Here is a 121,896-nt window from a genome sequence, read left to right as displayed (position 1 = left end):
GATAAGTATCAGATTATTCAAAGTTCCACAGAATTAAGGGGGACCTGTACTCATACATATGCTAATCTAAATGTATTATTCATGAAGTTTTTGCATGAATCCCATGGATTAAAAATCAAGAAATAGACCCAGAGAAATTATAAATGTTGAATTTAATTTCAGTATAATAAAAAAAACCCAGCAACTAACTTGTTACCTTGCACAGTAATTTTAACATAAAAAGTTTAAACTTATTTTGCCAACATTTTCTTCATTGCAAATAGCCTAAAAAAAAAAAAAATCAGAAATCTGTGAGATTTATTTTATAAATAAACAAGGTAAGAACATAAACTCTTAAATTCTGCTGGAGAAATTAACTCTCCATTAAAGGGGCTCAAGCTATTAGTAATAAAACAGGAATTTTAAGAAATCCCTTGATAAGAGGTAAGAAAATAAAAAATTTTAGCTGGAAATGTACTGATGATGGTCTCTTATTCCTTCTCCCAGACATGTAAGTATTGGGTTGGCCAAAAAATTCCTTTGGGTTTTAAGTAAAAATAAAAGACACATTTTTCATTTTCACCAAGAACTTTATTGAACAACGTATTTGCCCTTTTGTTCTACTACCTTCTGCCATTTTTCAAGGCAACTTCATAATTCCTTCTTCCCAAAATGTTTTATCTTTTTGAGCAAAGAACTATTCCAGGTGCCTTTTATAGTCTTGCAGGGAATTGAAATTTTTTCCATTAAGAGAATTTTGTAAAGACCGAAATAAATGGAAATCCGAAGGTGCAATGTCTGGTGAATATGGTGGATGAATCAGAACTTCCTAGCCAAGCTGTAACAGTTTTTGCCTAGTCATCAAAGAAACATGCAGTCTTGCGGTATCCTGATGGAAGATTATGCGTTTTCTTTCTTTTTGCTTTTTAAATTTATTCATTTATTTTTGGCTGCGTTGCGTGGCATGTGGGATCTTAGTTCCCTGACCAGGGATCAGACCTGCACCCCCTGCAGTGGAAGCACAGAGTCTTAACCACTGGACAGCCAGGGAAGTCCCAGATTATGTGTTTTCTGTTGACTAATTCTGGATGCTTTTCATCGAGTGCTGATTTCAGTAGGTCTAATTGGGAGCAGTACTTCTTGCAATTAATTGTTTGGTTTTCTGGAAGGAGCTCATAAGAGGGGACTCCCTTCCAATCCCACCAAATACACAACGTCACCTTCTTTGGATGAAGACCGGACTTTGGTGTGGTTGGTGGTGGTTCATTTCACTTGCCCCACGATCTCTTCTGTTCCACATTATTGTACAGTATCCACTTTTCATTGCCCGTCACAATTTGTTTTAAAAACGGAATGTTTTCGTTACGTTTAAGTAGAGAATCACACGCGGAAATATGCAGGAAGGTTCTTTTCACTTAACTTATGTGGAAGCCAAACATCAAAGCGATTAACATAACCAAGCTGCTGCAAATGATTTTCAAAGCTTGATTTGGATATTTTGAGTATGTCGGCTATCTCCCACGTGGTATAACGTTGGTTGTTCTCAATTAATGTCTCGATTTGATCCCTATCAACTTCAATTGGTCTACCCAACCGTGGAGCATCGTCCAGCAAGACATCTCCAGCACAAAACTTCACAAGCCATTTCTGACACGTTTGATCAGTCACAGCACCTTCTCCACACAATGCACGAATCTTTTTTTGCGTTTCAGTTGTGTTTTCACCTTTCTTGAAATAATAAAGCATAATATGCCGAAAATGTTGCTTTTTTCTTCCATCTTCAATACTAAAATAGCTATACAAAAATTCACCAATTTTGATAAGTTTTTTTTAATCGGCACTCTGATATGACAGCTGTCACAATACAACCTAACAAAACTGTTTTGAATGAAGTTAAAGACAACTAAGCACTCACTACTAGAGCCATCTTATGGGAAAAAAACCGAACGAACTTTTTGGCCAACCCTATTAATAATAGGTCTAAATACTTACTAGAGCCAAATCTATCTCAAAAGTTTAGGACATTAATTTTTCTCCTTTTTTCTAATACTCAATGGGAAACAACACTTAGAATACAACTTTTTCCATGAATAAGGGATAGTAATATCCACCTGCAAAAGGAAAAAAAAATTGATTTAGAATGTCAACTTCTAAATAAATAAATACATTAACTTAGAAATCATAGTTTATTAAAGTATAATCTTGCTAATCCAGTTATGGCTAACCTGAACACATATCGGTAATGATACTTGGTGGCTTAAAAACACCTCTAATTCTATAACAATTAAAAGGTTACATAACTGATTGAAGAAAATCTTTACTGTTAAATATGGCATTTAGTCTATGATCAAATTGTCAATTCGACTTTCACATATATGTGATCTTAAGAGATCTGAATTTGAATATAGTATGCAAGCTGAATTGTTCAACTATTAAGATATCCCTCTGACTACCTCCTGAATACTTGCCTGTAGTCCTCTGAGTTAGCTCCAAACTCAATCCATACTCCAAGTAACAGATTTAAGATGCTCAATATTGGAATTATTTGGCATCAACTTAAACCTGAATGAAAAAGATTAGGATTTTTTTCCAAAGAAGGTGGAAAAAATGAAAGCTTAATATACACCCATATATAGTTATTTCTTCTTTGCAAAAAAATAAATGGCCATATTAAGACTAACATGAAAGGGTATAACTTTTATTTTACTATTTTCTCTTTGTGTTTCAAAATTACACAAAGATGGAAATATATTAACTCTTACAAATAAAACTTTAAGTCCTGTTGAGTTACCTAAATGAGTGTTTCATTAGGTACTGACAGGCTATTTCACCTTCTCTAATAAGAGACTGGAAAGAAGTTGCATACTGTTATAATGAATTTCAATGCAACAGTTTTTCTATACTTCCTTACTCTCCCAATATTTCAATTTTTCTTTAATCCATTCTCAGGATTGAATTAAATAAAGTTTTAATTTAGCCCCAAATGATCCTTTTTCACATCTTGAGCACCTAGATATAAAGATTTATTTAGTAAATATAAAATGCATTTAGAAGGCAAATTAGACTAAATATAATTTTCTAAAATCTGACTTCAAATACATTAAGGAAAACAAAAGAAAAAATAGAAATCTAATTCCTGGGTTGTTCCGGAAAATACTGGACAAACTTTGTAATTCATTCAATAAATATTTCTAAGTATCTATGTATTAGTTCCTGAAATATTCTTAGTGGAACCAAAAATTACCATATATTTGTTACGGTCTTTCATGAAATGTCTGAGATAAAATAAAGGGAACAGGCTAAAAGCTTGATGAATGACTTTAAAAGCCCCAAGGCAATATTTCCATGTAAAAGCTGGCATTTGATTCTCGCCAATATGGTATACTACTTCTTTATTTTGGGAAAAAAAATTTGCTGGAAAAAAGTGAGATTGTTCTTAAAAATGAGAGCTTTGTCTTACATATTTTCTTTACCTTGAAATAAGAATTTAAACAGAAGATGCTCAAAGACAACTCCTTAAATTACATCTGAAATACTTTTAGGGTTTCCAACATAGACAATTATAATTGAAATGATTTGTTAAGAACTGCTTGTATTTTATAGATTTCCTGCTTGGTTACAACTGAAAGGAGTGAGATATTCCTTGTAGGAAATAAGACCAGGAGTATAGTACACTACACAACCACACTCTTATCCTAAACATCAATTTTTAGTTTAATGACTTAATTAAACACCAACAAATAAGGAATAGAAGGTAAAGAAAGCATTTTCCTTCAAACTTCAATTAAATTAAAAAATATTGACTGTCTGCATCTATAAAATTAGTGACTATCATAATAATTTTTGTTCTTATGCTAAAGTTAAATATTAGATATAAAAGAAAGCAAACAAGGCCTTCATATTTTCGACTTTACTTTCTAACAAAAATCTGTGGCTAAGGATTAAAAAAAATTTTTTTTAATAAAAACAAGAAAAAAACCAATATGATAGTACAAAGTCAGAAGACGTAGGGTTAAAGATCCTAATCTGCATGTGTAGCAGATTACTTAATTTGAGTTTCTGTTTCCTGAACTAACCAACAAATATACTGGTCATTTATAAGGTCTTTCCTACCTTTAAAGTTATGATTAAGTGCATTTTTGAGACACAGGATTTCAGGAATTTAATTCACATGTTTTGATACTTCCCCCTTTCCCTTATAAGAGAATACTTAGAAATATTACTAAAAATTGTTCTCTAAGTTCTGTTCAAAATGTGTATTTTATAATGTACATTTATCTGTGAGATAAGCAAATGTCTTAATGTAATTTCATTTTATTAGAGAAATAAAGGGAAAACTAATATTTCCGTTCTACCTGAAGTAAAAATTTAATATTTAGACTGAATACAAATATGCATTAAAATAAATTTATTTGATGCTGTATGAGCTCTTTCAATAAACTTGATGGCATTCAACACTATTAAATTGCAATTATACTATTTTAATAAAAACATCTAAAAGTTAGTACTAACTTATTTTTATTGAATCATACTAAAAATAACAAGATTATCAGTAATACTGAAAATTAATTATCAATAAAGCTGAAAATACATTGGTAATATTAATATACATTAAAATATGACTGTAGAGTATGGCCAACCTTACTTCAGCAGCACAGTTAATACTGGAGATAATTTTAGAATTTTAACGCCAATATTTACGTGCTGCTAAGGCACTGCTGACACTGCTATCATAAGAGCTATGAATAAAAAGAAATATATTTTCTTCAGAAGATCAGATCCTTGTATTTTTGAGGCAGCACAATATGGCCTGCACCTTTTCAAAATCCACAAACCATTATGTGCTGCTACTTTACTCCAAGGTTTTGTTTTTTTAAACACACATTAGCACCTAAAGATACAAAAAAAATTTTCTTTTAGAAAAAGAGAGGGTAAATACATTAAAAAACCCATGTTTAAAGATTCTAATATTAACATAGTATGCATAATTAGTTATTTCTTGGAAGCTTTTGAGTAACATAATAAAACTTATTCCTACATTGAAAATTTAAGGAAAGCCTATTATGTGCGAAGCACCTTGCTATAGGTTAGGAACACAAAGTTGTATAATATGAGAAAAATAAAAGCATCTTTTTCTGTGTCAACTTAATAAGCAAATACAGTTAAATATTTAATCAAACTTTTGAATGTATTAAATATATGAAGTTATTTTTTCCTTTTATAAACAAAAAGTGAATTCATAAAATTTGGTCTTTACCTTGGTAAAAGCATAATTTACAAACAGCATTTAATTCCTTGCAGTACACCAATTCAAATGACATCTTCATCAAGTAGGTAAGACTTCATGTCAAGGGAAAAATAAGAAATGACATACAAGAGCTAAGTTTCAATAAACTTAAGCTAGCAAAATGCAAATATACTTTTAAAGGAAAAAAATTAGAAGTCGTGAAATATTTTAATACTAAATACAGTAAAAATATACAGAAGGCCTAAAACAAACCAATTTTCTCTTAATTTGTTTAAAAAAAATCCAAATATTATTTTACCCTCAACATTTATCTATTAGAATAGTTATTCTGTTAGACTTGGATATCACTTTATATAGGAAGTAATTCTAAAATATGAACCTTGGAAAAATGAGTGAATTTTGTACCCAGAGATGAGAAATAAAACAGCAACCCTGTGGCTCTTGATCTTCCTAGTCTCTTCCTGTCCCCATTCTTCACCAGGTAAGGAAGTTTACTCCTAAACAGTTTCCACATACTCAGATGTTGGAATGAAATTTCTTCTCTCTCTAGAAGATACCAGAAAACTACCACCACTGTAGCTCAAGCTTTGACGACCTCTTTTATTGCAGTTTTCTTACCACTAAAATGGCTATGCTAAAGCTACACTACTTCTATTACAGAATAAGGGGATGTGCACTGAAATTTGTCCCTCCCTTCTAATATCTAATTGTTTATACAAAGCATAACTGTCCTATATTCCACATTAATTTTTTGTGAATATTTTCCCATTAAAAGTATATGTAGCTAATCTTCTCTTTTCTTTTTCTTTTTGGCCCGCCGCTAGGCTTGTGGGATCTTAGTTCCCCGACTAGGGGTTGAACCCGGCCCTTCGGCAGTGAGAGCGTGGAGTCCTAACCACTGGACTGCCAGGGAATTCCCATGTAGCTAATTTTCTATTTGAGCAACCAGTTTCACATCTTACTCTATTGTTGTCTCAAGTTTCAGCACAGTTTTTAACATATAACCAAAATAAATGTTTGTAATGACTTGAGAAACACATATCTGTATTTATCAATTATATTAAGGAACTGTCCTTTTAGGCTACCCTCCCTGCTTGAACCCACTTTCCAGACAAAAATGTGAACAGATTTTCAAATATACATAATTTATATATGTATATTTTTCATTTAAAAATATTTTATTGAACATCTACTATGTTCCAGGTACCATCCCAGTTGTTATGTGAGTCGGTATACTGGTGTACCGAATAGACATAATCCCTTCTCAAGAAAGAATCTAAAATCATTTAAATTATAAGACACAAAAACATAAAGCAAATAATTGTTCAAGACTGCATATTTTTCTTTGCCCATGCAGACATATACATTAAATGATTATTCCAAAATCAAATGGGTTATTTCAATTCCTATCTTTTTTTTTTTTGTAAAATCTATATGTATCTCTCTCTATACATATTCGGCAGTGAAAGTGCGGAGTCCTAACCACTGGACTGCCAGGGAGTTCCCCTAAATCTATATATTTTAAACTAAGCCAAGTGTGCCAAACTTGAAAGAAATAAGTGTGAATACTGCAAAATGCAAATAGTTTTATAAATCTTTTAAAAACCTTCACAGTGAATGTCTTCACTTATTATTGTTTTATTTTAAAAAATTGTGGTTAAATATACGTAATATAAATTCTACCATTTTGAAGTGCATAGTTCTGTGTATTAAGTCCATTTACTTTGTTGTACAACCATCGCCACCATCCATCTCCAGAACCTTTTCATCTATATCAACTGAAACTGCACCCACTAAATACTAACTGCCCACTCCCCCAATCACCTCAGCCCCTGGAAATCACAATTCTACTTTTGAATTTGCCTATTCTAGGTACTTCATATGTAAATGGAATCATACAGTATTTGTCCTTTTGTGTCTGACTTTTTTTACTTAGCCTAACTTTTTCGAGGTTCATCCACGTTGTTGCATATATCAGACTTTCCTTCTTATGGCTGGGTAGTCATTCAATTGTGTATATTACTACATTTGTCCACTAATCTATAGACATTTGTTTTGTTTGATCTTTTGGCTATTATGATAAATGCTGCTATGAACATTTTTTATAACTATCTATTGAGTCCTGATTTCAATTCTTTTGGGTATATACCCCATTAGGTATCACTGGATCATACAGTAATTCTAATTTTTTGAGGACCTGCCATACTGTTTTCCAGTGGTTGTACAATTTTACACCTCCATCAGCAGTGTACAAAAATTCCAATTTTTCTACATCCTTGTCAAGACATATCTTTTTTTTGATAATGGCCATCTTAATGTGAGTGAAGTATTATCTCGTTGTGGTTTTGATTTTCATCTTCCTAATGATTAGTGACGTTGAGCATCTTTTCTTGTATTTATTAGCCATGCGTATATCTTCTCTGGAGAAATGTCTATTCAAATCTTTTGCTCATTTTTTAACTGAGCTTTTTTTGTTGTTGTTATAGGAGTTCTTGATATATTCTGGATATTAATCCCTTATCGGATACATGACTTGCGAATATTTTCTATTTTGTAGGTTGCTTTTTCATTCTATTGATAGCGTCCTTTGATGCACAGAAGTTTTAAATTTTGATAAAGTCCAATTTATCTTTTGCATAGGCCTGTGCTTTTGGTGTCATATCCAAGAAATCATTGCCAAGTCCAATGTCATGAAGCTTTCCCCCTATGTTTTCTTCTAAGAGTTTTATTGTTTTAGTTCTAACATTTAGGTCTTTGATCCATTTTAAGTTAATTTTTGTATATGGTGTGAGTTAAGTGTCCAACTTTTCTTCTGGATATCCAGTTTTGCCAAGACCATTTGTTGAAAAGACTGCCCTTTTCGCATTTAATCGTCTTGGCACATTTGTTGAAAATCATTTGAACATATATATGCAAGGGGCCTGGGGCACCTAATTTATTCCAATTGGTCTATATGTCTGTCTTTATGGCAGTACCATACTGTTTGATTACTACAGCTTTATATTAAGTTTTGAAATCAGGAATTGTGAGAGCTTCAACACTGTTCTTCTTCAAGATTGTTTTGGCTATCTGGTGTCCCTTGAGATTCCATATGAATTTTAGGATGTATTTTTCTCTTTCTGCAAAGAATGTCATTGAGATTTTGATACAGATGGCACTGAATCTGTAGACCACTTTGGGTAGTATTTCATCTTAATACTCCCAATATATGAACATGGGATGTCTTTCCATTTACTTGTGTCTTCTTTATTTCTTTTAGCAACGTTATATAGTTGGCAGTATACAAGTCTTTCACCATTGTGGTTAGTATTATTCCTAGGCATTTTATTCTTTTTGATGCTATTGTAAATGGAACTGTTTTCTTAATTTCCTTTTTGGGTTATTCACTGTTAATGCACAGAAATGCAACTGATTTTTGAATGCTGATCTTGCTTATTAGTTACAACAGGGTTTTTTTTGTGTGTGTGTGTGCGCGTGTATGGGGTGTGTGTGTGTAATCAAGGTTTTTCTACATGTAAGATCATGTCATCTGTGAACAGAAATAATTTTACTTTATAAATCTTTTATACCTAAAATCGGTTCATAGCTGTCTGGCAATCTTGGCCCATTCATTCATTCTTCTAGAAAAACATCAGACAGGTGTCTCTTCTCTCTCTTCAGACTTCCAATATCTCCCTTTCATCCTCACTTTCACTCAAAAAACAGAAGCTATGAGAAGAGAATTTCTGCCAGTTTCCACCACACCTATCTACATACATGTATCCGTCCCCATATAACTCCTTCTTTGAATTATGGATGAACAATCACTGTTCATAAGACCAATCCCTTCCCTTTTATACTAGATTTTATCCTCTCTTGCTTCCTTAAGGATATTCCTGTAACACTCTCCCCTACATCTTTAATTTTTCTCTCTATTGGATCATTCCTATCAGCAAAATGTTATAATTTCTCTCATCTTAATTTCATCCCTTACAGATTATTACTTTCTGTGATAACATTGCAATTTTTTTTTAAATTTTATTTGTTTATTTATTTATTTATTTTTGGCTGTGTTGGGTCTTCGTTTTTGTGCGAGGGCTTTCTCTAGTTGCGGCAAGCGGGGGCCACTCTTCATCGCGGTGCGCGGGCCTCTCACTATCGCGGCCTCTCTTGTTGCGGAGCACAGGCTCCAGACGCGCAGGCTCAGTAATTGTGGCTCACGGGCTTAGTTGCTCCGCGGCATGTGGGACCTTCCCAGACCAGGGCTCGAACCCGTGTCTCCTGCATTGGCAGGCAGACTCTCAACCACTGCACCACCAGGGAAGCCCGATAATATTGCAATTTTATCACTGATGTTTTAATAAACACTCAGAGGAAAATTTTTTCCTATCTATTTTTATTTCTATTTTTAACTCTGAGACAAATATCATGGGTTTCTATGTGAAAGCCTGATAAATTTAAAATATTAGAAAACATTTATTTCCACATGCCTGAAAAATATGGAAATTCTTTATTTAAATGTATTAGTAAAGTGAAAGATTCCAGTGGAGCAATCCAGAAATAGGGAAGGTATGTCTCTCTTTACCTGTGTTCAACAGCAACAATTATCTCTCGAGCTGGTAAGCTTTGATTTTTCCTTTCCATTTATAATAATCTTCTACTCTGGGGTGCCAAAATAGGTTTTATATTATGCCTTCAGGAAGGGGTTATTTTAAATTCAAAATTTCTTTAATCTATAGACAGTTTCCATTGTCACATGATAGGGATATTCAGATGCTAATACATGTCATGAAAATATTTATGCTACTTTGTTGTTTACACATATCCTTTATGTGTCACTAAATTACTTTAGATTTTTCAAATACTTAATTTTACTTTTAATCTGGTATTAACACAATTTATAATAGTAATTACTTTCTTCAAGTATGCTTCAAATTATGCACATAAACCTCTAAGGAGCTGGCTATATATATATAGCCCCTGGCCACAGAGTGACTATCCTTGCTCAGGACAGTGGAATACTACACAAGTGGTATGATATAGATATTATACCTGGAGAAAATAAAATTCACAGATGACAGATTAAAACTTGCTTTTCTTTTACTTCTGTTTTTTGGATACAAATGCTTAAAAACAAGGATTTTATTAACTAGATAAGGTACATTTAAAATTCAGTGTTGAGAACAGGCTTGAAATAATATTCAGATATAATCCAGAAAGCCTATTTTATAATCCAAAAAAACCTAGTTTTTCAGTTTAAGTGAATATAAATTTGTACTGTTGCTACATTCCCTTCATTTTTTTCTGATGAAGAAATTAATGATTACTTAAAAACTGTGTGAAGTGGATTTCAATCTAAATAATTTACTCCAGAAAAGTCTGGAGATATATACATGTATTTACACAACAATATATATATATATATATATATATATATATATATATATATATATATGGTACAATATATAGAGTTACATATATGTTATCATTTTATTATTAGATATGTTATCATTTTATTATTAGATTTCCTAACAATAGTTGCCTTATATACAAAGTTAAACTACTTACAAGCTAAACATTTACATTGAGTTTTTAATTTTTGATAACTTTACTCCCTAGATATGAATAAATTATAAATATACCATAATGTCAGCCAAGAAATGCAATATAAAAAGTTTTATGAGAACATAAATAAATATGCTGTTTATCTTAACTTTTTTTCTTCTTAGACACATTCTTCTTTTGCATTCAAATTATGGATACTTACCCATTGCTATTCTCTCTTTACAATTTTTATGCTGTGTCAATCATTCCTTGTATTCAGTTGGTCAATAAAACCAACTGACCCTTTCTTTGAGATTGCAATTCATCAATTTCTTTGCCATTCTTAATTCATACCTTAAAATCAGGTCTAAGTACCTGATAACTACAATTGCATTTCAGCTTGACTTCCCATCTTTAATCAACTAATAAACTTCCTGAAACTCATATATTCAAGAATATATCTGTGGTTTCCCAAGTGGAGTGTGTACTTCTCTGCCTAGTATCAAGGTCTATATAATCAGGACCTAACCAGTATTTTCTATTTCTCTCCAGTGAAAACACTCTACAATTCAAGTTAAAAGATATCTTTTAAAAGCCATGACAACCAAATGCCTTATGGGGACCTTTCTGAAATAATCAGAAATTTTAACAGGAACTAGATATTATTATAGTAAGGGATTATTATTAATTTTGTTAGTGTGTTCAAAGTATGGTGGCTATATATTTAGGGGAAAAGGGTCCCTATAAGTTAGAGAAGCACATGAACTATTTGTGAGTGGACGAAAGACTGATCAAGCCTGATGCTACTGTGGCCACCAGGTGAGTAGCAAGTGGAACAAACACAATTACTCATCATTTGAGTGTGACTATCCTCTCCCACTGAGTGATTTTTCAAGGCTCCTGCAAGAACTGAGATGCTTATAATAAATTGTTTTTCAGTTCTTTCCTCCCCTAAGCTGTATATTCCTACCTCATCTTTGAATCTTCACTGAACCTACTGCTGGAGGCTAAAATACTCACTAACCCCTCTTCCACTTATCCCTACTTTTAAGGACAATTTAAGTCTATCTTCTCTGGTGAATTCTTACTTCAACCTTTCTGAAGGTTTCTGATATTGAACTGTCCATTCACAGTAAGTTTTGAATACAGACTATTATTCCCAGGATTTAGTACTGTGCTGAGCTGATAACTGGTTTCATTATTTCATACCTATCCTCCTTTCAAACTGGACTATGTGGCAATGCTTCCTGGTATGGACCATGCCATTTCTCCACTCCTACATCTCAGTCCACTGGAAACCTCATAGTGCCTACATCCTTTAATCTCTCCTTCCAAGTTTGCTGGCTAAAACAAGAGCCACCTTCAACAAGTAGATATGGAAAGAGCCCTGATGACTAGATGCAAAACCAAAAAAAAAAGCTATTAAAAAAAATCAGAAAATAAGAAGTTCTAGACATGTCTCCTAAGCTCTTAAATCATCCTGAGTGCAGTGGAATTCACTGGTCAATTTCTGCATTTTTAACTTCATCAATGAAATGAATAGTAGAAATAATTTATTGAGGCAGCAATTACATAGAGCAGTGAATTTGAAGGCAGAAGACCCAAGATGGAATCCTGGCTCTGTCCCTTAGGAATCAAGATCTTGGATAAATTACTTCAGTACACAGAGCCTCAGTTTCCTCTTTGTAAAATGGGCCTATTAAGGCCTACTTCATGAAACTGTGGTTAAGACTGCACAATCTTAAACTTTTATGAGCACATCTAGTAGTGAACAAGTATTCAAAAAATAACCTGCTGAATCTAAATTTATAGTACGATTTGAAACACACTTCAGACAAACTTAGGGTTTCAGTGGACTGTGATTCAACATGAACCAACTGTATTGATGACAAAGAGAAAGTGGAATCAGGATGCATTAATAGAAGTATCTTATTCATAAGAGACATACTGTATTTTGTACCTCAAACCACATTGAGTATACTGGGTTCAGTTCTATATACAATATTTTAAAAGGAATACTGACAAAATGTAGCAGATCCAAAGTGAAATACCCAGGATACTAATGGTCTAGAATTCATATTGTGAGAACCAGTGGAAGGACTTGGGTATGTTTAGCTTAGAGAAAAGATACAAAAACTATTTTTAGAAGATAAATCTAGGGCCAAAAATTAAGTTGTATGCTAAACTGAAACCTGCTCTCTTACAAGAATTTTATTTTCTATGAGTTATTAATGACATAAATACAATTTATAACACTAAGGAAAAAGTCTATTTATTATGGTTCTAATTCTAATATTCTGAGGGCTAAAATAAAATGAATACAGATCACTTTAAAAATTGACTTTTAGAAAAATTCAATGTATTTTACTAAGCTGTCTTGTTAAGGATTTGGAGGACAAACTGCCAATTTTAAGTTCTGACTATAGGGCACCAAATTCCAGAGGCATAAGAAACAGCTTGTAGAGCCAAATTAAGGAAAACAAAACTGAAAAAAATTTTAATAAACTTACTGGATATAACAGGAAGAGTGAAACTGACAGTCTAGGCAAAAAGTCAGGTGTGACTACTGACAAGTGGATATATGTTTATGTCAATCTGCATTCAATTTATTCCTGTTTTTACAGGGAGATAATTTTGAAGACTCACATTTCAGACAAATAGGCAAAGGGCAAGACTGCAGAGAATAGTCTGGGATGTTACCTACTGTACTTATGCTTAGAGCTTGAAATCCCTATCATACTAGAGTTCATTATATTTGTATATTCATTTCCTATTTAAATCAAGGCCTGTGCTATTAAATTCTGCCTTGTTTTCATTTCCTAAGAAAATATGCAAAGTAAGTTCACAAATAGTAAGTTTTCTATTATTCTTCTTTGAATCACCCATCTTGAACTGAGAAGTTGTTCAGGGTGGGAAAACAGTGAATTCATTCCCTTTCTATAGTTTTGGCATTAAAATTCAAATTTTATAGCTATAATTCTGGTGAGATCAGAAACACAGCACTGCCTTAAACATTAAAGCTCAAATTTAACTCGTTCTCTTAAACATACATGTGTCAAATATATGAAATTTTGAGGACAGGAACACCTGGCATTTGATTAAGCATTGTCTACTTCTCAAAAATAGCTGTTATTTGAACAATGACTGAAAAATGGCTGTTGCATATTGTCAACTTGCTCTATGTTCACAAACTGTAAAACAATGTACAGCTTTAAGAGCTTAGATATGATATGTTTACTAAATTAATATCAATTGATGATGTTATTAAGTTTGCAAATCCTTCTTTACCACCAAATGCTGACAGTACCTAGCATCCTTATAAAATTTTCTGCTTTGGATTATAACACCCTTTACTAATCCAAGTGCCAAAAAAGCAATTTGTTTTTTTCTCTTTTGGCACACGTCTTTCTCTCAGAAACATTCACATTATAAAATTATTCAAGATAATTAAAATTTCCCCATGGATGGCATAGGTAGACAGTAATTTACACCAGTAAATTTCCATCACAAATAAATTAAAAATAGGAGAAATTTCAGCTACATCTAGGGACTCATAAAAAAAGCATTACATTTTCATTGAAAACACAACAGATTTTATATCATTTGCCATATTGATTGCTTACTGCCCTACTGATTACAACATTCTGGTTTTATGTCCAGTACTTTCAGTCAATTCTACATTTACACTATTTATAATTCAAGAACTGACAATATTTTCTATAATGGTATAATTACATGCCATTGCTATTCTATGGCTAACTTGATAACATTTCTAAAAACGATAACCAGTCCTATGTGAGAAATAGTTGTCATTTCTTTTCACTAGCTTATCTCTTGGATAGCAGGCAAATTTAATAAGTCTCCTGAATTACAAGGTAATTTATCTCCATCACTTTTGTTTACAGGACTACTAACATTGACAGCATTGAATAGTGAATTTTCTGCTTTATCTTTTGTTTCCTATTTACAAAGTCAATCTCTTAAAATTTTTGTTGTTCTAGATTAGAGACAGAAGCAATGATATTAACTGCTGACAATGAACCTAAAGATGTTATTTTATTTAGCACCAAATGATACATTAATTTATTTTAAATTCACATAACAGAAATATATAAAAATCAAAAAACATAGCTCAAAAAAGAAAAAGTAGGAAGGAATGTGACTTTCTGAATGTTTTATGTTAAGCAACAAAAGTTTAAGAGCTTAAAATTGAAAAACAAACTTGAAAAATATTTCATCTCTACTCAATTTGTAAAAATGAATCAAAAACACTATCATTATTTAATTTTTACAGTATCAAACATATGGAACACTAATACTCCACAATTTCTGGAACATCCATATTCCACAAGTGAATAGTTCAAAAAAATCCCTATCTTAAAAAAACAACGGGGACTTCCCTGGTGGTCCAGTGGTAAAAGAATCCACCTTCCAATGCAGGGGGTGCAGGTTCGATCCCTGGTTGGGGAACTAAGATCCCACATGCCGTGGGGCAACTAAGCCCGTGTGCCACAACTACTGAGCCTGCGGGCCTCAACTAGAGAGCCTGCGTGCCGCAAAACTACAGAACCCACATACTCAGGAGCCTGAGTGCCACAACTAAAGAGAAAACCCGCATACCACAACTAGAGAGAAGCCCACGCGCCATAACGAAGAGCCCATGCATCACAACGAAAGATCCCGCATGCCTCAACGAAGATCCCGTGTGCCGCAACTAAGACCCGACACAGCCAAATAAACAAACAAATAAATAAATAAATATGAAAAAAAGAAAGAAAGAAACAATAGTGTAAAATAAACATAAAAGAGAGAAAGACGGAATACACACACAATCATGAAGAATCAATGACCACTGTCACTATGTGCCTATTCTTCTGGGTATTGTTTAATTGGAAACAACGCTATTCTAGTATCTAAGATTAAAAGTAACTCCAGGCATATTACATAGAAGAGACAGGAGTAAGCATTTCAACTATGAAATACCACAAATGACCTATTTTAAAAGATACTGGAGAGTATCCAAGCAAGGCTGCTTGCTTAGAAATTTATAAAGGAGATGAAATGAGCTTAAGAATGTGATGTTATCTGTACTTATAAATCTGTTGGACATTAATGATACCTATTTCTTTTTGAAAAGTGGACTGCCCTCCAGTCTACAGTAAGACTGCAATACCAATTGAAAAGATTTCTTTTTCTAAGATTTAAGTTGAAGAAAAGCTGAGCTGGCTTCCAAGGGACCAATTAAGAAAGCCAAGCTTGGATTATATAGGATTCTTTGGGGATTTGCAAATGCTTCCATTCTAGTTTTCCAGTGACAAAAATATAAAGGGAAAAAATTATAAAAAGAAGTGATCTGTGGCATTTGGTTACTATTCTTCAAACGGGCTCATTACTACAAATTTTCAATATTTAATTGATTCATACCCTAAAAACTACTTAATTGAGCTCAATGGCTGGTCTATGATCATAAAGTCACTCCTTGACACATACACATTATTTAATAATAATACACATTATTACTGGGTCACTAAATGCAATGGTATGAGGTAATGTAAGAGAAGCACCTGAAGCACTAGTTTTCATTTAAACAGGGCCATCCCTCAAGATCAAGAACAGAAAGAGTAGCAGTTGAGTTTCTTTTATTCAGAGATGTAAAATTCGCTGAAGGAATACATGGAAATGAATCTTTTTGGTAACTGATCTTAGGGTCTCAAATTTAGGGAAATAAGTATCTTGTGCATTTACCATAACCTTGTTTTTGACAGTTTTTCTAGGGGTATGATATTAATTTCAGCTAACCTATTAGAATTATTCCCTTAGCATTTACAAGTTTCTCAAAAGTAAAATGAATCAGGGTAAAAATGTTTCTTATTCTAAGAGGTGTGCATGTGTATATATAAAAGGAAGGAAAAGGGATTGCCTTCCTGTTTTTCCCACCTCTTGAAGTTTAACAGCTAAATTTTAAGCACGTCACAAAGAAGTCAGAAGTGTAATCTAGTAAAATGTAAAAACAGATAAATGAAAAAAACTGTTTCTCCAGTGGAGGGGACACTTCCACTTTATAAAACCATAAAATAACTGTCAATAAACCTGAATAATGATGATAATAAAAAAGACCACTACTTATTTGTAAATTCCTTTGAAGGAAAAGGGTTTAAAATTATGATTCTCAGATTTAGAGATGATAGGGCCTGGCTGTAAAATCCTTTCCAAAACAGAAAACTTACCCAAGGCAATGACATTATTATCGCTCTAAAATGGACTAAATTAACATCGAACTTCAATGTGTTTGGGGGTCAGGGGAGGTTAGAAAGTTGTCATTCTAGGATGGCAGAAAAAAAATTCAGAAATATAGCAAAATATGACACCAAACAGTAACTTTTTACAGCAATGGCAGGGGGACTGTGAGTTAGTACTTACAAGGTAAGAATTGCAGGGCTAAGTAGGGGGCTTGTTTTATTATGGTCTTCATTTTGTTGTTATTCACCTAGGAAAAAATAAGAGGGAAGACTTAAAAAATCTGATCACATTATATAAGTTAGACAATTTTCAAATGACAATCATTGTTTTTTGATCCTTATACAGCACTGAACAATCACAGATTAGAAATACCTAGCAGCAGCATTTATATATTTCAGTACAGAGTACTATCATTAATTTTTTAAATTCACTTTTCTATTACTATCACCCTCTTGAAGTTTAAAAGTCAAATATGTAAGTGTAACTAAAACTCACACTTCAATATCTAACTTGGAGCACACTGAGGCTTCTGGAAGACATCATATAATTGCAGATATTTTAAGATAAATTCAGTATCATACCTCAACATTGACCAATCTCTTTCTCTTTCTCTCACACACATACACATGAAACCTACAAATCTGTATACTGCCCAATTCCAAGAATTCTACTGTAATACAGTATAAATACAAAGCTTAAGTTGGAGCTTAAAATGCATGAAGAAATTTCTGAAAACAGTATGCTATGATCTATGGCCAAAAGAAAAGAAAACACAGTCATGAAATTGCCAGAATTAAAGAGTAAATGAAAGAGTAGTGATAAAAAAAGAGAAACTATTTCCATGGTTGTCCTTTACTTATAAGAGTAGGAAGGATTAAAAGCCAGTATGCAAAGGAAGGAAACAGTATGGCTCTCATCTTCAAAAATAAAAGAATTTATTTAAAATTTAAAAATATCCTAGCAACTTAAGTTGGTTAGAATGTTTGATTTCTGTGGGCCATGATTGTAAATTGTAGTTCGTACACCAACTAACACTTAAGCACTTACTACAAGACATAGAATAGAATAAATCCAATCCATGCCCTTAATGGAGTATTCCAAGTGTATATCTTATTGTAGAATATCTTCACCAAAAAGGACAGTACATTTTTAAAACTTATTTGAAAAATAAATATTTCAAATCCACAGAAAAATCAAGAGAATAGTAAAATGAATCCCCACATCCTACCCCTGGCCCTCCAATGCAGCTGTATTGAATTCTAATATTCTGTCATACTTACTTTGCTTTTATTTATTTACTTTTTTTTTTTTTAAAGAAAAAAAAACTACACATATAGTTGAGTTCCTTTTGTACCATACCTTGGATCCCATTCCCCTCTCTCCTAAGACATAATCACAATCCTGAATGTGGTATTTAATTCCTATGCATCTTTTTACACTATTATTACAAATTCAAGTATTTAAAACAATATGTATCATTGCTTTCAAGCTTCATATAATGTTACCACACTGTATCTAATCTTCTGCAACTTTTTTTTGTTTGCTGAAGACATTCATCTGTGATGATACACATAGCTCTCATTTTAATAGCTGTATAATAAACATTTTTTATCACACAACTATGTCACAAATTTGCCATTCTCCTGTTACTTAACATTTACATTGCTTTCAATTTTTTCCTATTAAAAGTAAAAATAAATATGACTTTACTACAAATGTGTTAGTTTATCTAAAACATCTAGGAATGGAATTGTTGAGTTAAAGCCTATGTATATCTTCAACTTTAGTAGGATGTTGCCAAATGCTTTCACAAGCAGCATATGAAAAGTTCTCCTTTCTGTATTTTCTCCAATACATATTTAGAGGTACATTTAAGATGAATAGCTACTATCTAACTGAAAATTTAAAAAATTCTTAAGTGATCAGTTCCCTCTGTTTTCATCAAGTACAGGTTAAATAGAGGTATACTAAATGTTCCAAACAAATACTTAAAATTTGGTCCAAGGTACTTGAACAAAAATAAGCTCTCATAATATAGGTAGGTTTTCTTCATATGACTGAAGAAATAGCAAGACTTAATCTAGAGCCACTGTGTTAGAAATGATAAGATTCATAATTAGTTACTGAGCTTAGAGGAAAAAAAAAAGCAGAAAATGTAAATGGTGTATTAGTGTGAAGAATCCTTCCCCAATTCATTTTGGGCAGTGTTCTCACATGTGGTGCTTCTAAAAAAAAAAACAAAAACTCACTTAGTGCTTATAAAAAACACAAATTCCTAAGTCCAGCTCCAGAGATTCTGATTCAGCACATCTGGAAAAATGCTTTAGTCTAGGTTATTCTGGTACAGGTGGTCCACAGATACTTTACACAGTAATTAGTAGTAAAAAGAAGGTATTTTCAATATAAAGCATTATGTAACTCACTTTTTTGGTTAAGGGTAGGTAACAGTAATTAATATGTTATCTGTTAAATTACATCAACATATTAATGAAAACACACTGTAGTATCAGGGAAAAAAAACCCACACCAACCAACCAACCAACAAAACACCCCATGGTTACCTTTTTAAAAGAATGCTATTGTAAATGTTGGACTTTCAGATGGGGCATTAGGCTTACACACTAAAAACACCATTTGTAGTTTTCCACCAAGAATGCTACAAATGAAATCAGAATTGTAACAGAAATCCAATATTCACTTCCGTTTAACTACAACCTATTGGAATTTGGATACAAAAGAGGAGAAAAATATACAGATAGTATTTAGGTTATGCACATCTGTGCAAATTCAAATCATTAAAAATCAAAAACACTCTTTTATACTATTTGAAATTACAGAGTCCTATTTCCAAAAGATTTAGAATAATCTGAACTTTCCATATACAAAGTTCAGATATAAGACATTATTTTAATGGTAAGAAAAAGTAAAGACTTACGCACTTTCACCTGCAGCCCGCTTTGTCTTTATACACAACACCACGTAGTACAGGGTGTTGTTCTTTTTAGTTACAGTGAAATCAACAAAAATTTGGCCTTGTTTAGACCGGGCTATAAAATAAAGATAATATGGGGCTTAGCATATGGTCCCAAAGTGAAAGAAACACTCCTATGTGGCCATACTCAACTTTTCTTTCAAGTGTACTACCTAACTTGTGTTATCAGCAACTATTAATAATTTATTCTAGCCTACCAAAGCATGGAACATACCATAAATACTTTCAGAATCAAGAAAGTTTTCCATTCAAACAGATGGAATTAACCGAATAAAAATTAAATGAACTAAAACCAGAGTAAATAGTAAAAAACAGTAGAAGTCTAAGAACTATAAGCATCTACTGTTCTCTTTAAGCTGCTTTGGGAATAAAATACCTTTTTGTCAAAGAATGTATTCATTATACTATATATGGATTACACTGACAGTTTGGCCTCTCTCACGTGGTCTGTAAAAGCTGGTGGGTGCAGGATCTGTTGGCCACCATTATTGCATATTGATGCTATTCTGTACAATAGCTGACAAGCAGCAGCAATCTCTCAGACCCTGCTCCCAACTGTAAAGAGCAAGAACAAGGGCTGTGGTGATACTTGTTTATTCACTGTTGCTGCCACTGAAGCAGCAAGCTGAGAAAAGCATATGCAACTAACACACAGAGGAAAAAACTGGCTCAGCTCAACCTACCTATTAAGTCTGCTTTTCTCATTACATGATAAAATTAGTTAAGAAGGAATTTTTTCTTTAAAAAGTGGGATGGAGAGAGAAGAAAAGACAAAATTGATGTTTTGATTAGAAATGGAACCTGTAATGTATCTAAGGAAAAAAATTAATGACACATGTAATGACACTTCAGCTCCTAGTTTAGATTTAACTGCTCAGTTACCAAAATTCTCAGAAGAGTTTTAACCAGGTTCAGGGTGAATTCATAAAGACTATCTTCCCTAGCCATTCTTCTGGAAAATAAGAAAGCATCTAAACTTTAATCAAGAAATGAAATTATATTATGCTTAATAAAGAGCTCCAGTCTCCCAGGTTCCACATATCTAATCACCAATATATGTTTGACATCAGACACTATTAGCAAATAAGTAAGATTTTAGCCCATAAAGTTTTTACAAAAGTTCCAGCTATTAAAAAAAATTTCCACATGTAATTAACCTACTATGAATGTGTAATACAAAGTTAAAAACTTAGTAAGTACATATCAATTGATGACTAACAGAAATAGAAATATTTGTTCTGTCAAATTATCTTTAAACTTAAATGACTCTATTTACGGACTTATAACTTTAAATTTAAAAGAAATTCTTACTTTTTAACATTTTAAGTATTTTTGATTCTGAAAAATATTTAAAAAGTCAGAAAAATTAGGAAATCTGTAAATTATTTTTTAAATGCAAGAATAGGCTGATAAACTTAAATAGCTAGTCAAGAAGGCTAGGTTTGAGATAAATAAAAGTGTAAAATATAGTAATATTTACAATTCAGATAATATTTTGTTAAAAAACCCCAATCTTTAATTTTTATCAAAATTGAAAAAGTCACTTTTCTGCTTAGCAGCAGCTCATAACAATGTTAATAATAAAAATTAAAAAAAATAATCTGAGGATCACAGGATAACAAAATTACTAAATATATTTGTTTATTATGAAAGCTATCCAATAAGAAATAGTAACAGCAAATATCAAAGAAAGATTTTTAAAAATTAAGACATTTACAAACAATAATAAATTAATAAACGATTAACCAGTCAATTAATCAGTCTCAGCAACTACATTTGAATCAGGCTGCATGTTTCTCTTCCAAGTGACTCTAACCATGAAAATAGGAAAGTAAAACTAAGCCAAATCACATATGTTAATGAAATATCAAAAGTGTGGTTTGTGGTGCTGAGAACTGAAATTCTACTTCAAAATGATATTAAATAAAAAAACTAAGTCCTGACATTAATTAAATATTGCCTTTTCAAAATGCTTATCAGACAATACAATTCTGATGCATTACGTCTTATCTGAAGAAAACTGAAACAGATTAAGGATCTATTTGCTAGTCAGAAAAAGAAAACATAAAATACACACATGTACAACACTGCCTCAAATAAACATTTAAAATTTTTTCATTAAGAAATTGTATCTACTCTTTAATGAATCCTCAGCAACACCATAAAACCTCAAAGAAAATTTTTATAGCTGACAAACTGCTTAAAATATAAGTTGTCCTTATACACTAGCACTATACATCAACGACAAATATGAATAATTTCAAGTCCCTTCATACGTGGATATGTTAAATTACCTCTATTCTAGTTTATCCAAATATTCTTCTCCCCCTAAGGATAACTATTTCAATAAAACTAGAACACTGACAGTATAACTGTATTTTGGGAACAATTAAGAATTTTCCTGAAAATAAACATTATTTAACCCTGAAAATGCACTTATCCAAAAATATAAATATTGCACAAATAAGATAGAAATCTATCACTGTAAAAAATGTAACACAATAAATCCTTTCCCCCAAATTCTGTTATAATGAACTACATGTTAAGGCTTAGTTAGATAATCAGGTTTGTAAATTAAAAACAGCCAAAATCCTTACAAAATGTCCTTTAAGGGATAGCCAATCACATGTAGCAGTAAAAGCCCTTATTAACCTGTCTCCTAAAATAACACATACTACTAATTAGGTTAAAGTTTCTTACTCTGTAAGAACTGACCAAATAGAAGAAAACTGTTAATATCTACACCAACTCTTTTAGATGTTAAATTACTTACTAAGCTAAAAATTTGGAAGTTTGTAAGCTATCGATGGGACAATTTCATGATGCTAAATACTTGTGTCTAAACAATAAGTTTTGACAACTTCAGAGATCACAAATCATAAACTCTCTAAATCAGGAACAACTCTAATTTATATCTTTTCCACAATATAAATTCAAAAGCTGTCTCTCTTTCCCCATTTAACTCATTAAGACTGTGTATAAAGATATCTGAATTGAAAGTGATAAACTGAACCTGGATTTCCCCCCCCGCCCCCCCCCAGATACCCAGAAATTGGATTTTTCACTTTTCATCTTAATGTTCTCTAACCTAGAAAACACTGGTTAAGTTAAAGGGCAAAAAGTGTATTCATTTTCATCCTATCCAAACTAAGCTGCTTTTTTATAACATTCTCAAATCAAAGTTATGAAGACTTTCTATACCTTGTATTTATCTCAGACAAGCACCTTACAGTATACTGACACCAATATCTGAACTCCACCCTTATATCAAACTGATTTCTATTAAATTTTAATGTTTTACTTAACCTTAACTGTCAACGGATTCACATTCCTGGATCACCTAATATCTAATAAAACAGAAATATCTGATTTTTAAAGTATTTTGATATGTATCTCAATGTTCAAACACATTCTTAAACATGCATCTGAGAATTTACTTAAAAATTTTTTTAACATTCTTTAAAGATAAAAGCAGTTCTATGGCCATGGTGATAAATACACCTCACTCTTAAAGACTAAGATTACACTCTTCTTATGAAAACAAACCTTTGTGATTTCCTATATCTTAAGTATATAAAGTAAATATTTTTAGGTGAAAAAAAATTTAAAGAAAAAATTATATTATGTTATCTTTTAGTAAACCTCACTTTACTTAGCAAATAGTGTTTTAAAAAACATATTATGGTTAGTGTTTCATGTAATTTATACTTTACTAATCAAAACTTAACCAATACTTAGTAATACTGTTCAATGAATTTTCACTATACCAGATTACAATTTAGAAAACAGCCAAAATTTTTATCAGCTAAGTATCTGAAAACTTCAACTAAAACTATAAAATAAATTTTATTTCAGAGCAAATAAACATGCTGGAAAAGTGGTTCTGTGATAAAGTATTTTGGAGGTAAAGACCAAAGTCACTGGAAGTTCTGGAATTCTACAGTTTATTTTTAAAGAGTTTGCAACTTTTGATATGAACAATTTAAATATTTCACTCAGAGTACCTATGAGTAAGATGCTAGTTTCTGCTTAAGAAAGTGGGTTTTTCAGTTTCAACCAAATTGCCACTTTTGGTTAGGACAGTCCTTGGAATACTTTAAATTCTCTTAAAATATTCTCATTAATCTTATCTGATTTTGTAGGGTCTATCTACCACTATACCTGTCAAAGAGCGAAACACCAAATTCCATTTGATTTAAACCTTCCATTTTATAATATGAAAAAATCCACTATTTAAGTCTTTTACATATAACACTGTAATAACAACCTTAAGAAAAAAAAAGAAAGATCATTATATATACACTTATTTTTAGAATAAATAAATTCATTTGGAGTTGGACCTAATACAAGATGATAAGAACATCAATTATATGCAAAAAAAATCTGAAGTTTTAATAAATCAAGAGAACTCAACTGTGGCCACTTCGCTGGATGATTTCTGTCTATTAGTAAATATTGATTTTAGCTCACCAAAATGTTCTGGCTTTACCAATTGTCTAGCTCAATTATACTGCAAAGATATAAAATTGTATGCTTTTAAAATTCTTTAGTATACCTTAACCTCCTATCATGTTCCAATGCATTATGTGAATGTTCAATCAAAGAAGTTAGGTTGTTCTCCAGAATTGGCTCTCTCCTAAAGGTCAAAACCTGCAATAAAAATGTCATGTATTATAGCATGAAGACACTCAACAGATTTCCGCCTCCTGCAGTTTCACAGTGGATCCCTGAACACAGAAGTAAGATCTTCAAAACGACCCCAATCTTGCCTATATTCAAAGAAACCCTAACTTGGAAATAATGTTTTAAAAATAGAAATATCTTGATTAGAAACACCTGTGATATGCTTTATCATCCGAAGCCTCTTCAAACAAATCAGATTAATATGTTTCTGCTTTCATTTCTCTTTAGAGCATTCATTTTGAAAGCAGTGTAGATGAGTGTGTGTGTTTATGTAGGTAGTTGTCAGAGGACTGGTAAAGGGGACTCCATAAGGAAAACAGAAATATAGTTTGTGCCTCTAAAACTCACAAAATCCACCGTTTAAGAAGTTACTCAAAGGGATAGAGACAAATTTTTAAATACCTTTCTACCCAAATTATCGTATGTTTTAATGGTGACAGAAATTACCATCATTTTCAACTTCAGTCTTTTGCCAAGCCTGAGTGAATAATAATACTGATATTTCCAAACGTTTTAAGACATTACAGTCTAACAGAACAAAACTTAGAAATTACTTTTAAAACAAATTAAAATATTTATAAGTAATAAATGGATGAGTATCGGGCCACTGGTTTTTTTAATGTGTCCAAGTAGAGGTGGTGTAACTAAATGTATGTAAGGGTGTTTTCATTTGTTTCACCTGAATCTTAATAATTTAGTGGCAATCAACTATATAAAAATATTAAATTGTTAAATTACCACAGGTTTATAATGTACTATATGTGAACCACAATGCTCTGAGTTTTCCATTTTTATTTAAAATAAAATAACCCTTTATTCCTCTGCAGCCAAATATCTGATTGTTTAATAACAAAAAACACACACATATAACTCACAAACACTAATCCTGAAACCATGACATTTAAAAAAATTAGAATAATTGTACATAGTCTTCCTCAAAAGATATAGACAGCTTTCTATATGTGAGCATACAGTAAAGGAAGATGTCTTAATTAAAAAAAATCACAGGATAATAGAAGAAACCAATCTGTACTCCATGCCAAGTGTTGTTTTTAAATAGTAGGGAAACAAAAAATACTAGATAATAAAGAACAAAAGAGGTTCAGATAGAAGACAAATATTAAATCAAATGTGTATGATAAAAAAGATGTTAAGAAAACCTTGAAATATTAAAATTCAAATCTCAAATCTATTACAAAATACAGCTTTTTACACTCAGAACCCACGACAAGTCTTTCCAGTGCAAAGATTCTTTAGTGAAATATGACAGGATTAAACAAAAGTGTATTTAACTTCTCATTATTTGATAAAAAATATTAAGAATATAATTCATATATATATTTAATACTTTTATATATTTCCAATACTTTAAACTTGCCTTTCTAAAAGAAAGATCCTTTAAAGTATCTTTAAGACAGGCAAAGGAAAAAAAAAAGGCAAGAGAAAATCATTTCCCTACCAGAAAGCAATATTTCTAGGAAGGCTCTACAGTCATTTGTTCATGCAAATAATCAGAAAAATATATAAACACATATTAGTAATGTGACATTCTACAACTGATGTTACTCCTATAATATTAAGACAATCGAGACTTTAAAGTTCTACTACTGTCACTTGTAAAAATTAAATGCAAAAGCAGCTTAATCTCATTTTCGACACTTATTTCAAAGAAAGTGGTAGTTTATTACTGATTTCCTTAAGAGATTTGGAGCTACCAAATTTCAGCAAGTCATGGTTTGAATTCTAATTACATGCCAAAATTAGTGGCCTGGCACACAATGTTTCTAAGTTTTCTGAATTAAAACAAAACAAAATGTATAGTAATACTCTGACAATTCTTTCTAAGATGTGTTTTCTAGTTATAATCAGACCAGTAATCTGTTTCTTCTAAAAAAGGGTTAAAAAGAAATCAGTGAAGATTATTAAGCTTCATTAAACAAAACGAAAAAAAGACAAGAGCCAATTTTAGCCCAGTAATATTTTAAAATAAGAGAGACAAATTTTTATAGAATAAAATTTCAAAATCGTGTGTAAATTTATACTCTGATGTTTTTAATTGGAGAAAGCTTATGTATCCTGTAGAAGAAATCTCTAATACAGTCGCTGGGCATTTTTTTTTTCTTTTTGTAAACCAAATCAACCGACTAATATTTCTGGATTGAAGTTATTTAGTGACATTCTGAACAGTTACTACATACTAATAAGTAAGCAGAGATAAAAATATATGTCTCCACAGAACAAAAAATAAACAAAAATGTAGCACACAAAGCATGATGAAACAAGGGATCCAGAATATGAAAGGTATTTTGAAATTTTCATCCTTAGCTCTAGATAAACATTAAAAGTGATTATTAATCTGATTAGGAAAAAAGCAGTGTTACATACAAACACCTGAGGCTACATTTTGTAAATGTACAACTAAGACAACAGCATTAAAACAAAGTCTAAAACCGCACTTTTATAAAATAGTATGAAGGGCAAACAAATGAAAATCAATGCTACCAGGAAGACTGATACCTTACCTTCTCTAGTTCCCTCTCCCCCACAATATGTAAACATAGCTTTAAAAAGAGCTGAGCTACAGTAGCAACACCTTTCTCCACCATTGTTTTCCTGTGGTAATACAAGACTTTTCTAGCCCTTACAATAGAAAACAAATTAGAGTTATCCATTTCTACAGAGAAATATGGATAATATGCATAATATAATAATATACATCTGCTGGAACTCATACCTACACGCCCACAAGTCTAAAACCAAAATCTTCCTCTTATCTAGCACCACATAAAAGGGAAAATATTTTGAATGCTTGTGGATTTTATTTAGGTGCTAGTGTGTTCTCAAGCTTTAGTGTAGTATTTTAAATAAAGGAACCCCTTCACTTCTTTTCAAAATGGCTTATTAAACAAAACAGTCCTTCACCTATCACCTCCCAAAACAAACGAAAAAACCCCATAAACCAAAACACTAAAAAAGTATGGTTAAATTTAACCAGCCTGGCGGAATTTAAAGCCTTTCCCCATCCTACCCTCAAAACTCTCCAAGTCACATAATAATTTGAATGAAAATTAAAACACAAAAACCAAAACAATGAAAAAGCAAAACCCACTGGTTCTGGTATCTTAGGTAAAATTACATTTAAAATAGAAATAGGGTCTCCTACAGTTTCATTAAAGCAAATTTTATAGAGAGGATAATTAGCATCTCTTATGAAATTTTCATGAGGTGACTCAAAATAAACAGCTTTGAAAAAAAGCAATGAACATAGGTTGTGTCATTCCAATTCTTGTTTTGAAGGCAATACAAAATAGTATGACTTATAAACTCAGCTATTCCCCTTATTAATATAAATTATATTTATAGCTCTACAGAGATTTATAAAAGTCGTAGGATCTTTTCATTTGAATATTTTCTCACAATGCACATCTGACCTAATGTGAGAATACAAACTCTAAGTTTCAAAATTTCAATTACTATTCATAAAAGGATATAAATTTCTATTAAAAAATCTTTAAAAAACCATCTACGGCTATCTTGTTTATCAGTGAGTTTACCGATTTTCTTTGAAAACCACACCCGCCTTTTATCAAGATGCAACTAAACGGAATGACAAGCTTGGTAATAAAAAGAAATATATTGACGGCTGTCTCAAGCAACATTAAACAACTGAAAACTAACCAAATAAAACACAACACATCCACACTGTTCTATGCAATATATTTCTTCATAATGAATTTATAAATGAAATCATACACTCGCACCTGTGCTACTTACCTGTTGTAATGTCTAAATTAAGCAACATAAATTTATTGCAAATAAGGTTTTAAGTCCATTGCAATGGCTGAATTAGCAAAACCTATATATTTTAAATTATATGTGAAAAGTTTAAGAAATGTATCCAATTTTTGTGGAAAATGTGGAATGTGCTCATTCTTAACATTAAGAAAATGGAAGTTTCTTTTCATGGAAATAAAAGAAACAATTCTCCCGTAATCTGCATCTAACAAATACATGTAGGTTAAGATGAAAAAATTCTGCCAGAGGAATAAAAAAAATCCTAAATCCTAAACTCAGTTTTTAACCAATAGAGAACAGGGGCAAATATATAAAACTCTTGTAATTTCAGCCAGCAGAATTACAATTTTGCGAGAATCGTCTTCTCTAGGTTTTTCTTTTAATATACATTTCAAAATCACTCGAAAATCCTTTATGCAAGAAAAAATACTAAACACCAGCTTTTTTTTTTTTAAACTCCCCGTCTTAATGTTTCATAACGTGGTTTTCTAAATGTATAATTTTTTGGAAAGTCGAGAATTATAATCTAGTGTTCAACATTCAACCCCCCCAGTCCCGCTTCCTTCCAGCCAATCAGGGGGTAACAAGTTCGGTGTTTTGGGAGCTCCGTTAGACACAATTTGAAAAACATCACTTTGCGCTCTCCTACTCTCTTCGGGGAAAGATTCTAAGTGAGGGCGGGTCCCCCAATCTTTACAGAAATAAGAAATCAATCAATCGTTACATCAATTCCAGAGGGAAAAACTTTAGGCAGGCGGTCCTAAAAAGTGTGTGACTGAAAGCCTTATCCCTCTTTTCGAACAACTGAATAGCTGCTGCAAAAATCATCTCCTGCATATTCGCAACTCAGAGTCGCGCGCCCCATACGCAATACATCACACCAGCAAAGGGTTAATCTAGAGTGCCTTCAGCGCAGAAAAGGATTCATGATCCGGTACATCTTTAATGAGGAATTTTACAAAAGCCATTATCTACCTATAAAGTATTACTTAAAGTTAAAGCCGTCACTGGCTCAAATCATTCAAGAGTTGTCGAGTAAAAACTGGTAGAAACTACGAGAAAAAAAATCACTAAAGGGAAAGACAAATAGCCCTTTTCCTTCCGCCTCAAAGTCAAGAGAGCTCCCAAGAAAAGGTGGGGATTGCAAAATTACCGTTAAGTTCTTCGGGTAAAAACTTTTCGGGAGGAAAACATCAATACAGTTTCAAAGATTGCCTTTTTCCTTGAGACACGTTTCAAAGACTAGAGAAGGAAAAAGTCTTCTCAGAAAAGTGCGACTCTGAGAAGGAAATCGCAAGGTCGAAGCCCCATCTTTCATCTCACCCAAGAACACACCCCCGGCCCCCCCCCCCCAAGAAAGGACGACACCGTGAGAGCAAATGACAAAAATCCCGAGCAAAAAGCGAAAGTCCAGCATCTTTCCTAGGAGCCCGCTAAAACCTCAAAAGCCTGCCCCCGCCCCATCTTGTCCAAATTGGAAAAGCCAGACGCGGTCAGTGCTACCCCTGCCGAGACCCAGGCGCGCAGAGCCGGAGGGCGGCGTGGAGAAACTCACATTGCTAGGGCATCTCATGCTTTGGCATCAAAGACGACAATATACACGACTGGGTCCCGCGGAGGGTACTGTCCGCACGTCGGCCGGGAGGCACCCGCTACTCCGGGTCCTCAATTTTCCGCCGACCTTAAGTTTCTTGTCACGGGAAGACAGCCGCAGCGGGCCGGGAAAACTGCCATAAAAGACTGCTCGGTTCGGCAATGGGGGAGGGGGCGCTCGTCCCCCTCCTCCTGTCAAGGAGACTCTGCCAGCCGCGCCCCGCCGCGTCCCGTCCCCGGCCCCGGGCGGGGGGTCCTGCTGACAGATCCGCTGGGCGGCGGCCGCTCAGCCGCAGCGCGTCCGCGTCCCGCTCAAACTGCAACTCCCCTCCCCCCACACCCCCGACTCTCCGCGCTCCCGCCACATTCTGCCCGCCGCCGCCTACTCAGACACCCAATTACCCCCAACCCCTACCTCCTCGCATTTTTTGCGATTAAAATGAAGGCGGACCCAGTTCCCACTCCCTGCACCCCCCACCGCCTGCCGGTCCCACCACTGCCACCTCCCGAGTCCCGCTCTGCTACTTCTTCAGGCTCTTACCGGCTGCGCCAACCCTGGCGAAGCTCCGCCAAGTGCCCTTTGCTCGAAGTAATTTTTGGCGATTTTTTTAGTAATTTTTCGGCTGAGTCCTAGTGGCGTTATGCTCTCCGACAGGTTATCCCGTCTCTCCCGCTAGATTGATGAGATCAGGCATCACTCGAAAATGGCGCCGAAAGCGCTGAGGCTCCTCATTCAAATTCGTTAGAGCCAACCCCGCCGCCCCGGGGCATGCCGGGAACGCGGGCTGCCTCCACAGCTGTCAATACCGCCTCCTAACCTCCTTACTCTAGCTTTCCCGACACTCCTGCTCATGCGCAAACCCCTACCCCAACCCCCACGCCTTGAACATGCGCAGAATCATCGCGTGTTCGCCGTTCTGCCTTCGCTTCCTCAGTCGCAGCCCTTCTACCTCTTTTCTTGCGCGTGCGTGCAGCTCCTATGCTCAGCCTAAGAGGTGGAGGGGCCGTGCGGAGTGTGGGCCCGAGGGTCCATAGATGACGTATCAGTCGATAGGCATTTATTCTACTGTTCGAGGAAAACAAATAAGGGTGCAGCTTAGGCGAAAAGAAAAACATCTTATTGCCAATGTCTAAACTCCAACGGAATGTGTCTGAGACCGTGTGTATGGATACACGTGTACTTGAAACAGACCCGCCTGTGTGTACAGCTCTTGCTGTAAGTCAACGCTTTACCGGAGCTATCGCACTTAAGCATCAGAACAACTTTATGAGGTAGGTACTATTATCATTCTCCGTTTGCAGACCAGGAAACCAAGGCTCAGAGACTTTGTAAGTAATTTCCCTAAGGTAGCACAGGTAGCAAGCACGTGGACGAGTCCGCATCTGTCAGATTCTGGAGCCCGGGCCGTTCTCTACCATGCTGTGCGACCCAACCTGTGTGTCTCTCTGTGTGTGTGTGCGCGCGCGCGCGCGCGTGTGCTGGAGCCCGGTTCTAGGTTCCCTGTTGTGAAGGCACATTCACTGAACCTAGTTTCTCTCACTGCGTTCTTGTTCTTAAACATACTGTCGATTTTGGAGAGGTAAATGGGTTATTGGGCAGTCTTTGGGATCGCTTAGGGTGATTTTTTAAAAAACGGTTGGTAAGGGAACTTAATCTTGCAAAGATGGGTTTCTTTTGTGTCACGCACTGGTAAAGTAATAATAGCTAGATACCATATATTGACTGTACTCTGGGCTGCCATGGTGCTAAATACACACTTTACGGAATGATCATGTTTACTGCCCACATCAGCCCTATGAAGTAGGCATTATCTTTATTTTACACAAGAGGACACCTGAGACTCAGATTAAGAAACTTGCCCCAAAGTCTTATAACTAGTAAGTAGAAGCACAAGACCTAGGCAAATCTGTCCAACGTCAAAAACTGGGCACTATGGTAAGACAGTAGATGATGATACAGTTGTCAATACTGGAACACCTTCTTTAAAAATCTCTTTTAATCATTCATTTGCTTGAGAGAATTACCCTACCTGCCACAGGCTAGTTAAGATGGAAAAAAAAAAAAACAAACAACTGCCATTGATTCTAAATGATTACATTTTAAGATTATTTTAAAACTGGTTGCTTTTTTCCTGATCCCAAGTTACAATGAATTTTCTAAAGAATCCAACAGTTTAAAATCTGGGGCATTGCTACACTTTTTTCTAGTTTTTGTTGTAAAACAATTTGTGATGAATGATAACTGAGCGTACAGACATAAATCATTGTGAGGGTTAAATTAGACAACGCAGGTGAAAATGCCTGAAGTGCTAAGAAGTAAAGAAATGGGAGAAGGCTAGCGTGGTTTGCATTATTGTGGTACAATTGGAAGAGGAATGGATTTTAATAATTTGACATCATCAAGAAGTAACATGGCTGAGTAGTATGGGGCTTACATCTCTATGGTACGTTTGTGCACTGGGTAAGTGAGTAGACTCTGGAACCAAACTGCTTGGGTTAGAGCTCAGCTCTGCTATTTACTAGCTTTGTGACCCTGCATGAGTTACTTTTTCTAAGTTTGATCTTTTGTAAAAGGATTAATGCTGGTACCTCAACCGGTTGTTGTAAGGATGTAAATGAGCTAATATATTAAAGGTATTTGAACAGTGCTTGGTATATTAGTGAATGTTAGCTATTGTTTTAAGTCAGTTATTAACACTGATCTTTTAAAATGGTTTCTTTAGAGGTATTTTAAAAAACTACAGTTAGGGCCATTAGGAATTAGCATTTGTGTTCAAGAGCCCCTTAAAATGATAAATCAACCTGATGAATTATTTTTGCCAAATAGAGTAATGATTTCTGTCAGATGAATAAAGATGTTAAGAGTAACCTAAGAAAATGGAATTGTCTTACTGCTTTTTCTAATTATTAAAGTTAAAGGGAAAAGGGAAAAAACCACTCTAAAATATAAAGTAAAAACCATCCAAATTTCTATCATCTAGAGATAAGTACATATCCTTTGTAATTTAAAAATATACCTGTGGAGAGAATCGGCTAGGTGAAGTCGGGATAAGTGGTATATTTGGGGAATTTATTTGCAAGATTGTACTAGAACATCATGAATTGGTAAAATTTTAAATCCAGTCCCCTTTTAAGATTTATTCTGTCAAGAGAATTCCAAAGTGATGATGATATTAACAAATAATAACATTTATTGAGTACCTACAATGTGTCAGCTAAGCATGCATATCCATTTTCTCCTTGAATCCTCATAATAACTCATGAGGTGGGTGCAATTATTATCTCCATTTTCCACATACTAAAGTTTATATAGAGGTCACTTTTAGAAGATTTAAGTCCTGTTTTAAGATCCTATTTAATAAACCAACAATCCTTCATTAAAGCTTCTTGATTAACTAATGTGGGAGAAAACAAAATCAGGTAACTTGGTTCCTAAGCCTGAACCCAACTGGAAAAAAAATGGTGTTTTGAAAATGAAGAATTTTATGTTTGACCACAAGGGGGTGCAAATTCCCGAGTTGAATTTTAAAGGAAAAAAAAAAAAAGTACTTTTACTTCAGATCATCAGATTCACAGGTAAAAAACTAGTAAGAATACCTTTCTTGAAGTTTAATACTCCACACAGTGATATACTTTATGAGACGAAAGAACTCAATTATTTAGGGACTCAGCTGGGGTAGAAGTTGTCAACTTTCTTTCATTTTCAATACAGTGAAGAGTTAATCACCCTACCCCCACCCCTTTCCACCCACCCAGTTTGTTTTTCTGCATACTGTTCTTGACTTGTCATAAGAGTAAAACTGAAGTCATAATTTAAAATTTGAGGTTTTACTTGGAAACTGCAGTGCAATCACCAGCAAATGAATGGTAAATATGGGTAGTGTGGAGAGCAGAGGTCTTGTAATTTCAATGCTTTCTTTCCCTCCTGCTGTTTCTGATGAGTAAGCTAAGACTGATGGAATGTTGGCTTCAACATATTAGCTTATTTAGATAAAACTGTGAAAGCTATAGGTCTGTTCATCTTTTAAGGAAGAATGAAGCCTCTTAAAGAAAAACATTTTGAACAGTAACTCAGTATACACTGGTGAATGTTTTAAAAACAATTTGCATAGATGCAAATTGCATAGATGTAAAAGCTACATAAATAGCTTTTATTTTCCTGTTGGTCTTGTTTTTCTGAGGTGGACTTAGTTTTAAAAAAAACTTTTTTACTTGGAAATAATTTCAAATTTACAAAAAGTTGCAAAAATAAAAATAGTTCAGAGAACACCCATATGATTTACGTGCTCTTTTGCAAGGTCTCTGTCTCTCTCCAGATATATATATATATTTCTTTATATGCAATTTTTTTCTGAACCATTTGAGGTTAAGTTACATACATCCTGGCCCTTGATCCCTAAATACTTAAGTGTGTATTTTCTGTCAACTTCATAAATTTACATTGAGAAAATACTTCAGTCTACCATCCACATTCGCATTTTGTAGGTTGGTCCTTATAGCATTTTCCCCTCCAGTACAAGAGCCAGTCTGGGGTCAGGCACTACATTTAGTGGGTCTTGACTCTAGCTTCTTTTACTGAAACATTTCCACAGCCTTTCTTTATCTTTTATGACCTTGATATTTTTGAAGAATATAGTTTCTCCCTCCACCCTCCTTTTTGATAGAACATTCCTTATTTTGTTTTTGTCTGATGTTTTCTCATGATTAAATTGAGGTTTTGCATTTTTAACTGGACTACTGCACAGGTGGTATTGTGTCCTTCTCAGGGTACCACTTCTGGAAGCACATGATATCCATATGTCCCTCATTGATGATGTTAATTTTGACCACCTGGTCCATATATGGCCCGAATTTTCCAATGTATAGTTACTGTTTTTTTCCTTCCTGGCAAATAAGCAATTTGTGGGGAAATATTTGAAGATAAAGCTTGCTCTTCATCAAAGTTCCCATTTAAATATAGCATCCATTATTGCTGATATAATTTTACCATGATGGTTGCAAAATGATTCAACAAATCTAATACTCCTTTCACATTTACCAGTCAGCCCACAGCATTCTACTGCAAACAAAGAGCCCTTTCTTCTCCTCTATTTGTCTACTTATTATCTGCATTAACTTATGAATTCCTATGTTTTTCCATTTCTGTATTTACCTTGTTTTCCTGTATTCTTTCTACTATATTTATATGTGTATATTTTGTACATTTTTTTCTGAGCCATTTGAATGTAAGTTACACACATCATGACCTTTCACCTCTAAATATTTAAGTCTGTATTTAATTATTTTGGTGTTCGAATTGTCCCAGATTTAGCTAGTGGAAGCACCTTTAGTTTGGGTCCTATGTCTTTGTGGTATGTTTATATCATTTTTTGGGAGTGCTTCTTTGCTTTCTGGTATAATAAGATGTTCCAAGTTTAGCTTGTGCTTACCCTGCCGTAGCCCTGGTGTTACCTTTTTCTCCAAAAAGCCCTGTTTCCTCTTAGTGGAGAATGGTATTAGAGATCAAGGTTAGGTATGCTCATTGCTGCTTCTTGGACCTTTCAGGAGACAGAGCTAGGAAATATATACATATATATGCACATTAAAATATGCATACACTAAGATGTACATATAAATAAAATTAAGCTCATGTATATTATTATTTGTATTATAATTGAGAAGATATCATAGCAATATTTATAAAGTTCTGAATAAAGTCAGTGAAATCACAATCCACATTAACAACTCCTACAATTTTCATGTTCCCTTAGTAAATGTCTGTACATATAATTTTATAGGGTCATAGTGTGAAATAGTTTTCTTTGTCTTTTTCCACTTAACATGTAAGAAGCATCTGAGTTACTATATCATTTTTACAATCTCATTCTAAATTTCTCTGCTATGTATCATTTAGCAGATTCTACCATTCTCTTATTGGTGGACATCTAGGTTGTTTCCAATTTTTTGTTATTATAAATAATTCTGAAGTGAACATTTTTATGTTTTCCTAATTAACTTTCTTATTTATTCGTTTATTTATTAGATGATTTCTCAGAAGTGGGAATACCAGTTCCCAAAAGGTAGGTATGTTTTGATGGGTTTGATATGTACTGGCACACAGATTAGTCAAACATTTACCGAAGTCCATATCAGAATTGATATATAGAGATGAGAAGTATGTAGTCCCTGTTAGCAAGGAGCTGAAAGTCTAATGGAAGAAAGATAAATTCTTTAAAAATTATAATTTGAAATGTACAGGAAGAACATTAACCCAGGTAAGGAATAGGTGGCTCCGGAAAGCTTTTTAGGAGGGAGGTGGTGGTTGAGCTGTGTCTTGAAGGATACCTTGGCGAAGCCTTAGAGGAACCAGTGTAAAAGAGAGAGCAGAAATAGGCCATAGAAAGCATTTTAAGCATAATCACTGGAGTCTAAGAAAACAGAGGAGTCAGAAAGAACCTGGCATGGTCAAGAATATTCAGGTAGTTGTGTGATTTGTTGCCTAGGTGCTTTGGAGGAGTTGAGAAAGGTTAGCCTGATCAAGTGGATAGAGGTTAAACTATGAAGGGCCTTACATATCACTTTTATATTGATGCAATTGAAAAATCTTAAACCAATGAGTAATACGATCAGATTTATATTTTAGAAATTCACTTTAACAAGGGTACTGGAGAACAGATTAGAAAATGCAAGAGCGGTGATAGAAAGTCCTGCAGAGGCTATTGTAGTATCTAGGCAAGAAATAAAAAAGTATTTGAACCAAAGAATTAGAAATGATGGTGAAGTGAAGTATAAACAATATTGGATTTACTTACTCAGTATTAACTATGTAACTATTCCCAGGTAACTATTTAGCACCTACTCTGTGTTATGTATTGTTCAAGGTACTGAGCATATAGGGATGAGCGTAACAGCCACAGTTCCTCCCTTTATGGTGTAGTCTACTGAGAGAAACAAGGATTAAGTTAATAATCATACAAATTACAACTGTGATAAGTACTATAGCAGAAAAACACAGGATGCCCTAAAAGCGTACACCATGGGGACCTAACACTGGAGATTTAAGTAAGGCCTTTCTAAGGCGGGACAGTTAAACTGAGACTTAGGAAGGAAGACCACTCTAGGCAAAGGAGGAGTGTATGTTAATGTCCTGAGCAGAAAGGACCAGTAAATTCAATGCCCATGAGGCTAGAGCAGAGTTAGCTAGGATGGAAAAAGTTGGAAGGTAAGACTAAAGAGGTTTAGGAGCCTTTGTATAATACATGGAGAAGAGAGAGAAGGAGGCGTGTAGCAAGACTCCTAGGTTTCTGGTGTGGGCAACTGAGTGTCTCTTGGTACCATTTTCTGAGGGAAAATAGAACAGGTTTGATGGATTTTGATATGTGAAATGTTGATTTTTATATGCCTTTGGGCCAAGTACATCCTTCCATCCTCTGTAGAGATAACTGGATATTAGGATTGGATTTTTGATTTGGAAGTAAGTCTGGAATTTTGAGGAAGGTCTGGTTTGCATGGTGTCTGTAGATTTACTAGTTGACCAATTGTAGATGGTAGTTTAAACTGTGGGATTGGATGAGATCACTGAGGGACGTATGTAGACTGATAAAAAGGTTCAACACAGAATCTTGGAGAACATTGGTAGCTACACAAAAAATGTATATACCGGAAAAAAATTTGCTGTAAGTAGTAAAGACACATGACAAACTAAAAAATATTTTTAACATATAAAGTAGGTAAAGGGTTAATATCCTCAATATATAAAGAGATAGGTCTATAAGAAAAATAGAGTTAACCAATACACAGTTATTAGCAAAAGGAGAAAAACAAATACAAGTTTTTCTTGTTTTTCTTTTTCAAATAAGTTCTTGGAGAGGTTTTATTTATTAATCAAACTTTAAGTACTTAAGGAAAGCAGAAGTTATAGAAGTTATAAAATTCTAAATGCTAAATATTTAAGAGACCTTAAAAAGCATCCTTAAAAGTGATTGCTGTTAAAATTTACAAAGACTAACCAGAGTTTCAAGTTGAATTTAAAAGTTAAGGAAGAAGTAAGTTTTTTAGTTCATAACTTTGATAAGAATTTAAATGACCCCTGAATATTCTTTTCAATGCACGAAAGACATTTAAAAAACCTCCGCACATTGATGGTGTGAGTGAGTAAAGGCTGGTGGCAATGTAAATTAAAGCAGACCTTTTGGAAAGTAATTTAGCAATAATAAAAAAGATTATAGAAATAGTCATGTTTTTCCTGCCAGAAATTCCAATTTCAGGAATCTAGGTGAAATAAATCCAAACTATGGAAAAAGATCTAGACAGGAAGATGCCCATTCCAGCATATTAAATAAAAGCAAAAAGGGGGGGGGGTTGGGTTGAAATGTCTAGTAGTAAGATTATTGAGTAAACTGTGGAAAATTCACTGGATTTACTATTAGCTTCATCACAAAATGATGCATACCAACTGGAAAAATGTAAGTGCAAGATGTAGAGGTATAATTAGGATGATTGGAACTACTTCTAAAAACACACAGAGGAAAAATACAAGAAAAAACTTTTAACGCGTATCAAGGTTTTCTGATCAAAGCTAAAAAAATAAAAGCCAGTCTAAAATTTGGCATTGTTGACACTGCCAAACTATCTTTCTAAGGAACATTGATAGTCTGTGAGCTAGTCCAGTGATTCTTAAACGTTGAGAATTTGTTGACAGTTACAGATTCTTTCTCTAGAATCATGTGCATAGGTGAACTGTTTGCACGTAATTTTAGAGATGGATGATGGTCGATGGAGTTCCTGAAGAAAGGTAGAGGAAAATGATTCATTTATATGATAGGCATAATAATGGTTCTCCTAAAGATGTCCGTATCCTAATCCCTGGAATCTGTGAATATGTTATGTTACATGGCAAGGAGTTTTCAGGTTGCAGATAGAATTAAGGTTGCTACTCAGATGACCTAAAAATAGATTATCCTGAATTATCTGAGTAGGCTCAATATAATTCCACAATTTTTCTAAATGGGGAAGAGGGAAGCAGAATAGTCAGTGTCAGGGTGGTGAGATGTGAGAAAGACTCAACCAGCTATTGCTGGCTTTGAAGTTAGAAGGGGGCCATGAGCCAAGGAAGGAGGGCAACCTCTAGAAGCTGGAAAAGGCAAGAAAACAGATTCTTTCTTAGATCCTCCAGAAAGGAATGTAGCTCTTGCGGGATCTTAGTTTCCCGAACAATGATTGAACCCCCGGCCACAGCAGTGAAAGTGCCGAGTCCTAACCACTGGACCACCAGGGAATTCCCCAGTTCTGTGAGAGTTTCATAATGGCCTGGATTCTGTCTGTCCTTGTTCTGTGTCTTCAGCATAGTTACTGGCATTAATATTTAACGGGAATGAATGGAACTCAGCAAAGAGAGACAGGATCACCAATTGCTCTGCCACCTGAACAAATTTGAGAACTACTTGTTTTACTCTATTATGTTCTGTGTATTATAATCTGTGAGTTAAAACTGTAAGAATATAAGATGGTAAATATTTGCTCTGTATTGATTGTTAAGGCTGTTTTCTGAAATAAATTGATGTTTACTGAGTATCACTTATGAACAAGGTATTTTGTTTTAAGACTGTACTTGTTTATTATCATATATTTAAAACATTGTGCTATAAATAGCTATGCTTAGGATTCTCCCCCTCCAGGAATATTATAACTAGTAAACTAGAAGAATTATAATAAAAAGCAAAAAGAATAAGGTTTAACAATGGCTGGTTTGAAAATGTTTCTAATCTGTGTCATATATCCATAGCTATTTATTTTCTACTGTGAGTTTTTAATTTTTCAAATTTAATATTTACCTGATAATTTCAAATTAAGCTTCTAATCAGGTTAGTGTATTGGTAAAAATATTGTATATATGGGTAAAGTACTAAATCTAAGTATTTTTCTGTACTTTTTTTGTTTAACAAATACATCAAAGTACTTTTTTAGGTCTGTGAAGTGGCAGACCTCAAGACAGACAACAACTGTTTCATTAGGTTCACAGTATCTAGTGCACTGATCATAAACCTGTACAACATTTACTGAAATTTGTTGGTAATGTGGTGAGTTTTTCCCACATATTCACCCATTTACATTCCCTTTTTAAAATGCAAGTGTGTCATTTATTTCAGATATTGACAGAATCTTTGTTCTGTGAAGTAAATTTGGTAGTTTCTTTTCCCTGTAGCTAATTGATACATAAAAAAAGCAATGATAAAATCCTCCTCAGAAGTAAGAGAATGGACTTAGGACATGGGGAGGGGGAAGGGTAAGCTGGGACGAAGTGAGAGAGTGGCATTGACATATACACACTGCCAAATGTAAAATAGATAGCTAGTGGGAAGCAGCCGCATAGCACAGGGAGATAAGCTCCGTGCTTTGTGACCACCTAGAGGGGTGGGATAGGGAGGGTGGGAGGGAGATGCAAGAGGGAGGGGATATGGGGATATATGTATACGTATAGCTGATTCACTTTGTTATACAGCAGAAACTAACACAACAATGTAAAGCAATTATACTTCAATAAAGATGTTAAAAAATAATAATAAAAAAAGTTATTTAAATGGTTCATAACTATATGCTTTAATTAATTACATATCAGTTTATAAGTACTTTATTATCCATAAATATTTTTGGATGACCCTTTAAAAATCACAAAAGGCAAAAAAAGAAACTACTCTTAGAGTAGTTTCTTTTTAGAGTATGCCCATATTAGTTATAGGGGAGAAAATTTACACATGGATCAGGAAATATACTTCTGTTTGGGGAAATTTACTTTGCATGGTTTAGAGCCCCAGTTTCTGAAAGTCATTTATAACAGATTCGTACATATTTTCAACTCTGATTCTGTTAGGATTATGGAGGTATAAGGTTTTTTTTCTCCTATATAAAGAATTGTTTTGCTTCCACATTCGTGGAACTAACATTATAGGACTGAACTAACATTCATTTACAATTAATAATTGTAATATTTACTGAAGAAGTATGAACTACCCACCTCACAACCCATTACCAATAAGGATACCTGGAAAGGGATAAACCCATTTGTTTGTTATCTACTTTCTAAAAATTAGTGTGAAAATGCTGGCCTTAAATGATATATTAAATACAGTGTTTTGAAACATTGTTTTAAAATAATTTAAATTTCCTTAGTAAAGGAAATTTAGCCTATTCAGGTTTGGAATCGTAGAATCTTAATAGATACAACACACCTATTTGTAACTGCCCCTTGGAGCTGCTGAGAACAAACTCATTCCCACCTACATGTGATAACCCCTTAAGTATGACTTCTAGTACTTTCAACCACGAGGACAACTGAATCTCCATTCTCCAAATATCTATGATTTTAAACCCTTCACAGTCTTGGTTTCCTTCTCTGGTTGTTCTCCAGTTTAACAGAGCCTGTCTCAAAAAGTGACACCCCAAATGGTAAATCATATACCATATATGGTCTAAAATACACAAGCGTTGGTTAACTTTTTGCCTGGTCATTAAAATGTGTGTATTTGGGGAGCAATTTAAGTAATAAAAAGGACTGGTAAATAATAGTCATGGATCTATTATTGACCCTTTATCAAAGGAAAATTGAATAATAAACCTTACATTGAGTAAAAAATGTTTAAAATGACAACTCATGGCTTTCTCAGAGACTTTATTGACTTGGGATCAGCCTTGTCCTGGAAGTTGAGGAGGACAGGAATCTATTAACATTTATTTCTTATTCCTTTCTAGTAAACAGAAGTAAAATTGGGACTCTCTGGTCTCTAGGAGATATGACTGAGGATGTATGACCTGTTCTCTATGACAGTTGAGCCTCATGTTACATTTCTATTCTTAATATGTAAAAAAATTACTTCGTGTAGAACAAATCTATAGGGAAATAAGGAGAATAAAATACAGCACGTTCTCTTTTGGCAAAGGAATGCTTACGTTTAAAACAAATTAACTTTTTTTTTTTTTAACAAATTAACTTTTTAAGGCAGCTCTGAAGAAGTAATTTATTTTAAATAGGTGAACAGTTTACAGCTCTTATGGGAACACTTTTTCCTTACTTTTCTTCGTCATAGGATTAGGCCCTATGTTTTTAATTTAACTCCTTTAATTTTTGCTGTTAACATTTAATTTACTTGATGACCCCATACTGTTAACTTTTGACCCAGTGAACTCGGGATGGTATATACAGACCATATACCTGATTTTAAAGAAACTCTTAAAGAAAAATAATGTTTGAAGTGAAACAGAAGATTAAATTCATTTCAATGTTCCATGTAGAGAAGTATCACACATACTTAACCAAAGAACTTTTTTCCCCTTTGGAGGATGTATTTTTATAAACATGCGGTTTTTACAATTAGATGTTTATGCCATTGGCAAAACAACCCAAAGCTGATGTGACTGAACTGCAATATTTCTAATAAACTGCAAAACCACTAATACAGTATAGTAGATATGAAACCTTTTCCTGATAAGAAATTCTTATAGCATGTAACTAAATCTAATGGTCCTTCCATCTACCTTTACTTATACCCAATTTCCTTTCCTATCATAAAGTTGAAATTCCTAAAGTTGAATCCTTTAGATGTAAAAAATGTTAGTACATATAGTTGTTAATTACGATAAAGTTCAAAGCTTCTTCTAAATTACTTGATGTAAAGATACTTTGTACATAACTTTTATTTGCCCTTAAAACTGGACCTGTGGACTTGCTTTTGAACATTTCCTCCCTAATTATAAAATAATGTATGAGTCCTATTATTTATTGAACTGTTTAAAATGCAGCTTAATAATTATTATGGATATCTTCAAATATGCCACATTTACTTTATTCAAAAATGAACAGATAGTTAAGCAATAACTGCTATATGCTAAACACCTTTATGTACAGGGGTATTAACAAGCCTTCTAATCTCTGGAAATAGTGCAAGCTATATATGTTTCTGTATAAAACTTCATGGTTTGCTAATAAGGTTATCATGGTTGTTGTTTCTTAATTTAAATACTAAGGGAATGTTATAAAAGGTGTTTTAATTTCATTTTATTTTTTAAATAAATGGAAGTATTTTTGTGTGTTTTTACAGCCATGGAGGGAAATAATGAGATTTTGCACTAGGGAAGTAATGCTTGGAATAGAGGTTAAAATAAGGTAAGAAAGCAGGTCTTAAGTGAGTAAATGGAGTGAAAAAAGCTGGAGTGGTAAGCAGTTGTGGTCAGAGATCAAGATATTAGAGTCTAAGGCCATGGAGTGATCCCTTGGTGTGTGGCTCTGGGTCTGGAAGGCTGAATGAAGTGGTTGTAAGATGGTGGAGTTCAGGGTTGTTGGATGGGTTGTCTGTGTGGACATGGAAATGGCGCACAATAGCAGAAAATGCAGGGGAGGTGGAAACTGGCAGCCAAGTGCCCAAGTCCTCGATGAGTAAGGGAGGGAGTGACTGGGCAATCAAGTAATGACAATGAAAGAGAAGAACAAGGAATAAAAAATTTCCAAGACTGTTAATCATGCCCACAAATGAAGAGTCATGAGGGCAAGGACTAGGTCTTATTTAATGCTGCAAATATTTGTTGAATTAATGAATAAACAAATGATGACCTTATCATTTTGAATAGTATTTATTCATGTTGAATAAGTATTTCTGAAAACTTTGTGTTTTTCTATTATAAGAAATTGGTATTAAAGAAGATACAAATGGGCAAGAGGTAGAAAAAGGTGAATAATCCCACACCCAGAAATAACCACTATTAACCCCCATTATTAAATTTTCACACCTGTTTTTTGTTCATATATATTTCCTAGCAGTAAATATTCAAGTATAATGTACTTTAATGACTGAATAAGTATTCTTTTTTTTTTTTTTTTTTTTACTAGACAGCAGCTTTTTTAATTTGAACACTTTCTTAAGGACACACCTTCAGTACAGTTAACAAATGGTTATACCTGAAACCTGCTCAGAGCAGAACTCGGTATCCACAATTGCAAGGCCACTGCTGGCTCACTTCCTCGACAGGCAGTATTTCCTTTCAGAGCTGAGTTCGGCTGTGCTCTGTGTCCCAATACATGTCAATAAGTATTCTACTATAGAATATAAGGATGTACCATAAGCAGTTTCTTATTTGGGAGTATTTATATTGATGCCTACCAGTTTTTCTCTACTGGTAAAAGGAACAATGTATCAATAATAGTTAAATTTTTGCCTTATTTATTTCCTTAGGATTCAGTCTTAGAAGTGGATTTTCTGGTAGGGTCTTCATAATGAGCCTATTTATCTTTATTTTAGGTCTACTTCTAACAGGCTTGTTTATATGCATTCTTATTCTATCCTGGATTGGAATCAGAAAATTGGACAGTGTTGCAGGTTCTGACTGATGCAGGCACACCGACAGTGATGAAAGTGAGAACTGGTAAGTATAAGTTCTTCTTCACAGGAATAATGATGGGTGTTTTAAAAACTTGGAATCAAGTACACTTTTCATGATTACAATAAGAAATGATTCATGAGCTGAATAACAGGATATAGTGGTCAATTCAGAAATACATATTCAAATTAAATAAAAACCTCTATGAATAACCTACATTTGTTGACAGTATCCAATTTTAGGAGAGATTTTAAAAAATCGTGAATAGGGACTTCCATGGTGGTCCAGTGTGGTAAAGAATCCGCCTTCCAATGCAAGGGACGCGGGTTCGATCCCTGGTCAGGGAACTAAGATTCCACGTGCCGCGGGACAACTAAGCCTGCGTGCCACAACTGCTAAGCCCAAGCGCCTCAACTAGAGAACCCACGTGCTGCAAACTGCAGAGCCCACGCGCTCTGGAGTCCGCGCGCCACAACTAGAGAGAGAAAACCTGCGTGCCACAACAAGAGAGAAGCCTGTGAGCCACAACGGAGATCCCACGTGCAGCAACTAGGACCCGACGCAGCCAAAACAAAATTGTGAAGAGTCATCAAAGTCACTGCTCCTCAAGACTTTTTCACAAACGTGTGGTTTGGTTAATAGCAGAGAAGAGTGAATAATAGCCCTAGAAGCTTGGTCCCAAGATAGAATTTTCTTTAGTTTCACATTTTATCTTAAATTTAAAATGAATGTGCATTATATACCGTAATAGTACTATGGTTAGTATAAATACCACGCCACGTGGTATACATTTATACCACGGTTAGTATAAATGTTAGTGTGCCACAACTACTGAGCTTGTGCACTTCAACTGGGGAGCCCGTGTGCTGCAAACTACAGAGCCCACGCACCACAACTACTGAGCCCGAGTGCCACAACTAGAGAGAAGCCCGCATGCAGCAACAAAGAGCCCGTGGGCTGCAACTAAAGACCCGACACAGCCATAAAAATAAATAAATAAATAAATATTTAAAAAAAAGAAAATCGACTGTTTAAACAAAAATAATCACAATGTATAATGGGGGTTACAACATGCATAAGTAAAATATATGATAACAATAGCATAAAGGGCAGGAGGGGAAAAACAGAAGTATAATATTTGCTGTATGTGAAGTGGTATAATATCACTTGAAAGTAGGCTGTGATAAGTTATATGTGTAGACTATAAACCCTCAAGCAACCAGTAGAATAATAAAACATTATCAGGTAATAAGCCAACAAATGAGAAAAAATGGAACCATAAAAAATTCAATCTGAAAGAAGGCAGAAAAAGGAATAAAGGAACAATAAACAAATGGAACATAGGACAAAAGGAACAAATAGAAAACAGTAAGATGATAGACTTAAATCTAATCATATCAATAATCACATTAAATGTAAATGATCTAAAAATCCTTATTAAAAGGCAGAACTTATCAGATTGACAGAAAGACCCAACACACTTTACGTATGAAAAGACAAAAACATTAAGAATGAAAGGATGGAAAAAGATATACCATGCTGTTGCTCACCCTAGTCGAAAGAAAACTGGTGTGGCTAGATTAACATATAGAAACAAAGTAAGATTTCAAAGTGAAGAATATTACCGGAGATAATGAAGGTCATTTCATGATAATAAAGGGGCCAGTTAATCAGGAGTACATAACAGTCCTAAATGTTTATGCCCCAAATAACAGTAGGTTCAAATTATGTGAAGCAAAAAATGATAGAACTGCAAGGAGAAACAGAAAAATCTACAATTATAGTCAGAGATTTCAGTACCCCTCTTTCAATAATTGCTAGAACAAGTTGAAACCTAGCAAGGATATAGTAAACTTAAACAACACTATCCACCAATATTACCTAATTAACTTTCCTAGAACATTCCACTTACAGTAGTAGAAAACACACTCTCTTTAACATGAAACATTTACCCAGAGTGAGCATATTCTAGGCCAGGGGTGAGCAAACTATTGCCCTGGGGCCAAATCTAGCCTGGTTTTGTATTGGCCTATGACCTAAGAATGGTTTTCACATTTTGAAAGATTTCTAAAAAAAAAAAAAATTGACAGAGACTGTATGTGGCCCACAAAGCTTAAAATATTTACTATCCGACCCTTTACAGAAAAAGTTTGCTGACCTTTGTTTTAGGTCATAAAACATGTCTCAGTATATTTTAAAGGATTCAAGTCATGCTGAAGTATGACCTGACCACAAAGGAATTAAATAAGAAATCAATAACAGAAAGCTACCTGGAAAATCCCCAAATATTTTGAAACAAAATAACATGCTTTTATATAATCCATTGATTAAAGAAGGACTCAAAAGTGAAATTAGAAAGTATTTTGAACTGAAGGAAATAAAAATACAACATATCAAATTTTGAATAAATGAAATGCCTATATTAGAAAATACAAAAAATATCTCAAATCAATGACCTCAACTTGATGTTAAGACACTAGAAAAAAAAGAGCAAGTTAAACACAAAGAAGCAAAAAATAAATCATGAAATAATAAAGATCAAAGTAGAAATCAATGAAATGGAAAACAAAAATCAATTGAGAATATCTGTGGAATGAAAGCCTGGTTCCTTGAGGTCAGTAAAGTTGATAAACTTTTAGCCAGACTAGTCAGGAAAAACAAACAAAAAAAAAGAAGACACGTATCAGGAAGACAAGTAATCAGGAATGAGAGGAGGTGACATCATTACAAATTCTACAAATACTGAAAGGATAATAAGGGGATATTATGAACAACTTTAGGCAAAAAAAATAAGAAGAGTCAACAACTTAGATGAAATGGCCAAAGTCCTTGAAAGACATAAACTACCAAAGCTCATTCAAGAAGAAATAGATAACCTGAATGGTCATTTGTCTGTTGAATTATTAGTTTAAAATATTCCCACGAAGAAAACTTCTGGTCCATAGGGCTTCACTGACAAATCCTTCCAAACGTTTAGGAAAAAAAATAATACCAGTTACACTCTTCCAGAAACGTGAAGAGGAGGGAATACTTCCCAACTTGTTCTTTGAGGCCAGCATTACCCTGATACCCAAACCACACAAAGACATAACAAGAAAACTCAGGCCAATCCCCCCCATAAACGTGTAAAAATTCTAAACAAAATTTTATCAAAATCCAACCATATATAAGAAGGATAGTATTATTGAGTGGGGTTTATCCCAAGAATACAGGATTGGTTTTAACATTCAAAAATCAATGAGTATAATTCACCATATTAAACTAAAGAAGAAAAATTGATCATCTTAATAGATGTAGAAGAAAATTTGACAAAACCCAATTTTCATTTCTGATTTTAAAAACTCTCAGCAAACTAGGAATGCAAGGATACTTCTTCAACCAGATAAAGGGTATCTACGCAAAACCTACAGATAACCTCATACCTACTGATGAAAGACTGCATGCTTTCTAAGATCAGGAACAATACAAGGATTTCTGCTCTTATCACTTTTATTCAGTATTGGAGGTTCTGACCAGTACAATCAGGAAAGAAAAGGAATAAAACAATTTCAGATTGGAAAAGAGAAAATAAAACTGACATAATCGTCCATCTATTCCACTTGGTGGAACTGACAAAAAGCTGCCAGAATAAGTGAGTTTAGCAAGATTGTAGGATACAAGATCAATATATAACAGTCATTTATATTTCTACATTCTAGCACCAAACAATTAAAAATGGAAGTGCAAAAAATATAGAACATTTACAATAGCATAAAAAATATGAAGTTCTTAGGAATAAATCTGAAAAAGGCATGAAAGACCTGTACACTGAAAACTACAAATGACACTGAGAGGAATTAAAGATGATTTAAAAAATTGGAGAGATTTACCTGGCTCATGGGTTCATATTGTTAAGATGTCAGTTCTCCCCAAATTGATCTAAAGGTGCAGTACAGTCCAAATAAAAATTTCAGTAGGCTTAAAAAAAAAAAAGCTGAGAAGCTGATTCTAAAATTTGTATAGAAATGCAAAAGATCTAGAATAGCCAAAACAATTAAGTTTTATTTATTTTTTTGTTTACTTATTTATTGCTTTTAGGTAACTTTTGGAGGCAAAGTAGGACTTAAGAAAGGTAGCATTGGTGACCACCCAGAGGGGTGGGATAGGGAGGGTGGGAGGGAGATGCAAGAGGGAGGAGATACGGGGGTATATGTATATGTATAGCTGATTCACTTTGTTATAAAGCAGAAACTAACACACCATTATAAAGCAATTATACTCCAATAAAGATGTTAAAAAAAAAAAGAAAAGTAGCATTGGAATCAGACAGATCTGGACTTAAATCCTAGCTCTGCCCACTTACTATCTACGTTATCTTGAAGATATAACTTTACTTGGGCCTCGGTTTTGCCCATCTGTGAAATGGGTTAATAATACCTCAAGAAGCTGTTGTGAATATTAAATGAAGTAATAAATATTTGAGCACTTAACACAGTGTCCGACATACAGCATGTACTAAATAAATGTTCCATCGCTAGCTACTATGAAGATACTTCTACATAAATGTAGGAATCCAAAGTCATATTAGATTAGATAATGGTAAGATGCTGAATATATTTTATGATATAATCTTCTGTTTACAGAAATCGTATCACAAAAACCCTTAGTTCAGGGAGGGTCAAACTTGATCCTTTGCTATTTAAAGAAACATGTGGGGTAGCACATTCTAAAATTGAACCTTCTTTAAAGGTGCTTTTTTATTTAGTTCCATAGCCAAGATTTGCTTTGGGGATGGAAATTCGTGTTGGCCTGACAGTTTTACATTAAAACAAGCCCCACATTTAAGGGCTAAATAGTTTGGATGACTTGCATTAATGTACCTTTTATACTTTTTGAAGCCATAGCCTTTATACGGGAGTACCATAGTCGAAGAAAAGTTGTAGGTATTTATTTTGTGTGTTTTATCTTAAGGCACATAATTTGTTTAAGTTGGCTAGGAGGACATTCAGTTAAAAATTCAGAACACTGAGTGAGATAATCCAGAGAAACAAAGTCTTTTAATTTTATTCATTCAGTTTGTTATTCTCACCCACTAAGGGGTCAGCTAAAATGAAGAGATAATGTTTAATAAAGGACAGCTTTGTCTGACCTGAAGGAAAGCATTCCAAAGCTAGATTACATCTTTTGAAGTTGCTTTGAAATTGCTTCCTCATCTTACAATCAAAGTTCATATGCAGCCATTTGATGTTGTTTATTGCATTCCCTTTTTAGCCCATAGGGTTTCAATCTATTTCTGTATAATGTTGACTTTCACATGTCATCAGTAGCTTATTTTTTTTTTTTAATTTTTTTTTATTTTTATTTATTTATTTATGGCTGTGTTGGGTCTTCGTCTCTCTGCGAGGGCTTCCTCTAGTTGTGGCAAGCGGGGGCCACTCTTCATCGCGGTGCGCGGGCCTCTCACTATCGCGGCCTCTCTTGTTGCGGAGCACAAGCTCCAGACGCGCAGGCTAAGTAATTGTGGCTCACGGGCCCAGTTGCTCCGCGGCATGTGGGATCTTCCCAGACCAGGGCTCGAACCCGTGTGCCCTGCATTGGCAGGCAGATTCTCAACCACTGCGCCACCAGGGAAGCCCATCAGTAGCTTATTGAGAAAGCTTGAGTCCTCTGTCTTCTAGTGATATCCCACTTAGATCTGACATTAAGTTCATTTTTTTCTTTCAAGCTATTTTTTTCCAAATTTCTTGGCTATTGTTGGTGACAACACAAATTTTGGGACCTTCAAACTTAAAATCTTAGGTTCATTTCCTTCTTTCCCTCCCATAGGTAAACAATTGCTAAACTTGTTACTTCTTACAGCTACTTCTCTACAGTGGTACTTGATATAGCCCTTTTCATTTATAAAATTGCCCATTTAATCCAAGCTCTTAAATGTCAAGTTTGTATTGTAGCCTCTTGTATTGTATTGTATTGTATAGAATTATATTGCAGCCTCTTCGTAGTCTCCCTAGCCCCCATCCTATCTTATCCCCTTCCCCACTAGTCTACACAAAACATAAAATACTTTCCATCAAACACTCTGTAGAGAAGTATTGCTCCGTGAATACGGAAAACCTGATTAAGTAGAAAAAAGGAATTTAACTGGAATCTCCCTTCCTTTCAGTGATTCTACTTGAAAGGAACGGAGGAGAGCAGAACCTTCAGGTATTGAATCACGACTTTGACAAATACCAAATGGGAGACGTGGCTGGCAAGAGACTGATAATATACGATAGAAACCATTGGAAAGATAAAAGGAGCCATAAAATTCAACTTCTGCTAGCCATTCTTTCCCTTTTTGCTCTCCATACACCTCAGCTGGGAATCTTTATATGTGCAGTATTTATTTGGCTTGTGTTATCCTGGTCATTATAAAGTTATCTAGGAGGCTAAGAGAGCTGACCAACTGAGAGGGGAAAGCAGGCTGTTCTGACCGTGATGACAAAAGGAGTTCAAGTCATACCAAACATCTTTCTCCCATTTAGAAACATCCTAGTATTTAAGACCTAGTATTTCATTTCTCTGTACTCCCATATTTGTGTTCTCTGTTCTTATCGGGTCTGTGAGATGACCTGCCTATTCCTGCTCTGCAGTAGTTCTGTATATTGTTGCATCTCTAGTGCCTCGAACAGTGCCTAGCACATAGCACATAGGAAGCACTCAGTAAATATTTGATGAATGAATGAATGGTTGTCTTTTTTCTCTGGCAATCCAAACCCATTGCCGCTTTCAAAAAATCCACATGAGATTTTCCGATTCCATTAAGTTTCTGTCCATATCAACCTAGTTTTAAATCACTTCATTTTGCACATCCTCTTAGCAATTATTTGTAGTTTGTACTTGATTAATGTACTCTTATTATGTTACTTTTCACATATTCCTATATCTTTTCTATATATGTTGTATTTTCAACTAAAAGATAATGCCTCAATTGTTAAATACTGTATGTGCTGTTCAACAATGCCTCATGTGCTGCAGAAAGTTAGACCCTCAGTAGATGGGCAGGCTACCTACCTCCTTTTGAAACATATTCTCTGGATCAGTGTGATCTGCCTTGAAAGGGAGTTTAGATACATAGGTTCTGTTTTTTTGTATTTCACTCATATATTGTGTGACTTTGAGCAAATTCATTCCTTCAGTGTTCAGTTTAAGAACAAATTAAGAAAAGAAATAGTTTCCTAAAGAAAAACATTTTAGAGTTACAGAAGCATTTGTACGTTGGTAACATTTCTCCAGAAATATTTAATGTAATATACAAGTCTGGACTGGTCAATTTTAATCTTTCCTTGGAATTTCCATAGAAAAGTCCATGTAGCAGAGACACTGAAATAATGTTATATAGAAGATATTAACTATAGAAGGACCCATAGCTTCTTCATAGAGAAGAACCAGAGATAATATCCTGGATTTTTGCAGTACTTAAGCTACTCCTTAGTTGTCTCACAAAGGAATTTAGTGCAGAGGAACACATTCAAGGAATTACTGAGGTTCAGAATAAGACTGTACAAAGTGTAAGAGTGTTTTCTATAATAGTTTCTATAATAGTTTTCAAACAGTTAAATTAAGAGTCATTCATTCTCTGGCCTCTTTCTCCATCTACACTGTCTTCTGGCGACAATAAAGTGCACCCTATGCATGAAAGCAATTTCTAACAATGTCAAATAAACAGCAGTTTCTAGGTCATTTCCATTGCTTCCTCCATGAAAATGTACAACATTTAGGTTATTCCATGTATTTCCCCCATGCCCCAAAATTGTTAGGTTGCCAGAGAAAACTGATCAGGTAATGAATTAGTTTGCCTTCAGGTAATCATTCTAAGTACATACAAAATCAGACATTAACATGAAAATACGAGGGGAAGAAAAACATCAAACCACAGAATTCAGTTTTAGTTTTACTGACATTTATATACCACACTTCCTGTTTATGATTTCAAAAGTGCAGCCATGCAGTGCTTCTATTAAAAACTGAGTAATTGGGAACACTTTTGAGGATTAAAATGGCAACTTACTCAAAGGAAAAAACCCCCACTAAATTTACTGTTTGTGGAATTGTTATCTTTGTTGTGTAAAAAGTTGAATATTTTTCAAACATCATTTACTAATAGTGTAATTAAAAGGGAACTTGATGGCCTTGTGCCTTTAAAACAAGCAGCCCAGTTGAGAGTCTTAGTTCTGAATTTGACTAGTTGATGGGATAAGGAAACCAAGCCAACGCCCTTCTAATCTATATCTATATATCTATAAAGGTAATTCTTGCAAACATTTGCTTTTTTCCCCTCATTTTGAGATTTCAGTTGACTGTTGTTATGCATTAATTTACAATTAGTTCTGGCTGAAGGAGGGAAAGGGTAGAAGTGAATACAATTCTTAAATGAAGGGCCTTTCTTCCACTACTAACTTATTCTATTTGAAGCATAATTGTTTGAGTTAATTTAATTTTGGCGATCACTTCAGAATGTGTGTGTGTGTGTGTGTGTGTGTGTATGTATGTGGAGAGAGATCACCCAAGTGAGCAGTGGCTGCTAGCTAGACATCAAAATCCATGTTCTCACTTCTTCTTGGCCATACAGATAAGCTTATTCCCAGCCTCCCTTGCAGTTAGCTGTGGATATGTGACTTAAGTTACAGCCAATGGAATGAGAATGGAAGTTATATGTACTACTTTGAGTCCCCGCCCCTAAAAACTCCCCTTCCTACGGGCTGAAAGAGAAAAGACCCCCAGGGAGATCTTGGAACTTTGGTACTGAAAGCTTAGGTACAGAAAGACCTTGAAAACTAAGTACTGAAGTACTTGTTAATTTTAGCAAGAAACAAACTTGAGCCATTATACATTTTGGGGTTGATCTGTTAATGACCATTAGCTTAGCGTAATTAATTCAACGTACAAAACTTATATTTGCAGTGTCCTGTGATGTACAACTCCCATGGGCAACATTTACATTGTAATGTATGTAAATGGAATTTCCTGAAGCACAATTAAGAGGCTACAGGTATGTATACATATGGATATATATAAATGTTCCCCCCAGGGGTTGTGTAACATTGTAGCTCTGCCGAACCACTCCAACTTCTCTCTTGGGTTTTATTTTGTAGGAGTATATCCATTTGTGTAAGGCACTTCCCTTTTGTGTTTGTGGTAATAAATTAAGGTGGAATGGATCATCCAACAAGAATCTTAAGGGGAAAATGTATACTTATGAACCACATCAGACCTCTTTGTTAGATTTGTTCAACTGTGTTAGCTACAGACTCTTATAACCTATTACCCTCTGGCATGCATTAGGCCAACAGAGAGTGTTAGGAGCGCCCTTCCCCTCTGCCCGCCAAGCTTACTGCTGTGAGTCATAAAAACTTTGCTGGGCTTCATTTTCCTTTTCTGTAAAATGAGAGCTGGATTATATGACCCCAAAGATCCCTTCACTAAAATTCTACTATCTGTGACAATGTCCATAGCTATTGGTAGAAATAATTGTTAATGTGAATGTTCCTTCAGATTCCAAATTGATACTGTATAGGTGCTTAAAAGTAACTTGAAGTTATAAAAAAGATGTTTAACTTGCACCAGTTCACAAAGAGGCACAACAGAGGTTCTACTCTTCTCCCAAACAAAACTATTAAATTGAAAAGATTTTTAACTCATTCAGGATATTTTTTAGAGTAATTTTAAAGCACTATGTCACCTCTCTGATTTCTTTACTCAGTTGGTGAACTATCAAACCAATGCAGAATTTGACATTTATTAAACAATATACCATATTACAAAAAGCCCTAAATAGCAGATTGTGCAGTTGTTCGCTGAATTTAGCTGTTAAAACCTTAAGTTTTACTTCTCCTAATAGTATACTTACGTTCTACTGTTTCAACGTAATAACAATTAATACTATAACAAGTTCAAGATCATGGCAAAATCACCAAAGTCATAGTTACTTTTGTCATAGTTAACTAAGTCATATATAACTTAGTGCTAAATCACATTTTTGTTATAGCTGACAAAAATGAATCTACCTATTTGTCTGCTGGTAGGGATTTAATCTCATGGATTTCAGCTTTGGTTAAAACTAAAAATATACATTATCCAGACTTGATGCAGGCATGGAATTGGCTTTAATTCACATTCTTTTGCTTTGGGAGAGCTGCAGAAATATGGACCTTGCTCAGGGATGATGCTATTTTAGAAAGGAGAAAGGACAGGCTGTATATCATTGTCCAAAGTAGAGTTTTTACGTCAAGAGAAAGCCATGTATATAGGCTGGAGTAGATGAGAAGAAGAAATCACAGTAACTTTTTTTTCCCCAAAAGGAACAAGACAGAGAGCTTGCAATAGTATTTTGAGTACCAATAGGCAAGTATGGATTCTAAATATCCTTAGATAATTGCAGAAATTAGGAAACAGTTTTTAATATAAACGCATAGATAAATAAATTTTGGTATATCCATATGTTGGAATGCTCTGCAGCTGTTAAAAACATGTTTTCAAAACATAAAACAACATGAGAAAATGATCATTATGAACTACAAATCCTTTATTGCTATCAAACAGGAATCAATCTTATTCTTTCCAACGTCTGTAGCCTTCCTCATGCCATTTCCTCCCCACCCCCAGTATAAATAAGAGCATAATGGAAGAAAGGTTTTAAGGAGAGGTGCACAGACAGTGAATTTTAAAGCTTGAAGGGCTTTCAGAGATCATTTAGTCAAAATTCATCGTTTTGCAAAGGAAACTGACACTGGAAAATTAAATGTCTCACTTAAGGTCTCAATATCAGCATTGCTACTTGCCAAAACCTGGGTTTCCTTGATCCCCAAATCTGGCACATTTTACCTTCTACTGTAACATGCTACATCTGAGGTTGGGTCAGACCAGATTAGAGAGAGTACTTTTGGAGAGGGTGGGTACAGGGCACAATGGTAATGGAATGGTAATGATCAGAGTCATAAAATATCTGTGGAGATCATCTATTTCCTAATAATTCTAAATCTTTAACTTTTTTCTTACTCAGTACTGCTTTAAAAATTGTTGGGGGAGAACTCAGATTACTTCTTTGTCTCACATAAATAACACTAAGTAATAAAAGTGACTAGATTACAACTTATGACTTTTACTTATTTGTTCATTTGCTTTTGTCTGTCTCTTCCACTAGAATGTATCTTCCAGAAGGGCAGGCCTATATCTTTTTGCTTACTCCAACTCCCTTCTAGCAAGTGTTTGACACATAAAAGATGTTCAATAAGTATTGGTGAGTGAATTATTAAATCATAACTACTACAAAGCAGTAATCCTTATTTGCTTTGGCTCGATTTCTTCTGGAGGTTTTCCCAAGTTTTGTGATTCCATCACCATTCTCAATTAATTTTAGAATTGGGTGAACGTGCTCTATTCTTCATATGCTCTGAAGTTCATTCTAGCACAATTGAACTGTTTTATAATATTAATTTTGGTACTCTTAAACTCTTGTGCCAAATTTGCTAAATTTGGGAATGACCTTGATCTGTAATTTTATTTAGGTTTTTATCCACAGATGAATGTGTAATTCACCACCATGAATTAGTGGTGTGCATGTGAAATTAAACTGATGATGAGTCAGGAGGCAACACTGTTGGGTGAGCAAATTTGGAAACAGGAAAAAAGAGATGGTAATACCTTGAAAAATAGAAGTATAAGGCTGAAATAAGTATACATATAAACTTCTATCTCAAATTAAGTGTAAGTTTCAAACCTGATAAAAAGAAGTAACTAATATTTTGAAGAGTGGATTTTTCCTTAAAGGTAAGATATTAAAATAAAAACAAAGCAAAAACACTGAGCCTAAATTTAAACATTAATCTCAGTTTTAAAAGGTAGGCCTCATACCTTTTCCTCCTTAGGTTTATTTTCAATACAAATATATGTAGAGAATTAAAAGAGATATATTTTTTTTTTAACAGCAAAATTTTTACCAGATGAAGAAGCTTAAAAATGTTGGCCTTGTAGTCTATTTCTAGGAATTCACCCTAATTTAGGAAATAATCTGAAGTGTAAAATAGATTTATGCATAAAAAGTTCATAGCAACATTATTTATAAGAAAGTAAGGAAAATAGCTTAAGTGACCACTTAAGGAAACACTACTCCACACAAGGATCATTATGCAGCCATTGAAAATGTTTTTAAAGAGTTTTAAATAACTTGAGGAAACATTTCTGATAAATCGTTATGAAAAAAAGACAGTGTGCTCAAGCAAACAGTTTAAACTTCATAAGCTTAAAAAACTGCGTGGAAATATATCAACCAATAGTCAGTTACCTCTAAATAAAGGAATTATTGGTTATTTTTTTCTTGCTGTCTCTTTAAAAAATATTTTTTCTTTATTTTATTTAAACACATTTTCAAATTTTTCTTCACTTACATGTACTGCTTTTATAATCAGAAAAAGAAACCTATTACTTGGCATAGATATGTGTTTATGTCCCAATGATGTGTTTTCAGTATCATCATGAGTATAAATATTGTTGCCCAAAAGAAAAGTTTGATATTGATTTAAATCCAAATAATGGAGTTTCCAAAACAAACACTGGTACATATCCTATAACTTGTAAAATTATAGTGGTTTAGTATAATTTATTAATTATTTCAACATAGCAGGCTCTTAGTATGTTCGCTGATGATGAGATGGTTAGAGAAGGGATACCTCAATTCATTTACCAAGTTCCTTGAATCTGTCAGTTAGCAACTCTCCCACCAAGAGATTAATGATATAGTCCTATGTTAAAAAGTTGTCCATAAAAATCTCCCTTAGTTTGTGTGGTGCACTTTTGCAAACTATTATTTTGTACTTCAAAAAGAACAGTCTCTTAAGTGCTGATTTTTTACAGACACAAAAGGGAGAAAAAATGATTCTTACCTTGTTTATATTGGCCAGCTATGAGCTTCAAGTAAGATTCTGTGATCTGTAAACCACCAGTAAAAAAGGTTTCTTGTGGAAATAACTGGCAACAATACTTACCTTGTAAGGTTGTTATGTTTTAGAAATCATGTATGTAAAGTACCCAGCATAGTACATGGCACCTAGGCATTCAGTAAATGGTGGCTATTACAATAATACAATATATAATATTACTATGACTTATTATCTGTTATATATAGGTTGAGTTGAAAAAATATGAAGTGCAGTCTATTTAAAAACATTATTCTAGACTTTCAGATAAAGATGGGGAGTGAAGGCTGATCACAAAATCTTCCTGCCCAAATACTTTACCAAATAGTTTGCGAGAAACAAAGAACAGTAAAAACTTCTTTAAAAACCTTACCAGGGACTTCCCCGGTGGCGCAGTGGTTAGGAATCTGCCTGCCAGTGCAGGGGACACAGGTTTGAGCCCTGGTCCGGGAAGATCCCACATGCTGCGGAACAACTAAGCCCGTGCGCGACAACTACTGAGCCTGTGCTCTGGAGCCTGCGAACCGCAACTGCTGAGCCTGAGTGCCACAACTACTGAAGCCCGTGCGCCTAGAGCCCATGCTCCGCAACAAGAGAGGCTACCGCAATGAGAAGCTCGCACACCGCAACGAAGAGTAGCCCCTGCTCGCAGTAACGAGAGAAAGCCCTCGTGCAGTAACGAGAGAAAGCCCGCGTGCAGCAACGAAGACCCAAGGCAGCCAAAAATAAATAAATAAATAAATTTATAAAAACATTACCAGAAGCAGCGAGAAAAAAGAAAAGTCTGCAACCTAAGCCAATGAAAGCCAAAAAAAACCTATTATTTCAAAATAAATAAATAAATAAATTTGGATCAGCAAGAAACGAAATAAGCATGGCTGGAAATCAAATTCTCACCAAAAGACTGGCAATCCCAGCACATTCCCTAGTCAATTCATCAAGATGATTATGCCTTGTCTCCTCTCTCCTAAATCTCCCACATTTCCCTGCTCCTCACTTCAAACTCTCGTTTCATTGATAAATAGAAGCTATCACAAGAGAAACTCCTTTTTCCCACGTTACACCTATCAACCTGACTTCATCTGTACTCATGTATACTCTCCCTTTATAAAGGGTCAACTCTCCCTGCTCTTATCTAAGGCAAGCCCCTCTACTTGTACCCTGGATCCCATCTTTTCTTGTATAGTCAAGGATTGTGCTCCTGTGATTACCCCCTCCATTTCCTGCATCCTCAGTTTCTCTCTCTTTACTAGATTATTCCAATCAGTAAACATACTGTAGTATTTCCTTCTAAAAATACCATCACCCTAGACCTCATATACTCCTCCACTTACTTGGTGAGTAGGAGCCCATTTTTTCTGCTCCCTTTTATAACAAACTTTTAAAAGGTTGTCTGTACTTGGCAGTTTCCACTTCCTCACCATACATCATCTCTTCAGTCCATTCCAATTAGGATTATTGTCTCCATAGCTCCACCTAAACTGCTCTTGTTGAGATCATCAGTTACCTTCTTGCCAGATCATTTTCCTTTTCCCAAATGTTTGGGACTCCCAGGCATATTCCTCACCCTTTTTTTTTTTCACCATAATATTAATTTCCCCCTCAGTCGTCTTATCCAATTTTTCTGATTTTAAATATTGTCTGTGTTCTTAGGACTCCTGAAATTTGTATTCTATCCCTAATACCTTTGTCGAGCTCCAAACCCATATCTACCAACTCCACTCAGATGTCTAATAAGGACTGCAAAGTTAACTCATTCAAAACAAACATACTGATTTTCTTCTCCCTCTCAATTTACTTCTCCCCAAGTTTCCCCCATGTCAACAAGTGGCATTATTTTCATCCAGTTGCTCAAGACAAAAACCTAGAAGTCATTCTTAATTCCTCTTTGTGCCAGTTATTAGGCTGTTATCTCTTAGTAATAAACCATTCCACACTCTGATGCTGGGACTGGGACTCTGCAAGCTACATTTCTATACTTTGCCAGCTGAATCCTTGCTACAGTCTGTCAGTAAGCGACATTAGAAAAAAAGACTAAAAGTCAAGAAGAGGGAAAAAGAACTTGCTCCTCCTTGTTGGCTTTCTGCACCTGCCAGCATTGCCCCAGTTATGGACCTACACCCTCACAGCAGCAGTTAGCCCCAAATTTCAACTATTTTCCACTTTCCTAGAACCAGCCCCAGCATATCTCTCAGAGGCACCAGCAGCAAGTGGGCAGCACCCCCTGCCCCAGGTCAGGGTTCCAACTCTGCTGGGTCTCCCCTCCTAGCCCCGGGGTTCTAGTAACTTCACGTCTTCCCAAGTTTATCCAGGACTAGGTTACTTCCTGAAGTTATTATATTATCTCAGTGCTCCTCTTTTCCTTTTTCAGTTAGACAACACCTGTTTGACCAATTCTTTATACTCAATTTATTGCTGTTGAAATACTTAGCAGCAGCCAGAGTGACTCCTCTAAAGCATATATCATCTCCTTGCTCCTCATCACAGTTGGAACAAAATTCAGCCTCCTCTTTCGGGCCTTCGGCCCCTTTTGTGACCCGGCCTATCCAATTTTCTAGTCTCACCTCTCACCAGTTTCTGATCACTCATGCAGCTCTAATCATTCTGTCTTGAACACACCACTTTTCCACTGCAGGGCCTTTGTACTTGCTCTTCTCTACATCTGGATTGCCCAGGTCTTTGCCTATCTCACAGCCTCGTTCCATTCATGTTTATTCTCAAATGTCATCTCGGAGGGGCCTACTCTCACTGCATCATCTAAAATGCACAATTCCCCCCACCCCCCTACATTTCCTTACCTGGGTTTCTTATTCTCACTACCTGACTTTGTTATGTTTATTTCTCCCTCCCCTATTCTCAAGTAAAAAGTTTCATAGCTTCACATAAAGGAAGGGATGTGATCTTATTTACCACTGGTGCTGGCACTCAATAAATTCCAGTTGACAACTGAATTTAATAAGTGAATACAGAAGAAAAGTGGACCAAAGTAATTGCAAACAAGATAATATGCAAGTTAGACAAAGACAACATGATATAGCCTAATTCAACTCCTTGAGTACATAATGCAGCAAATGAATCAGAAAAAGCACTTAAAGATTTAACAGAAGAGAATTTCCACAAAATCACACAAGAACTGAATCTGCAGAATAAAATGTTCAAAGAAAAATGGACATATACTATTCATATCAAGGCATATACTGGTTAAGCTATTAGCCATGAAGAATGAAGGAAAAACTTCAGACCTCCAGGCCGAAAACTAAATAACTTATCAGAGGGAGGAAATCATGCTGGCCTTAGACTTCCTCTAAGCAATATTCAAAGCCAGAAAACAAAGGAAAAATGTCTGCAGTCTTAAGGCAAAGCCAGCATGACCCCAAACTATGATATCTAAGTAAGTGACATTCAGAAATTGATGAAAAAGGCAAACATAACATCCACGAATCCATGTAAAAACAAAAAAAACTATTTAGTGAAGAGCAGATAGCTAAGTGATGAATCAAAATTAATAAGTAGGAATTGAGAACTGAGGTGTGTTGCGACCACTGGATTTTAAAATAGAGATCAAGACCAAATGACCAAAGGAATTAAGGTTACAAAACAGAAACATTAAAACCTTCACTTTAAAAAATAATGACATAGGGGCTTCCCTGGTGGCGCAGTGGTTGAGAATCTGCCTGCCAATGCAGGGGACACGGGTTCGAGCCCTGGTCTGGGAAGATCCCACATGCCGCGGAGCAACTGGGCCCGTGAGCCACAACTACTGAGCCTGAGCGTCTGGAGCCTCTGCTCCGCAACAAGAGAGGCCGCGATAGTGAGAGGCCCGCGCACCGCGATGAAGAGTGGCCCCCACTCGCCGCAACTGGAGAAAGCCCTCACACAGAAACGAAGACCCAACACAGACAAAAATAAAAATAATAAATAAATAATAAATAAAAAAATTTAAAAAAAAATAAAAATAAAAAAATAAAAAATAATGACATAAATAAAAATATATCCTTTTCATAGCAGAGTCAACTTGCATTTCTAAATTGGAAACATACAGATAAAAAAATCTCCAAACTCTTAATTTTTTTAAACTTTGGATATTTTAGGAAATAAGATCTCTTGCGGCAAAGAAACATTTTTCTAGAGTTCAGCAATTCCTTCAGCTTATCTTACTACTACCAAATTCAAATAATTTTAACACTTTAAAAATTTAAAAAGTATGCACATTCTCATCTTAAATAAGATTATCTTATTTGTATAAGTGCATAGAAATATGCCTACCACGATGGTCACTTAATATTGATGATAAAATCTGGGATCTGAGGAGATTTAAAAACCTTCCTGTAACTTTCTATATTGTTTGAATTATTTATAAATGAACATGTATTGTTTTTATGAAACCAATAAAAACACTATCCTTAAAATACTATTATATACAACAATGTGAATATACTTAATACTACTGAACTGTACATTTTTAAATTGTTAAGATGGTAAAGTTTGTTATGTGTTTTTTTTTACCACAATTAAAAATAAAAAATACTATTATAAAAATTATGATATAAAATAGGTCCAGCCATTATGGCTTTACAGATGGATTTTGACTATCCCAAATTCTCCTCAAATCAATTTTTTCCACCAAACATTACCCCTCAAATTATACCCTTCACATAATACTCTGTACTTGCTTATACCTTATCTAATTTAATTTTAGAAACAGAGACCATTCACTGGCAGACATTGTTATAAGTATGCAAAATGAAAAGATGCATGTAAAAAGTAACTAATATGTTGTATTACTCTATTAAATATCTTAGTGTTATTAAAATGTAAATATATGTCATTTGATTTACATATTTTGGTGGAAATCTTTTAATGATTTTTTTTCTGATTGTTAAAATATGTGCCCATTTTAGAAAATATGAAAAAGGTAAAAATCACCATAATTACATAATATACTTTGGTATATTTTTTCTCCCAACCCTTGAGGAGAAATAGTTTTATAACCTAAAAGATTTATCTGTACATTAAATTAGATATTAGTGTTTCTCTGTGGCATTAAGTATTTTTAGTGGTTGCAAAAATTCCATTAGATTGATGTACCATGGTTTATTTGATCCCTCCTTTACTACTGAATATTCAGATTGTCTCCTCTCTATAGGTGCTGTAATGACCATATATAAATCTTTGACTTCATATCTGACTAATTTTTTTAGGATTGGTTCCTGGAAGTGGAACTACTATTATCAAAGATTTGGACATTTTTGACTCCAGAAAAGTAATATAGTAATAGATGAGTTTGTAAATTTCATTGCATTCTTAGCAACACTAGCTGTTAGCACTTCTTTTCTTTTTTTCTTTTTTTAACATCTTTATTGGAGTATAATTGCTTTACAGTGTTGTGTTTCTGCTGTATAACAGAGTGAATCAGCTGTACGTATACATATATTCCCACATCCCCTCCCTCTTGCGTCTCCCTCCCACCCTCCCTGTCCCACCCCTCTAGGTGGTCACAAAGCACCTAGCTGATCTCTCTGTGCTATGCTGCTGCTTCCCACTAGCTATCTGTTTTACATGTGGTAGTGTATATATGTCAATACAACTCTCTCACTTCATTCCAGCTTACTCTTCCCTCTCCCCATGTCCTCAAGTCCATTCTCTACATCTGAGTCTTTATTTCTGTCCTGCCCCTAGGTTCTTCAGAACCACTTTTTTTTTTCAGATTCCATATATATGTGTTAGCATACGGTATTTGTTTTTCTCTTTCTGACTTACTTCACTCTCTATGACAGACTCTACATCCATCCACCTCACTACAAATAACTCAATTTCGGTTCTTTTTATGGCTGAGGAATATTCCATTGTATATACGTGCCACATCTTCTTTATCCATTCATCTGCTGATGGACACTTAGGTTGCTTCCATGTCCTGGCTATTGTAAATAGTGCTGCAATGAACATTGTGGTACATGACTGTTTTTGAATTATGGTTTCCTCAGGGTATATGCCTAGTAGTGGGATTGCTGGGTCGTATGGTAGTTCTATTTTTAGTTTTTTAAGGAACCTCCATACTGTTCTCCATAGTGGCTGTATTAATTTACATTCCCACCAACAGTGCAAGAGGGTTCCCTTTTCTCCACACTCTCTCCAGCATTCATTGTTTGTAGATTTTTTGATGATGGCCATTCTGACTGGTATGAGGTGATACCTCATTGTAGTTTGATTTGCATTTCTCTAATGATTAGTGATGTTGAGCATCCTTTCATGTTAGCACTTATTTTCCATCTCTGTCAATCTGATGGGAAGACTCTTTCTGTAATTTAGTTTGATAAAGTTGCATTTTTGCTGATACACTCATATTAATAACTTTACTATTTCAAGGACTTATAATTCTTTGTCTTCTCCATGATGCTTAACAGAGCCTTGCTAAGATACAGAAGAAATGTATTTTTTAATTGGCTTTGGCAGCATTTCTTTTAAAATACATTATATCTTGAACACATAGAAAGGTGAAGAAAAATAACATCAGAAAGGATCCAAATTATTTTACTTAATAAAAAGTAAGATTGTATTCAATTCTTAATGTGGTCTTAGAGCATTATTACTATCAGCCAGCAATATCATATTTTATTTATTGAATTTATTGAAATCATATTGAATTTATTGCTTAATGTGCCATTTTTACTACAGCACTTTTCAAAATGCTTCAAAATGCTTAGTCTATAAGGTTAAGAAAAACATTCACTAGATAACTACTTTGAAATAATTTCCTCAACTCTGCCTTCATTCAAGAGGCCTAAAAACAGACTGGCCCACTTCCAACTTTCTTTCATGTTATCTTTGCTATGAAGTCATTCTATAGATAGGTTAATAAGCATTCTGGCATACAGAAAAATAGTTTCTGTAAAACTATATGGCATAGTTTGGCTGGGGTTGTTCCTCCTTCGGAACTGCATTACGTAACTTTAAAGTGTTTACTTAAGCTCCTTTGGGCTGCCTCCATGGTAGCTATGAAGTCACTGAGAATTAGGAACAGTTTGGGGCCTGATAACAAAGTCTATTAGTTTAATGTGAACACTTTGTCAATTTTTTTTTATCACTGCCATATAAGGAACTTTAAAAACAAGGATATTAATTCATTTTATTTTTTTAAAAAGTTTGCTACTTCAAAAATCATTAAGAGGGCTTCCCTGGTGGCGCAGTGGTTGAGAATCTGCCTGCTAATGCAGGGGACACGGGTTCGAGCCCTGGTCTGGGAAGATCCCACGTGCCGCGGAGCAACTGGGCCCGTGAGCCACAACTACTGAGCCTGCGCGTCTGGAGCCTGTGCTCCACAACAAGAGAGGCCGCGATAGTGAGAGGCCTGCGCACCGCGATGAAGAGTGGCCCCCGCTTGCCACAACTAGAGAAAGCCCTCGCACAGAACGAAGACCCAACACAGCCAAAAATAAAATTAATTAAAAAAAAAATCATTAAGAAATACACACAAAAAGGGTTCATAAATGTACATTTGCTCATTACCTAAATGTACTTATTTTAAAACCCATACTCTATAGCATGAATTCACAGTGTGATTTTGACTCATAAATAATTATGCAAAATTACTAAAATGTATAGAGCACAGCCTTTAGGAGAGTATGAATTATTAAAATGGCCTAAGCACTATTTCTATCTGTAAGTCATAAAGGAAGTTTTCTATGAGAACATCAAAGATATATAAATTATAATAATATCAGCTTTGAGAGAATTTAAAAAGATACTAGGTTATAAGATTATTTTATCTTGATTACACAGAGAAAGGTAGTATCTTCAGTTCCTTAGATAGAGAACTCTTGAGCTCCTTTATCAACTAAATAAGAATGTGTCATGCAATGTGCATTGTACAAGTGGGAGAAGAGTCATTCAGATTTTGTATGTTAATAATCAAGTGTTATATCACCTCAAAGAAACATGCAAATTCTTATAAAATACCTAAAATCTCAACCATCACTTTAGAATTACTGACTTTTATGAATCAACAAGCCCAAGTAAAGTCAAGATCCTGACATCTGGGACTTCCCTGGTGGCGCAGCGGTTAAGAATCCGCCTGCCAATGCAGGGGACACAGGTTCGAGCCCTGGTCCGGGAAGATCCCACGTGCTGTGGAGCAACTAAGCCTGTGCGCCACAACTACTGAGCCTGTGCTCTAGAGCCCACGAGCCACAACTACTGAGCCCGTGTGCCACAACTACTGAAGCCCACATGCTCTAGGGCCCATGTGCCACAACTACTGAGCCCACGTGCTGCAACTACTGAAGCCCACGCTCCTAGAGCCCATGCTCTGCAATGAGAAGCCACCGCAATGAGAAGCCTGCGTGCCGCAACGAAGAGTAGCCCCCACTCACCGCAACTAGAGAAAGCCCGCGTGCAGCAACAAAGACCCAACGCAGCCAAAAAAAAGATCCCGACATCTAAAAACATGTAATCCTTTAAATGTCATTTTGTTTTAATTATGTAACATGACTTTATTATAAAATTACTTACAGGAATAATCTTGATAGCATTTTGTTTTTTAACTTTGAGAAGTCATTGATGGCCTTGCCAATGATCTAGTGAGGTCCAAAGTCAGGGACAATTCAAGGAGGGAATGGAAGAACTTTTAGGACCTGATTATCTCCTTGAAGGTGCAGCCACTGTGGGTGTCCTACCTAGCTTGGGAGAGAGAGAGGTGTCTGTGTACAGGAGGCCTGACCTGGAGGGGAGGGAATGGTCATGAGGGAGAAAAATGGGGGACATTTATGAGACTGCCCACTCAGATTGGCTCTCGATTTGCTTTGCTGTAATGATGCAATGTTTGGGTTTTTATATTCCATTCTAATATCAAAAAGAGGATATTTATTTGGTTTCTTATGTTTAAACATTTTTCATATACAATATATTGTTTATACATCTATTTATCTGAAGTTAATATGTGTGGTGATTTTAAACACATGGCAAATTCTCTTCCCATTAAAAGGTAGAGTCTGATTCTCCTGTCTAGAATTGGTATGGCATTAGTGATTTGCCTCTAACGAACAGAATGTGGATAGGATGCCCCAGACTTCTGCGCTTAGGTCATAAGTGATACAGTTTTACCTGGCTCTCAGTCTTGGGACCCTTGGAGCCCAGAGCCCTGTGGTGAGGAAGCCCACACCACAAGGTGAGGCCATGTGCAGGTGTTCTGGCTGAAAGCCCTAGCTAAGGTGCCAGCCATACATGAGTACGGATTGCTAGGCGTGGAAGTGAACACGCCTTCGGGTGATGCAAGCCTTCAGCCTATGAGCTGCCCCAGCTGACTCCCAGTGGACTGGAAACAAGCTGTCTGCAGAGCCCTACCCATACTGCATATTCATGAGCAAGTAATGTGTTTTAAACCACTAAGTTTTAGGGGTGGTTTGTTTTGTATTTGAGTCCCTGCTTCCATTAAATCTCTAGCTCAGGCTAGCTGTAACAACTAGGAACACTTTCCCTCCACTTTTCCTTGTTTCCCGAGCTAGACTGAGATCTTAGCACCTCCAGGTACTAATTGTGGATGATTAAGTGTGGTTTTGAAGTGCTGTTAGGAACAAAACCCACCATTATGGGGACCCATTCTAGCCAAAGTCCTTTTCCTTGAAGGCTTAGTGGTTGAGCAGGGGAAAAAGAAAGCTTGATGCCCTCCATCTCTCCTTTTCTTCTTCACTAGGTATCCCTAGTTTTAAAAAAGAGGGGAAAGCAAGATTTAATCTTCTCCTACCCTCATCTCCCTTCTGAATTCAAATCTTTGGAAAGGTGCTTTCTTTTTCACTGAAAAGGTACACAGCCTTTTCAGTCTTATAAAGGGACCAAACCAGCCACAGCTTTTTATTCCTTATGAAGGAAGCAAAACAGAGTTCCTCCTCCTGAACCCGAGGCCCACATCTCCTCCCTCCCCAGACCAGAATGGGGATGGATCCCTTGCTCTGGCCTCACCAGCCAGTCACTTTCCCATCCCACCAACTCTTTCAAATTACCTTTCTTGAATCCCTTTTTTCTCTATCCCCACTGCCACTAGGTACACAGCAGTGGTTCTAGTTGATTCTTACTTAGATCACAGGATATTTTATTTTCCATCTTCCAGTTTCCAGGACCCCAACTGGTGTAATCTTTTCAAGGACCTGTAATCTTTTCATACCTGACCATGCATTTCCATTAAAAAAAAAAAATCCTTTCATGGTTCTCCCTTTCCTGCAGGTTTCAATCCTGAGGCCCAATAGTCATTTACTCACAAAGCAGCATAAACCCTTGAAATTGTATGCAAAATTGTAGTAGAGGTCTATAGGTGCATTTTTTTTCCTGGAGAGAGACCAGATTGCTTTCCCTAGGTTCTCAAAAGGGTATGTGTTCCCCCAAAAGATAAAGACTTGCAGGTCTCAGGCTAAAGTCCAAACTCCCCAGCATGGACTACAAAGTCCTGTGTGACCTAGCCATTCTTCCAGCCTCCTTTCTTTCCCTTCTCTTTACCCCTTTCACATCCCACCCATTCTTACTTGGCTGTAGTTGTTCACTACAGGCCTTTGTACGTGCTGCTTTGCTTGCTCAGCTTGGGAAATCCTTTCCTCTCTTCTTAGCTGGTCTAACTTTTGCCCATACAGGAAACTGCCTTCTTTCTTTTAAGAAGCACCTCAGGCCATGCTACCTACAGAAAGCTGTGCAGGCTAAGCAAGCTGGGTGTGAACTCTTGCCTCCCTGAATCCAGCCTAGCAATTGCTCTTTTAGCATCTACCTCCTGGATTTCCAAACTGGGGTGGGGGGTGCGGGGTGGGAGAAAAGATAAAACGTAAATTAAAACCTGTAAAACAAGCAGTGACTAATAATTGTGCAGCACTTATACAGAAGAAGAACCCCAGGCTGTAGTATACATTTTTGTAGTGCTTTCTTGGGAGGGTGAGATTGGGTAGTAAATGTGTAGTTTATAGTTCCCTCAGAGTGTTGATGATAAATACAACACACACCTTCCTGTTAGAGAATATCCTATACGAATTTTCAACATCATCCAGTTTTCCTTTATTTTATGCCCAGCCACCAAATGGTGTTATGTATTTAACAAATACTGAAATTAATAGTTCTGATGTTCTGCCATCTACTAGGACTGCTGGGTCATTAATCTGAATTATTTCTCCTTGGTTCACGCAACACCACCCAAAAAAGACGGTCTAACATCATGATGTGTCCTTAAAATTCTCCATCTACCCAGGAAGATGTTCCAACTTTTTGAGATAAACCGTGTACTAAGTCTTTTCGTGAGACCTGCTTTGTCTTACAGCACAGGCTTTAAGTCAACCCTTTACTCTTTCAAAAAGTTAAGTCTTTTAATTGTTGCCTCGAAACAGAGCTCTTTGCCTTTCTTGGGCGGACGGATCTGAACGAAGTGTATTTCCCTGCTACTAACGCATAAACTTATAAATAGCGCTTACCGCGCTGAGTCACCAAAACCCGGAGTTTCCCCAAATAGCTTATAACGACTGCTGGAATCGAGTCCTCCAGAGCGGTGACAGGCTCCTATCACACACCCGCGAGGCTGGACCCTAGGCGGGTCCCCAACCACCCAGCTCCCGGAGAACGCGGGCAAAGCCACCTATTGCCAGCTAGGAGTTGAGTGTCGGACCTTTTGAGCGTGGATGGCGCTCTCGGGACGCGGCCGGACTTGGCCTTGACCGCTCAGGGGCCGTCTCCGCCCCCTCCGGAGCTGGGAGCCGCAGGGGGCCGGCACAGGCCTCCGCCCTGCGCCGCCTGCTCACACAATGGGGCGCGTCGGGAGAGGACGGCCTTGGCACCCGCTCTGGTCCCAGGCCCGGGACTATGGGCAGCTGGGGAAGCAGCCAGGAGCTAGGGCGATAACGAAAATCTCCGTCTCCCCTCTGCCCACTCCCACACTTCGAAATGGCTGCAGCCGCTGGTTTGGGGGCTGGGGGAGCAAGGATGGGGGAGGGAGCGGAAGTGCCACCCCCTGCAGTCAGGGGATAGTGACGTCACCCCTACTGTCGGCCTGTAGCGGGGGCGTCTGCCCGTCACGTGACCCCAGCCCCCCCCACTCGCAGCCGAATCCCGCGCGCGCGCGCTCCCTCCCCCAACCCCTTCTCCCCAACTTTCGCCCTCCCCGCTCCAGCAAGGCTGTCAACAGCGCCAGCTCCGCCCCCTCCCCCGCGCCCAGTGTAACCGCCACGGCGGCGCGGCGGGCGCTCGCGCTCAGGTCAGGGCTCCTGGAGGAGAGCATGCCTTATGTCCTCACCTAGCCCCCAGTTGACGGCGTGCTGGGTGCGTGGGCACCGGAGCCAGGGTGTGCGGTGGCGTGCGGCGACAGCGCTTCTCCGTTCAGCCCTCCCACAGCAACCGCAGGACGAGGTGGAGACGCCAGGTCCGAGCTCAGAGGGGGCGAGTTGTGCTCAGCAGCCTCCAGGTCCTGGCACGTCTCCGCTGGGGGTCGGCCCCCAGGCGGGAGCGGCAGCAGGGAGCCCGCCGTCGACCCCCTGCCCGGAGGCGCGCGCCTCCGCGGCGCTCCCGCCTCCACTCTCCCTGCCGCCTGGGCGGCGCACGCTACTCCTGGCTTCCTCGCGGGCCGCGGCGCGGCCACGGGCTGTACGACGGGGGCAGGCGCGGACCATCTCCTTGAGCCCCCTCGGCCACCCCGCCGTGCACTGCTGGGGTTCCAGATTGGGTGGCTGTCACTGCTGCGCCTCGTTCCATTTTTTCCCCCCTCAATTCTCTTCTAAGTAGAGGCTTGGGGGAGGGAAAAGAAAACCCAGTGTAGAAAGGGGCGGTGCGGACTGACCTGTCAACGGCGGAGGAGGAAGACCCCCGGTCTGGGCGAGCTCTCGAGCCCGCGCAGGGACCGGAGCCCTGGGTTCGCGCGGCGCGGCGCGGCGCGGCGCGGCGGGCAGCAGCTGTGCCTCAGCCAGGTGTCCCCTCTCGGCGGGGCCCGCGCTGCCGCGCCCGCCCCCTCCCCTGGCGCCGCGCTCCCCGCCCCATCGCCAGGGACCAGGGAACCCCCCAGCTCGATTTTTTGTGCAGTTTCAGCAAAGCTCCGAGGAAGTTGGTCCTTTTGTTCCACTATTTATAGATTGCGTCAACATTGCGAAAAGGAGAAGGCGGAGCGGTGGCCCCTCCCCCTCCCCTCCCTCCGCCGGCTCCTGGGAGAGAAAAGCCCCAGCACACGACCTAAGTACACAGCGCGCCAGCCGCCCGCCCGCCTCCGGCCTCCTGCTCGCCGCTTCCCCCTCCTCCCTGCCCGGGCCAGAGCGCTGCCAACCCCGTCACGTGCCCGCCCGGGAAAACCAGCTCCCCGGGGCTCCGCGCCGTCCGCCAGGCTCCGTGGCGGCGGCGGCGGCTGCCTCGCTCAGCTGTGCGCCCAGCTCGTGGGCTCCGGCCGTGGCCCAGGCGTCGCGCACAGCGTGGGCACCCGCACCCTAGTCACTCGGGGGGGGGAGCCGGGGTCCGCGACTCTTGGGTGTGCTCACAAGCCTTCCGTGCTTCCGCCCTCCTCCCCCACCCCGCCCAGTCTCTGGAGCGCCACCGCCCCGGCGCGGAGTGTACGCGCGTTCGGGCCTCGCTGGGAGACAGGGGCCTGACTTGTCCTTCGCGCGGCCGCTTCCCCAGACGCTGGGATGCCAGGCCCCCCAGGCCCCCGCACGACTGGTTGTGGGCGGGGGACTGAGGGACGCCGGGGTGGCTGGCGGCAGCTCGAAGGCTGGCCGGCGGAGCGCGGGAAGTACGGTGCGGCAGTGCCGAGACGCGCGGAGACGCTTTCCCTTCTCCGCAGGTGCAGCGGGGCGTTGCGCGAGCTCACTTACTGCTTCCCGGACATCTGCGGACCAAGGAGTTTGAGCTACAGTGGGGGTAATATAGTTTTTGAGGAGTTACTGGAAGTTAGATCTGTTACAACAACATTCGAACTTTTCTTTAAAACCTGATGACGAAATGATAGGCCCCGCCATACGCCCCGAAATGAAACTGAGCTCCCTTGCCGGCCTAAAGCCTCTGTTCCTGAGCTCGATGTAAACAAGGAGGGCGGTAAATACGAGAGGAAGGCCTTCTTTTAACAAAACCAAGTGCAAGTAGCTGGGTTGAGTGTAATTTACCTTCGCAGCTTCCGGTCATTTCCCTAAGTGATCTATTTAGATCGCAGTCTAACTTTCCAGAGTCGGAATAAAATAATTTAGCCCTTCAGATCACGGGTGGAGGAAAGCCCGGGCTGAGCTGGGACGAGTGCAGGAAACGCGTCGGACCTTTCCGGGCAGCTGGACAGTGTGGTAAACAGTCTGGAAGACTTATGTTATTTTCTAAAGAGTTTGGAGAGACTTTTCCGTTGCACCCCTCCTCGTTCGGGCTCAAGTGCAGGCCGGGGGTGGGGGCGGGACTCTGCATGGGCCCTTACCCGGAGCCGTGCTTCCTGGCCCTGCACTGGGAGCGTGCAGTCCTAGGGGAGCTTTCGCACGGGCCACACGGGGCAGCAGCAAGCTTGCCTCTATTTGAGAAACCTTTCCAGGTTTGGCTTTTTTTTTTTTTAAATAAAGGGGGAGACCTTAGGCCATGGGTTCATCGATGTAGGATACGTGTGCTTTGCTCGCCGTAAAGAGGGATGCGAGATGAAGAAAAGCGAGCCTGTGCAGTGGTTGCTGGGTTTCCAAAGCGCAGAGCTGAGTGGACCAGCAGCAAATGGGGCTGGGCGTTAGTCCCCTCACACCTGATGGTGCTCAGGGCCTGGTGTGGGAGCCGGATCCCGGCTGTCGAGCCTTCTCTCTCGGTTTCCTTCCAGTTTAGTGAAAGGCTCCGGCCTCCTCTCTTCCCGCCTTTCTACCCTGCCTATTCTTCTGTATTTGAAAGACACAGTCCTAAGAAGGCGAATTCGTTTCCGCGCCAACTTTGTTGCATCAATATCTACAAATCACGTTTCTTTGCGCGAAGAAAACAAGCCAGGGCCTCCTGGCTTTTCTCGCCCCTGCAAGGGACAGGGGTAGCCAGGCCTCAGCCTTAACCTTCCCCTCCCCCCGGTCCGCTTCGGACCGAACATCGGTGTACCCATCACTTTGTCAGGACACGCGCTTTTCACCCCTACTTTGTTCTTCTGCAGTCTTCCCAGCTGCGGAGAGAAGGGAGCGAAAGCAAAACGAAAGCACCCGGGGCGCATCAGTCGCGGCGGCTTCCCTGAGCGCGGCGGTGGGAGGCCAAGGTCTGGGGTCGGAAGGCAAGGGTGGGCGCGGGGGCTGCGTGGAAACCGGGTGGCGGGTGGTCCCCGCAGGGCCCCCGGGAGCTGCCGGGAGCTCCATCGCTCCTCCTCCCTTGGGAAAAGCGACCGCGTGTGAGAATATACCGGCCCCGAAGGAAAAATTTGGTCTGGGTCTTGAGTTGAAATTCGAGACTGATTGGGACCGTGCGGAGGGGTCTCAGAGGCAAAGGAGGGTGGCGCGGGCACGATCGTTGGCCCCCGGCGGACGATCCCGGGGAGAGGTCCGGACGAGCGGCAGCGCAGCGAGGGCGCGCAGAGGCCGCCGGGGAGTGGAGGCCTACGGAATTGTTGCTCCACTGAGGTTGGATAAGCAGCCCGCTTCCCCGCAAAAACCAGAGTTCTACGCGGTATAAGGACTTCAGGGAACTTTGGTGATAACCTCCGCGCCCGCCCTCCTCCCTCGCGGTAGTTACTGCGGGGACAAAGGCGGCCTGCGCAGACTTGGACGAGGCGCGGCCCGTGTGGGCGGCCTTAGCGGCCGCAGACTTTTTCAGTTTAGAGAAGGATGAGTATCTTTATGAGGTGAGGGTAACCTCCACAACCACCCCTCAGGGGTGACAGCCACAGTCTGATCAGCTAAAAGGCGTCCTCGTTCCTCCACCTGCCCCCGCAATGAACAAACACTGGGAGATTGGCCTGCAAGATGCTCGCCCTGTCACTCCAGTACATTTGTGTAGCCAAACGCCCGAAAAGCCCCACCTTGCCCACATAAACAGCTAACTTTATTCCATTGCATGGCACCTTTCTTGTAGCAATAGCTGTGGGTTTTGGCAAGTGTTAAAAAATCATTTGATCCTAAATGGGTCGAATGTGGAAACAGTTTTCTGTGCGAGTAGTTTGGGTTTGTGCTCTGTCTCACTGGCACCTAATGCACGGCGCAGCGCATAGCTGTTACACCTCTACCTGTGTAGGGGCGCTTTCGCACCGCGCCCTTTCACTCTGTAAATAAGTAGACTTGGAATTATGTACATGTGTGCATTGTTTAGATTTTGCATCTCTCGTTATTCATTTCACCGCAAGGACTCAAAAACGGCTATAATTTTAAAAGATGCAAAATTGAATTCTTTTAAGCGAATCTCGAGAAGGCAGTCTTGGTTTCCTGCTAATGTTATGCCGGTAACAGGCAGCAGTCAATCCCAGACTAATTTTGTTCGTTTTTATTCCTTCCCTCTTCACCACAACTGCAAATACCAGAAAGTTCTGCGAAAAACATGGCCCACTCCACCCAAATTTCTTTATACAATGATGAGAGGAGACCTGCAGGTGAAATAGACCCGTAGGCTATTACTTTTGGAAAGACTCTTCTATTTCTTTAAAAAAAAAAAAAAACTCAGCAAAAGCTATTTTTGACTCAACAGACTGATTAAAATGCCTGCTTTCACCATGCTCGCCCTTTGGTTTCGTATGTGGTCACTGTTCTCACTTTCTTACAAGTTTTTCCTCTTGTAACTTATTTTCGTGAAACAGAGATTCCATCAGGTTATCTTGCTAAACTGGGCGTCTATAATTATGAAGTTGGTCTTTTCTCCTCCGCCCCACTTAAGAATTACACACACGGCCTTGAAAGCCCGCAGTTGTCTTTACTTTGCACCCCCCTCCCCCTTTTCTTTTTATTTTAAATCTTCGCATTCGCAAATTATGCTTTGCCTGGGCTAGATTCAGACTACAGCATCTAAAACGTTACCCGTCCGGGTAGTCCTTTAAGGCATCGAAAGCCCAGCCTTGCGCAGGCCACTGGAACCCGTACCAGAAACCTTGATCTGGAGTCCAGTTTGGAAACACATCTGTGCTTTCCGCGGTAAAATGGTAACTTGCCCAAGCGATGCATCTGGCTTTAGATTTTATGGGGAATATGATCTGGAAAAGGGAACGCCTGTTTCAGGCGCGGCAACATGCCCCGCGCGGATCCCCGGGGGCTCCCTCCTGCTTAAGAGCGCGCGGGGCCTCGACCCGCAGGGCCTCAGCCAACCTCTGGGCGCCCTGGTTTGGGTTAACCCCACACTAGCTCTCTCCCTTCCCGGCCTCGCCTGGGGTCGCTCTCCGCGGCGGACGAAGCTTGTAGACGAGAGGAGAAAGTTGGAGACTGAAGATCAGATGTCCTTAAAGGGGCTGGGGAAAGGGAGAAGCTCTTCGCAGCTAGTGCCAAGAAACTCGGACACCCCGCGCTCGCCCCGAGGCGAAGAAAACTGTCCTGGGGGAGCACAAGTGTTCCCGAGACTTTGCCAAGGTTTCGGGAGTCCGGAGGTAGCCTGTCCCCCACCCGCGCCCACCACCGGGTTGTTTCATAATCCCCTCTGGGCCGCCTTAGGTGAGGACCCGGGCGGGGTGGCGTGGGGGTGAGGTGAGGTGAGGTGAGGATGGCGGCTCTTCTCTGTTTCCCGCCCTCTCCGCAGCGGAAACGTCCAAGGGGTTAAAATGGCGCGGCGGAACGGGCTCGAGGAGCGGTGCCAGTGTTCGGCCCCGACGGGCGGGAGAAGTGGGGTGGGGGTGTGGGATCCCGGAAAGGGCTGGGAAAGCGGGGACCAAGGGGAGCCGTGAGGCAAGAGTTTCTGCTCTTGGGGGTTGGGTCCAAGGCAGTTGCCGGCGGTAGTGGGGACGGCAGCGGCAGCAGGGGAGCCAAGCGATGGTTAGTGCACGTCTTGGCCCACCCTGGGCAAGGTTATGTCAGGAGAGCGCTCTGGCACCGAGCTCTGGCCCGCGGAGAAGATACTCCCCCCTCGGGCTCTCTCCGCGAGCGGGGCTGGGCGGGCGCGGAGGGGCGGGCGGTGCGCCGCGCGAGCCCAGGGCGCTGAGGTCGGCAAGTCGCGTTCGGAGCGGGCGGCGGCCCTTCTCCGGTCTACGTGGAAAAAAGTCATCTAAAAGAGCACCCCCCCGGCAAGCAGCCCTTTAGCGCCGGTAAAGAAGATAGAAAGGGACTCAGGGAACGAGGGAAGCTCAGTTTAGAACTTCCAGAGTTTCCAGGTTTGTCCAGCGAGTGGGACTCTTGATAGCTCTCGAAGAGCTGAGCCCATTTCCCCTTCCAGAACAAAACTAGAGGAGCGTTCCTCCAGAGGAAGGCTGAAGTTCAGGCCCCACGTGGAACCCGAGCAGCCCCCGCCGCCTGACCTCGGGCTCGCTTCTCCCAGGGCGGCGGGGAGCGTCCTTTCTGAACAGCCCCGGGCGGGAAGCGCGAGATTCGGAGCGCGCTCCGCTCTGGGCCCTGCTGCGGGCTCGGACGTTAAGGCAGGAAACGCCTCGTCCCGTTTTCAGTCTCCCAGTCAAAACATTTGGCTGAATCTCGAAACAACTTTTTTGATAGTCCGGAAAAGAAGCACGACAAATGGACTCACCATCAGCCTTGCGTCAGCGAACCATTTCCCCTGGACTACAGTGAGATTGGTTTTTTCATTAGTTGCAGGAACTGAATTTTTGATGATTTACCTGGCTGCTCAGGCTCCTGGGTGTATTCTCCTCCCCTCCTTTCCCACTTCATCTGTCAACTCCCTTCTCATTTTTTATTTTTAATTTTTTAAAGCTCCGGATACGCAATTGCATCGTATTCTTTGTAACTTATGTAGCCTCTAGTCTAACTCAGCCTCTATCAGTGGTCAGCACAAGCCACAGTGTTTGCATAGCCCTTACAAAACGGGTCATGTTTTCAGTTCCTTTGATCCACAGAGACGAAAAAGTTTTGCTTTGCATTTCTCTCCCGCCCCCCCCTCCCCCTCGCTTTCAGTGACAGTGCTCTCCTCCCAGTTACAAGTTCCTTCTCCTCCCGAGCAGTTCGGGATTTCTTTATTTTTACAGGGACTTAAAGAGTTAGGAGAAATTCACCGTGTGCTGACTCACCTTCACTTCCCCACCCCGAACCCCCCGCCCCAGACAGGATTAACACTAGAAGATGTAATCAGTTAAACCAACAGACTTTAATATCATTAAACATGGATCTCTCCACTAACCTTAGCAGTTACGTCACTTCGAAGAAGGAAGTAATAAAAACAAAATTCTTGCGAATAAAATAAAATTATGGAAGCTGTCCCTTTGAGGTCCGGATGCAGAAGAAAGTGTTTGGTCTTTTTAAAAAGAGCTCTTATTGATAAACAATTATTAATATGAAATAAAATTTATAAAGCCAGCCCTATCAGGGTGTCTGCACATAGTAGGTACTCAATGAGTATTTAGTCTCCCATTCTTCTCCCCATCCTTGGAATTTTGGCAGGAGATACAGACTTCCCAGTGGCTAAGAAAATTATGCTCAAACTTCGCTTCTGGTTCATGTAATCTCCACTCACTCAGGCAAAAAAAAACCCAAACAAACAAAACCAAACAAACAAATAAAACGCACACACAAAAACCTCAAAAAACCCCTCATAAAATTTATCCAGGGAACTTTGATAGCTTATTAAAACTTAATGGAAATAGCTAGACAAAATTAAAAGTAGGGTGATTACATACATATAAATCCTAAACACATTTAATTATTTCGAACGTTTCAGTGGCTGTAATAGGTAACCATTACCATTTGATCTCGTTTACCGATTTCTACAGTAAAAACGAAAATTGTGGGCTCCCGCTCACTTCTCGAGTTTCTGCTAGAGCAGCCTTCACCCACGCACTGATCTATCTCGACCTCATATTTTTCATAGCGCAAATTTTATCAGACGCTATTCAGCTATCCACTTTTAAGACTTGTGCGCGCGCTTTCTCTCTCTTTTTAATTTTAAAAAATAAAATGAGAAAATAGAGAAGGAGGTTGTAGCACTCAGGGGTGGAGGAAACCCACCTGCCCGCTCCCCTCTCCCCGGTCTCGGACTCGCTGGAGGAGAGAGTCGCCGGGAGCGGCTTTGCGGATCTCGCCGGGTCACCTGGTCCAAGCATATTTTCTTTGCGGCCCATTCTCAGGAGTAAACAGTCACGTCGTAGTGAGTTTCTTGGCAACTTTGCACTGCTTTTCAAACAGCAGAGCATTCTCGCACGTTCGTCCCCGCTTACAAGGCTCCTGCCTCAAACTGTCAAGTATTAAAAAAGCGTTCCGAGCAGCCCTTTTGCCCTTTCTCCTTCTAAATGACGAGGCCGGTCACGGCGGGTGACTTTGGCGTCTACCGCAGGTCTCAGCCCCTTGGAGCCGGGCTGCCCAGTCGGCTGAGCGGGAGAACAGGGGCACCTAATTAGTCCGTGGCTCCCGCCAAGGTGAGCGCGTGGGCGCAATGCGCGCTTCGCGACAGCTGTACCCAAGTTCAACCCAACGCGCCTGAGGAAAACTTGGGGCACCAAAGTCCCCTCTTTAGACAAGCGCCCGGAGGGGATCTTTGTAGAGACCTAGGGCGCGGTCGTGGCTTCGAGACCAGGACTTTACTCTTTTGAGATCTATTTATCTCGTTCTAGAAAAATACCCCCTACATGAACCCATACGAATACCTCCCCGCTCTCCCCTCCAGTGGTCTGCAAGCCCCGGGTGCGAGCGTGAATCCTGAGTCCCGCACCGGGTTCCCGCTCGCGCAGAGCCCGAGGCGGGCCGCTGAGGTCACAGTAAGTTCAGAGCCACGGATCCGGGTCAGATTTGAAAAAAAAAAAAAAAGTGTATTCCAAGTCCGGCCCGGAGCTGCTGTCTGGGGCTCAGCCCGGCTCCCCCTCAAAATGCTTCCCAGAGTGCAGAAGTTGGTGATTACTTCGCGCAAACTGGACGTCGCGCCTGAAGGGCCAGCGGAGCCACCGGCTTGCCTTCGGGGGGGTCCTGGCATCAGTGGGACCAGGACATGTCATTATTGTTGCAAACGGAGACGTGAATGGAACCCCCATCCTCCACCACCCCCTCGGCCCGGAATAACTCCAGGGCTCTCTGGTTTGGATGTCTAGGGGTCGGAAGGGCCACGGCTCCCAGGACCCCTGGGGTCCCGGTCGGGCCTCGCACCGAGGGGCGCGGGGCCACCGAGCAGCGGCGGCCCAGGGCAGCCCACGCGGGTTCCGGCGCCGCAGCGAAGTCAGAGGCGCTTCCAAGCTCGGCCTGGAGCGAGGGGCGCGCAGGGGGAACCGCTTCTCGAGCTTCGTGGCGCAGGCAAGTCTGGCGGGGAGAGGAAGGCGGGGAGGAACTCTCTGTTCCTGAGGGTCTGGTCGGTCATAGGAAGCGTTTGGGGTGCGGGTCGCAGGAGTCTGAGAGCTCGAAGCGGCCGCGCTGGGCCTGGCCTGAGCGACCCGGCGGCGCTCCCAGCCCAGGCGGCGCGGCGCTCTCCGCCTTCTGCGTGCGGGCCGCAGTCGGGCCACAGGTCGTCCAGTTGGGGCCGGCCTAGCCCTCGGGGAGGCCTCTGCAGATGGCCGGACGGCAGGGAACCCCCAGGCCCCGGCCTAGACGCGGAGAATTCACAAGGGTATTTCCAGGCCCCGGCGGCCTCTGGGCAGGGTTAGCTCAGAGTCAGGTTTCTGCTTCCACCAAAAAAGAATTACACAAGTTTTCCAGATCTGCAGTGATCTCAAGGCCGACTGCTTTCTTAGGAGCCTATAGGTATTTTTGCCTGTCGAAGTGAATTTGAGCCATTCCTCTTTCCCTCTTGTGAGCTGGTCACAGGCCTGGTAAGGATTCATCCCAGGCACATTCAGGTCTGTGCCTCCTTCTTGGGACGTGGTGTGTCCCACACACTGCTGGGCCTGCGGGGTGGGTGGGGGGAGGAGGTCCTGCCCTGTGATGGGGAGGTGGGCTTCCCTGCAGGACTAGTCTGATGGGGGTGAGAGGCCTACCTGGAGGACGGCAGGGGAGGCATGGAAAGGAGGAGGAGACAGGGCCTGAGCTGTGTGTGGAGGGCTGGAGGTGGTGAGGGTAGCCCTCTCCCTAAGAAAAAGAGGCCTGTGGAGTTTTGCTGCCTGGACTAAGAAGACAGGGGGGATACGCCCAGGCTAAAGGTGGATGGCACAAGACTCCAGCTCCCAGAGACCAAACGAGGATGGCAAATCTATATTTTCCTGGCTGTTCCTTGTATTTTAATCCTTTCCCATTTGTTTTCTGTTTACTCTTTAGTCAAGTGTTTCTGAAAATCTTGCCAAAAGGAGGTTATTCAGTTAACAGATATTTATTGAGAGCCCACTGCATGCCAGGAATAGGAATGGGATAATTAATAGGACATTTCCTGACCTCACAGGGCTCACAATCCAATTTTCTCTATAGAGAAAAAACCAGGCAATTAAAATATGCTGTGTAAAGGGACACATGGGCTTATATATGGTGAAGTGAGCATGGCTGTTTAGGGCTATTTACAAGAAATTCAACATTTCTGGAACATAGAAGGGAGAGGACTGGGTGGGGGGGGAGTAGAGAGACAGCCTTGGGTGATTAACCTGGACCCAAAAGAGGAGTTTAAAGTGTAAGCAGTGCATCATGGGGCCTTCATGGTGGTGGCAGGAAATGATGCTAAGGGGGGCATGGTGCTGCACTAGATCAGATGCCCTCTAGATTTCCCTTCTGGTGTTGAGATTTGAAGGATTCACTTTTATTTTATTAAAGGACCTGGTATTCAGTGCCAGCATCTGCTGAGGCATGTATAGATTAAAAAAAAAAACGTATCTATGCTTATTCTACCTACATGGTTAATATTTCACACCTTGAAAAGAAAAAAAAACCTAAAAACTAATTTAAAAAATTAAAAAAATAATTTTTGGCCGTGCTGTGAGGCTTGTGGGATCTTAGTTCCCCAACCAGGGATCAAACCTGGGCCCTCGAGTCCTAACCACTGGACCACCAGGGAATTCCCCTTAAAAACTAATTTTAAGAGAACTCACCTAGCAGAAAATTTTGTGAAAATACTGCAGTTAGAAAATTGACATTTGAGATGAAACCTAAAATAGTGAAGAAGACACTGTCCTGACCTCATGGAGTTTACAATCCAATGGAAGATACAGAGAAATAAATACAAGTTGTTCAGCATCCCTGGAATATAAAGGGCAGCAGACAGGGCAGGCTTTAAACTCTCAGAAAGTCAGATCATGGGGGTGGAGCATTTAGCTCAAGGTAGCTCAAAGAAGTCCAAAGGGGAAATCTGGAGAACATTCATAGGAAAGAGAAAGCTTTCGTGGGTTGACACAGCCCTTATCCTCTCTGGAAATGCCGGTGCCTTCATGACATTTGTGAGTCTCAGGACTACTATAAGCTAATGACTCTTCTCTAGAGGGACAAAGGAAAAGTCTTGCAACTAACTAGACTTTAAAAAATGTTAGTTTGATGTCTTAATGATTAATTATGAAAATACCTAGATGTTGTACTTTTAATTGGAACCACTGAATCCGTTTGTAGCATTTTGGTAGGGGCAGGAGGGACAATAAATTGAGTCCCTGCTGTGTTTCATAGGCACTTCTCGTACATTGCCTTTCCTAACCCTCATAACAACTCCATGAAGTAGGTGTTTATATTTCTATTATATTTCCATTTTATAGATTAGGAAACTGAGGCCTAGAGAGTTTATTATGCAAGGTCACTTGGCAAGTAAAAGTGGCAGAGCCATCTGACTCCAAGTCTGTGTTCTCTTCACTCTTCTCATGAGGGCTTTTCCCAACCCAGAAGGTGATGATCCTTGAAAAGAAAATCATATTAAGAGTATTCACATTTCAGGACTTTCAATCCCTGTGGAAAAAATAGGGTTGAGTGAACTTATAGTATCCCTATAAGTTATTTTAGGGTCGCCAGTATAAAAATTAAGGACATCACAATAAGTAGGAATGTTTTACACAGATTGAATTCACACATGTGATTAATTTGTCTTTACCATCCTTGCTTGCTAGAAAAATTTAAGAATAAAGAGATGCTGATGTATTAGTTTTGTTTTATTATCCAGAGAAACATATGTATAGTCTTATATTTAAATGGAAACTCCCTCTTTATTTCACAGTTTGTAGTCTCTAAGTCACTCTCCCTGGGTTGTGACTGAATATAGCTTGTCATTAGTATGTAGACCATCTGGGGTTTGTGATTGGGGGAGGGATTATGGTAATATTATAATTTTATAGATTGATAACATTTGATAGGTAAAAGGAAAAGACGTTTGTGTTTTTTTTTAATCCTAGAATTACGTTAATTAATCAATTCAATAAATATTTGTTGAGCACATACTACTGCCAGGCGAAGACAAACCGAGTCCTTGCTGTGGAGAGTGTGTGAGGAAGGAAGGCATACAATGTGTGCTCGGCTCCTGCTATGTGCCAAACACTCTCCTAGACACATTTAATGCTTCAGACAAACCTGCTGTCTGTCCCTGTGTACAGAGTACATGAACAAAAGAGGGAGGCTCAGAAAATTTAAATAACTTGTTCAAGATCACACAGCTTGTAAATGGCAGGGCTCCAATTCAAATGCAGCAATAAAGAGTATGCTTTTTCACTACAACACAGTGCATTCTTGCCTGTGCAAATACTAAAAACTGTGAGTACTTGCTAGTCATTTTATCCTTCTTTGGCCTGTGTCCTCAGCTAAAACAGCTGGATAACTATTCTTATCCTGTTTACCTCATGGAGCACTCTTAAAACTCAAACTGTAAGAAATTAAAAAAAAAAAAGCTGTTCCTAATTGTTTAGCTGAATTGAATCTCACAGGAGAAAAAAACATATGAACTCTAATAACAGGTTTATTAATAGTAGTCTATTGATGGAAAAAATACTTTAGTCCAGTAGGATCAGAATTTGATGAATTGTTGCTGTTCTTTGTTTTATTAATTAATTTAATGCCAAACATTTATTAGACGTAGTAGAATTGCACTGAGCAGTGGATACAGAGACTACGGCAAGTTACTTTTCCAAAAGGGGCTTCAAATCTAGTGGGTGAAATAGAATATATAAACAGGTAAATTATAAAAATGTGCTATAACAGATGCCCAAGGTTTCCTGAGATCTAACAACATTCTGAGCCTCCCTCACCAAGGCTAGAATCTTTGTCTCCAAAAGTGTTTATCAAGCTAGAAGACACCTGGGCAGCTCGTTAAAAACATAGAATCCCACTTCACTCTCATATAATCAGATTTTCTGGAGGTGGGGCCTGACTCCATTTTAAACAAATTCTCCAATAGTTCTTATTCTAGTTCTAGACCAGAATTTGGGAAAAAGAGCTAGACCACTTGATTATAGTCAAGTGGCCTAAAGAAAAACAGTCCCCTGGTCCCTAACTGGGATGTGGTTATACTCTACCAGCAAAGGTTAAGAATTCAAACCCACTTAGGGAATTTGGTGTGCTAAAGGGTGGGAAAGGTTGGTGGGAAATTTTCAAAGCAGATGATGATGACATACAATTGTAACACATTATAGTGGGGGGGGGGAGCATTTGGGCTAATAGTCTTACCCATGAGTTAATTTAAAATTGTGAGTGGTTGCCACTCAACTGCAGAGCATCTAGGTGATTAAATAAGAGTAGAGCAGAGAGTTCCAAATGTTCTTTTATTTTTTTAAGCCAAGGAATCTTTTATTCCAGTGAAACTTTAATGGAAGGCTGACACATAAAGAAGAACTGCCGTGGCTGAAGGAAAAGATGGGTGAGGAAGAGGTGGGTGCCCTGAAAACCACAAGTGCAGCTGTGAATTCAGCAGCCTGTGAGGGACTTGAGCCAAGGACCAGGCTTGTGTTCCAAGCCTGGCACCATGTGGGCACATAAGAAGTGCATAGTGTTTGATGACTTCTATGGATGTGTCCCACCCCCGCCAAATTCCTATGTTGAAACCTAATCCCCAATGTGATGGTATTTTGAAGACGGGGTCTTTAGGAGATGATAGCTTATGAGGGTAGAACCCTCATGAATGAGATTACTGCCCTTGTAAAAGAGACCCCAGAGATCTCCCTTGCTCCTTCCACCAGGTGAGGCTACAGTGAAAGGACTTCTGTCTATAAACCAGGAAGCAGACCCACACTGGACACTGACTCTGCTGGCACCAAGATCTTGGACTTCCCAGCCTCAAAACAGTGAGAAATAAATTTCTCTTGTTTCTAAGTTACCCAGTCTATGGTATTCTGTTATATCAGCCCAAATGGACTAAAGTGACTGAATGAATAAATGAGTAAAATGCCATCATTTCTGCTTCAAAATGTAATTGAAGAATGCAAAGCTTGCTAATATTTTTTATCAGTAAAGACTAAAGTAAATAATCCATTTAGTGGCTTATTTTCATCACCAAATTCTTTTGGCCACTTATGGTCTTACTTGCCTTCTTTGAACATGAATTTATGAAGCATTTGGTCTTTACAGTCTAATTTCCTCCAGGACTGTTTCCACTTGACTTAATCAGGAAAAGAACCCAGGTGAAGTCAGGAAAACTGGCGAAATTCAGGCTGTTTTTTTTGGGGGGGGGGAGGTGTAAGATAGGACAAAAAGGAAGAAAGGAAGCCATTTCTCTGTAAGAATGAAGTGTGATTAATTTTAAAAATAAAATTTATTTTTTACCTGATGATGAAAGTAATATATTTTCACCGTAGAAAGTATGGAAAATACAGTAAAGCACAAAGAAGGAAATAAAATTTACTTTTCCTATCATTACCCAGAAATAATGCTGTTATTGGTGTCTATCATTCCAGTCTTATCTTTATACAGTAGTCTTTTTTTTCAAATTAGGATCACATCCTAATGTGTTTTAAACTTGCTTTTATCATTGAATAATATACATGAATATTTCCTATGTCATTAAGTATTGTTCTATAACATCATTTTAAAATTTCTACATCATAATGTATGGAAGAATATACCACATTTTGTCAAACTAATTTCTTATTGTTGAACATTTGGGTTATTTTCCATTTTTTCACTAGTATGAAGTGTGTGACACTGAGTATCCTTTAATCTTTGTGTGTGTGTGTCTGTGTCTCAGTATTTATGGTATGTTTATTTTTTAAGGCTTTTGACCCTCCAGAATGGTTGGACTCCTGCTGAAAATGGATGCAAGTTCTTGCTCCTCACACTGCAATGACAATCTGTCTATTTATGATCTGTACTGGTTATTTGACAGGGAGCACACCACTTTCCTAGATTTGGGAAGGAAGGGAGGGTATTAAAGCCCTGGGTGTAGTGTAGGTATTTCCCAGATATTTGTAGTTAAAAATCTATCTCAATATTTTGTTTTTTCTTAAAAAGCAGCATAGTCTGAGGAAGGAAGGCTGATTAGCTGGCTCCATGGCTGCTGCCTCATGCCTGCAGGGCGTTCTGAGTGTTTTCTTCTTCAGAACCTCATGGTTGTGCCTAAATGAGACATTACCCCAGGAGAACCTCTGCCACCATGACCACCACTACTTCTGAACTGAGCCTGTCCTTGGCTATAAATTTGCTTTGGGGACTTCTCTAGAAGTTAAGTTTGTTTGTGTGGAGGCTGAAACTAGTCACTTGCCCACATGTGTAACATGAGTCACATTAGAATAAAGATCTAGGATGGCGGTAAATTGTTCTGCCTAAACTGAATCAATAATGGCAGTGGATATTAGCACTTATAACTTACAAATGATATCTTTCCTGGTCCCTCTCAGTTCAGTCTGGGTTTGACGTTTTTTTTTTCATGACCTATACACGAAGGGTGTGTGTGTGTGCGCTCGCGCGTTATTTTGGAAATTTTGAACAAGATTTCCATATGTCATTGTGGTATACTGCTATAACCAAGTGTTAATTCAGTACACACACACATACACACACACACACACACACACGACTCATTTAGGGAAATACACTGACTTTTCTTGCTCACAAAACTGAAAAATTGGCAGAATCTTTAGCTTGTAACTTGGCAGTATTGCAATTTACAGGCAAGAAAGGCAAGCTAAATTGGGTGAAAATTGTTTGAAAAAAATTTTTGAGTCTTAGACAGTGAAAATCATGTGGCTGAGTGTGCACATTCGGATGTTTTCTGCTTGATTTTTAACCACATCCATTGGCACTGCCAGAGGCAGTTAAAGCTTCCCAGTGAAGGCGTGTGACGTCCAGGGGAAGGTGTGGGGATTTATGGCTATCCTATCCGTGCTGTTAATGTTAAAATGACTGTTGGTTTACTTGTTTTGAAATATTGATTAGGGAAATATGAAATGTGATTTTATCGAGCTTCATAAATCCACCTTAATCATGAATTATATAAACACAGACTTGGGGGTTGGGAGGTCAAAATCAGACATGTTTGCAGGCCTGAGCTTTTTCTGTGGGTTCCTGGAACATTCGTGGTGACCGAGACGCAGCAGGAACTTGACAACTCTAAGAACAGGCTTTCTCTTCTGAATGCTGGGGGCTTTGAAATTGTCTTCACAATGAGGGAGGATTCATAAAGTAATGAAAAGCTGTTTCCTTTTTAAAACGTTCAGACAGCAACACAAACATCTGGGAATTTATTTAAGTACTCTGGTTCTCTGAATTACCCATTTCCTTAACATATACTTTACTTATTTTTCCAAGAGGGGGTAAATTTCCACTTTGTGTTTTTCCCAGTTCAACCGTGTTAGGCTCCTCATTTTAGCATTTAGTTTGCTTGATATTTAAGAGTACAAAGTAAGGCCCTATCACTCGAGCTATGATTTGGGGGGCAAGGGGGAGTGGGACGTTATCAGGTGTGTGGGGCAAAGTGATTTTTGTGTGGTCAAGTTTCATTACATTATAGTTTCACTTCTTTAAATCAAATAAAGAAATAGATGGCTGAAAAGATCTAGTGTATCTTTTAAAAAATAATTAAGCAACAATATTTTGCTCAATACTTGAATTAAGCAAAACTGCCATTCTTTTCTCCTTTTCAGAATTTAATTCCTCTTTCCAATTTCTGAAGTCATGAGACATCTCTTTCTTTCTCTTTCTTTCCCTCACCCTGCAATGTCTCAAGTGGTGAAAATGCATGTGTGGTGAAGGGAGGTGGGGAGTAGTGGTCAGAATTCTCAGGAAGCTAGGATGAGAGGACCCAGCTTGATTTCTACACTTGGAAAATAGTTTATGTCTATTTAGGGATGTGAGATCTGGATGGATATGAAAATCGGGACATACTTAAATATTTCAGTATGTAATATCAGATGATGAGACGGTGCAGCATTTATAGCTTCCTGGGTTGTCAGTGTGGTTTGGTCTCTTCTTCTGTTTTACTTGTCATATTTGTAGTAGGTAAAGTCAGTGTGGTTTTAAATGTTCAGGATTGGGCTATTTTTAACTAACTGGACTATATTATCATATGTGGCTTGCCAGTTTATAATCAATTAAAATAGAAAAAATATGAGATCTATTGATTAGCATGACTATACTAAATAGAATTTAATTTAGTTGATTTATTTAGTAGGCACTTTAGGACATCACAGTTACTACTGTGAACTTCAATGGCTTAGAAGCAACAGTTGTTACTATGCAGCATTGGACATGGAGATGTGAGGACTGGGCTTAATAGATACAAATTTAGTGGTATAATCTGGCAGTTGCCTAGTTTAATATCCTGTTGCCAGTTGAAATACTATTCATTTACCCTCATCTCATAAAAGTAGGTTGCAGGACATATTTTAAAAAATTCTAACTATATGAACTGGTTAGTTTATTTATTTAAAAAAATTTAAACAGTAGTTAATTGTGATTTGTGGGTCATTTCTTATCCCCCCATTCATTTAATCTCTGCTTCCTTAAATAAATGAAGGAGTATTCTGGATGTCTCCTTCTCCACCTCAAATTTAGGAGTATTGTGAAGTGAGACTAATACACTCGACTATGGAAAGGTATATATTTGCACCGTATTACCTGGGTTCTCTTCTCAGTGTCTCTTTCTGGTTCAGGTGGAATTACCAGTTTTATATCTAGGTCTGGTGAAATCAAAACTGAGGGAGAGGGGCCTCCCAGGCCCCCATTTTCTGAAGTGTCATGTTGCCTGACATGAATGAACACACAGTCACACTCTGGTACCCTGGGACTGTCAGTGAATATATGCACAGATCCCAACTAGGAGTGGATTCCCTGTGAGGAAAAGATAGGCCTAAAGCCCTCTAAGTATGAGGATGTGTTGCAACACGTCACAGAAGTAGTTCATAGTTGAGATCCAGAATTACACGTTTGGTTTTGTGATACAATGGAACCAAAGCGAGAATTTCATTAGCAAAGGTGAAAGTGCCTAATTCTGTTACATCAAACTTAGTTGATTAATGAGAAGGCTGACAGTTTTGGATGTTTTTGTTTGTTTTAGTGTGTGTGTATGTGAAGAGGGTGTTTGGTGAGAACCAGGCAGTGTGAGAACAGTTCTGGGGGTCTGATTCCTTTGGGAACAACCCCAAGTTTCTCATCTGACCCTGGTAATCTTTGATTTATCATTCAGCACAGTACCTGGCTCTTAATAAATGGGTCTGTTTCATAGCTGCAATAGAAATCTATCCCTCTACCATGTGGTCACCTCTTCCCTGTCTCCACCCGCCTGCCCCCAAATTTGGCCTTTCATCTTGAGATTTGGGTCACAACCTTTGTGGAAGGGTGGAAAAAAGCAGAATTGGCAGTTATCCCAGTGATCTGGATTCTAATAAATTAAGGTCTACTTTATTCTACTCTTTTGGGGGGAATTGTGCCTGTTGGCATTTTGTGGGAAGGATGCATTTCTTAATGACTAACTCTACCTCAAACTTTTTTTGGACCCAAGAGGGGATATAAAAAATAATTACTTAAAAGGGGCACAACTGAAAGTATAAGATTTATACTCAAGCCAAGAACTTTATTTGCATATCAAATAAATGACAGAGTCATGCATGTAGTCTCAGAATCTCTAGCTATCATAATCAGTAAAGAAAGTGAAACCAGATGTTTTCATTTAAGCTTTGAATTGTGTTACTATTAAAATAAAAATCAAGTTTCTTTAAGTATTCTTCTAGGTCCAATCTAATCATTTTTTTCTAGATAGAATTCTTGGAAAGGCCAATGGCATTTTGAGAGTGGAACCTGGAGTTTTGCTGGATTTAACAGTTCTCCATGAAGCTACATACAAATTTTCTTCATTTGCCCTTTTGCTGTATATTTCTTAAAGCGCTATTTTTGTTGTGGTTTCAGTGATTCTCATCCAAAAACATAGCAGCCTCATGTCATGGAAAAACACTGGACTGGGAGAATCAAGTCTCGTCTCAGTCCTTCCATTAAATGAAAAGATTTGAGCTTTTGGAAAACCACTTTAACTCTTTGGACCTCAGTTTCGCCAGCTGCGTGTTGGTCTGCCACGTAAGGTCACTTCTTTTGTCTAATATTTTAAGTCTTTATTAGAACAAGCACATTATAAGTGAGCTACAAGGATACTCGTCTGTAGAAATTAGACATCTCAAGCTTCAGAATAACACTGCTTAGCGTTTAAAGTGTCAGTGTTGGCAGAGTGTGTAAATCTTAGCATTAGAAAAGCAAATACCATTAACTTATTGAACTGACAGTTTGAAATATTTTAATGTATTAAGAATAACATTTAATGTTTTTTCTGTTATGCTAGTAATCCATGTTCATTGCAGACCATTTACAAAATTCAGAAAAAAAGAAAAAGATTGATCTTAATCTCACCACTCAGAACTAACCAGTAATATTTTGATATATTTTCATTCCTTTTGACTCTTTATATTTCTCTTACATTCTATGCCATATATGATTTATTTTTACAAGGTTTGTAAAATATTTTTACATTGTTTGTGCTATTTTGTATTTTTTTTCACTTGAGAAAACATTGTGAGTTGCTTCCCATGTCCTTATTGTGAAACATGATTTTTGAAAGCTTTTTATTTTTGTTTGTGACTATAAAACATATATTTACCAGATATAAAGATTTAAGCAATAACTAGTTTTATAAAGCAGAAAATTAAACTTTCTCTCTCTTCACACACTGCCAACTCACTTTGTCTCAGTCATATTCCCTGGAGGCAACTCCATTTAAAGCTTGGGGTATATTCTTATGGTCATTAAAAAGTGTAAGTATATAAATGTATATGTATGTCTGTGTGTATGAGTTTTTTTCTTAAATAAGGTCATTCCACTCAAGCCACTTTACAGTTTGTGGTTTTTCAGGCAGCATCACAGGTGCATAGTTTATTTTTTCTTCCAGTTTTATTGAGGTATAATTGACACACAGCACTGTATAAGTTTAAGGTGTACAGAATAATGCTTTGACTTACATTGTGAAATGATCATCACAATAAGTTTAGTGAACGTCTATCACCTCATGCAGATGCAAAATTAAAGGAACAGAAAAAATTTCCTTTTGATGAGAACTCTTAGGATTTAGTCTCTCTTTTTTTTAATAAATTTATTTATTTATTTATTTATTTTTGGCTGTCTTGGGTCTTCGTTGCTGCGCGTGGGCTTTCTCTAGTTGTGGCGAGCGGGGGCTACTTTTCGTTGTGGTGCGCGGGCTTCTCATTGCGGGGGCTTCTCTTGTTGCGGAGCACGGGCTCTAGGTGCATGGGCTTCAGTTGTCGTGGCGCACGGGCTCAGTAGTTGTGGCTCTTGGGCTCTAGAGCGCAGGCTCAGTAGTTGTGGCGCACGGGCTTAGTTGCTCTGCGGCATGTGGGATCTTCCCGGACCAGGGCTCGAACCCGTGTCCCCTGCATTGGCAGGTGGATTCTTAACCACTGCACCACCAGGGAAGTCCAGGATTTACTCTCTTAAAAACTTTCATATATAACATACAGCAGTGTTGATTATCTTTATCATGTTGTATATTACATCCCTAGTATATACTTATAACTAGAAGTTTGTACCCTTGGACTGCTTTCATCAAATTCCTCCTCTCCCCACTCCCACCTCTGGTAACCACAGATCTAATCTCTTTTTTTCTGTGACTTTGTTTTTGAAGTATAATTGATCTCCAACACTATGCTAGTTCCTGTATGCAATATAGTGATTCGATATTTCTATACGTTTCAAAATGATCAGCGGGGTGGATATTTTCTAGTGGGTATATACAGCCAGAATTGCCCCACCACAGTGGCTACACAGTGATTCCATTCATGGTTGACCAATTTTATTTAATCAATCTCCTATTGCTGGACATTGTGGTTGATTTGAAATTATTTTATTTTGCTTTTAAAAGTGTTGCATAAATATCTTGTATGCAAATTTTGGGGTCATCTTTGATTATTTCCCTAGAACGAATTCCTAGATGTAAAATGACTGGGTCAAATGTTATATACGTGTGATTTTTGGTACATATTCCAGTTTTCCTACAACAAGATCATCCTGGTTTACATTCCTGAGAGCCATGTGTGAGAAGCTTTTGTCCTGTCCTTTCCCAATTCAGAACTCGTCAAAATTTAAAGTAAAATTTTCATCATCACTGTGTCCATTTTTACCTCAATTTTAGTTCAGGACATTCCTTTTAAAGTATAGGAAAAAAAGTAATTCAAAATCTCTGGTGCCTTGATCATCTTTGATTCCTCTGGTGAGACTTTGTAAAGGACCCTTGGGAATTTTAAGTTCTACTATACTGTATTTCTGTTTTTATTTAGTATCATGAACTCACAGATTAATGATTTATATATTTCGTCTTTTAAATTTTGAAACTGGCAGGCTTAGATTTCCTCTCCTATTGAAATATAAAGTCCTTTGGGAATGAAACCTATTAAAGGACATTGTCATTTATAGCCCAGTAACTGGAGTCTGGTCTGATTGAGCTTCTAAAAATCTCTGTTAGTGGGAGGTGAAGAGAGCCCAAGACTGGAGGATAGGGTGCCTTATCTAAGGGGAAGGGTCATTGTTGGACGAGGGAAAGGGGACCAATGGAGATTCAGTGTAATGAATAGCAATTTAAATACATTGGAGTTAAAAATTGCCAAGATCCAAAGCTTTTTCTTAAGCATATAACAGTAGAGGTAACCATATTTTATTTGCATTGAAAAACACACTTTAACACTTTGGCTTTAGCAAACTGTGACCATTAGTAGCAAACCACAGTTTCATTCAGTCTTTAAAGAAATGTGTGTTACATCTTAGTTGAACATTTTCCTGGTCTTTAGATTTTGTGACTGGAGATACATTGGAGTTATTACTACGCTTTTTTCCTAGAAAAGAGAACTCCCAAATGGGCAATGTTTTGAAATATAGCCAGCACCATTTTAATATATCACTCTACCGTGGGGTTCAGTTTATGACAATGGAATGCAGCAATAACTAGTCACAAAGGAATTGAGGTCATAGTATAATGGGGAGCAGGTTCAAGCCTAAGGCAGGATGCTTGTGTTTGATTCCTGGCCCTGGATTAATTAATAGCCCACATTACTCTGGACAGGTAAGGTAGGTCATGACAGTATAGGCATCTAATAAATAATAGTGTGAGCGAGCAATGCCGCTTGGGGTCCTAACACTCCATGATATCTTCATTAAATCAGGTGGTCAAAATACAACTGGAAAAAAGAACACCTAACCACCGAGTTCAGTTTAGGCCATACAGATAGTACTTTTCTTCCTCTTCGCCTGAGTTTGTCCAGCTATAGCAAAATATTGGTACCAGTAAGATATAATCTAGAATCTGTGACTTTTTTTCTTCATTGATTTATTCAGCAAAGGTTTATTGACCATGACTATGAGTCAGGTCCTGTGCTACTCACTTAAATTTACAGTGGTAGGAGTCAGGGGAGTCAGACTGGAAGGTACGCAGAAAAGGAGCCCACCCTACATCTGGCATCCCTCGGTTCTGCATTGAGATGCAGATGCTTGGGCCTGTCGAGAACTTCACCACTGGCTCCCCTGTGAGAGATAAGAACCCATCTTTGCAGTTATTGCTGCCTTACCCTTCTTCAGTATGCAGAGATTGGAAGGGGGAAAAAAGCAAAATTTGAATATTAGAACTATCCCTGTCCTCATAGATCTTGATTCTTGAATTTCACTGTCATACTAATATCTTGAGTCATTTATTTCATAGATGGTAGCGATTTGTTTTAGATAAGTAGCTCAATACCTTTTCAGTCATCAAAAGGCCAACTTGTCCACACAACAGGATAGTAAATAAAAGACACATTCTGAATACACTTTCACACACACAATTCACAGATGTATGCAGGAACACGCGTACAACCGTTAAAGCACCCTGCCTTGCTGGTTCTTTTTTAAATTAATTTATTTGGTGGCACCGGGTCTTAGCTGCGGCAGGCGGGCTCCTTAGTTGCGGAATACATGTGGGATCTAGTTCCCTGACCAGGGATTGAACCCGGGGCCCCTGAATTGGGAGCATGGAGTCTTATCCACTGCACCACCAGGGAAGTTCCCTTGTTGGTTCTTAAGAATAGAATTAGACCGACAGTTGAGAAATACAAACTGAACCACGTATATTTGGGGAAAAAATTATACCTTAAGAAAAAAAAAAGTTCTGAGGCAGAAATGTGCTATTTGAGAAACAAGAACTTGTAAAACACCACACTTTGTCAAAACTGGCATAATGGAAGCAGCATCTTGCCAAAGTGTATCTAATCAGTATTTCACTGTATTGAGGCCACAAAGTAGGGAAGGTTTCATCTTCAGTTTTGCAAAAACCGTTTTTTTTTTTTTAAAGTATCCTGTAGTAATCAAGAGTAAAATATTTAACTTCTGAATACATTTATTGGATTCTTACTTAAAAAAAATTGAGAAAAAGACTTGTAAAGAAAACTCTTGGTGTATTAAGTGTGGCACGTTCTCTGAGGCACAGGAACCCAGGGTGCTCTAAGAAACACTTTGACATTTTCAGGACTTTCTGCCGTCTGGGATGTAGATCAAACCTGCAAGGCATATCTGACCATCTCAGGGCAAGGAATGATCGTCTCAGGCATCGATCATGCTCTATGTCTTGACGAAAGATTGGGATAGAGTCGAACCATGCATTTCAGTGTGGGACCTTAACATTTGCATTCGGCATTTATTAGCTGATGAGTTACTGGAGATTGGCATTCTTTTGGACAGCCAATATTATCTAGCCATTTAATTGCGGCCTAGAGGTGTACGGAAGGGTGCCTCGGACAGCATGTTTTCTGAGTGTTGGGCAAGACTGATGTTCACGAAACTTGTAGCTGAATGTAACATTATCCAATGCTAGTCTTGAAAATACAATGACTCTGCAAGAGATTGTGGAAAATTTAGAATAACTAAGACTTACATTTCCAAGACTACCTTGGCTTTATGAATTAAATTCCAGTATCTTTCTCCAGTTTTCTCTCTGTCACCGCCTCTGACCATCCCTAGACCCTGTTTAACAATCCTCAAACCCCTTCCCCAGTCCACTTTAATGGACTCAACATCTCAGATTTCACTTTTATTTTTAAATTAATTTTTTAATTGGAGTATAGTTGATTTACAATGTTGTATTACTTTCTGTTGTACAGCAAAGTGAATCAGCCATACATATATATATATCCACTCTCCTCTAGACTCCATTCCCATATAGGTCATTACAGAGCACTGAATAGAGTTCCCTGTGTTATACAGTAGGTTCTTATTAGTTATCTTTTATATATAGTAGTGTGTATATGTCATCGGATTTCACTTTTAGTATTCTAGGAAATTATTATGTAAATTAGAGCAAGAAGGAAATACAGAGGAAAGAAAAAAATTGATCAAAAGTGTGGAAAAATAGGACTATATGAGGGTTAAAGGAGCCAGGATTATTTAGCTTGGAAGAGAGAAACTTGTGGGTGGCTTAATAAAACTTTTCAGGTATATGAAGGGTTATTGTATGGAGACTGGTGACCAGCTGTTCTCTTTGCTGCTGAGAAGAGAACAAAAGGAAGTGGTCTTTAACTTCAGCAGGGGGTAGCTAGGTTGAACATAGGGAAGAATTCCCCCAAAGTGAGGTTTGCTAAGCATTGGAATGGATTACCATAGAATCTCTTTCTGGAGGTGTTTGGAAATAAGTCAGAAACTGATGTGGGAGGAATGGTTTAGGTAGGTGGAGCCTTGCTTAAGGCACTGGAGAATCAACCAGATGACCTGCCCTTTGCTGGTCCCTTGAGTCTACACCAAGCCAGCTGGACCTCAGTCTGACAAGGTATGGAGGAGTGCCAGGCTTGTTCATGCCTTTGACTGTTTTAGCAGATGCTGAGCCAGTGTTCACGCTGCCACAGGCTTGATTTTCTTGGTACCTAATTATTATTTGGTGGGAAGTAGTGATCGGGGCAGGGGTGGAAGGAGGTTAAGAATACTGCCTTGTCATAAGCGAAAATATACATAGGCCCCCTTCAAAGAATTCTGAGTGAGTAAGGGTAAATTCTATGAAGTGTGAGAGGCCCTTGTAATTTTGTTCTTTCTTTTTTTTTTAGGCTTCAAATACTGTTTTCCCCTCAGCAATATAGCTTCTATGTGTTCATTAAAACTGCTCCTTCCTCAAAGCTTTTGAGATACAGAAGTATGTGTATGTCTCTGAAGAAGTGTTCTGTTTAGTTCTTGTTAATAAACTAATTAGAATAGTAGAATTTTAGGCTTGGTTGGAATCTTGGAGTGACTATCTCATTTAAAGCAGTGGAAAAGTTTTTCCAACCTTATTAATAATCCCCAAATTGTATTGCCATGACAGTAATAAATAATATAAATATTACCACAAGAATTAAGTAAAATCACATTAACCAAAATAACTCAGTGTGTTATTCTTAACTAAGCTGTAAGTATAATACTTTTACTGAATTGAATTCTTCTATTTTTTAAAAATTTAATTCATCATTTAGACATGACTTAAGAGATTTGACAATATTTACTCAGTTTTAAGTACTAAAATTTTGAATACTGGCTAATAAAATATTCTTGGTTGCTTCAAACATGATTATTGCAATAGAACCACAGTAAAAGATTGAATCAATTCTAATAGCTAATTATGAACACACACACACAATCAAATGTAAACCCTTTGTTACTGAACAGTTAAGATGAAAGATTATACTACTGCAGTTTTTAGCCTAGAGATTTTTCTTTCAACTATTTTAAGAAGTTTTGAGATTAAAACTGTTTTAAACTTTACTTCTGACATCGTTCTACAAAAATGTCATTAAAGAAAACGAAAGTAACATTTTACTGTGCAACATCAGACTAATGAACATGGTGTATTCTTTCTCTTTTAGTCATTTCCTTTAATGCTCCATTCACAAAGATTCATAAAGAGGCAACTGCATCGAGGATGTGCTTTGGCAGGCAAGGAGAGGACATGTGTTCAATTTCCCACCCCGTTGTCTAGCTTTGAACTATTAATATAAAGCCCAGAAACCTGAACTCTTACCTTTCCCTTCCCCAATAGGGGTAACCAGACCTATTCATATTAACCTGGTGAACATGCAAAAAATTTATGGGTCAGTCTGATAGTCTTAGGGCTTCCTAAATTTTCTTTGTTCTTGCAAGATATTCAGGTCTATAAAACCTAATTTATTCTTAGGGACACCAGCAGACTGCTTGAAGTCAGATATTTCATCTAAAGAATATGACAAATGGGGAAGTAAGGGCAAGAAGCCAGAGGGAGCTTGATGCTTCTGGCCCAGGTTAACACTTGATAAAGTCAAGTCAGCAAGTCTTTCAGCTTTACTAACAATGACAACCTGAAGCTTGGGTTTGGTCAATAGCCTGTACATGCCCTCTCTCTAACTGGAAAGGTCATATGTCATAGAATATTTTTTCAGTTTTAAAAAATCTGCTGGCAGTTCATCCTGATTTCTTGACACAGTTTTGGAAAGGAGCAAAGCTAGAATATTTGATGCATCTCATGGGTCTATGGTAGAGTTCGACACATGTGCACGCACACTTGTTCTTAAGACTTCTATGTCAAGAGAGCTTGCTGTTCAGAACTCAAAGTTGGCCTAAGACACCAGACTACAGTACTTGCTTTCTTTGTTCTCTTTGACTGAACTAAATGTCTTCAAGTTTCGTTTTCAATTTTTATCGTAAAAACTGTGAAGGCAAGGTATTTGCTTACTGCTGGGATTTGATTCTATCTTAAAGACCTGGAACAGAAGTTTTATACAGGTTTCAGAAAGCTGGTGTTTTATGATACATATATAGTACAAGGTATAAAAATGTAAAGTAACCCAGTAAGAGTAAAGACAACATAACAAAAACTAAAAAAAAAAATCCAAAGTTGAATACTTAGTACACCTCTCACAATAGAAACCCAGACTTTTAAGTGATTGCATCATGCATTTAACGTGAGGAATCTGTGAACGTTGGTCCCTAACAGTTAAAAGATCTGATGGGGTTATATGTTTCTGTCCTCTTATTCATGTTGGCCAGCTATTCATATATTCAGATGCAGTAGATTCATGGGAGAATTTCTAGCAGTTCTGGTATATTATTCTGTGTTATGCTTTCTCTATCTATTTTTTATGATGCACATCCTGTTGATTCTGCTCATGATGGTAGAAAGGACTTATTTTGGATTATGATTGCACTATTGATATAAATTTGATACTTTGTCTAAGGTAATCAAAAATCAGGTAAAGGCAAGAGTATTTTAGCTTTTTAATTAAGATGTGCATTTCCCACCTGCTCAGCCTAAAAACTGTCTTGTAGGATTAAAGGGAAGGGGAGTGTTCATGGGAAATCATTTTTAAAGGAAAAAAGAATGATACATAGAGTTAAAAAGCAACAATATAAACTGTTAAAGGACCAATGTTTCAACACAAACAATATCCAAGTTATATAAAAGCCCTGTGTATGATATGTTTATTGTTATTAGTTTTTAGGCTTTATAGTCTTTGGGGACTTTGCTGGCCTGGATTTCTAGTTTAGTAGAGTACATTCAGCTGCATTGTGCGTTTTGAGTTCTATGGAACTGTTGTGCTTCATCCCTATTTACCTCATCCTTGTGGGCAAGCATCTGCTTTTTCATCTTACTGCTTAGAACTGCAGCTGGATTTCTGGAATTTTGTGGCTGTCTGGTATTTTCTTCTGCATATTAATATGATTAAATTGTACCAATGGTTCTCTTTTGATCCCTTCATAATGAATATACTCCTAATGTTTTTAGATTATAAAAATAAGATAACTTTGTTGGAAAATATTCAAACAGTATAGGAAAGTACAGAGGTTAACAACAAAAAAGACCCCGAGATAACACTGGTAGTATGATAACACATTGGTGATCATCCTTACAGATGTTTCTCAATGTACATATATTCACATATAAAAATGTATAAGTAAATACACATGCACTTTTACATAAATGAGAATACTAAACACACTGTCTTGTAACCTTTTCCCATACTGATAACTACATATATACATCACTATTTTACTGGATGCATTATGTATAATGTGTATGGAATGCTGCCTGGCATTCAGTAGGCCCTCAACCAATAGTTGTTGAATGAATAAGCCATAATTTATTTACCCAATCTCCTATTAATGGACATGATTTATTTCCAATTTTCCAGTATTGTAAATTCCGTTGCAATGAATATCCTTTTGCATCTTCTTGGTTCACATGTGCAATGATCTGTTTAAGGAAACTTCTTAGAAGTGGAATTGCTGGGTCAAAAGGTAGAAATATTTAACAGTTTGACAGTGACAAACTTGCAGAGTTGCTAAATTTATGCTAAAGTTGTTCAAAATTATACCATCAGCAACAGTACACGAAAGCATCTGTTTCCACACATTCTTCCCTACACTCTGATTGTTATCAGTGTTTTAGAATTTGCCATCCTGATAGAAAAATTGCTGTACTGGTTTTATTTGCGTTGTTCACATTACAAGCAAAGCTGAATATCTCTTTGCATATTTACTGGCTGTTATTCATTGTGTGTTCTTTGTCCAATGGTTTTCTCTTGAAACACCAGAGGCCTGTTTTATTCTGCTGAAGGCATCTAATTTTATAATCCCCAAATATACCCCAAACAGGTAATAAAATACTTCCTTTAGTTGGGTATACTGGTAAGTGAACATGTGGAACCATAGTCCTCACTTGTCAGAGATAGCAAAGAAGAGAATTTGGAGATTTTACCTCTTAGTGTAGTGTCTCTTTGTCTGAGGACCACTACCAAAGTTTTAAGAGATTTGTTAAAGAGGCAATAGTCATCTGGAACAAAGATTATGTTGTTCAATATCTGGATTCCAAAAAGTGGGGAAAAATCAGTTTATTATTTATGTATATTAAAATGACACACTATTTCCAACTGCTAGATACAACATTCACCTTTCTTCTGTTTTTTTTTTTTTTTTAGCTTCATCATCAGGCTTCCGAAATGTGTGTGTGTGTGTGTGTGTGTGTGTGTGTGCATTTAATTAGAGAGAAACTCATTCCTAACTTCATATGTAGTGTTGGGACCAAAACTTGTTTAGTGAGGCTAATTTTTTTTCAGATCAAAGTTGCTGCTGAATTCCCAATATGAATAAATCACAAGGGTTTTAGTACCCTTCCAGAAAGTGATAATAAAATGCTTGTTTTTGAAAGCAATAGGTATGTTATGTCCAGTGGGGTTAGTTCAATTCTTAATTTTCCAGACCAAAATGCCAGAAAGTGAACTTCGGTTTCTTGGTGAACTGACTTCCAGCAGAGAGATTGTGAGGCTTGTGACGTGCCCCCGTACTTCCCCCTTCTTCAGCCTCCTTTTTCCACTTGGCACACCTTGCTCAGCCCTCTAGCCTTACTTGGAAAAACGTCCTCATCAGTGAGTACTTGTGGGGTTAGGGTGATAAGGATTCTAAAGGAAAGAGTGCCTTGTTTCAATTCAAATATCTTGATTAGTCACAGGGATACTTAATCCACTACAAATAGTAGAATCCTCCAGCAAGCTTCTTTGTGTTCATCAGAGTATTTTGTACTTGTTTAAGGGGAAAAAAATGAACAAATGAATGCGAACTATGCAGGAACTGTCCAGTTAACAGAACTCTAATTTTCCTGATTCTAAATTGTGTAAGCATTTGGATATTTTTAAGATTTAATTTTTAACATATTTTAAAATTGTCTTTAAAATGCACATAACATACAATTTACCATTTTAACTATTTTAAGTATATAGGTCAGTGGCATTAAATACATTCATGTTGTTGTGTGGTCGTCACCACCATCCATCTCCAGAACTCTTTTCATCTTGTAAAATTGAAACCCGGTACCCATTAAACAATAACTGCCCATTCTCCCCTTCCCCCAACCCCTGGCAACCACCATTCTATTTCGTGGAGACTTTTTTGAGGGATATTATATTATATCTCTTTCTTTTAAAAATAGGATAGAAATCCATCTATCAAGAATGGTTTTAGTTGCGTTCCTGCCTGGACACACAGTTGGACAGTCCTATAATTTAATGCATCTTCCTGAAATGCGTTTTGGGTCATTTCTACACATAACTTTAAAAAATACTTCATATGAGTACTAGAGGTTCTTGCATCTCTTATCCCACTAACTTTTTGCAGCTATAAGAATATCTTATTAAGGATTATGCAAAATAACCTCCTACAAATCCTGATATTATTACACTGCCCAAAAAACTTCAAAGCATCAGGAAAGTTTTTTTTTTTTTAACTAAACCAGATTCAGCTGGCTACCCCAATTGGCTACAGAGTACTAAAGAAGAGACTGAACTTGATCCTGCTGCCCTTGCATGCACAACACTCCCATTGACTCTAGAGAAGACTTAAGTGCATGAAAGGATTCCAAGATCAAAAGGTTAGCTCTACAGGGAGCTGTGTCTGGCTCAAGCAATCCATTTTTTTTCTATTGACAGTGAAAACGTTTTATAGTTCTTTTTCAAAGTTTTTCAAACTTTTACAAAAACAGGCTACTTGTGAAAAAGTGAGAAGGCATCTAATTGAACTATATCCAGAGGAGATCATGGCAGAGACCAACCAGGAGGAAAACATTTCTAAAACAGAGTGATATTGGCCAATCATTTGTATTAAAAAAAAAGTTTTTGAGGCACCAGCTGAGGGAAATTTTCATTATGAGACCTGGTTGGGCTGTGAAGCAGAATGTGAGATAAATTAAAACACAAAGTTTGTGAGTTTTTATCCTTGTCTGTTAATGACAATACTTTCAAGGTTATATAACCTTTACATTTTATGAAATCTGTGAAATAGGAAAAAATACATGCTATGGGCAGATGATCAACCAATATTTAATTCATTTCTGGGAAGATAAATGCCTTAAAACATTTCAGAAAGAGAAATATCCTTTAGGAGAGTAATTAACAATCAGGAGTAGTAATAACATTTTTGAGGAAAGTGAGATACGGTTCTACATGTGAATTTTCTACATCTATTGGAGCTCCTTAGTATATCTAAGAATTTCTTCATTTATAAAACATGTTTTTGGGTGCACTTACTATGTGCCAAATGTTAATCTAATAGTTTTCCAAAACTTCACCTGAACAAGTATACAAGGAAGTGGATTACATTTAGTAAAAGAGGATGGACAAAATACTTGAGACAAGTATTTTGTATTCTCAAATCACTCTTTGTTAGTAAATTTACCTCAAGAATTTTCTCCAGCTTCACCTGGAATGTACAAATTTTTATTGGCAAATGGCTTCTGTGATCTGTCTCCTAGGAATAACTGTTCTAATGTTTATCCTAATATAGGTACCAGGACAGAGAACGGTACATTGAACTGACTTGAAAAGCATGTTTTATAATCAGAAAACCGATTTAATGCCATTAAGTTTTGATCTTAAGCATCCTCTGTTGTATGAGCGATGGAAGGGCTTGGTGAGGAGCTTGTCTGAACAGTTCTCTTGCATTTTCACATAATTGGGCTTGACAGTTTTCTGCCATTGCACAGGATAACTGCAGTTGATGGTGTTCATGTTTTTACTTAAGGGCCATTGAATTGTATTAGAAACTTTATACTACTCTCTTGTAATCCTGTAAGTCATTTTTGAGTTGCATGATTGAAAGTGAATAATAATGTACCGCAAAACAAAAATTACTCATGCAGTTAAAGCTTTCTGTGTGTAGTTTTAGAAACAACCAGTCCACAGAGAATAAGGCTCATGAAAGAAATGAAAATACATGTTCATCCCTACCCACTCCTTGTTGTCTAGGCTTAGTCAGATCTGGTGAAAACATTAAGCCACTTACCCTAAGTGGTATTGGATAGCTAATTTATTCAGCTTCTGGAAAGTACTGAGTTGATGCTTACAGAGGCAGGATTTAAAATTTGGGAGGGTGGAGGAAGGTTCTAGAAAACTCTTCCACGTGCCCAAAGGCCCACAGAAATCATGTGCTTTTTTTTTCAATTACCTTAGGTTTTCTTGGGAAATTTTAGGTGTTTCATGGGTCATGTTCTTGTATAGTGGTTAAGTTGGCTTGCTGAAATGGATCTAAAAAAAAGACTGAGAGCAGTGACTGATTGAAAAAGAGTTTATGAGTGGGTACTCAGAAAATTGAGGAGGTATGACTCCCAAATTTCTCTTCTAGCCAATTAACACTAAGGTCTGAAACTTTCCCCATTAGTGTCAATCAGGCCATTGTTTCCAAGAAGGGGCCTGCTAAAATTAAAATATGTCCCTTTGGAGCATTAGCACATTAATTTAGGTGATTTTGTCAGGCTAACTAAGCCGTTATCTATGGAACTAAGAAAGAAGGGTCCAGGAGGAGTAATATGATAGATACTCAGGTATTAATAGAGAAGGAAGTTGGAAGAAGAAAGGTCCTGAGAATATAATAACATCTGTTGAAGGCAGGCCAGGTGTAGGCACATAGCATGGAAATTTGGCAGCTTGACGTGGCATAAACATCCTAGAATGATGGCTTTGTTGGGGTTGGGGATATTAGAAACAATGGAGTCACTCTGGTAAAGAGGGTTTAGGTGTCACTGAAGACAAATGCAGCCTGTTTCACAACCTGATTTGGAGTTTGGTCTTTACAGTAGCTCTTCATGGGAGATTAGAAAGCCTTAGTCTGTATACGGGGAAAGGCTTCATCTCAAGTCTTCACTCTGCTTGTTTGAGGCTGCTTGGGTTGGGGTGCTGGGTCAAGGAGAAGTTCTGAAGCCAAGTCCAGACTCAGGGAAAGGAATTCTGTCGTTTAATGATTTCTGCCATAGGTCCCAGGGGAACAAGTGGTCGGTTATTGCAGCCTTAGATTCTGCTGCATTTTTGAGAATTAAGTACATCAGCAATGACAATGACAACTCAGTCCAGTCCTGACAAGTGTGAGAAGAGCTTGGGGACATCCAGCTAATGAATCTACAAGAGTTCTGGGCAGCCTTGATGGGCCTAAGTATTCTCCTTGCATATTTGTATAAACCTGGAAAATTGCTTCTTGAAGAGAAAAGGAAGTGATATTTTTAGACTTGGATCAGCATTTCCAGCACATCTATTGATGGGCTAGCTCTTCAGTGTGTACATGGCAACGGGATGAACTGTTACTAGTACTGCTCACATCATGGGGTATCAGAATGTTTTTTGCTATACAGATGAGGAGGTTGAGGGCATTGATTTATTGAAATTGCTGTTGACATTTTAGCTGTGATTCTTAGTTTTTTCTCTAATGTCAGACTGTAAATTTTCATGTTCTTGAGAGAAGATTTTTGAAGACAATAAAACACAGACTCATATTTAGTGGAATGAGTTTTTATTGAATGTTTGCTATGTTTTTGACACTGTGCTGAATGCTGTGGGGATACAAATGAAGGAGGGAATACCCTCAAGGAAGTTATTTATTAAGAGACGCAAGGCATTCTTGGACCAGTGAAATAATGACAGTATATGATATATATATACTTATAATGATTTAGTAGTTTAGCAAAAGGAAGGAACAGTGGGATTATTTAAAGAGCTAAAATACCATAGTCTGCTCCTCTCATTTAGTGGTCAGTGACTCTGGAGTCCTGTGAGAGAGGGGGTAAGGAGAATGGAAGAAGGCTTACTCATCTCTTACTTCCTCACTCAGCAGTGTTGCTCTTGTAAAGTCAATGTTGATGGAAATTTGGGGATTGATGGGAAAATTATTTTCAGAAATGGAGATGAATGTAGTAACGGTAGAATATATTTTTTAAAAATTAATTAATTGATTTATTTTTGGCTGCGTTGGGTCTTCGTTGCTGCGCGCGGGCTTTCTCTAGTTGTGGCGAGCGGGGGCGACTCTTCGTTGCGGTGCGTGGGCTTCTCATTGCAGTGGCTTCTGTTGCTGCGGAGCACAGGCTCTAGGGTGCGCAGGCTTCAGTAGTTGCGGCACACAGGCTCAGTAGTTGTGGCTCGCGGGCTCTAGAGCGCAGGCTCAGTAGTTGTGGTGCAGGGGCTTAGTTGCTCCGTGGCATGTGGGATCTTCCTGGACCAGGGCTCGAACTGGTGTCCTCTGCATTGGCAGGCAGATTCTTAACCACTGCGCCACCAGGAAAGCCCTGATGGTAGAATATTAACCAACGGTAACTCGTCTTCTGTCCACCAACCCAAAGAGCTGAGTGCACATATGTACTCTTCTAGGTACTGCAGCCCATTCCTGGATGGTCACAGGTCTGTCTGAGGTCACAGGGACTCACCTTGATTTCTGGTTTTCCAGTCAAATGGATGTTTCAGGCAGGGAGAGGCAAAGAGCCATATATGGATTTCCTTTCTTCCTCAGTGCTTCTTCCCTCCTCTTACCTCCCCGCCCCATTCCTTGTGTTTTTACGGATTTCTTTCTCTCCCTTCCTCCGAGCGGTACATCTACTTTTCCCTAGCATTCCTAGTTTCTTTTTCACAGCTGTTCATGGCTGTCTACATACCACTGTCTCTGTCTAACTCTGAAGAAAGAAACAAGTGTTGCTAAGCAAGACCCTTCCCTTCCTTGCACCTTTGGAAAACCACCTCATGGAATATAGCTCTTGAAGTACAGGGGTTGAATTATCTTTGTTGTTCTGTATACATCCCTGTGTGCTTAAGTCATTCCATAAAGTTTAAGTGAGAGGAGTAACAGTCACCTATCTTATACAAGACATTCTGAGCTTCATCCTAGATAGGTGGTGCATTGCTCTATCTCTCTCATTCATTCATTCATTCACTGAATAAAGAGATAAGCAGAAGCCAGATCCTGTTAGGCCTTCTAGGGCAAAATGAAGAGTTTAGTTTTGATTCTAAGAACTGTGGAAGACCGGGAGACTGACACAGTCTCATTGGGGTTTTTAAAAGACTTCACTGCAGTGTGAGAATGGATGAAAGAGGTCAAGGGCAGGATGAGGAGAATGCTCCTCTGAGAGGCTACTGCAGAATTCCAGGCTAGAGATAATGATGGTTTAGACTAGGCTGGAGTAGAAATGGGGAGAAGTGGACCAATTCTTGCCAAAATGTGTATTTGCAGGCCCAGTCCTATTTCTCACACTGCTGTAGCCTTCATTCACGGCTGGGGGCTGGCTTCAGCATTCACATGCTCAGGTTAGTGTCTGAGCAGCTGGGTTAGACCCATAGCAGCCAGGCCTCATTGGATCGGATGTAATCTTGACCCACGAGCTATTCACACGTATCGTAGGGGCCTGCTGCTGCTCAGAATGTTTGTTTGACAACTCCATTACGACATTCCACTGGCTTCAAATATTTTTTAATAAAAAAGAGATGCTGGAACTGGTGGTTTAATAAATTGCAAAATGCTTCTCCCACCCATTTCCTGCTTTATGTGCATTGTCATGTGAGTTATTTCATCCAATCAATCTGCTGAGATAAGAATTTTAATACTTGGGGCATAAGGATGCCAGTGTGGCTTTGGAAAACACCAAAAAGCACTGGACACGGCAGGGGTCATTTTCACAGATATTTGCTAAGGGTTGGGTGTGTGCAAGATAAGAAAAATGAGGTGGCTCCTGCTTCCAAGAAGCTTGAGAAGAAGAAAAAGTAACAAAGTTACTGAGTATCTTTTAAGTTGCTGGCCTTTTATAACCTCTACCCATTCAACCTGTGCAGTGCCTCTGAGGTGGGTGCCATTCTTACCCCTATTTTATGACAAGGAAAGAGGCACTGTCATCTGTCTCAGGTCACACTGCTGTCCTGTGCAGAGCCACAAGCTAAGCCCAGAGCCCATAGTCTCCCCACTCCATGCTGCAGGTACCACTTCACAAGATGTCAGATATCTTCTGTTTGAATACTGCCCCTGCTGCTTTACAGCTTACAAGATCTTGGGGAAAATGCCTTACGCTCTATGAGCCTCAGTTTCCTTATCTAAAAAATATGGATAATGGTATTTACTCAAAAGGGTATGTGTGAAGCACGTATGAATGTTCCTGGCACGCAGTAGCCAGGAACTAAATTTTGCGTTCCATTTATTTTGTGAACCAGCATTATGGCAAGAGGAAGTGTGATGTGATTCTGTTGTAGAGTACTAAGCAAGCATGGCAAGATTTTTTTTTTTTTTCAACCTCACAACTGTCAGAAAAGCTTGCATTAGGCATTTGGGTATAGGGGTTAGGAGAAGGATGCAAGACTGTGGGATTTGTGTGCAGAATATCTGTGGGAAGAGAGGCATTCCCAAGCATCCTGGATCATCCTACCCAATTCAGGTACCAACAGGAGGGGAAAGAGGCATTGTTTATATAAGACATATAAATGAAGCCTTCACATCCTGTGGGGGCAGTTTTGTGTGTCCTTTGGAGCTGAAATGAATGGATATTTCCCTTTGAAGGATCAGCTCTACAGGCAATATCAAAGGGACCTCACACTGTCTTTTTGTGAGGGATCATATTTATGTTTTCAATATGATGAAAACCAGTTTGCCCCCCCTGAAACTAGACATGTAAGCTTTGATAAGCTGACAAGAGGGGAAAGAAGACAACAACCACAGCCTTCCAATCTATAGGAGGCTCTTAAAAATAATGCGTGAGACAATAGTCCTGCTAAGTTTTCTACAAAGTCACCCATCATATGCATGTGAAGAAGATAAGAAACTACCACTCTGGGAGAAAAAAAGGGCCAAAAGGCTAATCTTAATCATTGAACTGTACCACCGTATTGGTCCGAAGTTTTTTAGAGTAGATCGTGGAGGCAACATTTTGGGGGGGTTATCAGTCTCACTGGCTGACTGTGCTTTATTAAAATCATTGAAGCATAGATGATTGCTGGACCTTTACACTTCTTTCCTTACTTGGCGTCTGCTTTGAACCAAATCTTATTGGATATATAGGGGCACCCAGAGCCTTTGTTAGACTCCTCAGTGTCCTCTCCACCCTTGGATTGCTTCTCTTCCAATGCTGTTTTCCTACCATGTGGTCTATTCCACACCAGCGGCCAGTCTCCAGCAATCGAATAATGAAAGCTCTGTAAAAGGTGCTACCAGTGTGTCCACAGAATTATGTGTTTCTAAGTCTTGCAAAAGCAAGATGTTTTAAGTGCAATCACTCAAGATCACCTTCTCTTTCACTCTGACTTCCTCCCCATCACAATTTGTCAGCTGCCATCTGAGTGATGGGCATATTTTGGATCTGGCTGAAAGGAAGTTGAATTGGGGATCCAAGTAGTTTAGTGGGATAGTTTTAAGTAGTTTGCAGTCCCTTTTGTAACCATCTGGGTGAGGAATGGCTTCTACAAATACTCCTACCACCTTGGATGGCTCACCAGCATGGATGGGGAGCCCAGGTGAGAGCCAGAGGTCCTAAGGATGTGAGCCAGTCCTATGGCACTCATCACAGGAAGTAATGGGGGTAGGTGGAGGGGATAAAAGCGTTGAAGCAAGGTTTGAGAAGCTCAACTGTGGAAAATACTTACTTCAGCAGACATAAAATTGAGAGCAGAATATTGATGCCTAGCCAAGTATATTCTCTCTTGTCTGGAATATGCTTGATTATGTCAAATATCCAATTATAAACTCACTATATGTCTGAATAGTATGGAATAAATTTGATCAGAATTCTAGTGTTTGTAGAACACAGGCTGTAGGCAGGACAGCAAGAATGTCTGTGTGACAAGATGCATGTTTTTGGCATCCCATTCTGGATCTCGTCTTATTGTATCTGTTGCATCTTGTCCCAACAAAATTTGGTGGTTTCAGGGGAGAAGGATGCACAAAATTGCCACCAAAGCACGAGAAACGCCCTGAGAAACAAGTGTTCTGGTGACAAAACTCTCACACACATTCATCAGTAAGCCACAGTATGTGGTATAAGAGGAATTCAATTATCCAGTTATGTAACTCAATGCAATGTAGAAACATTAGAATTGTTCTTGTGTACGTCATAATTTCAGATTAGTTTTGTATTTTTTCCAGAATTATTGTTCATACAAAAATTCAGATATGACGGGAGAGATGTATCCCTATTGAAAGCCAAAAGTGAAAATTGAAAGAAAATATTTGCAGTACTTGTCATCTTGAAAAAAAAATTGTAACTTGTGTAATTTCTTTACTCATTCTCCATAAATATTCATTTTTGTATTGAATTTTGTATTTTATTTTCCTTAAAGAGGGTCGCAACATTTGTATAAGCTTTAGGCCCTGTAAAACCTGGATCCACTGTGCTCCTTGCCTTCACTCTGTGTGGGCGTGTTCAGTAGCAGCTGGAAGAACATGTGTAGAGGGGAAGCAGCATGCTGAAATGGAAGGAGAAACCTTGATTCTACCACCTACAAGCTGTGTGGCTTCAGCAAGTTCCTTAGCCTCTCTAAACTTTAGTTTCCTCAGCTGTAAAGTTTGGATGATCCTACTTCACAGGATTGCCGTAAAACCTAAAGGAATACTTAACACAGTGCGGGGCATGTGATCAACACTCCATAAATATTATTACCCTTCTTTTCTTCTTCTCTCTTGAATGGTTCATGGGTTTATCTTAGGTCAGGGACCCAGGGGAGAAAATATTTTGTCTTTTCAAAATGAATTTTGATATAAGGTTATTAAAAAGAGAGCTGGGGTTTTCCCTGTGATTCTTGTCTTTAACAAGCCCTAGACAAGATGAATCACCATGGTATTTTCTCTGAGTATAAAGCAAAGAATGAAGTGCCTTCATCAGTTATGTAGAGTATTGGGCCAAAAGTTCCAGTTCAGTGTGTCTGCCACCACACACACACACACACACTCTCACAATCATTTGATATGGCTCAAGGATTAGATAATTCTGAATCACTGAAGTTTTTCTTCAAAACTTCATCTGTCAATCAAAAAATATTGATAAGCAAAGTCCCAAGTCATATGCTATATTCTCATGAGATGTAGGAATCTGGGAACTTGGGTTTGCCACTTGTGGGGTGTCCTTGTAAGCAAATAGCTTTTTGTGGGGTGTACCCTGGAACAAACAGCACTACCTTTCTGATAGGTTTGCTTCAGCCGCATGCATGCAGAGATAGTCTCTGTGTGGTGGAGGGTGGGAAGTGGAAACATAAAGTTCGCTAAATACTGACTTGCTGTCAGGGTACGAGTTAGTCTGCAGAGCAGACTAGACTTAATGTCTGTGATGCCGGACTATGAACTCTTTTCTTCGAGGGCAAGATACAAGAATACTTTTTTTTTTTCATTTCCTACCAGTGCTAGTACATAGTAGGTGTTTGTGGTATCCATCGAATTGATTTATAGTCTATCCACATACAGTAAGAGTAAAAAGAAAGACTTTTAAAGTGCCCAAAGGGTTTCCCTTTATGAAAGAAAACTGCAGCTTTTGATTCATAAGCATGATTATTACGTCCCTTGTCATGAAATTTTAGAAGAAGGGGAATGTTCTTCAAATGGGGAATCGGAATTGGTCTACTTCACACACTTTGCTGATAAGCTCTTCCTTCTCTGTGTGAAAGAAACCAAACGTAAGCAAGTCCAGGGACGTCTGAGAGGTTGGCATACCTGTAAAGACCAAACAGTCACAGGTAGACTGTCAGCTGAGTGGAGACAGGTGTGGACTCCAACCTGCAGGCAGTTAGAGAGAAAACTTGTTCTGAGGCCACCTGTGTCCCCCTGTAACTGGCACACACGACTGAGTTCTAGCGCAGAGGAATTGTTGGTCAAGTAGGAAAGAGTCTACGTAATACGTGTCCTAATGAGTTATACATTTGCCCTCGAATTAAGAAACCTGGGTGCGTATAGCTTATCCATATTTTATTTGAGGCCATCTTGGTTAATTTTCCTGCTTTCTCAACTACTGAGTGAAATAAACTCACTCAGGTGTTGTCAAAGTGAACCCACCAAATCTGGTTGACATCTTGGTGTCTGGGTGAGATCTACCTGGGATGTAGTCTATTTGGCCGCTAACACACACACACACACATACTTGTTTAGAAATATTTATCCATGCCCACGGTGTGACAGGCGTGTGCTGAGGACTGAGGGTGTGGGCAGGCACGATCCTGTCCCCAGTGCAGAACAAATGAGCGCACGGCCATGTCACTTATTTGGCTGTCGCAGGAGACCTGGGCCTTCTCCTAAGCTTCTAGCAGTGTTTCCAGAGGTGGCTGGGCTTGCTCTCCCAACGGACAAGACATGCAGGTTACCACTGAGACAAATGCCCCATTCATTGTCTTCTGGGCCACTTAAACCTTGATCTATTAATTAATCATATGAAACAATAGAAAAAGTTTAAGAGAAAGATAGTTTCAAATAGCCATATTTTAAATTTAGAATATTTAACAGAAGTTAATTGGTAATTTTAAGGCCCTTACTAATAACTACCCTTAATTACATCAGTTTGCTTTGGACTGAGATTCCTGGGATAAGTTTTATTTCTGGTTGGAAAAGAGCATTGAAATAGTACTTACCTTATATTGTCAAATTTTTAGTGCTTGGGTATTTGGAGTCACACAGCTGTACTCTTTGTGAGTTCAGGAATGTTAGTTATTTCAGACTGCACCATGACTGGCTACAGCTAGTTGAATAAAATTCCTGCAGTTCATCCATTCTTCTTCTACCAGCAGGTGTCATTATGGAAATATGAAAATACTGTAAATTCCAAAGTTGTAGGAACTGGCTGTAAGAAAGAGCAGTAGCACTTTGGATATTAAAAAACAAAAAGAAATCATTTGGTGCCAACTGAGGGCAGCATGTTTAATTACTAATTTGGCAGTGTTCTACAATATAATGTAACTGACACAGGATTTCAAGGCACGTACGTAATTTATTTTAATTATATTAAGCAAATATTTATTAAAACCTACTCTAGGCTCATAGGAGTCTCAAAAGAAAACTAAGACAATTTTTATCCTTAAGGAGCTGGCATGATATCTGCGGAGAAAAGGATACATTCATGAAATTATAGTGAGCAGCATGAATTAGTCCTTTTTTTAACGTGCTGGATTGAAGTGCATAGATAATAAAGGTAGCAAAAGTTCCAGTTGGAACGGCTATGTAGTATTGTTGATTCTGGGCTCTTCAAAGAATATTTTTTACATATTTAAGTAGAGAGGAGCTTCAAAATTATTTGGAAACTAGATGGCGCATTCTTTCCTTTCTTGCTAACTACTATCACCTATCTTTCTCCATACAGCTAAAGTAATAATTACAATAATTACATATGTATTGGTTAACCAAGCATGTAGTAATTGGTTGTAATAGTTTGCTATAATCAACTGATTAATATGATCAAATCTTTCTAAAAACTAAGGTAAACACTACAAGTGGGCATTTTTACAGGGAGACTTACACCAGGAACCTGGGTAAGAGTATTAGTGTACTAGATCAGGAGCAATGCTTTATCTACTCTATTTCCGCCTCTAGACTGAGTTCTTCCAAGGCATGGGATATGTGACATTCCTCTTTGCATTCCCGCTACTCTAATTCTGTATCAGTACATGTTTGTTGAATGGCTAGATGAATGATAATATCACCAAAGAATAGGGTATTGGCAATCCTTCCTACGTTATGTTGTTAGAATGTGTGTCGATATTAGACTAAGAAATCCCAGATTGAATAATTCAGAAAACTGGATTGAAAAGTTGAGAGCATAGATCCTAAAGTTTTCTCCTTTGGTTCCATTAGTCCACCCAAGGAAACTTGTCTCAAAAATTATTTCCGCATACTCTATAAAGGACATTATAATTCATCTAAATAGAATGTGCTTAATTTTAGACCAAAGGATGTATGTATTATTCTTTATTTCATAACCTTTTCAATAGCTTGTTTCTGTGGTAGTAATCAATATTTTTCAATGAAGGCAGCATGTTTACTGTACTCATACTAGTTCTTTGTATTTGAAGGTCATTGTTAATTCACCAGCTGCTACATGATGAGGATGACGTTCTCAGCCTCCTTTGGTAGATTGAACGAGCTATCATTTTTGCCTCACTTACTTAAATCTCTAGCTGTTTACTGGACTTTCCCATCTTGCTTTTTTCTCTTGTCACCTCCAGCTTAACATGTAAAGAGGGAAATCATTTTAACTTGTAAACCACTACCTTCTGTTGGTCATACCTTTTCTCTTAATGGTGCCATCATTTTTCCAGTCACAGGCTAAAAACTTTGATGTTTTCTTTTTGTTAAATCCGTCCCCATCCAATCAATCAACAAATCATTTATACTTCCTTTGTGTTGATTTGTTATAAGTTCTTTTCTTCCTTTCTATTTCCATTACCAGGACTCTGGGTTAGACCATGCATGGATGAAATAGCCTCCTGGATCATCCTGTTATGTTTCTCCTCTTTTTTTTACTCCATCAATGACTGTGAACATTTTAGTTAGAATCATTCAAACATCAGCATGAAGTCCAAACTCTTTATCAGAGTTGCCATGGCTCCTCATCATATGCTATCTGATAACTGCTCTAACTCAAATCTTGTATACTTCAAATGCTTTGCTCTAGTCATGTCGAAAAATGCAATCTCCCAATCCATGAATTCTCTCTCCGACTTCTAGATTTTTTTTTTATTGTGGTAAAATATACATACCATAAAACTTACCATTCTAACAGTTTTTAAGGGTGCAGTTCAGTGGCCTTAAGTACATTTACATTGTTGTGCAACCGTCACCATTATCCATCTTCAGAAGTTTCTGATCTTCTCAAACTGAAACTCTAGTCCCAGTAGACAATAACTCTCCATTTCCCTCTCCTCCAGCCCCTGACAACCACTATTCCACTTTCTGTCTTTATGAATTCAACTACTCTAGGTACCTCATGTAAATGGAATTATATAATATTTGTCCTTTTGTGCCTGGCTTGTTTCACTTAGCATAATGTCTTCAAGGTTCATCTATGTTGTAGCCTGTGTCAAAATTTTCTTCCTTTTTAAGGTTCAGTAATCGTCCACTGTATGTACATACCATATTTTGTTTATCCACTCATCCATCAAGGGACATTTGGATTGTTTTAACATATCTTACTAATTGCAAACAGGTTAATCTTCCTACACCTTACTTCAGTCATGTTACTTGACTGCTCAGAAGTCTTCAATGAGTTCCTTCTTCCAGACAGGATCAGCTGCAGCTTTCACAGCCTATACCCACTGCCTTCCCCTGTCTGGGTCCTGACCTATGTATAGAATATTATCATCTGTTACTAATCTTCAACACTTATTTATGAAGCAAATATTTTTTGAGTGTCTGGTATATGTTGGGCCCTGATATAAGTGCTGCTGATGCAGTAAACAAAATAAACTCGGTGCCTCCCCTCACGGAGCTGACTTCAGAAAATGATGGAGACACATCTTTTTAAAATAAAGTATATCAATGTACATTCTATTAGCCAATCTTTTAGTGTAGGGTCAAGGCATTTTTTTGAAAGTGGGCCTGCTGATTATTCATATCATCTCTTACGTAAACCATACTCAAAGTGAATCACCTATGATTTCCAGTTTCAGTTTCTTTAAATAGGAGCAAGATCTTAAAGATACTTGTGATATAATGAGTGCAGAGTCCTTGGGTATTTTTATTCTTCTTCTGTGTCATTAACAGTTATATCACTCATAGCCAATTTAAGAGCAGATTTTCTTAGCAACTCATCTTTATTGATTCTTTAAAGTAATTTGATTTGCTTTTTCAAATATAACTCTTTTCATATTTTATCAGATAACATAATATTTAATTGAATTATATAATTATAATAAGTACAAGTGGCACAACGTTACTACCAATTGACCCTTGGAAAGCCTACCACGCAATTGATGGGAGAAGAAACCTGAAGGCTTATGACGGAGGATCCTGCTGGCCATGAGCACTAAGGATGCCGTGGTGTCAGCCAGTATGTTTTCCTGAGGCTGTAGGGGACTCTATGTCCTTTGTATGTATAGGACTTTAGTGCAGGTTAAATATAGAGTCTTTAGGGCAGGTGGCTAGAAGGACTTTTACTGTATTTGTTCATTCTTACAGACAATGGTGTATACATGCTTACTATCTTATAATAAAGCAAGAGTTGAGGAGGGATCTATCAGAAATTGGTAGAATTTGTACAGTAGAACTGCACAGAATTGGTAGATTTCCTTCAGGTTCAAATGCACAAATCCTTTCTATTCAAATAACAGGAACAGGAAACTTTTACATTTGATGTAGATTTACACAGAGATCCAGCGCCTGTGGTAATGAGGGTAGAGGGTGACGAAGAGGCAGGGTCTTCGACCGTCACAATTGGCCACTTTATCTCTGGGCGGATGAATTTCTTCACGCGGATGAATTTCTTCACACGGACCATCTCTGCCAGGAACTCCACTCCTCCACCAAGAGTTGCAGCCCCCTGTGAGGGAGGCTCACTTCACGTGTCTGCCCATCCTCTGGCTGCCATTGACCTCCTCTAAGCGTGTGCCAGTGGCGTTCTGTCAGGGTCTCCTCCGCTTACTTCTGTACGTGTGTATGAGAAAGAATTGTGTGTGGAGGTGGGAGCTGGGATGCAGGCCTTGTGCCTCAGACGTGTGTCCACCAGAAATTCCTCAACAGTTCTGACAGTGGACGCTCCCTCCCTACTTTCCAGTACTGATGCAGGCTTCTCCTGTTTTTATATTCCATTTGTCATTTCCATGGAAATCCGTATTTAAGGGGTTGGAAACCTCTCATCTTTTATCCCAAAGCTCTCTTCCTCTTTACCTCAAACTCTGCCTTTTAGGCTCTTGGACCGGGCTGTACAGTGTATTTTTCCTCGGCTATTATCAGATGATAAATAAACTATAGGTTAGAGTTAGGTAACCAGCAGCTCTTTATTTCTCAGTGTTAGTGCCGTTAAGTTATTCTTCCTATTCAGACTCAAGGCAATGGAATAACAATACTGATAAGTTATTTTAGGCTGTGCTTGATGGTTTTACTGTGGTTTATTGCTTCATTTAATGAAATAAATAACCGGACTAATTGAGAGGGATGTTTTTGGAACAGAACATTAACTGAGGTAGAAAAGGAGTCAGATTCTGCTTTCTACTTTCCCTTTCTGGCAGTCCTCGTCTGGGTACTTTTATTTATTTATTTTATTATTATAATTTTTTATTTTTGGCTGTGTTGGATCTTTGTTGCTGCACGCGGGCTTTCTCTAGTTGCGGCGAGCCGGGGCTACTCCTCATTGCAGTGCACGGGCCTCTCACTGCAGTGGCTTCTCTTGTTGCGGAGCACGGGCTCTAGGCACATGGGCTTCGGCAGTCGCAGCACGCGGGCTCAGCAGTTGTGGCTCATGGGCTCTAGAGCGCAGCCTCAGTAGTTGTGGCGCACGGGCTTAGTTGCTCCGTGGCATGTGGGATCTTCCCAGACCAGGGCTCGAACCTGTGTCCCCTGCATTGGCAGGCCGATTCTTAACCACTGAGCCACCAGGGAAGCCCTGGGTACTTTTAAGTCATCTTGTCTCAGCTTTGTCTCACACAAGGACAGGTACATCAGGACATTAGCTTATCAATGCTCACTGTTATTTTTCTTTTAATAAATATAGTTTTTGATAGAACAGAAAGATCAATAAACAATGTCAAGGAGAGCAAAGACCTTGGTTTCAGTCTTGAGGATAGCTTTCAGAAAACAGTGGCTGGGATTTCCTTGTCTTTGATCTTGTTTTCTAACTGCCCAAATCTGCGTTGTCACAGATGGGCATGCTTTTGCAGATCAAGGAAAAGATGAATCCTGTGGCTTGGGAACAACGGTTTCTTCAATTCCTCAACTGCAGGCAGGATACATTCTTTCTGAGAAATGGCAACTGGACTGCAGGCATCTTTCTTCCCTGAGAAGAAGAAATGGATCCTCAGTCAGCCTTACCATATACAACCCTTGCTTTATGTTAACCTGTGTTGAAATCTTATAGATTCTGTCCTCGATTTCTGAACTCGAAAATCTCTTGTAATACTATACATTACCCTTACTGGCTTCCATTTTTGAGCTCTAGTGAATAATCCAAGTGTTCTCAAATTTCTGATATAAATATGTTCCTCCAGGGATCTGCAGTGAAAATGAAGCGTTGTTTTACCACTGAACACTGCGTGAACCCAGCCCCTGCTTTGATTTTGAAACTGACCATATTTGAGGCAATTCTCCTGCTTACAGCTATGGCTGAATTCTCCTCTTCTTTTCATTGCCTCCGGGGCTGAGAGCCTCTGACTGCATGAAGGTGGGGTGAGAACTGTGACCTGCCATAAGAAAAGGAAAAGTCGGTGCTTAGTCATCCAGTGAACCAGGGACCCTCAAGAAAAAGGACCCTGGAAACAATCCCCCCTTAAGACAATCAAACATAAGAAATGCACAGCAGAGTGCTGTGCACATAATAGATGCTCAATCAGTATTTATTGAATAATAGATGGATGCAGCAGAGGGCAGCAGTCATGCTACTCCCAGCTCGGCCTCTCTGGTGGCAGCCTCCATCTCTGTTTATCCTCTCAGACCTTAATTCTTCATCCCTTGCCCTCTCATCGCTGCTGTCCCATTGTTGCTCTGGCTTATCTTGTCTAACCCAGGGAAAAAGACAAGGACTAGTTTAGGAATCGCATTCTTAGGCAGGACTGGACTGATGGCAATTAGAGGACATAAAATGAGGATGCTTCAGAATCAGATCCCTATGCAGCTTCTTTCAAATGCAGACATAGACACCTGCCTTTACCTGGGGCTTTCCTGTCCTGATGCTTCGGTAGGTGGGGTGGTCATTGGTGGCCAAAGGGCTTTCGTGGAAGAGTGACTATTCAGTGTCCAAGTTGGGCTTCTAATGCTTTGTAAGCCAAGGGGTTTAAAATCATCTGTGTTCACAGCTCATCTTATTCCAGCAAGCTTTGGATGAATTGCATGCTGTTGACTCTGGAACTGGGACATGTTCTCCTCTAGCTTCTCACCTTTTTAGAATGTGGTTTGTGTCTGTCGTGTTGTGTCACTTCTGGCTTTCGTAGGGCCACAACTATCTGTTAAGCAGTGGAAAACCGAGTGTGGCTTTTCTTAAACTCTTCTGGGGCAGTGTCTACTCTGGAGGAGGTTTCTCTTTTCTCCACCTTTAGGATATTTCTGAGAATTCAAGGAAATTTTGGTATCTTTTGGACTTTCAACAAAGTGTATTTGCTGGTAAGACTAAATATTCATGCAGATTTACTGTGAGTGACACTGGGTCTTCAGTTGTAGGGTCAAGTTCAACACTTTGATTAGGGTCAAGTTCACTTCGATGTGTCTTCTTTCCCACTGTGTTTTTTCTTCTGACTAGATTGGAATCTTATCAACTGTATGTTTAGCTTAAACAAATACAATTATACTTAGATAATTTTGCTCCCTACTCCAACCAGTGAGTGCTTGCTTTGGGGCACACAGGAGATGACAGAAAAGAGCCTGCCGTTCCCTAGGTTGTCTTAGTTCCCATGTGCTGCTCATGGTGTGAACTTTTCCTTGTGTTGAGAGTGATTTTAATGTTGATTGGTACAACATATTGTTGTTACCACATAGTCTCTAAACAGAAGCTAGGTCTCTGGTTTTAACCAAAACCATGGTCGTCTGTTCTGCCTTTGGAGGAAAATATGGATGTGTTGGCCTGAACTGAGGGACTGTGTGTCTCCAACATGGTGCCCTCCTTAGGGATTTTCAAGGGTCTTTTTTTTTTTTTTTTTAACATCTTTATTGGAGTATAATTGCTTTGCAGTGGTGTGTTAGTTTCTGCTTTATAATAAAGTGAATCAGCTATACATATACATATATCCCCGTATCTCTTCCCTCTTGCATCTCCCTCCCTCCCACCCTCCTTTTCCCACCCCTCTAGGTGGTCACAAAGCACTGAGCTGATCTCCCTGTGCTATGCGGCTGCTTCCCCCTAACTATCTATTTTATATTTGGTAGTGTATATATGTCCATGCCACTCTCTTACTTCGCCCCAGCTTACCCTTCCCCCTCCCTGTGTCCTCAAGTCCATTCTCTACGTCTGTGTCTTTATTCCTGTCCTGCCCCTAGGTTCATCAGAACCTTTTTTTTTTTTTTTTTAGATTCCATATGTATGTGTTAGCATACGGTATTTGTTTTTCTCTTTCTGACTTACTTCACTCTGTATGACAGACTCTAGGTCCATCCACCTCACTACAAATAACTCAGTTTCGTTTCTTTTTATGGCTGAGTAATATTCCATTGTATATATGTGCCACATCTTCTTTATCCATTCATCTGTCGATGGACACTTAGGTTGCTTCCATGTCCTGGCTATTGTCAATAGAGCTGCAATGAACATTGTGGTACATGATTCTTTTTGAATTATGGTTTTCTCAGGGTATATGCCCAGTAGTGAGATTGCTGGGTCATATGGTAGTTCTATTTTTAGTTTTTTAAGGAACCTCCATACTGTTCTCCATAGTGGCTGTATCAGTTACATTCCCACCAACAGTGCAAGAGGGTTCTCAAGGGTCATTTTGATCATATGTAATTTTAGCCCTAAGCACTGGTTTTAGAATCTGTCCCCTAAGATATTACACTACAGTAGTGTCTGATTTCTCTTTATGGTGCCTTTTGTGGCATAATTCAGACTGGTGACATTTTGTGTTCCTTTTTTATTATAAAACATTTTCTAGTCTTCCTAGGTAATGAGAGTATAGTTGGAGCTGTTATTTGTTGCCTTCTCTACATGTGCTACATAGGGTCTATATAACCTTACTGTTGATCTGGGATATTATGGAGGAAACTTAATTAGAGCCATGCCTGGAGTCAAAATATTGGACACATCCCAAGTTGCTTTTTTAGAGTTAATTGATGGATGCTTATGCCACAGGATACTAACAGTCATAAAAATAAGCTAAGATTTCACCAAAGCTCAGTCTTTCCACATTCTGCTTATTGTGGATCATAAGTTGTTATAATAAAAGGAAAGGTCTGCACTGAAAGGGGCTTGGGAAATATGTTGAAATCTGAAGATGGACTTTGTCTAAATGAAACTCACATAAAGCCAGGATTCCTTGTATAGGTCTAATCTCTTGTAAGTGCAACTTTCAACAACAGTCTAATTCGAGAAACCTTGAAGAATAATGTAAATATTTACCCTAAGGTTTACTTTAAAAATATTGCAGTATAGGGATTTCACGTAGTGAAACCGTACAGAACGCTTCCTAAAAATTTCCTTCGCACCTCTTTCCTTCTTGCCAGTTTCCTACTCAGGACAACTGCAAAAATCTCTCTCTTGTTCTGCGAAGAGTGTACTTCTGGGTGGCTCTCCCATCCTGTGCTCTCCCACACCACACACTGGTCTCCTCCAGAATGTGTACTCTCTAGCTCAGGCGGGTTTTCTTGTGAGCATAAGCTACCCTTGCTCCAAAATTCTGGTGAATGGAAATTTCAAATCAGTATGAAAGTTTTGCTCTTATTTACACTTTGATCTTGTCTTGAGACATATTGCTTGTTCTTACATTGATATAATGTGTTCAGTCAAGTCCTCTAAGACCCTGCAAACCAGATCAATCTGCCTTCACTCTTCCATTAAATCAGTGGGGCCACTAAGAGGGGAGGTGTACAGTTATAGTTACAGTATATACCAGACGGTGGGCCCAAAGCATCACTCCTCCCTTCCCTTCTTGGTCTCTCCTTAGAAATTATGTTGTTTAAAACAGCCTGCTTCCAGAAGGTTGTATGAAGGTGGTAGATTTAGATGTAAATGGCCCTGACAGAATGTGGCAGCTCTGAATATGGCGGTGTCAGCGGGGACTTATTTCCTTTTAAGTCTGTGTGTGACTTTTACCCCAGATCATTCTTTGAGTTACTGCCAGAGCAGGACATATGGCTGTGGGTCAAGGGGAGAGGCAAACAACTAAGGCTACTTGATATATCTTTATCTTTTACACAAGTTTGCTATAAAATTTATAGAAGCATCTGTATTAGGGTTCTCCAAAGAAACAGGATGTGTGTGTGTGTGTGTGTGTGTGTAGAATATATATATATATATATTTGGCTTATGTGATTGTGGAGGCTTACAGGTCCCAAGATCTGCAAGATGAGCTTGCAATTTGGGGACCCAGGAGAGCCAGTGATGTAGTTTTAGTCTGAAGGCTGGCAGGCTTGAGATGATGTTTCATTTCACGTCTGGAAAGAGGAAAAAACTGATATCTCAGCTTGAAGGCAGTCAGGCAGAAGGAATTCTCTCTTACTCATCCCTTTTGTTCTATTCTGTCCTTCAACTTGTTGGATGGGGCCAACCCACAGTAGTGAGTGCAATCTGCTTTACTCAATCTACCCGTTCAAATGTTAATCTCATCCAGAAACACCCGCACAGACTACTCAGAATAATGTTTGATCAAATATCTGGGCACTCTGTGGCCCGCCCAGTCAAGTTGACACATAATTTTTTCCATCACAGTATCCACAAGATTGTAGGAGTATATAATTTACAATTCAATTTCCATTCATATGTATGGGTATTACTTGATGGATATGATCATACTTTTAGACTTCAGTAAAAGGAAAGGCATGGGAAAGTTGTAATATAGTTATTTATTTCACATGTTTTTCTTGAAGAGTTATATTGATCCAAAGATCTTTCCTCCACTTCATTTAACAATTTAGAGTATATACTTTATATTGCTGTCCTGACATCAGGAAATGATAAGGGAGTTCTTTCTCTGTTCTATGAAAAGATGACACTTTTTTCTCTATAGAAGGTGCTTATATCCACTCCATAAAGTCTCTAAATGGTTTACCCACCTCAAAAGTAACAGTCAGACCAGAGTTTCTGCGTGAATCATAGCTTAAAGAAATCCTGTGGGTTTTTTTTCCATTCTCTTCATCTAACTTGGGTTGTCTCAGAGAAGCCTGCTTGAGCTGACTCACCTCAATATGATGCCTTCTGGGTTTTGTATTGTCAGCTTTCTTCATCTGAGAATTTGACTGAGAGACAAGTCTGTCAAAAGATTACAGCTTGATCCACTTGGTGGAGTTATTTGGGCCACAGTGCAGGGAAATACCTGTTGGGTGGGATAGGCTTTCTGGGTGAGGGGCTCTTTCTTTCAGAGGTGGCTTATGCCAGAGGGGTGAAAATATAGCTCCTAACTTTCTTAATCCAATTAACTGGGAGGCAAAATATGCTGTAGTGGTGTTATTTCTGTGGTAAACCTTCTCAGAGGTCTTTGGACCAGTAACTGGCCCAAAAGAAAGACTAAAGAGAAAGATTGGCTTTACTTGAAGTCTATGGTCTTTCTTATTGCTGTCCTTTGTACCTTCAAACCAGACTCCCTCCTTGGTCACCCGATCCCTCCCCCACCCATGTCGTTTCCTTGGTGTGGTTTGCTGCTGGTACAAGTGTGCCCTCATTGTTCCAGACCTTCTCCTGGACTGTTCTTTATGCCCATCCAACTAATATCTCAAACTTGACCTTTGTCTTTTCTTTCCAGCTTTGTGCTTGCCCCTTTGGGTTGATGAAATTTTCAGTTTCTTCCACTCTTGACTCGTTTCTAACTCTTCTTATTTCTAGGTCCTTGAAATAAATACTTTTTCCAACCCCACTCTGGACTCTGGGGCCTCATCCTGTGCTTCCTTACCCAGGCCATGTTGGGAGGGGTCAAGGAGGAGAAATCCAACAAATACCCTATGAGGTCCAGTTTTCAAAAATCCTGCACTTAACCATAGCAACTTTAGAAGTAGCAAGCTCATTTTATGGTGATTTGGATTAAATTTATTTATCAAATAAACAAAAATAAATATATATATAATTATTTCATTCCAAGATTATTTTCTTTCCAGGCTGTGCTTGCTCAGATCAGAATTTTACTCCTCTAGGACGTTAATAGTAAATCACCAAGGGAAATGTAAAATCTGCCACAAATAAACAGCCTCTAACATGGATGGGATAGAGGGCTAAGCCAAAGGGAGAAAAATAGGAAATTGGAGAAATATCAATTTTGGAATGGATAATTTTTAGATAATATATCTATCTAGTAAGCTCCCAGCATTTTAAAGGGCAACAGGAGTTTGATGACAAAAGAATTAGGTGATTAAAACATACAGGAAGCCAATCCTAGTAATTAGCCGTATTTAGGTATCACAGTGTCGCTTTGCTCAGGGACTCAAGCAAAAAGTCTGTTTTCAAAACTTTTCTAAACGATAAAACATTGTTATAATTGAGTAAAATTTTTCTACTGCAAGAACACTCTTTGTCAGAAGGAATTAAGAATTAATTATCCTCATATAATTGGACTCGGTTTTTCTCATTATCAGTAAAAATTGGTGGCAGCTTGCACTGTTTTTACCCTGGGGCTTACTGGTCATAAAGCACTCTAGAAACAAATTAATTTGTAGAGCTTATTCTGACAAGAA

The 121,896-nt window shown here is 38.3% G+C and overlaps 2 long non-coding RNA genes across 4 annotated transcripts; one reads left to right on the top strand and one right to left on the bottom strand.

The window, feature by feature from the left end:
- Nucleotides 1–548: 548 nt before the first annotated feature.
- LOC137752276 (uncharacterized) lies at nt 549–30,777 on the bottom strand. The gene is made up of 6 exons (XR_011071128.1): nt 30,595–30,777; nt 24,538–24,632; nt 17,171–17,237; nt 5,237–5,319; nt 2,448–2,541; nt 549–2,090 (listed from the first exon to the last, which is right to left on the bottom strand). It is a non-coding gene; the product is annotated as an uncharacterized lncRNA (long non-coding RNA).
- A 252-nt stretch (nt 30,778–31,029) lies between these two features.
- LOC137752277 (uncharacterized) lies at nt 31,030–61,303 on the top strand. 3 transcript variants are annotated; one of them, XR_011071130.1, is made up of 5 exons: nt 31,030–31,325; nt 44,321–44,444; nt 50,542–50,582; nt 53,322–53,409; nt 55,561–55,734. It is a non-coding gene; the product is annotated as an uncharacterized lncRNA (long non-coding RNA). The 3 variants fall into 3 exon arrangements; XR_011071131.1 differs by lacking the exons at nt 50,542–50,582; nt 55,561–55,734 and adding an exon at nt 57,708–61,303; XR_011071129.1 differs by lacking the exon at nt 50,542–50,582.
- The last annotated feature ends 60,593 nt before the right edge of the window (nt 61,304–121,896 follow it).

This window comes from Eschrichtius robustus, chromosome 18, assembly GCF_028021215.1.
Source record: "Eschrichtius robustus isolate mEscRob2 chromosome 18, mEscRob2.pri, whole genome shotgun sequence".
NCBI classification, from domain to species: domain Eukaryota; kingdom Metazoa; phylum Chordata; class Mammalia; order Artiodactyla; family Eschrichtiidae; genus Eschrichtius; species Eschrichtius robustus.
The sequence above is the reverse complement of the archived record's forward strand: the minus strand, read 5'-3'. Positions and strand labels throughout refer to the sequence as shown.